Below are 141,382 nucleotides of genomic sequence, written 5' to 3' on the forward strand. Positions count from 1 at the left end.
GTTTTTTTATTTAATTTTAGGTAAGAAAATAATTGAAAAGTAATTTTTTAGGTAAAAAACACAAACCCTGGCTTTTTGACTATCTCCTATGGCTGAAATCAAATTTGTTTTTATATATGAAATAAAAGAGGATGTTAAAAAAAATAAAAAAATAAGGAGATAGAAAGTCATGTGCACATTCCAGGCCTTACAGGCTCACGTGCCGAGGTTTCATGGTGTTACCTAGGCATATTATCCCACCTTAGCCCATGCATCTGGTCATTTTTTTAATACTACTCTTAAGTTTCTTTTTTAATTTCTTAATTTTTTTTAAATATTTATGGTCATAATTATTCAGATAAAAAACACATATTTTGATATTTTTATTATTAAGTTTTACATTGTTTTTTTAGATTAATTATATTTTCCCTTCAATTACATACAAAATATTGAGGTTTGATTTTTAATTTTTTTTTTATTAAAACTTGGTTTTCATGATAGGTTTTTTAAAAAAAAAATTTAAAAAACAATGCTTCAAATAAAAAACATGTTTTTATTATAAAAATGGAATATATTAATACGAAAAATGTGGCTTATATTGAAGAGATTCATAGCTTCTTAATTATTTTAAATTATTAATTTTTTTTATAAAAATATTTAAATTCCTTTACTTTTAATTAAAAAAACATGCTGCTAATAAAAAATATTTTAGTAAAAAATGTATTTATAATAAATAATAATTTGTTCAATAAAAAATATATATTTTTAAGAATTTAACTCATAACCTTTCATACAAATACCTATTTTAATTATAAAAAACTAAATAAAAATAAATTTAAAAAACTACCCCTCATAATCAATTTTTATTAAAATATTATTAATTAATTATCAATGCAGGCGCTATACAAATAACACTATTTATAATTCATTTATAATCTTATTCAGATAATACAGGTAAAGTTTTTCCATGTAAAGTCTTTTTCATACTCTTTAAAACTTTGCAGGTGCATTGAATTAAAACGCTTCATAACTTTTATAAATTTGATTATTCAAAGTCGTCCTTGATGTCCCATATGAGAAAAGAATATGAAATTTATCCAAGTATAATTCATCTATAATCTTGTAAAGTCATTTTATTAAATTAAAAAACAAAACTAAGTTGTGCATGATTTTACTATAGACATTGCATTGTGTACTCTCATAAATTATAATGAATTAAAATAGTTGTTTTTTTAATTTTTTTAATTTGATCCTCAAACCTCTTTTCTTCTTCACAATTGAACCAATTTTAGCCCAAATTAGTGCCTAGTGTATTTTGTTTATGAAGAAGAAATGATTGAATTAAAATAACATAGGAACAAAGTGAAACAATTAGGGAAAATAAGTGACAACTTCAATTTCATTTGAAAAGTTCATTTTAACCTCTTATCTTTTTTAGTTAATAGATAGTTGGTCTCTTTAATTTTCAGAAATTTAAATCTGGTATCAAATTACATTTCCCTCATTTTCTAGTTTTGTTTTGTGAGAGGAGTGTGAGAGACTTGTCGAATGCTATATTAGAGAGAGAAAGTTATTATTGATAACTATTTCAGCCACAAAAAATAGTTGATATTGGTATCAATGAGTTCTATTTTATTAGAGGAGTTTCATCTAGGCTTGAATATGTAGATTTGATCATAGAAAGACTTTCTGGTTTAGTTTTATTTTGGGTTTTTTAGCCATTTTTATTGTTGTTTGAGGTCATTGATAGATTTACCAAGATATTTAATGTATTTTAGGTAAAAATAAAAGATTGAAAATGAATTTTTTTAGTAAAAAAATAAGAGCCCAATTTTACAATGACATTTGATGGCCGAGATCAATAAAAAAAAAAATATGACACATCACCTGCTTATTTCTTCCAAAAGTGGGTTGGATAACAATTCGTACACCCTTTTAAAAAATAAAAAATCATTGAATCTAGTTGAGTCCATGAGTCAAACCACATATTTAAAGGGTTAATCCTAACCCGCAACATCCAACCTATTATTTATTTTAATGCATATTCTCTCCATTTAAAAACATACAATTTCACTCTTTATTAACGATGATTTATTTTTTTATTTAACTAAGAAAAATAATTTCATTCTTTGTTATCAATGATTTTCTTTAGCTACCTTGATCTCACATGCTTATCATGATTTTTTTTTCAATGGCGTGCATAACTCATGTCACTAGTTTGCTTGGGTAACTCTAGTTTACTTATAATTTTTTTAATTAATTTTGTTCTTCAACTTTTAGTTAACAAGGGATTAAACTTCTCAATTTATTCTTTTTTCAAAATTATCCTCATGAATCTCACATGTCCATTCGAGTTAATTCATATAAATCCAATATATTTTCATCTCAATATAAAATTAAAAAAAAATATCTTTTATCATAATTTTTTTTTAAAAAAACATTATTAATATTGAAAAAACAAAACATATGAGAAAAGCTAAAGCTAAATTCTCAACCAGCTCAATATTAAAAAAATAACATCGACAAAGATAATTTTAAAAAAAACATATTAAGAAACATTGCAGTAAAACAAAAATTATGTAGGGGAAATATTGTAGTAATCCACAATGTTTTTCTTAAACTATGAAACTAAATTCTTAACCAACTCGATATAAAAAAAATAAAATTGACAAAGACTTTATTTTTAAAAAGAAAAAAATCATAAAAAAAAAAGAAAAAAAACATGTATGAAAATATTATAGCAATCCACAATGTTTTAAAGAAAAAAAATTATACAGCTAAATTCTCAACCAGTTCAATATTATAAAAAAATTAGTAAAGATAATTTTGAAAAAAAAATAAAAAGAAAAAAAATTAAAAAAGAAAAAAGAAAAAGAAGTAGTCAATTTTGGGAAAAAAAACAAAAAAACAAAAAAAAATGATTTGAGAAAGCTTCCTTTTCCCGTGCTTTTAGAATATTGATTAATTAATAATAATTTACAGTCCTATCCCTTGGAAAAGCAAAACCAAAAGCAAACATTGATTACAATTTTTTGTTCTTCACTCGCAGCCTTGCCTGCGCACATGTGCTGGTACTATTAAAACTTTGTAGGTATGTAGAATTAAAATGCTTCGTATTTTTTTTAATGACTTTTGTTCTTCAAAGTCGTTCTTAATGCCCCCCTTGTCTCTCCAAGTCGTCCACTTGTTGATAATTATACTCTTAACCTTTCGGAAGGCACTAGATGCCATGCTCGTGTAATGCTGCGGGCTTGTGGCATGTTATTTTTGATTTGTAAAATAAATTATAAAAAAAAAAACATTATTAATATCTAGATTTTGCTTAAAGTTTTTATTCTTCACCCGCAGCCTTGCATGTGCACATGTGCTGGTACTATTAAAACCTTGTAGGTATGTAGAATTAAAATGCTTTGTATTTTTTTTATGACTTTCGTCCTTCAAAGTCGTACGTCATGGCCTCCCTGTGTCTCTCCAAGTCGTCCACTTGTTGATAATTATACTCTTAACCTTTTGGAAAAGCAAAACCAAAAGCAAACATTGATTACAATAGTAAAGGGACGATTAAGTCTTCCACGGAGCAGAATAGTCTTTTCTAAATAATAAAAAAACATTTACAAATTGAATATATAGTGCAGTAAGGTCTTTACAAACAATTAAACGATGCATTTGCTTTTAAAATCAATTTTTTATAGCTTTGATCCACGAGCATTTGAGTCTTTTTATATTGGTTTTTTTTTTTTTGGTAATAAAGTGGTTCTACTGGGGATGTTCGGTAATTGATTTAGTAAAATTATTATTAAAAAATTTATCTTACATGTTATGTGTCAGCGTGTGAAATGTCCCCATGCCCTTTGGGCAAAGCTTGGGACGTTGTGCAATGGTCATACAAGGGCTTCGTTAGATTCGTCATAGCTTCCCCTCCTTCCAAGTCTAGCATGTGTTACAAACAGATGTACAGTTTGGTGCATGCAATCATTTTTTTTTTTTCTAATCCGGGGTTTTTACATTGACCCTGCAAAACATAAAAGTAGCCTTTCACTTTGATATTTATTCATATTTAATTAATATTCTTCTGATTACTATTTATTTATTTATTTAAAATAATTTATGAAATTAATTTTTTTATTTAATTTTACTTTTTTTGTTTTTTATATCTTTTAAATTTCATCTTTGTTCTTTTAAATGATTTTTTCTTAAAATTTCATTATTTTTAAGTTTTTTCTACCAATTGAATCCTTATTATTTTAGTTGCTAGTTTTTTCTTGCTTTGACATTTTTTCAAGATTGATCTTCTTGTTTTTTTTTTTTTTTTTCTATTTCATGATCCAACATTTAATTTATTTGAAATGAAACTTCTTAATTGAGCTCAAGTCTAAAATTTCACAAGTAGCAAATTTAAAAGATTAAACTAAGTTCAAGAAATTCTCCTAAGTTTGATTGTTTTTTTTTTTTTTCCAGCTCATATTTTTTCATTTTCTCTTTTGACAGTTATTTATGCTCTGTTTGTTTCAAGGAAAACGAATTCCTGGAATTCGTTTTCCTGACTTTCCCATGTTTGGGAACAAATTTTAAACAGTAAGTCAACGGAAACTTAATTCCGATCAACGTAAAATCGTTACTTGAGAAAGGAAAGTGTTTTCCTTCGGTTAAAGAAAGGAAAACACTTTCCGCACGCCTACCAGTGAATTTTAATTCACAACTACAGTATCATCGCATTTTAATTCACTGCTACAGTAGCAGCGAATTAAAATGCAAAGAGTTGGTTTATTTTATTTAAGTAATGGGTTTTTTTATTAAATCAAAGTTTAATTAACTTTTCAATTAAACTTTTGATTTTATTAATTAAAAATAATCTAAAATTTAATTAAATCAATTCTCCAATTAAACCCTTGATTTAATTAATTAAACTAGTCAAGAGTTTAATTAAATTTTTAAACTTCCAATCATGTTGCCCTTAACCCAAATTTTAATTCATCCTTCATTTATTTTATTTTTATTTTTCATCATCTTTTTTTTTAAATAATAAAAATAAAAAGATCAAAATTGGGTTATGACAATTGTAAGTGATTAAATATTTTATATTAAATATTTTATATATATTAGATAAATTTGAAAAAAAAATTAATTCATTAATAAATTATTTTCCAGTTCATTTTCCATAACACAACCAAACACTGGAAAATGTTTTCCAGTTTATTTTCCATAACACTACCAAACATCGGAAAATACTTTCCCGGAATTCACTTTCCAGGAATTCATTTTCCCCGGAATTCACTTTTCAAAAGAAAACCACTTTCCTGCAAACAAACGGAGCCTTAGTTAAATTTTGAACTCCATTGTTTTTTTTTAATTTACTTTTTATAGGATTTTTTAATAATTTTGATAGTAACCTGAGTTATATCACATATTTTTATTTATCATTCTCTATTCATGTTTAGCTTATTTTTAGAAATTTTGTTTTTAAATTAAAGTAATTTATTAAATATAAGCATGAGATACTCATCGCATGATATTTTAATTAGTTTGTTTTCTAGTTTGTAACTTTAATGGTATGTGTGGTCTCTTTTGGTGTTGACATAAAACCTTTTACAATAGCGTTTGAATTTCTTAATAAGCTATTTTTGATGGGTGAGCATTGTCTATGATAGATTAATGGTAGGTCTTTGAAAGATTTTTTTTTATTCTTCTTAGGATAACTTATTATTGTATTTTTTGTTCATGTTATTTACGATGTTTTTTTTTTATATAAAAAAATCATATTCTTAAGTTAATTAAGCTTATTGAACTCGGTTAAGTCAATAATCTGAATCTCATATTTTTCTTTTCTTTTTTAAAAAAAAAAGAAAAACACTGGCATTAACTTAACTTTTTTTTATATTAGGAAATTTTTTAACTAACCCGGTATAATGCGGACCACCTATCTAGCTAACAAAAACTAATTGAAGAGGGGAACATAACATAAACCAATGTTCCTCTCCTTACAAAGTATGGTTCATTGGAACAATAATTTTTCACTTTTTTATTTTTGATTTAGTCTTTTATATATATATATATATATATATATATATATATATATATATATTATCCTTTCACACTATATTTATTGAAAATTTAACTTCATAATTTATTTTATTTTGCTTTCTTTAAGGTCATCTTAGTTTTATGACTTAGATCACAAGTTTTGCGAGTTAATATGATTTTCTTAGTTTTTTTGGTTTATTTTTTTTTTTATAATTGATTTTTTTTTAATTTTATCCTTTAAAATTTAGGTTGATTAAAAATTAAGATTCATAATTTATTTTTATATATTTTTTTATAAGGTTATCCGAGTTTCATGACTTGTGTTAAAAGCTTGACATGTTAACCTAGATTGACTTGAGTTTTTTTTTTAAATTTTTTTTTTGTATTTATCTTTTCTCAGCTTAATCCTTCAAACATTGGATTAATAGATAATTAGGCCTCATATTTTTCTTTTAATTGGGGTATCCTAGTCTCATGATTTAGGTTTGACAGATTAACTCGAGTTGACTCAAGTTTTTCTTTTTGTTTACTTGATTAATTATTTTTTCAATTTTATTCCTCAATATTAGGTTGATTAAAAATTAGGCTTCAATGCATCAAAATCATTTGAAAACATTAAAAAACTTTAATGCAATATTTTTTTTCAAATAAAAATAACTCTTTTAATAAACACTTAAAAGCATAAGTAACTCCCATACACATAGTACCCATTTGGCATTGAGGTTGTGGTTGAGGTTCAGAGTAAGCCACAAATATTAATGTTTGGTTAAGTTAAAAACTGAGTTTTGTTTTGATGGGACCCATTTAAATTGCGGTTGTGACCAAGGTTTAAGAGAAGCAAGATTTCTATGCTTATGCTCCACTGTTCATGTGAATTAATTCAGCTGTTTCATTGTTCACGTGAACAGTAGAGAGCGTCTCTACTATTCATGACCCGGACAGGTTTCGGCCCCAACCTAAATGTATTGGACTGGGTTCGACCTAGTAAAATAAAAAAAAATCCAACAAAATTTTTCATACATTGTGTTTTATTTGAATAGCTAGTGTTTAACATTATTTAATGACACTACATAATTATATTAGAAGAAGATTTCATGATGACGTAACATTTGCAGAATTTGATCGCAATTTCAATTTTATTCATGATGATATTTTACCTGATATTGTTGCATGCTTAGGAAGTCATGAAAACTGTAGTTCTTGTCGGATGGATTTCATACATGATGAAATTATAAATAGTTTAATGAAATAATAAAAAATAATTTTATATAAAATATTATTTATTTCATGATGTAATAACAGTAGTTAAATCAATAATATTTCAATTAAATACCATCAATATTAATATATGTCTTTTTTTAGTTATTTTATAACCTTAATTTGAAAAGCATTTTTAACTAAACACATTAAACTACTTTTTATTCAACCTCAATTTTTACCACAGTTTTAATCAAATATATATCTTTCAAAATTAACCTCAACTAAAAATATTTTTTATAAAATAATATTTTTTAAACCACAGCCACAAAAACTAATATAATATCAAACACACTTGACCATGAATTCACACCATAATTCCAGCTCCTTATTTTCCTTTTCCTTTTTGATGGATAGTTGTGGTCTTTTAAATGATGAATTTTTCATTTACGCCCCTAAAGTTCATTTGCATTTGTTCTGATCATAGCTCATTTGGAGGAGAGAGAAGGGAAAAATTAGGGGTGGAGAGAGAAAGTTGCATATCATCATGTTTTTCAACACGATTCCTGATAAAAAAAAAGAAAGGAAGAGAAGCTCATGGAATCGCATTCGAGAAGTTAAGCTTCCGCAAAAAAATACACCTCAATACACCTCCTATTTCTATACTTTTAAATTGAAGTAATATCAATTATTCTATTTAATTTTGGATCATGTCAATCCTTCTGCTTAAATTTTTAAATATTTTAATCATTTCATCCACTTTTTTTAAAAAAGAAATATAAAATGGAAAACAATTTTTGTTTCGAAACTTTGATTGGATTTTGAGGAGTTTTTGGATGGATTCTAATCGAAAATGGTAAAAAAGAGAGTTTTACATGGAAAAAAGGGTTCGAGGAACGACTTTTTAGTGAGCACAGGAGAAGACGAAAGCAAGGCACCGCTTGCTTGCTTTTCCTTGGTGCGGGCCTGGCATCCTAGATGCATGCGTTCGGGCTTGGTGCTCTAGCCCAATTCTTTCTTCTCTAATTATTTATATACATTCTAAGACTATTTTCTTCCAGAACAAAAAACTAATTTGTTTTAACTCATGATTTAAATATATTAAATGAGTGCATTTTTAGAATTTAGATTCAATAAATCATTGTTATTAAATCTTTTAAGGAAATGATTTTCCATTTATGAAATTTTATATTAACTTTTTTTTAGAATCTTAGTCACTTTAATGCTAGGAATATTTTAATTTAAAATTTTATCAAATCATAGCTAAGATATTAGGGGTATTTGATAATGTGATATAGGTTTTTTATTAGAAAACATCAAAATAATATTTTTTATTTTATTTTTTAAAAATTATTTTGATATCAACATATAAAATCAATCTAAAAAAATATAAAAAAATAATTTTAAATAAAAAAAATTTCAAAATTTTAAAAATCACGGTGCGTTTCCAAACACTTAACAACTTATTTAAGAAGTCGAGGTGTTATGTATATGCCAGACATCATGCAAGACAGCAAGACAATGGTTTTTCTTTCCCTTTTCTTCAGTGTATTCCTCGTAGCATCCCCTTCACAAAGGGATATTCAAAACACATTTTGAAAGACTTTGAAATCGAGGAAAAGATCAAACGTTTTCCTAACATTGTCCTGATGCTAGTTGTTAAGAACTTTTGATTGTTTCATAGACACAACACACAAGATTTAACATTGTTCAATAACTTGCCTACATCCACATAGATGTCGATTTCGTTAGCAAAGAGAGAAATACAAACTACAATGAGGAGGATAAAACACTCTCTACTCAAATCAATCTTCTCTCACACTCACAGCTCTCTCTCTCTCTCTCTCTCTCTCTCTCTCTCTCTATATATATATATATATATATATATATATATATATATATATATATATATTCAACTCCGATAGCCCTTTATATTTATAGTAGAAATGGGGGAACAAACCTCTTCCCCATCATTTCAGTGAACTATTTTGGCCACCGTCTACACTATTTTCATCATTTAGGTCACCTAATTTGCTGCCATCTTGACCTTCGTTATGCAACCATGTTGAGCATGGCTGGTTGATGCCAATTGCGTCCACACACAACATTTATGTGAATCCATATAGCCTTTTTGTCAGTAATTATTTGAATCTCTCCATGCTTTGCAAAAGATGAGTCCCATTCATAAATACGATAATTGATGAAATTAATAGACAGTTCATTATTGATAGAAATAATCTCTCACTCAACTTTATTTTTTCAGTTCTACAGAAACAGATTGAATATAGTGAAAAAGAAAAAAAATTCAACACTTTGGGCACTGTATATAATTGCTTGTGAAAAAGAAGACTACAAGTTATAATTGTTTACACGGCTGTAGTTGTGTTTTAATTATAACGCAGTTTGCAGCTGTTTGATAATAAAAAAAAAATGATTTACTATTCATGGTCCCATATATTTTTTGCGTTGGAAACGCAATTAAAGAAAAGCAAGGAATTCTTGCTTTTTTTGCATTGTCTATGTTAATTGCAATGTTCAATGAACAGTGCAATTAACATGAACAATGTATAGTGATACACTGTTCATGTAAACAATACAAGAGAATTGCATTGTTCACTTAAAAAATAATGAGCAATGCAATTCACTTGCACTGTTCACGAGTAAATTGCAATGCGTGAACTTTTTTTTCTTAGTGTGTTAATTTTTTTAATATTTTTTATTTTAAAAAAATAAGTTTAGAGTGAATTAAATTCACTTGTACTGTGATGTGAATAATATTTTTTTTTCAAAAAAACTAGTATAGAGTGAATTAAATTCACTTGCATTGTAATATCAATTTTATACCTGATAATATTTTATCTAATTTTATTATACGCTAAAAAAATTATGGAAACTGTAGTTCTTGTCGGATGTATCTCATACGTAATGTAATTGTAGATGGTTTCATGGAATAATAAAAAATATTTTACATAAAGTATGATTTATTTCATGATGTAATAGCAATAGTTAAATTCACAATATTTAAATTAAAAATCATCAATATTAATATATATTGTTTTTAAATTATTTTATAAACTCAATTTCAAAAGTATTCTTAACTAAACACATTAAACTATTTTTTTTTCAACCTCAATTTCAACCACAGTTTTAATCAAACACCTATTTTTTTCAAATCAACCTCAACTAAAATTAGTTTTTATAAAAATAATTTTTTTCAAACCACAACTACAACAGCTATCGCAATACCAAACACACTCGAAGTGAAGGATGGTAAGCTATCAACAAATCCTTGTTTCAACACCTTCAAGATCAAAATTTGCATCAAATCGACTTGGACACTTTCTTTAGCTATCAACAAATCCTAAAATATCATGACTTTCAAGGAGAATTTGCATCATTTTTAGAGTGCAAGAGATAGAAAAGAAGAGAATCAAAGATTGAGAAGGAAGAATATTGCAAAAAGTTGAAGATTTGAAAAGGAATTTTTCAGTTTGACAATATATTAAACAGATAACAGACAGATCGATTATTATGAAAAAAATATTTGGATAAAAAGATAATAATGCCAGAAACAGGGATTAGTAAGATTCAGAAGCAGAAGATCACAAGATATTAAGAATCCTAAGCTCTGGTACCATGAAAAGATAGCAAGATTTTCACAGAGATGAAAAGAGAAATGAAGAGAAGCAAAGAGAAATTCTGCGGAGCAGAGGAAGAAGAAAAGCTCCTATATTTTATTCTTCGTTATTTCTTTACTAACAATATTACATTTTTTTTTATATCAACTATGATTAAAAGCTTGTTTATGTAATCTAACTAATAGTAACAGACTTTATTAACTGTCTAACAATACTAACAACATTCTAACCATTTTATTCTCTAATATCTTGACATGTGATAGTACCAGGGCCTTTGATATCTTGACAGTTTTGACCAGTAACCATAGAGCTTAATTTGAAATTATTTACGATCGTAATCGTAATCATCGTCATCATCTTCCTCTTGGTCATAAACATAACGGTGTGAAATGCTAGTAGTATTGCCAAAGGGAACCTGTTCACTAACCATTAGTGGTCGCCAAGTTCTTGAGCCATCATGACTTGCTGAAAATCCATGAGGGTTTGCTATATAATTTTTGGGTACGTATTGTTGCACCACAAGAACTGATGCATGCGACGCGAAATTTGATGAAGCCAGTGTATCCCCCATGGTTCCCAATTCCTGACAGCTATTCCAGTCTGATAACCCTGATGTGAGCACTGATTGTGTTTTCTCCCCTCTTCCAACTATATAGAGATCAAAATCTGCATCATTTCGTCTAATTTCCGCAAGAGTTTCATCCCCGTTATTCACCACTTTCTCTGTGTAAGTAATGGACTCATCATCGAGAGTCTTGAACATAAACTCATATGTATAATCATCATCAAGCCTCTTTTCCCTCTCCTCAATCGTCATGGAACTGGATAACTCATCATGACCGTTTGAGCTGTGTTCTGAAGTGGATTGCGCTGCTATTCTACCTGGAAGAAATCGAAGCACCGCTAAACTTATTTCAGGATGCCCTGCCATTCGCCACGCATAAGCCAATGCCTCCCTGTCATCAGGGCCACCAATGAAGATCATAGCAATTCGGTGCCCTTTTGAACTAGAACTGTTCCTTGCGGGACCTGTTTGCATGATGGAACCGAGTCCACGATCAACCAGTAGACCCACAGAACACGTTGCGTTTTCGAGCACATATTGGTTCATAGCTGGAAAAGTCGATTTTGCATCCTCTACTCGGCCGTCTGCAGTTAAGACTGTTTGGAATGGTATGATGATGAGGGAAACTCGCTTGTCCAATGCAAGGCTGCAAATATCCTCATGCATATTCTCATAAGGTGAAATTGCAGTGATTGTTTGAACCGACACAGCTCCGTTTCTCTTCTCGTATGAATTAAAAGCAAAGATAATTTGGTCCGATTCTGATTTTGCTCGGACAGGATTGCTCATGCTTGTCATGGAGTGGTCATGAACAATTAGCATCGCTGTGTTCCGTCCAGTGAGCTCTACCAAGTGGACGGCGATGACACAGATAGGGAAGTCTGGGCTGGCATTAGAGGCTTCAAGGAGGCTAATCATGCATGGTGCATCACGATTTGAAAGAACACATGCAAGGATTTTAAATTCTACCCCATTTTCCAGTACACTCTCAATGGTCCTGTGCTTGTATCTAAGCAATTTTTTCCTAGGCTTGTATGTGGCAGCCACTATTGGCTCCACCAAACAAGTCATGGCCAAGGCTGAAAACACCATTATGGTAAATGTTTGGTTGTTTAGAACCTGGGAAATGGGATGATCTTTAGTTAATTTCTGTAATTAAGAAATTCTTGATCTCAAATACTATATAGGAAATATGAGAATTCTGCAGAACATGCATGGTTCATACCTTAATATTCCGGCCGGCATTAATGATAATGATCGACATAACTCCTTTAGTGTTCATTATTACGCCAAGAGCAAAACCATCCTCCATTGGCTTGTTGTGGAGCAGAAAGACGAGCAATGTGCTCAGTATCTTTGCTCCAAAACTAAGGAATATGATTATAAATATTGCATACCATGGAGTTTCTTTCAGCATAAAACCAACATCAGTTCGGGTCCCTGAGGTTAAGAAGAAGAGGGGCATCATAATCACAGAGACAAAATCATCAAGCCTTTCCATTAGTTTCATTCTGATAACATCTCGACGAGGCATAATAACTCCTAACATGAAACTACCAACCATAGAATGCAAACCGAAAGCATCAGTGATGAATCCGAAAAACACAATCCAACCCAAAATAAACCATATATGTTGCTCAGTGAAGTCGTCTCCTTTGACAGCATGGCTAGCTATCTTTGAGATTACCGGACGGATCACAAAACCACAGAGTAAAACGAAAGCAAGGATAGATGGCAAAACATAATATGGGTAAGCATTGAGCAATGACATTGCAACCACAAGAAGAATCCAAGTACAGAAGTCACTGCTAACAGCTGAAGACATGGCCAATCTTCCTATATCGGTGCGAAGGAGCTTGAGGTCTGTGAGGACTTGAGCAACGTCGGGGAAGTTGGTAGCAGTGAGAGTAATAGCCCAGAATATGGAGCCCTTAAAGCTGCTGATTTCCTTTGCATTACTATCAAGCAGTTGTAATAGATAAAATAAGCCAAACCCAAAGCCAAGTGGAATCAGAATTCCAGAAATGGCGATGCGAATAGCCTCCGATCCACTGTTCATGATGGGTTTTAGGTCCATTTCTAACCCAAATAGGAACATATAGTAAACGAGTGCCAAGTTTGCAAATGTTTCCAACACCTTGACAGCCTTAAGAGGAAGGACGTGATCGAAAAACAACGGGGTAGCTCCAAGTGCTGATGGGCCTAGCAACACCCCAGCCTGTGCATATATACACAATCCAACATAATTGATACCATCAATTATCCAATGTGCATGCATATGTTTTTTTTTTCTTGTTACAAAAGAGAGATTTAAACTCAAGACTTTTGAGATGGAAAAGAACAATATACTACAAATGCTTGCAATAATTAGATGAAAGTTATTTCCGTTGCTTGGCTACACACATCATCGTTCTTCCCACATACTTGGAGGTTTAGCCTAGTTGCTTACAAGGTATCATGACTCAAATTCGATGAAATGCACAAGAAAAAAAATACCTTTTGGTAAATGTAGTGCAAGTCCTTTTAGTTAAAATTAAAACATTGTTTTTCCACAAGTTTTGATCTATATATTTACGAATCATATTGTATTAGCATGAAGAAGGATAAAAGAGCAATCAACATTAATAACTGGCCTACAAAAGGAACCATGAAACAGCAATTATATAACAAGTTTGACCTTACAATTATAAGAGCAACTATGCTGGGTTGTCGCAGAGGCCTGAGGATCAAGAGGAGAAGGCGAGTGGTGAACAGGACAACCGATAGTTGGAGGGCAAAGAGAGGGAGGGATGTCGTCAAAGCACTTGTACTTTGGAAATAATTGCCACCAGTTTGATTTACATAGTAACATGCTTCCGAACCATCCTTGGTACGATTTACTAAATATCCAGATTCAGCCATGGCGATTCCAAGTATTTCAAAACTTGTAATTCAGAACCAAAACAAATTAAGGAGATTGATGAGAAGGAAATTTTGAGAAGGCAGGCATTATAACCAGCTAGAAAGTGAGATATTATCTAATTTGTTGGCTGCAACATTTTCTTTGTTACAATATCATAGATGTTTTCTTTTTTGTTACAAAGGAGAGGGTGAAACTAAGATTTCTCGCGGGGAAGAGAAGAACATGCATGCCTATATTGAACTACCAGCAGGTTATTGCCTTAGCTGTCCTCACCTGTTAATTAGTTTTCTAGTCAGAGTTGGTCATTGAAGAATCACATAACCAAAATAGAAAAGATTGCATCATCATGTTTTCCAAAATTAGGCAGATACAGCATGGAAAATAGGCGATTAATGAGGATTATCCCAATTCTTAGCCCCGAAGTATTTCTCTGTTTTTACAGCTTCATATATATATGTGTGTGTGTGTGTGTGTGTAATGCAAGAGAGTTGAGACACGTTTCTTCTATTTCCAATATCTTGTTTTAGAACCAAGACTACGATTGTTAGCCTTCTAACAAAATGACCGGTGATACACCGTAATTCAGATCAGTTTTTTAATATAAATAAATTACCTAAGTGTTGTTGATGTGATTTATAAAATATGATATATATTGAAAAATACATTTTTTAAATATTTAAACAATGATATATTATATGATATTTTTTTAACTATTAGAATAATAATATATCGAATTGATCTGAGTTAACTTATCAAATTTATAACTCGGATTATAAGATTATAATAAGTCTATATAAAGCAAATAAATATAAATTATGAATGCAAATTCCTAATTAACTTAATATTAAGGGAAGAACTTGAAAAAATTAAACATAAAAAAAAAATGAAAAAAAAATCTACATTAGTCAATATGTTAAACTTGTGAGTCAGATCAAGATATTGAGATAACCTCATACAAAATAAATAAATAAAATCAATTAGAAAACAACATAAAAAAAAATATAAAGCACATTATATAAAGTAATTTGAGAAAATTTATGAAGCTCTACTATCAATATATCTAATTTTAAAGGTTGAAATCAAGGAAAAAAAGCTAAATCCACGAGACCAATATATATTTCAATATAAAGAAAATAAGAAAAAAATAAGAAGCACAATTCTCAAAATAATCTAATATTGAAAGATAAAATTAAAAATAAATAAATAAAAAAGAAGATGGGATTGGTGAATTATGAAATTATTTTTTAAAACACGTAATTTTTTTTATAAAACTTTTATTTATTTTTAATTTCAACATTCAATCCTAATTTGTTATATAATATTTTTTTTGACTTGGTCCTTACTTTTTTTATTTTTATTTTTTTCCCTGACCTTTTTGTAAGAGTTTTAATAGCTTTCAATTTCATTATTCAATCCAAATTTATTTTAATTTTCATCCCCAATTTGTTTGAGCTGATATAGGCCAATTACTTATCGGGCCAAGGTCATTAGCCCAACCCTTTTGGGTTAAGATCAGCCTAGTTAGCTGGGTTGGCTTAGCCTATATTTTAGAATAATATAATATATATTGTAATATTTAATATTATATATTAAAAAAACAAAAAATTCCAAAAAACTTCTTTAAAAAATTTGTGATTTTCTTGCGTGTATTTCTATCATTTTTGTGTAACATTGAGTTTTATTTTTACACTATAAGATTCAAATTTGTATTAAAATGTCTGACTTTCTCCGAAATATTTCTAAAAAAAATCTCAAATTTTTTAAATTAATTTTCTTTTTTAAAATAAAAAAAAACAAAAAAATATTTTGTTTTCATACATACAACCAAATCCTAAAATGTTTCCAAGCATATTTTCATAAAAATAAAAATTGTATCTTTTCTTATGTTTTAAAATGCAAAATGAATATCATAACTAGTTTATAATTATTCATTAGGGTTTGATTAAAATATCAAAAACATTTTTTTTTTCAAATCTTTTTAGGGTTTAGATATAAACTTTAATAATTTATAAGGTGTAAAACTGCACAATAGGATACACCCTCAAATATATTAAAGATACAAGGTGTAAAATAAATGCGATACTAAAGTTTGGATTTTAGAATGGTTAGATTTAACCCGATGAAATAGAGACTTTCTCGCTAAGAAAGATCTGCCTTAAACTTTAAAAAATACCAACGAATAGAAACCCGACCTAGAAAAACAATAAAATAACAATACAACTTACCTTATGTAAGATATACTGAGGGTAATATGTCTTCTCCTTACATAACTAATTTCTTATCTAGATTCTTATAGACCATAAATTTTTAACAATCATAATATTAAATAGCAGCTCTTAAATTTTAATCATGAGTTTTTATGATTACCTCCTCGGGCACAATAAAAGCTTTGCCATAGCACGACGATGCCACGGTGCACCCACGACAATTATCATATACATCAAAACTCGAAAGCCTTTATTTATTACCCAGACTATATATTTAATTAGTCAAGGATTAAAGATCTCCATTTATTTGTATAATTAGCAATGCATTGACAAGATGTCATTGATTATTCTTGACACATGGAGGCTATTACAAACTATTCAAACCCTTCTAAATATAAAAGGAAAGGCGGGACCATCCAAGACCAGCAATCTCCTTTCATTCTCAACCACAATACCAGCATCCCCACACAAAGGCGTATGACAAACTCCGGTGAGACAATTTGGACACCATTGAAAATTGTAGAGGCCTTGATCATTCTTGACGATGTTGAAGTGCCAAGCATTAGAAGAAGGATCAGGATCCGTTTCAGCCAAGATATACCTCCTCCTTGTCTCTGGATTCTGCTCACCGACCATCCATGTAGTAGACTGAGCACAAATTGTTACACCAGTGAATGCAACAGTGAAGTCCCTTGTCTCCCTTACAACAGTATCCGCAACCCGTGGTGTGAATATGACTGAAGTGCCTCGGGACACAACAGGTGCAAGAGGCTCTTGACCAACAAAGAGCGGACATATTGAACCGTTGTTAAGATTAACAAGGGTTAAGCCACCGGCAACATCAGTTACAGCTGGAAGGACGTAGTACTCTACACCACTTCTAAGAGGTTGGCCATCTGCATCAAGCACAGCAGGCCAGGTTTGAGCCACTGTGGATGTGGCCATGAGTAGCCATATAAAGCTCAAGCTTCCAATCAATCTCAACATGGCTGCCTAGAGCTAGCTATCTCGCACAACAAAAAAGAAGTAAATATTATATGTGCTGGTTCTTAAAATTAAGACGCTATGAGCAATTTGTAATCCTTCTTTTCATCCTTTGCTTGAGATTTGCCATCTTTTTATAGTGGAAGGAGTCGACATACCACATTTCTCTATTACGGCACGGCAACAAAAAAGTCCTTGGGTAATTATCCATTTTCATCTGTTGCATTGTTATCTAATGAATCCAGTTAACGGTGTCCTTAATACACTTAGGGATATTGTCTCATGGGTGGCCTAATAATGAAGAGATCTGTTGGAGCAAGTAATCGAAGGAGGAAAACAGAGGAAATATGCTCCCATAGTCCCATGTGCCATTTAAATTTTTAAAAATATAAATTCATTATATATTTATCCCATAGATATATATTTATTTTATGTTTTTGTTCTTATCCTTTTAACCAAACAATTTTTTTTTTTTGTATCTGTTTTTATTTTTATTTGTTCGGCGATACTAATCAAATGTTGTACAAAATTAACTCGAGGAACAGTGTAAAACCAAAAAAATGGCAGCTGAAATACTTAGATTGTAAGCTTTGAAATACTGTCTCATGGATGGACTAATTATGAAGAGATCTGTTGGAGCAAGTAATCGAAGGAGGAGGAGAACTATTCACAACCGGAACAAAATTAATGATCGCTTCCAAATTCTTTGAGCTGGTTACTTATCAGGAACTAGGTAACAGGAATATTCAGTTTGACCAAATTTCTAGTCTATACCCACAATTAAAGCAAATGAATTTCCCAAAAAATCGTCTACTTTCAATATCATGTGTGTGGATATGCTTAGAGAAAAGTCTGTGTTGTCTTAATTATCCAATTAATTAATTAAAGACAATAAAAAAAGGGTTGGGTGGAGCATGCTATTCATTTTGAACAATTCCTGTTTTACTGCTGGAAATTACCAGACAATGAGGAATACTCAACTCTTTATGCTCTTGTCTTGCTACAGTTAACCAATCCTTTTTAGATTACTAGTCCAACCCAAGAATAACTATACTAATGTCTTGAAGTTTCTCGCAACGCTCTAAGATTTTGCACTTTGAGCAGTTTCTTAAAGCTCCTCTAGTGATCTCACAGCTAGAAATTAGTTGATTTGCAAGGAATTTCGCAATAAATTGTTTAAATCTTTGCATTGTTTGGCAATGTTTCGAAGTCTTGAAACATTAGTAAGATTTTAACTTATATCTGCTATTTTAGAGTATATTATTTCGGTTATTTATTTTTTGGTCTTTTTAATATACTGCCTGCCTCCATTCTATGCTTCAGTTTTGAATGTCTCTGTGGGTTTATAATATCACAGCTCCAGAGATTTTTTATATCGGTCATGGTGTTTGCAACTTTTTTTTTTAATTTCATCACAGGTGTTGTTATGCTTACTCTTTTATATATATATAAAAGATAACTAAGTTGAGTTCTAAGCATCAAGAAAGATCTCCATTTATTTCCTGATATTACAATGACACCAAGGCACTTATTCTTCTATGGAGAATAACATAAGCGCTTCTAAATATATTTTGCAATGCCAGAACGTCATCTACTTATATTTTGCAAAGGAGAAGGACTCAAGCCCTTCTAAAGCTGAAAGGAAATGCAGGGCCATCTATGGTTAAGAACCTCGTTCCATTCTGTTCCAGAATGCCTGCAATGCCACATCTTGGCCTCCCACACGGCGGAGGAGTGTTGCATTCTGGGCAATAGCCAAAAGTATAGGGACCTGGTGCTTGATTACGGCTAATACTAAAGATGGCTGGTTCATCACCAATCACAATAAGTCTCCTTGTCGTCTCCGGGTCTTCCTCGCCTATACCCCATGTGGTATCTGTAACACAAATCGTAGCAGCTGAAAATGCAACAGTGAATTGAGTATTTTCAGTGATGACAGTCTCTCCAGAATTTCTTGGGGAGAAGATGACCGGAAGGCCTTGAACATTACCAGGTCCAATAGGAACCTGACCAACATAAGATGGACAAGATCCATTGCGAGTCACTAGAGTTAAACCACCAGCAACATCAGTTACAGCAGGATCTACATAGTATTCTACCCCTCTTGTAACAGGGTTTCCATCAGTATCAAGCACAGGAGGGCCCTGAGCCAAGCATGATACAGCCATCAGTAGACAAATGAAGCTCAAACCTCTAATCAACCCCAACATGGCTGCCTGAGTCAAACAACAAAATTAAATTGTACGAGCTTAGTTATCAACCTTGAACTTGGTGAGAAATGGTGTAATTGTAATGTCTTTGCACTTTGTAGTTTATGCATGGTAGCTAGATTTTTATAGGAAATCTGGCGCAGGCAGGCATGCGACTTTTCTACGAGATATCACATAATAAGCACGCCAACGAAAAGTCCATCTGTCTATCCTAATCAATTGCTGCTTTTACTGACTTGATAAACCTTTGCATCCTACCCTTTCATTATGTGCACATGGATAGTCAGCTACTTGAAGTTTCAATTTATGAAACGATGAGTACGAAGTTTATTTATTAATATGTACATTCGGATTAATTTATGTATATTTTAATTAATTTTATAGATTTTAAAGTTAATAATATATAAATTTTTAATAATTTTGAGATTTGTAAAATTTAAATTGATAATTTTTTTAAAAAATATATAAAATCTGATTATTTAAACTATTTCCTATGAATTCACTCAAATCTATCCCTTCTACGTGAAAATAGGCTCTAAAAAAGGCTCAAATTAGTCCATTGCTAGCTCTTATCCCAACCCTCTTCCGCCATTTATGATGTATAATTTGCTAGGTACTGGCTAAATGTGTTAGTCTACCAAATAGTAGCCAATTAGGCAATGAAGTCTTACAAGAAATACATCACAAAGTCAGTAGGGGTTTTGTACTTGGGAACGAATTTCAATTGAGAAATAAATTTAATACTTTTGGGCAAATTGTGAATAAGGGAGAGGCATATCTTCATATTTGACTCAGCATTACTTCTCAAAATTATACTACACACCATCACGCTTTCCATGACGATGCTCCCTCAAATTCATGAACTTCTAGATAAATTTTCTATTACGTGATATATAGATAGCAACCTGAAAAATTCAAAGACTACAACATCCTTTAAAAATAGTACCTCCAAATCATATATTATAAAATTCTAGCTCCTAACTTGGGATGCTATTTTTGTTATCGAGACTTTTCTTTCACTGCAATTTGGAATTAGAATTGATCGATGATGTCTACTGTGTGTTGCTTTTCCTCTAACCAATAAATTTATTACAAATTGAACTAATCCTTCAATTTCGGACAACTAAGCACATTGATTCTCAATGCTCAAACAAACAATTCGAAATGACACAGGGAAAGAAAGATCAATCTCCATTTATTTACTAGTAGTACAACGATAGTATAATTTGCTGAGGATAATCAGCAACTTATGCCCTAATTCTAAACATGAAAGGCTTGATTTTATTCACTATTACAATGGCAAAATGCCATATCTATATATTTATTTTTGTTATGGAGATCAATGAACCTAACTAGCCCTTACAAACATAAAAGTAAACTCAGGACCATCTAGGACTAAAAATCTCGTTCCATTTTGAATCAGAATACCAGCAGTTCCACACGTTGCCCTACCACAATCTGGTTCGTCGACACATTGTGGGCACCCTTGGAAAGTATAGGAACCTCCCAATTGATTCCTGCTGTTAATTTGAAAGTAGGATGGTTCAGCTCCAGTCACAACAAATCTCCTTCTCGTCTGTGGATCTTCGCCACCTATAGTCCATGCAGTGTTTCGAACACAAGTTGAAACCCCTGAAAATGTAACAGTGACCTCTGTGGATTCAGTGATGATAGTCTCTTGAGGATTTCTTGGTGTAAAGATGACTGGAATGCCTAGTCGACCGGATCTAGCAGATTCTTGACCAACATAAAACGGGCAAGATCCATTGCGAGCCACTAGAGTTAAACTACCAGCAACATCAGCTACAGCCGGGTCTGCAAGGTATTCTACACCACTTCTAAGAGGTTCACCTCCAGCATCAAGCACAGGAGGGCTTTGAGCCATGGTGGATACGGCCATTAGTAGCCATAGGAAGCTTAAACTTTCAATCAACCTCAACATTACAAGAAAATAGTACTGTGCTGTCTGTGCTTAGAAACTGAAGAACTTGGTAAGAAACTGAGTAATGTGTTCGCTTCTCAAGGTAGAGAATATTGGGGCTAGATATTTATAGGAAATGTGGTACACACACGGTGACATGCGGCAGTTTACAAGATATGAACAATGGAGGCACGGCAACGAATTGAAAAGTCCATTTCTCGTAGCGTAATTATTGCTGTTTGAACGAACAAGATAACCCTATATATCCTGTCTGTACATGCATGACAGTAAAGTAGGAATTCCAAGTTGAATTTCTGATGAGGAGTAACGTAAGAGATAGAGAGAAAACGTCTCCCAGCACAGCCTAATTGAAATCATTTTCTGTTTATTATTATTAATGTTGTTATTATATTACTAGGAAGTCCAAAAAATTCTTGCTATGAATGGAGAGTAGAGTCCTCGATCTTTTATATGAGAATTACGAAATCTGAGTTGGTTTATATTAAAACATATAGATTTATATCTACTCTGAAAAATACTTAAATAATGGAGTAATTAATCAAGGATTACATATCAACATAAATCAATTATTTTTATTAAAAATAATTATTTTTTATATTGAATCGTTAAATTTAAATTTCATTTAACTAAATTACAAAAAATTCAGTTAGATCAACCAAGTTTTACTGAGTTAATATTTTATTGGTTCAATTAAAAAATTTATTTGAATCAAATCTCAAATCTCATGTTAACTGGATAAATCAGACAAATGTAATAACAACTAATGCTCAATTTTAATTTTTTTAATTAAAAAAAATTAAAAAATGGTATACTTAATCTAACAATTTTGTATTCGTGGCTTGCTATATAGTTAGAGTCTTTTTAATGAGTTCTCTTTCTCTTCTGCAATCATGTAACAGGAAAGAATTACTCATATGTTGTATGATTCAAAATCTGTTGCTTTAATCAAGTTTGTGTGAGGCTAATTCTAGTGAGGTGGCAGGAACTTGTAACAAAACCAATTTCAGATTTCGTATTTGGGTCAAATTGCTATACTTGGGCCACTTTAATTGACCAGGAAAGAAGTTGCCCGCATGGGCCGCCATAATTGACCCACGATAGAAGTTGCTCATTTGGGCACGTTATTGAAGGTCAGATCCATATCCACATCGGGCCCAAGTTTGTTTGAGCAGTTCCTCTCAGTCAACTTGGCAAGAGAAGAAATTCAATCATTAGTTTGGCATATACTGCACTTCTAGCATGATTTCATGGCTGTTGGAAAATCCGATCCCCAAACAAGACAAGCATGTGCAATCTGGTCCTAATTATACATGCAACAATTAAAGTTTTGTGATGAGTTTATAAAGCACAATTTGCATATGAGCTTCATCCCAATCATGTACAACAGTCTCAGCCCTCACAGCACAATAAAATTAATGATTGGAATATTATTTTTAAAAATAAATCATTTAGATATACAGGAGGTAGAGTACATTTTTTATTTGAATTCTATAACTTGTATTTCTCAACTTACATGCAAGTATATAAATAATATAAGGGAACTCGAGTTAAGGTTTTTTTTTTTTTTTCCTGTGATTTGCCCCTTGAAAATATTTATTCACTAATAAATCTTGTCAAGGAGTATATCCAACACACATGGATATACCTCAGAATAAGTTTACCATAATTTAACAATAATAGTAAGCATTAGTGATTATATATTATCATATTCATCAAAATTAAAAGCCTTTATTTTTTGGCCAAGCTATATATAAGAATTGAATATCTCCATTTATTTTTGTAATTAGCAATGCATTGACAAGATGTCATTGATTATTCTTGACACATGGAGGCTATTAATTACAAACTATTCAAGCCCTTCTAAATATAAAAGGAAAGGCGGGACCGTCCAAGACCAGCAATCTCCTTTCATTCTCAACCACAATACCAGCATCCCCACACAAAGGCTTAGGACAAACTCCGGTGAGACAATTTGGACACCATTGAAAATTGTAGAGGCCTTGATCATTCTTGACGATGTTGAAGTGCCAAGCATTAGAAGATGGGCTAGGATCCGTTTCAGCCAAGATATACCTCCTCCGTGTCTCTGGATTCCGTTCGCCTACCCTCCATGCAGTAGACTGAGCACAAATTGTTACACCAGTGAATGCAACAGTGAAGTCCCTTGTCTCCCTTACAACAGTATCCGCAACCCGTGGTGTGAATATGACTGAAGTGCCTCGGGACACAACAGGTGCAAGAGGCTCTTGACCAACAAAGAGCGGACATATTGAACCGTTGTTAAGATTAACAAGGGTTAAGCCACCGGCAACATCAGTTGCAGCTGGAAGGACGTAGTATTCTACACCACTTCTAAGAGGTTGGCCATCTGCATCAAGCACAGCAGGCCAGGTTTGAGCCATTGTGGATGTGGCCATGAGTAGCCATATAAAGCTCAAGCTTCCAATCAATCTCAACATGGCTGTAACAAGAACAAAGTATATATTTCTGCAAATTTTTTGAAATTGGGACTCTATGAGGAATTGGGTTTGTGTCTGTGTGTGGTTCTTTAGACCAAGACATGGTGAGCTATTTATAGTGCATGGTGCTAGCTGGCGTACCAGATTTCATTGAAAGAAAAAGGAAGTCCAATTGTATTTATCTTTGTGTCGGTATATAATTCACAAGGGACCCGTTTTGGGGGCTGCGCAGGCATGTTGTTGTCTTAATCTCTTGCAAGAGTACATATAACTGAAGAAGAATATATATGTATAGAGACGTAACGTGAGAGAAAGTTGAAAACATATTAGCTTTTTGCTACTCTTTGAGCCACTTTACTAGAAGCTTTGAACTATGAAACATTGGGTGTAGTAATTATACATGAAGGGATCGGATCATCTGTTTGAGCAAGCTATCAAACGAGGCACACCAGCCCGGATTCACATTTGGATGAAAATACATTCTCAAATTGTATATGCTATTTCGATTGTCAATGGAGGGCTAGTCAAGACAATAATACTGCTACTAGCTAGTAATATTTGATGTGAATTCATACATGTGCTTGAATTTTTTATTTTTTTTATAAAAATAGGAATAATCATGCAATGATCATGTAGAGGATTGCATGTGTTAACATAGAATAATATAAATCATATCTTGAAATTTTATCTAACAGTTTAAATTATTAGATTGAGATGATTCTTTGACATGATATTAGAGTCTTTATGATCAAGTGGTCACGAGTTTGAATCTCATTATTCTTATTTATTTGATAAAAATTAAATATAAAATATATAAACATAAAATTCATTCGTTAAAATAAATTTGTAGAGGTAAAAAATAGAAGTATCAAAGAATATGGCTACAGGTATAAGCTGGGAAAATTGGATTTGATTCTGCATATATCATGGACCAGCTGATTCTTACGCATACATCATGGAGCTCTTGTCTATATACTCTCTCTCTCTCTTTTTTTTTTTTTAATATCTAGTAAATTCTAGTCATTACCATGTAAATATTTGACCCATATCCTTCAGTATCTCTTTCCTTCTTTAGCCCCTAATCAAGGGCACGAATTCAGCTTGTAACTTGGAGAAAACACACATACACACACGCTATAATGAATAGAGACGAGAGACATGCTTTGCTAGTAGTGATGGATTTAAAAGTACAAGACAGTGATGTAAATCTTAAGTTCAAAAGAATTTTGTTAAGGAGAGTGTGGAAGAATAAATTTACATAAATCATTCTTATAATTCAGCCAATTGAAAAAACAAAAATCCTGAAAACCCTAGGACATGACCATCTTTCTAATTGATTGACAAGAAGGCTAATTTATTTATTACATCAGTCGTTGGGGTACAAAGAAATAATTAACCCCAAGATATCTAACTCTTTCAACTTTGTTGTTCAAAGCAGGCCCACAATTTGAACGAAATTTGGTCTTATATAATTAATTTCAAACAAATGTGAGGATATTCTTTGACAAAGACAACCTGGTCTTATCCAATTAGTCACGTTAGGTAATCCATCAAACTGCAGCAACAATTTACAGCTATAAACATCTGAATTTGTTTTTTTTTTTGTAAAGAATCTGATCAAGTTTTAATTATGGTAAAAGGAAAAATTAACAACGAGGAAGAAGATGGCTACAGAGGTATAAAATGAGAACAACATCATGCAAAATAACTTCAAAGACACGCAGACGATTTTGCTCATTTATTGATAAGAGATGATCAGTCGTTAATTGGGATAAAAAATAGATCATAATTAACAAAACAAATTCCAAGTTTTCTTGGTTTTTTTATTATTATATATAGCAGAGGTTCAAACTCAAGATTTTTTAAGAAAAATGAAACTCTAATACTAGTGAGCTACAATTTATTGACTTCAGCCTTTATTGTTGAAGGAAGAACGAAATTCAATATTATGATCAAATTTCTAGATAGACTTTGCCACAATTTAAGTAATTAATTATCCCAAGTCCCCAAGTGTTCAAGAACCTCTCATCTTCTCCATTGATTCTTGTAATTAATTTCAACAAAATGTAATGATATTCTTTGGTAAAGATAGATTCGGTCTTATCCAATTAATCACGTATGCGATGCAGCGTAAGGGCCATGTAACCCTCCCAGGATGGTTTCATATTTGATAGACAAATTTGAGAATAGTGCAAGATTAGTTGTGGGAGCTCGAAAACATCTAAAGACAACCTATTGTTTATGTGTATATAAAAAAAAAAAAAAATTAAAATTCCTGCATTTTGAGAGAGAGTCTACATGTAGAATTACTGAGATATTATTCCTTTTGTCTATGTAATTGTCCGGTGTTATAAATCTTAAGATTAATTCCCATGCATTGAACCAATTAATCTCCGTAGCTCAGTCAAAGGGCACCATTCGTGCCAAAAATCATGAAACATTGTTTAATACATAATGATGATGATCTTGTGATTGAGGAACAACAGCCAAGAAAGACATCCAAAGTGTGAGTAAATCATATAAACGATCTCCATTTATTTAGTTTTACAATTACAAATTAATGTCACCTATATATTTACCATGGAGATTAGCTTAAGCCCTTCAAAATATAAAAGGGAATGCAGGACCATCTAAGGCCAAGAACCTGGTTCCATTTTTGAACCAAAATACTAGCAGACCCGCATCTTGGACAAAATGGAGACCGGGTACAGACACCAGTTATTTGATCCCTTGTAATTTCAAAGTAGTCTGCTTCACCTGATCTATTCACAATAAATCTTCGCTGGCCGGGAAAGCCTGGTCCCTCAGGTATAGGTGGTGTTTCGTGAAATTATTATGGAATTCTTCTTGGTATCTTCTCGTTGTCGGCTGGTATTTTAGAATCCAAATTAAAACTATTGAAATCTCAGCCTTTAACTCTCTCTTGCATCACTAGCATATTATTATTGAATCTGACTCTGCTAATGTCATTAGTGGATGAATAATCCAGATCTTCAGCCAGAGATTGGCTCTATGCTTTGGCTCAATCACTTTCATTTATTCTTGTTGTGAGTCTAATCATATGGCAGATCACCTGGCTAAACAAGGAGTGCGCAAAACAAGTGAATTTGTTGCTTGGATTTGAGACAGCCAGATGTTTTTGGCCCTTCCTTTGCTTATTTTGTGCTTGAGGTTCCTGGTGGTGATGGTTTATTTTGCCAGGTGTTGAAGGTTGAATTCTAGAGAGGCCATGGCTGGTTCTAGCTTGTGGTAAGGAGTGGTCTGGTTCTTCACCGTACCATTCGTTCTCTTCCATTTTATTCTTGGCAAATCAGAGAAGGTCTAAGGAGGAGATGATGTTTCTTGATGATAGTGGCTTGGTCTGAAGATCTCTTTTGATATGGAAAAGATGATGATAGATGGAAAGATATAGTAATATTTTAAATCAGAATCGAGATAGTTTTTTGGTTTTATGGAATTATCCCTTGGATTTTTAGCCTGGTAGCTTAGCTTGTATGAAGACAAAGCTGCATCCTTTGGTTGTTGCTCTGTTTTGTGGTTTCTTGGTCCTTTTCCCTTTTACTTCTGTTAAATTTGCTATACTCCAAGTAGTATATCGAAAAAAAAATCACAATAAATCTCCTTGAGGTCTCTGAATCTTCCTCGCGGCTTATACTCCAAGTAGAATTTTGGACAAAAGTTGACGAAGCTGAAAATGTAACAGTACTGAACTCTGTGCCTTCACTGATGATAGTCTCTTCAGGATTTCTGGGCGCGAAGATCACGGCCAGGCCTCGAGACACAACAGCTGCAAGAGGTTCTTGACCAACATAAAATGGACGAGTTCCACTGCGATCCACCGAAGGTAAACCACTAGCGCGCGGCTGGTAGTACATATACAGTATTCTACACCAATTTTAAAAGGTTGTTTGTTAGAGAATAATATAAATCATATCATGAACCTCATCTAATAGCTTAAGTTATTGGGTTGAAATGATTCTTTGATATAGTATTAGAGCCTTGATAACCAAACGGTCATGAGTTCGAATCTCATCATTTCTATTTATTTAATAAAAAAATTAAGTACAAGGGAAAAACGAGTTTGTGCAAGTTTCAAGTTTAAAAAGGTTTTAATTTGAGGGGGTGTGTTAGAGAATAACATAAATCATATCTTAAAACCTCACCTAATAGCTTAAACTATTGAGTTGAGATGATTTTTTGATATCGCTCATGTACATCAAGAACATGTCTCCATTGTTAGGAGCCAGATGAAGCACAAACTTTGAATCAACCTCAACATGATGTGAAGATGGATTTATGATGTGAAACGATGGAGACAAGAGAGAAAAAACTTGCAAATTACTTAAGTTAGACAGTTAGCTAATCTGATGTTATGACAATGTGAAATGGGGTTTTGGATTTGATATCCTCTTATTGATTCTTACTTATACCTAATTATGCATATACAACAGTAAAGTTGAAATTACAGTTGAATTTATGAGTAGAAGTAATGTGAGAGCTAGAAGATCAGAGATTTTCTTAACCAACATGGTACTATATTCTATTCAACTTTTAGACATCTAGATTTAATTTTTAGATAATCAATCTGTATCTAAATTAGTTTATTTAAAATAATATTTTCTTTATTTAATTATAAGTTTTTATTTGTGCGTGTTTTAATAATATAATGTAAATCAACTATTTAACGTACATTTCATATAGCGGGTCAAATAAATTATTTTAACAAAAAAAAATATATGTATTTTTAATGTATCTTTAAGCCTCAATTATAAATCTTAAAATTAAATAATATTACGAGTATGTTTCATTACATTTATCATAAGCTTAATCAAGAAATATTAAGATGTTATTTATATAAAATAAAATAAATCTTAAAATATATAAATCAACAAGAAAGAGAGCTTCAAATGGCAACAAAATTTTAAAATGAAAAGATATATATATATATATATATATATATATATATATATATATATATATATATATATATATATAAGTAAAAGATAGGTGAATATGGTATTTAACTTCAACTTTTCCCTGCCTGATGCATGTATTTTATTTTTTTATCTTCCAAGTCATTGTTTCTTACAAAAAAAATAAATAATTTTTATTTTTAAGAATAAATTTTATTTATATAAAATATAAAGAAAATTATAGATGAAAAGAACTTAATCGAGAAATATTTCGAGAAGCTTTCACATGTAAAAAAACCACGTCAAAATCAATTGGGATTTTGTATTGGGTCCACCATGATGCACATTGAGCCGCTTTAATTGATAAATAAATAAATTACCCAAAACATATTAATAATAAAATAAAATAAAACATTTTCAAGCAGAATGTAAACGCATTATTATCATCACGACAGCCACTCTCTTATTAGCTAACAGCAGAGGCTTTCAAAAGGTAATGAAGAGATTCGAATTTTGGGCCACATGTTTGCTTCGTTAGTGCATGCTACCGCCAAGCAGATTTCTATAATCCACATATTTTAAGATTTAACAGTGGTAAATAATCTGGTAGTGATTATTTTTTATTTACAAATATATTAAATATTATATTTTTAAAAATTTATTTTTTAATATTAACATATTAAAACCCTAAAAAAAATATATTTTTAAGTTTTAAGCATTAGGCTTTGCTTGTTGATTTTGGTTGGTCCATCCTATTTATTTTTGCGTTCTAAAAACACTTTTGAAAAAATTTTAAATTTTTTTATTTACTTTAAATTAATATTTTTTTTATATTTTTAGATTATTTTGATATACTATTATCAAAAATAAATTTTTTAAAATAAAAAAATATATTATTTTAATATATTTTTAAATAAAAATATTTTAAAAATAACCGCATCTACATCAAACCAGCTTTCCTGATTTTACTTTTGCTCTGCCTGCCGTGGGATTTAAGGTTCGGCTAATGAGTGTTATATGCCATTAAAGCATGCTTAACGTAAGAATTAATATTATCCTAAGTTCATTAGACCAAAGCTCTGGCCCAAGGTGGGATATATAACACACTCATAAGTTACAAGTCTCCGCTTTTCGAAGGAAAGAAAAAAAAAAATCACCATCAGATACATTATTGGAAATCTCAATTTTGATAATTATCTATATATTTACAAGTTCTTGATATATATATTATTATTAAATATACATGTGTGTGTTCTATTTTTAAAATATAAAATACATATATCTTCTATATAAACTTCTGTACATATATATATATATATAGTTAAAATAATGAAAAACGTATAACTAGATAAAATATACGTAATCATATACTTGTTGTAGCGATGTATTTTTCGTTATTTACACACTCTTGTGTTAAAAAAATAAATAGAAGTTTCCCATGAAAATAACGGTACATATTTGTGAATACTTTTATTATTTCTACTTCATGGCTATATATGGTAGAAAGTAATAACATTAAAATTGTGATAAAAACAACGACAAATTAATCACATGGCGAAAGAAAAGAGTTATAGACTTAAATAAACTGATTAGTAATTAAAAGTTGGTGAGGAATAAATCTTTATTCAGAGTGTTTGAAAGTATAGAATTAGTTGTTTTTTAAAATAATATATTTTTTAAATTTATTTTTTATATAATACATTAAATTAATCTAAAAATATATTTAAAATTTTAAAAATTTGAATTTTAGTTAACCTCCCCAGGGCTAAATCGTGTAAGCTATGATAGAAAAAAGAAAATTACACAAAAGAATAGTCAAAGGAAAGGGAAAGGCCAATAATCTATTATCCACCATGCTCCTGTCAAATCAAGGCGGCTGCAAGCAACCTTCAACTTGTGCTCTAACTTGCATCATCTCTCTTCCAAACCAAACCCATTCAATCTTTTTCACTTTGTATCTTCCCATCCTCTCTTGATGCTCCTCTCTTTCTCTCTCCAAAACCAAGCTCAAAGTTCTGTCTCGCCTTGATCTTTAATGGCTCTGCAATTCAGAAGGTTGTTGTTCGCGACTTACGATGACTGTGTCCTATCATGTCAAGCAAAAAATTACACAGAAAGCTGTAACTCAGAATGTTCAGATTTATTTGGTGTCGACTACTCACCACAGAAAAAGCTTGGCAAGATTGCATTGGCAATGATTGTGTTATCAGTTATAACTAGTGTTCTTGCTGCTTGTTATGCTATCTATGCCAAGTTCATAAGACCAAGAAGAAGGAGATCAACACAGCGAGAAGATGAAGCAGAAGCAGAAATAATTGAGACCCGTGATCAGTTTGCGGATGAAGAGGAAGGTCGTGTAGTTGACCATCCAATATGGTACATCAGGACAGTAGGGTTACAACCATCTGTTATTGGTTCTATCAGAGTTTTCAAGTATAAAAGTGGTGATGGTCTTGTTGAAGGTACTGAATGTTCTATTTGCTTGAGTGAGTTTCACGATGATGAGAATCTTAGGTTATTACCGAAGTGTAGCCATGCTTTTCATATCCCATGTATTGATACTTGGCTTAGATCCCATACTAATTGCCCTTTGTGTCGAGCTCCTATAGTCACCAACACAGCCATAGCAACATCATCACAGGCTAATCTTGATGATACAAGTACTGGAGAAGAAACCAGGATTGAAGTTTTGGAAGAGGATCAAGAAACTGGTAGAGAGATGGAAGGTAGAGATGGAGGAGTGAGGGTTGTAACAGAGGAGGAAAGTGAATTACAGAGTGAGAATTTGAATGAGGAGGAGGAGGAGGAGGAGGAGGAGGATGGGATACAGCCACTGAGAAGATCAGTTTCTTTAGATTCTTTGTCAGCTTTCAAGATAATTCAGGCTCTTGCTAATGTTCATCCTGCAGTGGTATCTGATAGGAATTCAGGTGCCAGGAGGGCTGGCGGGGGGAATGGATCCAGTGGAGAAATTGTTCAAAACAGAGGTGGCGGAAATCAGAACTTGATAAAATTCATGGCTACTTCTTCTTTTGGGAGGTCTTTTCAAATAGGCTCAAGTTCATTGAAGAGGTCAATTTCTTGTAGTGGGAAATTTTTCTTGTCAAGACCTCGCCGGAACCGGAATTCAGGTCTTCCTTCATGATGCTTTGGATCTTTTTCATGGTTCTCTCTGTCAGGTGAGGAAAATGCAAGCTGGCATGTTTTGAAATCTATCAACAAGCAGTGGATTTCATAGGTTTTTATAATATAAATGCAACATATACTGTAGTAATAGGACAAAAGAAGCTGAAATTTTAGGACATCTCAACGGAAAATTAAAGCGATCCAAAATGGAAGCATATTGGGCTTTGTCACAGTTTGAGTTTTCTGAAAAAGAAACATTCAACTGTGAGTAAAACTTTTTGTTTTAATGAAGTGGTTGTGCTTTTATCTCATCTTTTTTTGTGTAAAAATTGCTGCTGCACATCCATATTTCTGTTCAAGAAGAACAATACTTGTACTTATCTATTTTCCTGCTGATTTCTTCCATAACTCTTAACCTTATTAGTTTTGGATTATTAAATTTGTGGTATTCAACCTAAGAATTGCTTGGTCCTGAAGTCAATACGAGCGTTGATTTTCCAGCATATTTATTTACTTTTCTCGGTTGCTGGTTCCAAAAACAGCAACGCCTTGTTCCATAATCAGTGGCTGAAATCGGCTATTCAACTTGCCAACAGCATTGCTTGGTCAGTCAAAAATCTACTTCACATTTCTAGGTCACTGATTCCTTAAAACAGCGTTACATAACTGTGTTTTGTATGAGAAAAATCTGTGGCTGAAATTGGCACTGCCAGCAACATTTGCTGGGTCACCTATCAGCAGTAATTTTCTTTGTATTTTGTTTGAAAATCTGCGGCTGAAATTGACAATGTCAACCTGACAACAACTTTTGTCGGTTCCCTAATCGGCATCAATGGTGTTACTGTCCTTACGGACCATATCATAATCCACAGTCCACACCACAGTATGTCATCCGCGATTAGAGAGGTAGGCCCTTGGTTTTACTATAATGACAAATTTAAAGCCATCAAGACTTAATTTCTATTTCTTTGAAAATTCCAAAGTTCCATAACTTTTAAACTTTTAACCTTCATTAGCATTAAATAGAAGCAAAGTTTTTAATGTCTGCGCTATAGATTGAAGCCATTAGATGATAGCAAAGTTTGCACAAGCTATTAGAAGAGATCGGTGTAACTTCCGAAGGAAATCCCTCGCGTTTCCACTTCCTGACATTTGACTTTGAGTTGTATGGTTTATGGATCATAAGATCAAGAATTGTTTGCCACAACGAAGGCATCGGTAATTTTCTAACAGGGGATTGTGCTTTATTTTTAGCCACAGTTGCATCGCTCAGTCATTGGTTCCAAACAGCTTGACATAGCTCCTAGTATTATCACTTTGTACAGGCAACAGACGCTGAAATTGCAACGCCATCAACTTGATTAGTGGGTCATCATTAATCAACACCAATATAATTCTCTCCTTTTCTTGTTTGATTTTTGCGTTGGCCCATCATGTCTTAAGCTAACTGTTCTACTTTACATTGATATATGTGAAACTCTGTTCCTATCTAAATCCGGTGATCAATCATGGAGGGCCAGAGAGCTTACTCAGGTCATGATTGATGCTGCAAATATGTTTTTGATCTATCAGAGGAGGAGAAGCAAGAGTCTCAAGGGAACCATGTATGGGACCCAATAAGGTGTGGAACCAGTTTTTCAGTGGAAAAGGTTTCCTTTTGGAGGGATTTTGTCAAGCTTTTCGCACATCATGTGTTTCACACACCTGCCAAACCTGCTGGCCTCATGTATCATAAAACTGTGGGAAAACTTGATGGTTCTGGACATGACTTGAGTTTAGGAAATTGTGTGCGGCAATTTCTTAACTGTGGAAAAACTTTTCCATTTGTCAAGTTCTTAAGATGAAACAAAATAAAAACCCAAAAGTTTTTAGTTTGGCTTTATTAAATAGGTTCATTACAATACTCCAAAAGAGTTAGAGCAGTATCAAGGTAGTTCCTGAAAGGAATATCAGAAAGCTTGGATTGAACATGCAATGGGATTGCCTTCTCATTCTGATCATGGCCTGTTGACACTTCTAATGCAAAATGGTAACGGTGGCGTTCAGTTTCAACAGAGACGGAAGCGGGCCAGCGATGGCATCATCACCCCACTTGCAATTAGCTCATAGAGTAGAGACATATTTTTCAAAACCTTTAAGCTTATTGAAATATATCCGTTGCTTTTATGGAGGAAACAGTCAAAGCATTTATACATGGTGCGTATAAATGCAAATATTTTCAGTGCATTTGATTATATTTATCATAACTTGACCAGCACAGCAAAGGGTTGCAAAATTCTAATTTGCAGGTCACATCTCAATTCCCACTTCCATATATCATGATATTGTTTCTGTCAGAATTTCTACGCCGGGGTTCACATGGATAAATTCTCTCCCTATAACAGTTGACAGTGATCGGCGACCATGATAGGTGGAGGGCCTGGCTTAGCAAGTTTCAAATATGTGTAGAGCAGTTTATGACTTCTTTGGCCAATGCACCCATAAATTTTCAAGTAAATAGTCTACCCTTCAATGAGTTGATTGCCAAGTCCTATAATACGTATGCTTTAGCCAACCACTACTATAAATTCAACAAATATAAATAAAATTATTGATTTTCTTTTTGGTTGTTGCTGCTATTTTATAGTGATATTTACTGACAGAGTTTTTTCCATTGCTAAAACTGTCGGTATATACCGATAGAAACAATCTGTCGGTATCTCCGACGAAATCCTAGATGAAATAAAAAAAAACAAGATGTGCGATGATGAGTAAGTTTTTGTGGACAATTTTACCGACAGAATTATAGTCGGATTCAAACCAGGTTGTTGTAAGTTATTATTTTCTTGAATTGAATTTGATGATTTATTTCTTAATATTAAGGAGACATATAATAGCCAGTTGAGGGAGAAATACTGGGACGATCTTTGGACTGGATAAAAATCGGGTGTACGAACTCTCCACCACTATAGCTGAGAACTTGTGAGAGGCTCATAGTGCCTCAACTGTTGGGAGCTCCCAATCGGTATCGAGCACCCAGTCTCAAGAGTTCGTGGCCTTGCAACAACACACAACTCATCTCACCGAAAAATATGAGCGACACTTAACGGATTATGAACAACTCTGTCAAATGATCATGGACATGAAATCACAAATGAGTGCTATGTGTGCGTTATCATTTTGGTTGTATGGTCCCGGGAATGACAAACCTCTTCTTCCTCCTCCAACGCCACCATTTTTCTAGTTTAATTTTTATTTGTACAAATCAAATTCTAATGAATATTTGGATTTATATTATTCAATTTTATTTTTACATATTTCAGTTTTATACAATTTTATTTGCTTAATTATTATTTTTTATTATTCTATAAAATTTTATTTTTTAAAATATTTTTTAATTATCACCGACAGATTTACAAACGAAATCAATCCGTCGGTATTTTTCAAAGAGTTGTAAAACATTTACTGAATATGCTAGCTACAATCACCAATGGAATAATTTTGTCAGTGATGTATCGATAGTAATACAGACGGAATCAATCAGTAGGTATATTCTAGAAAGCTGGGAAAAATTACTACATATGCCACTATCATCGATGAAAATATACCGACAAAATAATTCCGTCAGCATTTTTCTAAGGGGAAAAAATATTTTGGCGCACATTTTTTGTTTGTAAATCCATTGGTTTTTATTTTTTATTGATAAATAATGAAATATACCAACAGACATATTATGTCGATGAATTAGTTGGTAAAATTTTACTGATAAAGTGGTAATCTCACGCTGATAAAACTCTATCGGTAAAACTGTTAAATGGTGCAATGAAAAGGATTAGATTTTTATGAATCTGCTGCTTATGTAGTTCGGAGAAGGAGAAGAAACATAAGATCAATCATGAATTCTATATTATAGTTAAGATATAAATTCCCAACTGAAGGACAATCACGGTGTGGCTTGTAGTTGTCTTGTTCATTGCAGGTGTTCTCTTTGCTAGCCATCAAATTAACTACATGGGCCTAGATTCCGAGCCTCTCTTGCCCCATTTTTCAAATCTTTCAAGGCCCATTTAGGAGATTGAGGTAATTCTATCATAGAAGTAAGGTTTGCTTGCTAATTTCATCTAAATTGATGCCCTTATCTTTATTTTTACCTGTTCAATTCCTGATGGAATATATATATATAGACAGAAAAAATGGCTTAATTAAAAACTCCGATAACATAAACTATCTTTATGTTTGATCATGATTTCAATTTCATATCATTTTGGAGACCCAGTTTCTATGAATGTTCACTCTCCACAAAAGTTGTGGATAAAAGAATTTGAGTCTATAACTCCTTTCTTTTGGCATGTGCTTTAACCGACTTGGAAAAAAACGCAGCACCAAGTTGGTTCCCTGGCCTCAGCGTGGCCAAAGTATTTATACAGATCACGAGACTCATGTCATCTCCTTCCTTAGCACTGTTATCTCCTAATTCAAGTCTAAATCCAATGAAAATTAGGATTCAAACCTGTGTACGTGTGTATATATATATATATATATATATATATATATATAGAGAGAGAGAGAGAGAGAGAGAGAGAGAGAGCCAATATTTTATTGCATTATAACCACTGCAGCCCTTTCTTTCTCTCTATCGTGCGATAGGATTTTTCTTTCCCTTGTCTAGCAAATCTGAGGCGCTTTTTATAACCTTTTGATCAATATGAAAATGATTCAAGAAAGGCTTCGATCCCTAGCAGCAAGGTTAAACTTGAAGAAGCAGAAGAAGGGTTACGAGAAGCAAGTGCCTATATCAAGCAAACTCTTGCCAGTGTATGTTGGTGATCAAGAACTTGAAGGAAATCTAAAACGTTATGATGTTCCAGTTGCATGCACATCTTCCATAATCTTCCAAGCTTTGCTTCGTCAATTCGATGATATCCTAGCAGTAGACGAAGGGCCAATCACATTATCTTGCTCGAAACAGATGTTTGAGTCTGTCCTCAAACTTTCTCTTGACGGGTTAAGAATAGAAGAGGTGAAGAAGCTGACAGATTTCCACCACTGACATTGGAGGTCGCAGCTTTGCTTTATTTTTCCTCTGTTGTGTTTTTTCCCCCCCTAGGTTTAACAAAACTTGGATGTAAATTTTTTTCAATTTTCTAATCTACAGCATAGTTTTCATTGATATGTGAGAAAAAAGGATTGCCGTTTACACCAGAATCAATTCAAGAATTGATCCTCTGTATTCAAATTGATCTCTGATTCCTTTGGGAAATTTTCTGAAACAGTTTCTTTCTAGGGTTATTTTTCAAAAAAGCTTAACTAGTTGGAAGGCCGGCACATCAACAAAAGCGATTATGGATCATGACTGTGTTTCATAAAGGATCCGGTTTATAACCGATATAAATTGTTGCATGTGATTAATAATGGAAATTCGATTTTCCTATGGATAATTAACCAAGGTCACCCTACCTATAAAAAGACATAAAAATAAAAATAAAAATAAAATTGAAAGAATATGGAGAGTTTTTAATATGATTTTTTTTCGTAATATTCTTATCCTAAATGTCATATATAATCTTTTAAAATAAGAGAAATAGAATAATCTATTTATTATTTTATCAAGATATATCAAAATCTATCAAAAAATTAACTAAGCAATTGTATTTATAATAGTGATTGACCTAAACCCTAATTCTTAAAAAGAAAAAAATATTAATATATAATTATAGAGTTATTATAGAATCTATCTAATATTAAAATTTCTAAACTAAATAAGAAAAAAAAATAACTAAGAAAAAAATAATTTCTCAAAAAACTTTCTTCCCTCTTTCTAATGAAATTTGTTATGATGTTAAAGTTATAATTATTTATATTTATAGTATTAGGAGAGAGATATACATGTAAGAGAAAAACAAATTATAAAAGAATTTCTTACACCTAAAGCAGGGTTTTATCTAGCTATTTCTGAATATCGAACTCAATATAAAAACTCTGGCAATACCATCCCTCGAAAATTAAAAAAAGAAATTTCTAAGAGATATTTTGTTTTTATATCTTAAAAGTATATTTTTTATTTTAAATTAATATGTTTTTGTGTTTTCAAATCATTTTAATGTGCTAATGTCAAAAATAATTTTAAAAAAATAAAAAATATATAATTTTAATACATTACCGATTAAAAAATACTTTAAAAAACAATAACAACCATATTTTTAAAATCCTAGAAAATAACTTTAAGAGATATAATTCAATTGATTAGACTCGAAGTTTGTTTTTTAAAAATCATTAATTTAAATCTCATAAATCTCAGGATTACTAGAGATTTTGATCATTAATTTCAAAGCTCATAAAATCAATAATAATACATTCAAACTAGTTTAAATATTTATATTAATTAAAAAAAAAATTCATAGAAATTCCTAAAAAACAGATAATGAACATATGGGCCTAAAGTGCTCTGAAGGTTCCTTTAAATTCAGAGCTGTTGCTCCATATATATATATCTTTCCATCTTTACACCCTGTTGCCACGTACTCTCCACCAATCCATGCAATGCGAGTCACTTCACTCTACATCACAAGGAAGAAGATCCTTTGTTAGGCCAAATATTAGAAAGCAAGTCAAGTGCTTCTCTGTCCACAAACTCTGCAATACTTCAACACGAAGAAAACAATCTAGCGTAAAAAAATATGTTAGTGATGCAAGAGATTTTGTAAGAGCTGAGCTGTAGAACATGGAGTTGATGACGATATCAAATCCAAAAAGTCTGAATATGTCAGATGAGTTTCGTAACAAAAACATATATAATTTTTATTTTTTATTGGATTAAACTGAAATTTTATAACCACAAAATATGTTATTTTAATTTGTTTTTATTTTCGGACTTCTTCTTTACTTTCATTGTTGTCAGATCCAGGGCAGATACATCTACGAGTATGAACTATGGAAGAAACTGTGAGCAAATGTGGAATGAATGACAAGTAGTTTACAAAAGGCAATTTAACTCATAGGAATTACATGTAGTTCAAATAAAACTCGTTTAGCATCTTTATTAAAAACACGAGTTGACTCATAAAATTATATAATTTTACGAGTCAACATATATATAATATATCTAAAATTAGGTTAAAAACCTAAAAATCATGATTGTTAAAAAAGTATTTTAACTTATAAAAATGTATGATTTTACGACTTAAAACCCATAAAACATGTAAAGATGGAGGCAAAAATCGAAAATCATCAAAATCACATAAAACCGTAACAACTCGCAAAAACGTTACGTTTTCATGACTTAACCAAAATGTCACCTGACCGAATGCAATTAGAAATACAAAAATTTTGATTGTCCCTGTCTCACAAATTCACAATCTCTTTTCTTTCCCAATTCCCACCCGACCAGGCGACCACCCTCACCCTACCAGTGACTTCAAGAAATCAAGAAATCATCCCCTCTCTGTCTCACACTCTCCCTGCTTCCAGTCTCCCACCTGACTCCTTTTCCCTTTCCCCTTTCCCCTTTCCCCAGCAAATCAAGAAATCATCCCCCCCGATCCGGAGCGTTCTTGGCGAGACGAAGGTAAGAATTGATTCCCAATTCCAAGCTTTGTTTTTATCTGTCTAATGGTGGTGATTAGAGATAAAAAAATGATATGGGTATGCTGTGAAATTCACTGTTTATCTTCTGGGTATTCTAAAAATTAGTGGTTTGCTTCTGGGTATTCTAACAATGGCTTACTGAGCTTTGGATAAGCATTTATGCTAACTTGTACCTGCACTGCCAGGCTATTTACCATCAGCCAATTCTATTTTCTAGGCTAAAATAACATAATTAGACCAATTTTCAGACATTAAAGGATTGGTAATCAATTACAGCAAATTAAACAGTTTGAGGACTTGTATAGGCAACTTTACTGATGGAAAAAGGATAAAAGCTAACGGAGGAAATCACAGTCACCATAAGTGCAAATGGGCTGAAGTAAATGGTAGATTTCTGCATTTTTCCCCTAGTCATTTTTTCACTTCAATGAAGCAGTTAATGACGTGGAATCCATTAAAAAGAAAAAAAGATTTGATAAGAAAATCCCATTCAAAGGGAAGGAAATGGAGCTTGGCACTTTGACTGGCGATTTTAATTACAAGCAAAGCCAGATTTCTTTTAATTTTCACCTATGCTCTGTTTGATCTTGCTTGCTTTGGTTTTGCAGATTCTGTAATTCTGCAATCTGCATAGACAACGATCCAGTGAAGCAACGAAGCATTCCAATTTTCAGGATTGCAGGTATTCTGTAAATCCAAAAACTGCAAACTTTAGGGCAATTGATGCACCTGTTTGGAATGTCTTTTGCATTTAATTTATCTAGGCTTTTTGTGTATTACTGGATAGCAATTTAAAGTGGACTGCATCTCTCAAATGTTATCATCCTGCAAGGCTTTGATTTAGTGATATTTGGTTTGCACTGTATTGAGTGTATCCTGTTTTCTTTTTTTTTGGGACAGAGACTGTGAGACTGTGAGTGTGTGATCATTTGCATGCTTTGGCATTGCATTTGTTTTATCATATTTCCTTGTCAGAATCATGTACAAGATATAACCTAGATGCTACGAGTTGATGATTATTACACTAGTTTTTGTTTTAGTGATTGAGGCATTTCATTAAGTTTTTTTTGCCAGTATATCAATCAGTTAAATGTGATGAACAATCATTTTAAGTAACGCAATTGGTCTCCTTTAGCTTCCTTATTCCTTTGTTCTGCCAAATCATGTAAGCGTGCACCCATTCCGCTGCCATTTTTAGCTTGATCTTGATACATGGAGTTGTTGTCTTTGGAAACTTCTTAAATACTATGGACATGTATGAATTTTTATTTGAATTATGTATTTTAAGATGTTTGGATATTTGTACTGTTTATTTTACTTTTATTTGAATTATGTATTTTAATATGTTTGGATATTTGTATTGTTTAAAATATTTTACTTGCGATTTTATGATTTTAGTTAAAATATTTTACTTGCGATTTTACAATTTTAGTTAAAATATTTTATTTTCGATTTTACGATTTTTAGTTAAAAATTTTTACTTCCGATTTTACGATTCGAGTTTACGAGTCGAGTTTAAATTGAATGTTCCGTGTCGTGTCAAAAAAAGGTTTTTGACAACCTTGCTGAAAACTGATAAAATCGGCTGAAATTAATCAAAATCACCCAAACTCGGTGAAATCGGTAAAACCTACTGATTTCACGAGTTTGACAAAAAATTAAAATTTTCACCCCCGACACTCGACCCACCCCCCAGTCTTCCCTTTCCCAAATCTCGAATTCTCAAGTCTCAACAACCAGCAGCGTAGCTGGTTTCACTCTCTACTCTCTACTCCCCAGCAGCGGCATAAGTCACCAGCAGCGCAGCAAAGATTATTCTTCATTTTTTTCTTTACTTTGTTTGCCTCTGATCTGAATCTAATTGTCTCCAGACTCTCCACTCTCTCAGCTGGTTTTTCAATTAAATAATCTTAAAGTTGCTGTTAATCTTGCAAAAAGAGGAAATCTTCCTGGTGCTGAAAATCTGGTAAGTGGTAAACACATTGCTTGCTTTTAATTTGGGTTGGATATTAATTGTGTTTTGCTATTAATACTCATCTGCTTGAAAGAGGAACAAAAGATTAGCTTTGAGATCGTCCCTGTCTGTTGTACTGCAGTGCTCATAAGATTGTAATATTTCCTTGCTACATGCTTCTAGTTCTCTCATTTCATCCAAAACTATTTGCATATTTCTGCACTCTATGCTGCAAAAGCTTTGATCACCCCTGCAATCACATATATTCAACAGCAGTTTTTAGAAATCTTGCATGAAAGATTTAATGGAAGAATACAATTTCATATGAAACTAGTCCAGCTGACATGGCTATCTAATTAATTAGTATATACCTTCTTAATCAGGGTTATGTAATTTAGCAGAAAGGTAGAAAGATTCCAAAATAAGCTTTTAGCAGCTGGAATGCTGGATCCCTTTTGATAGCTGACACTTCTGCTGGTCATCTGCCAACATTCTGGCTATTTCTCTGTGCACACCAGAAAAAAAGAACAAAAGAAAGCATGCATTAACACTGGGTTATATGAAAATATTTGAATTCTCAACACAAAATTGTTGGATCTGTTTGGGGCTTTCAGAAATTTTCTAGCAGTTTTCTAGGTGGGGTTTACTTCTTTATTTATTTTTATGATCTGTTCAATTGTTGAATGCTTGGCTGCTAAAAAAACTGTGAAATTTATACTCACTTCAATTCACTTTGTGTTTAGTTAGAAACAGTTTGAGATCCCAAGAGAAAAAAACAGTGTCTTTCTCCATCACCCCCAAGTTACTAGGTTTTAACTCTTAAGAAGATAAAATAGATGGAAGCAATGTGATATCGATAAAGCCAAGTGATGACAATTGAAGCTATTTAATTGATCAACTGTTGGGAATAACCCTAGTGGGTATCGGTTGGTCAAAAGGTTTTGTATCAGATTGTTTGTTTTAGGTCTGTTAACTTTTAATTAATGAAATTCTATGGACATAATTATATTGTATTGTATTTTTAAGTTATTTAAACCATTTATGAATTTTTATTTGAATTATATATTTTTAGATGTTTGGACATTTGTATTGTTTATTTCACTTTTATTTAAGTTGTGTTATATTATTATTTACTACTTGACTGGAATTGTTAAAATATAATTAGTTCAAATATTTTACTTATGATTTGAGTTTACGATCCGAGTTTATATTGTATATTCCGTGTCGTGTCAAAAAAGTGATTTTAACAACCTTGTCATTTACCACTTCTTTATCTGATTTCCTATTTTATCCCTGTCAATTACTCACAATCCCTGTCAATTACAAAAGGCAATTTAACTCATACCCTTTACTTCCCGTCTTTCTTCTGCTATAGAAACTTACAGTTTCTGCTGAAAAACTTGTAAAGCACTGGCCTTTCTCCACAAAAAATTCCCTCTTGCCCACCTCAGTTCCTCCAAAATCACAACGTTGTACACATGTAAGTACGAGAATCACTCTCTCCCATTTGAGTTTTCTATTTAAGATAGATGATTCTGCTTGTAGGATTTCTACAAGTTTGTCTAAAGTTCTAGTCTTTATGGATTTTCCTTAACATGTTTAAGTTTGATTAGGAGTTTATGCTTTCATCGTTTACATCTGGGCTGTTTATTTTCTTGCTAATTCTTCTATGAATGAGCAAAAATATTCATTTGTCTGAATAATACTGGTCCATGATGTCGGCATAAGGGGTATTTTTGTTAGGTTGTTTGAATTTTTCCTGATGAGATTGATTGTGTTCTGTAAAGAATAGAAATTGTAGAGGAAATGCTTAAATTGTGAATCTTGATGGCATTACTGTAATATTGTTTTGTTGTTTGAACTTGGTTTCTTTATGCTCGTGTTGATGCATGAACCTTGCATTGAGATGTTTATGGTGTCTATAATTTAGTTGACAATAACCTCATGATCAACCCTTCATAGGCAGGTGAGACAAATTAGTTTGCACTTGGTGAGTAGCTATGTTGATTCCGGTGCAATACTAGCAGTCTTGTTGTAATCTAACATCAGCTTATAAGGAATTGGTTTAAGCAGTATCTATGACGTTGCTATAATATGTTGCTTGCATTCTTTGAACTGCCAATTGAGTTGGTGACGTTTAGTACCAATGCTGCTTATATGAGCTCTCAAATTATATTGTAATTGCTCCTGCATTTGTTGATTGGATCGGCTTTGCAGTTGTAGAGCTTCAGTAGATATAAGCTTTTGTTTTTGGAAATTCAAAGATATGGTGATGATTGATATTCCAATAAATGTAGCCTGTCAAAAAAATTGGAAAACATTAACTAATTTTTTTATGGAATCTGTTCACTTGCTATGAAAGCACATCCTGTTAAAAGTTTGGTCTAAATTTTCAATGTTCATTCTTCTGTAGATTCTTATTTTTATATAAGAGCAGCTCCCTGGTTCCTGTATTTTTGTTGAGCTGCTTGTTTGTTATGGAACCTTTTGATATCGGTGCTTTATAGTCATTTTTATGGTAGATGCCACAGTGAAGGCATCCGTAAGAATATAGAAAGAATTTTAGCTTAAAATGATTTTATCATTAATGGTTGTTGCATGATTTATGTGGGAGCTCAAACTATAATTCACAGTTATTGTCATGTCATATGATCACTTAGTATTCATTTTCTCCATAAGTGACCTTGGAGGAATCAAGTAAATCCATCTAGTAAGATTAAGTTGAAAGGAGAGAATACAGGATGAAATAATATGATAGTTGCTAATCATGTTCATATCTTGTTCCATACCAGGTAGCTGGAGAAGCAACTAAAGTCAGTGACAATGAAGGAAGAAGATGTGAACCGATGCCAGATTCAGGAATGGTACCCAAAATTCAAGCCTGTATCTATCAGAACAGTAATCCATGAACTTCCAGAATCTTTTGTTGAGTACCTTGTTGATGATTCAGGTCCTTTCCTCCTCCCGCTTTCTATCTCAGGCGAAGATGCCCTGCCCAATAGAATTCACAACCCTATAGATGAAGAAGACTATCAGGTGTCAGAGGGACCTGGAGATGAATCTGAACAACCTCCATTGCCCCCTTCTTTCCCTGAACTTGAATTGAATATTAAGGAGTCAATTAATACCCTAGGAGGTGCTGTTTTTCCTAAGCTGAACTGGAGTGCACCAAAAGATTCTGCTTGGATTAGCACATCTGGGACCCTTCGCTGCACTTCATTCAGTGAGATAGCATTATTGCTGCGGTCATCTGACTCATTGGTCCATGATTTGTGCCACGCCTATGATTCATGCATTGACAAAACCTTGTCAAGACCCCCTAGTTTCTTTCTTGCACTCCGCAAGTGGTATTCATCTTTCTTGCCTGAGATGGAATTTCGTTGCTTTGTTCGGGGCCAGCAGCTAGTTGGAATCTCACAGAGGGAGGTCACTACATTTTATCCCACTCTCCTTGAGAAGAAAAATGACCTTGAACTGTTGATCAAGGAGTTCTTCACTGAGAATGTGAGACAAAAATTTGAATCAGAAAATTACACGTTCGATGTTTATGTGACAACGGATGGGCGTGCTAAGATATTGGATTTTAACCCATGGGGTGCGTTTACACTCCCACTGCTTTTTACTTGGGAAGAACTGGAGCAGAATCTCAAGGAAGTGGAGAATTTAGTGGACTTCAGAATCGTGGAGAGCCAGTGTGGAATCCGTCCAGGTCTGAAAACAGCAGTTCCGCAGGATTATTTGGATACTGGCCCAGGGAGTGGTTGGGATCAGTTCTTGAGGAAGGCTGACAGGGAGCTGCAGCAGCAGAAAATGGCTCCTGGAAATGGTGCCTGAGGTTTCTTTTTTATTTTTGACAGAGGTTACTGTGTTTTTCATTTATCCTCATTGATTTCATGTGTTCTGTAACGAGCAATCAGTAGTGTTTGTTGGATCTAGTACTTTACTTTTGCCCAGCAAGAGACGTTTGTTGCAACAATCATTATACCTGGAGAGTTTTCTACCGGTGCTTGTTTAATACATGCAATTCAACTCTCATATGTATTACGTTCACCCAGATATTTGTAGTATTACATTGATTCTTTTCTATGGATTGATAGCTTAATGAGAAAGTGATTATTACCACAAAGATACCATCATTCAATCTTGATTCTATTGAAATAAAAACCTGAGAAGACATTTCAAAGAACACTCCAACATCTTTTTAGTTTTTACTATTTTTTTAATTAATATACGTGTTCAGACTAGTTTGCATATATTGTTTGCATATATTGTGATTAATTTTATAAGTTATGAAATTAATTATTATATAAGTTTCAAGTGATCTTGAGATGAGACTCGAATTAGTGATTTTTAAAAAAAAAATCTAAAACCCAATAAATATTTACTATTTTTTTCCCCAATATATCGGTTGCAACATCAAAATCAAACCAATTAATTCAATGATCTTTCACTTCAATTATTGGAGCAATATTTACAATTGCATGGTTATCCCCAGAAAAAGGGGGAAAAAGAAAAGTACATGTAAAGAAATAATTAAATATTGGAGGGATGAGGAGTCACGTCTAACCCCCCCCCCTCCCCCTCCCTGTTTTCTTCGACACTAAACTCAAATGAGAATTTTATAAAATAATTACTTTTTTTCTGTTTTAATATCCAGAATACTTCTTGGCTAAGCATTTTTACATTGAGACTAAAATCTTTCTCCATTCTTAGAAAATCATTCAAAACTAAACGTATGTTTACACAAAATTTATTTTTTTTCAAAGCCCTTTTCAAAATATGAATATCATAAACAATCTCAAAATCTTATATTTTTAAAAGTAATTTCTAATTATAAATGCATTAAAAATACTAGTACTTTAAATTCATTAAAAAACACTTAAAAATATATTATTTTATTTTTTAAGTAAAAACTAATTATAACCACAAAAATAAATATTTACTACGACATGAACTACACCTCCATGAAGGCAAAAGTAATTATAAAAATGGTATTATTAAATGTCAATGGTTAGAAACGTGTATATATTAAATTATTGAGTGAAAATTATACTATTAGATTTGATATGTTAACTTGAAACATAGTTTATCTAATCTAAATTAGGTTTAGTTTAATTTAAAAATATATTTAAAATGATATTTTTTTATTTTTTTAAAATAAAAATCTTAAAACATTATTATTTTAAAATGATATTTGAGAATATAATATAGTTGTTTGTCAAAATATATTTTACTTGAAAATATATTAAAATTATTTTTTATTTAAAAAAAATATATTTTTAATACTAGTACATATCTAAAAATATAAAAATAAAATTATTTTAAACAAAAAATTAAAATTTTATAAAATACCGTTTAGAATATAATTTCAAAGAATTCTTAAATTTAACCCACCTAACCAACCATGTTTTATATCTAGGGGTATGTATTATATTAATGTTTAGTATTATGATTGCAATTATTTTTTAAAATATTTTTTATTTTTTAAAATTTATTTTTAATATAATATATTAAAATAATTTAAAAATAACTAAAAAAATAATTTAAAATAAATTCTCGATTTGTTTTTAAAGTATAGTTTGACGACCAAAACAAAAACTGGCTATACTTGTAGGCTACTAGTAGTTAATAGAAACGCGCGAGATTCCAACGGTTGTTGTCGTTCACGTGTAGACAAGTGTCCTTTTTCTTTTTCTCTCTAAAAATCAAATATCAAAAACTAGACTTCTGCTAGTTGAAGGAAACTTTCCCTTTCCATGAAACCCTTCTTTAATCCTCCTTAAACAACCATAAAGTTTCAATCTCTCTTTCATTTCTTCTCCATGAAGGTATGGTGTTACATTCACATCCTTCCTTAGCATTCTCTTTGTCCAGTTTCTGTTTGCTTCCTGGGAAAATATAAGAAAACAAAAGGAAAGTGGGGTCTTTTCCTTCTTCTTTTTTCTTTTCTTTTTGGGATTAGATAGTGAGTTAATGGCATTAACTAGACCAAACCCACTTATGTTTTAGCTTTATTTGAGTTGGGTATTTGCTTCTTTCACTGTTAGTTCCTTCTTTTTTTCCCCAGTTTCAAGCAAACAAGTTGGGTTTTGTTTAAATTTTTTTTTTTGTCGTTGGTTTTGTTAAGTGGAGAGTTTAGTTCTGTTAGGTACTAAATAGGTAAAATTTCATATTTGATTATGGGATCTATCAGTATATTCCTTTATTTGAAACTGCTTAAGCAAGTAAGGCCTTTTTGTTTTTGCTTAGACTTTTTATTCTCATGTTGGGGTATTTTCAATGACTGCAGATTTTTTTTATTAATCCAAGTCAATCAATGTCTGAAGTCTTTGAATCATCGATGAATATGGATCGGAAGAAGAAGAACAAGAGGCTTCTGGTGTTCAAAGGTTCCATCTTGCTTCTTTAGTTCTTTTTTTTTAAAAAAAAATTGTGTAATTTTTGAAGTGATTTTGAATTAATATTCAGATTTTTTTTATTAGTATCGAGTAGAGTAAAAAGAGTGTTTTGATTGATACCCATTTGTTGGAGTTGCAGAATGTATGCAAAGATCCAGTCTTGTGATAGAGTGCTTATTGCTTTGATTTCACTTGAAGAGAGTTTTAGGTTATCTTTATTCCTTTTGTAAAATTTTGGAGCAATGTTATTAGTGTAAGGATGTAATAATTTTCCGGGTTGCATGGTTGTGGTGTTTTGGAGTTGCTTGATTTTAAAGTTTGATGGAATCCTTAAGAAGGAAGAGGAAGGGCTTAGAAATTTTGCCTTCATTTGGCGAGTCCCTTGCTCCATTAACAGTGATTTTGCCGCGCTTGTCATTGGGAGATTATTCGAGGCGAAGGAAGAAGTATAAGGAAGATGAGGATAAAGAAGCTGTTGGTTCTAGTAGAAGTGTAGTTAAAGGTGTTTTCACTGCTCCACCTTGTAGGAGTGTCTCTGCAGATCCACCTTGTAGGGGTCTTAAGAGGAAAATTGGGTGTATTGATGTGGCAACTCAGTTGGGCAGGAAGAAAAAAATTGAGAAAGAGTATGACTTGGGTGCATCTATTGGGCAAGGGAAGTTTGGGTCGGTGGTTTTGTGTAGAAGTAAAGTGACCGGAGAAGAGTTTGCTTGCAAAATGCTGCGCAAGGGAGAGGAGCTTGTGCATTGGGAAGTGGAGATTATGCAGCACCTCTCAGGTCATCCTGGTGTGGTGACATTGAAGGCAGTGTATGAGGACTTAGAATCCTTTTATCTTGTCATGGAGCTCTGCACCGGGGGACGATTGCTCGACCAGATGGCTAAGCAAAGGCAGTATCCAGAGCATAGGGCTGCTAATATACTCAAGGAAGTGGTTTCAGTTATCAAATATTGCCATGACATGGGAGTTGTTCATCGGGACATAAAACCAGAGAATATCCTCCTTACAGCCTCTGGGCTGATGAAGCTTGCAGACTTTGGCCTAGCTGTGAGGATGTCAAATGGTAATTGTGATTTGTTAATATGTTTTTATATGTATTTTGCTATATCCAAGCACATTCCCACAAATATAAGTGTGTATATTTTATTCCTCTCAGATTTTCTTTTCTTTCTCCAAGTCCTTCTGTTTTAACTGTTTACTGTATGCATACAAAGTTTTCCAAAATCTTCTGCATCCTTCAGTTCTGCAATACTGGTGTCATTTCCGCTGTTGTTTCTCTGCAGCTCAATCATTTGTTGTTTGCTACAATAAATAAACTTGGCGTTTTGTTCTTGCAGGTCAGAGCCTCAGAGGTGCGGTTGGAAGTCCTGCCTATGTTGCGCCAGAAGTTTTAGCTGGTGATTATTCAGAAAAGGTTGATATCTGGAGTGCTGGTGTCCTCCTTCATACTTTGTTGGTTGGCGTGCTTCCATTTCAAGGTGATTCATTGGATGCTGTCTTTGAGGCTATTAAGAAGGTCAACCTTGACTTCAATAGTGAATTATGGGAATCAGTATCTCAACCTGCACGGGAGTTAGTTGCTCATATGCTGACAAGGGATGTTTCAGCAAGACTAACTGCTGATGAAATACTAGGTAAGCTTCTTCACCACTCTAACAAACTTTATATAAAAAATGGTTCTAGGTCCGTCTCACTAACTTTGAGGCTATAAAAGATTCAAAGAATGTTCACTTTCTCGCATCAAATTTCCACGAAGACAGCCTGGCTGCATCTCACAATTTACCATAAGCTCCATTTGCTTTCTAGTAAATGCCAACAAAAATATATTTTCTTTGTCTGAACTCTGAATCTTTTATAGGCCAATCTAGTTTGATTGCTTAAGAGAACAAAACTAGGAACCAGGTCATCAAAATTAAGAGACTTCTTTAAGATGATTTACCAGTTGAGGTGGAACCAAAAGCAGGAGTTCAAAGAGTTTGTGTGGATTGTATTGTTATGGGTGGGCTTTATCAGAAGAGGAGAACCATCAAGCCTTTTTAAGGGTTGGGAACCCTTATTGCTGCTATTTAGACAAGAAAGTTGCCTCTCGTTTTCTTTTCAGTACATGACTAATATTGAGGTTCTCTGTGGAATACATTGAATTGTCTCCATTATCTTGTCCAGTTGCACCAGCTGCCTGCAATTCTGAGTTGAACCCAGATGGTAGTATGTTCTGATAATATTTTTATGGGAATTGGTTATTTGATAGTCATGCAATAAGATAATGTCAGAATCCTACTTGCACAATAATATGATGTTTGACTCAGTATTTACATTAGTGTAATGGACATACTTAAAGAACAACTTCCTTGCTACTATTTAGATTGGGGACCTGTGCTATATTTCATGGAGTAGATGTTTATTCATCTATTTCCAAACTCAGCAATTCTCATGCCATTAATTTGCCTACAGTTAACTATTTAATGATACAGATTTTCTTTCTTTTGAGACATTAAAATCCAAGTTCTCTATCTCCCAGAGTAGTTTTATTACTGTATGAGTGTGTATGATCAAATGCATGATTTTGCAGGACATCCATGGATCTTGTTCTATACAGAACCAACACGGAAGGAACTTACCCAAAAACCAAAGTTTCAAGACCATGCAACACTGACTTCTCAACAACTAACTGTCACAACTAGGTTGGAGTCAGAGAGATACAGGATAACAGCCAGTGGTTTTCTCAGTGATGACTCCAGCCAAATTTTATCATCTGATGGTTCTAGGTCAAGGTTGGAAGAGCAAGACTGTGGATTGGTTGATGCTCTCACCGTGGCAATATCACGTGTGAGGATATCTGAACCAAAGAGAAGCAGGTTGTGTTGGCCCACAAGCCCGATCCGACAAGAGTGTTCCTCTAACATTAAGATTAACAATCTCTGTACAGCATTTTGATCCTGTTGTGTAAAAATGCTGACTCGGCTGCCAGGCATCGCCACTGTTAGTTATAACTGCAACGTAAGAAAACTGTGGCAATAGATTTGTTGCTGCTTGGAGAAGGAAGAATAAAGACCATTAATAAAACAACCTTTAGGTGAAAGTAAGTGGCAACTAAAATATTCTTGTTTCTTTAATTTGTGAGAACCATCTGGTATTTTATTGGTGAGCTCCTGGTTTCATTTCTTTCATTTAGCCTGATTTGTAATACTAGTACAATGTGGCCTCTAAGCTTCCTGTGTAAATAGCATGTGTTACTGCTTGGCATGCTTTGCCTGAAGCTTCAGTTCAATGTTAGTTTTTTTCAACAAACGAAGCCTAACATGTAACATATGTACGATTTTGAGTTGTAGAACTAAAATGTGTTGAGTGTCTGATTGTATTTTGGTTCTGTCTATTTTCATATATCGTTATTCATCAAACCATAGACTCGAAACGGGTGGAATTTTTGGGATCTAATAATTGCGGATTTTGAGTGTTGACAAAAAGAAAGAAAGAAACAGCTGATTTTGAGTAGACGCCAGAGAGTTTTGGATGGGGGATCCCAAAGCTGTATTATATTAATTTAAAAGAACATTAAACATGGAAATCATCACAAGTAACTTGAGGATTCAGTTTCAACTAGTAAATTTGGATCTTCTCATGTTGTACATCATACTCTTCCACTCGTGTCAATTGTTTCGACTGTCAAAACTTGCGTTCAGAAGTCAAGAAAACAATAAAATATTGCATGATTGTAGCTTTTCAATGAAGCTCGACTTTTGAAGTATACCATGACCGTATGATCCTAAGCATGAATAAAAACATTAATTACACAAAAAGGTTTAAATTTATCATGTAAATAGTCCAATGACTTCCAGCGTTGTCAATTCTCATGAACTTGGGATAGTTTAGCATATAGTTATTAAACTCGATGTTGATAATCTGTTAATCTAGAGTTAGGTCCGGGCCAGGTTTTCTTTCAAGTTGGAGTGAATGTTGGCTTAGTTAAACTTGATTGATTAACATGGAAATTCAAACTCGTAACTTGATTGATTTAGTCTAGTTTATGTGAGAATTGCTGAGTTAACTCAAAGAATTGTTTTTCTCTTAATTTTTGTTCAAATCAACATCATTTCAGTTTTTTTATTTATTCAAAACAATGTTATTTCTTCGTAATAATCTTGACTTGACAAACCGCAATACAAGTTTTGAGCTCGGTCAGATCCAGTTTCAGGATGTGTGCAGAAACTGCATGTGCAAGTTATTTCAGTTTTGCAAGTCCATGCAAGTTGTAGTCACATTATTGCATCTTTCCTGTATTTTTTATTTTTTTTGTTTACCTTGACTCTTGTTTTCTTATTTTGATTTTCTTGCTTCCATTTGACACCACTTTTAATTGGGGTGGTTTGTTTTCTACTCAACTGTATAATTTTTAATGAAGAGAACTATGCATGATATGGTGATCTAATTTCTTTACAGTGATTTCTCACTTTTGATCGGGAGAAAGAGAGAAAAAGAATCTCATTACTTTCATGGCCAAATCACCTCCAGAACTAAGCAGACCCACAAATCCCACTCTCAAAACACCTTCCTATCCTAAACAACGCACTACCATGTCGGTCTCTTCTCTCTACTCCCCTAAACTCTCTATCCTCCATCTAGCCCTTTGTGTTTCTCTCTTCACTCTCTACCACATCCGGTTTCTCCATGCTCCACCATCTTCAACTTCATGGTCTCTCATGCACCATTGGGAAAGAGTAACCAATTGCACCCAAGAACTCGAATCCATGGCTGAAAAACTGCGGCAGGCGGTCACATTTCTCCCCCTCAAGGACTTACGCTATGCAGATACAGCTCCTCAAGGTCACACGTGGTTCATGAGCTCTATGTATGATACCCATGAAGAAGGTGAAGTGCAATATCAGCAGTTTCCCTCAGAATCGTCAAAAGGTAGGTTACTTTGCTTGAAAGGAAAGGAGACACATGATGGTTCTTGGAATTCATATGCACTTGCATGGCCTGAAGCATTGCCTATCAATGCCACTCTTCTAAAAGGACTAACCTTTGTATCATACAACCATTATAACTATGATAATATATGGCATGGGTTATCAGCAATGGTACCATTTGTTTCTTGGCATAGAAGAAATGGGTGTGAATCTCCAAGTAGATGGATTCTGTACCACTGGGGTGAGCTAAGGTTTAATATGAGTCCATGGCTAAAGATCCTAATAGAGGCAACATTTGGTGGAGCCCCATATATTGAAAACTTTGAAGGGGTTAATGATAGTCAACCAGTTTGCTTTGAAAAGTCTGTGGTGATGAGGCACAATGAAGGAGGCATGTCAACGGACAGGAGGATTGAGACTTATGATTTGATGAGGTGCAGAGCTAAGGTGTATTGTAATTTAATCTTAGAGGGTAGGATTTCTGAGGTTAATAAGCAAGGTTTACCAGTGATTGGCTTGACCCTGTTCATGAGAACTGGTCCAAGATCATTCAAGAATGAATCTGCAGTGATTGGAATCTTTGAGAAGGAGTGCGCTAAGATAGATGGATGCAGGTTGATGGTGGCATACTCCAACAATCTAACATTTTGTGAGCAGGTTTGTAAGATTCTTTGTCTATTTTCTCCTTTTTCATTAATAATTACAACCTAAAACACATGAAGTATACTAAAACTAGCTAGTGGGATACATGTGTGAATCCCACTAGAGAGAATGCATTGACAACCTTAAAGAGAAGAGCCTTTTAGCACAGCACTTAGGACTACTATATTGAAAATGTTTACACAAACACATACGTGCTCATAAGGTTGCTGGTCATATGCGTTGTTTTATTTGAGAGAAGGTGGAGGCCATGCTGGCACTTGCTCTACCTTTTCGTATCTACAGGCAAGCCCAAGTTTAGATTTTGCTGAAAATTGTCTTCGTTCATTTGATTTGCGAAATTCATGGAGAAGGAAAAGATAAAGGGTCAACGATTTTCATTTCTTATCGTCTAGAAATCTTCAATATTAATATTCCCTAAAGAAAGCTCCATTGAGTGAGGCTCAAGACTTGCCCAAAAGGCAGGCCACATGTACACAGCATTAAAGGCCGCTCCCCAATTTTTGGTGAGTTCAAACTTCAAAGTAAGAGAATGCCATAGCTAGCATAAATAACCATTGATTATGTGAAATGTTATGAATTCTACATCAAGAACATTAATTTCGAGTACACTCCAAATTGTTAAGGTAGAACAATATGGGAACTTTACTTGTTTTAGTATTTGATGCAAACATGAGACATAGCAAAAAAAAACAAAATCTGTTCATAGCCAGATTTCTATCTTACCTTTCGTCGCGGGACAGTTTTGCCTGAACTCTCAGCTTCATCTGCTCACCAAACACACTTTAAATACTGTCTATCTTGCAAGTAGTCCAGTTAGAGAAACACAAAATGATTGTATATGATCAACACCTTCTTACATTAATGAAGCCGATGCTTGATAAATATTTTCTTGATATTAATTCCCAGGTGAAGTTGATGAGCTTGACAGATGTTCTAGCATCTCCTCATGGTGCTCAGTTAACAAACTTGTTCCTAATGGACAAAAACAGCAGTGTCATGGAGTTCTTCCCAAAAGGATGGTTAAAACTTGCTGGTGTAGGCCAATATGTTTTTCACTGGATGGCAAGCTGGTCTGGGATGAGACACCAGGGAGCATGGCGAGACCCTAATGGAGATGAGTGCCCCTACGGCGAAGATGATCGCCGGTGCATGTCAATTTACAAGACTGGCAAGATTGGACTCAACGAGACTTACTTTACTGAGTGGGCTAAAAAAGTTCTCGATCAAGTGAAAATAAAGAAGTTGGAGGAGGCAGCAGCAAACAAGACTCATGCTTCAGCTTCTATTTGTGCTTGTGGCTAGCTAACTAGGTCCTCGAATGGACCTAGTTCTTCATAGTTTCGGCCGAGCTAAAACAATGTAAGATATATATCTAGCTTGATGGGCTCTGTCCATTTTTTATTCCTTCTGAACTCAAAAGTGAAGTGGGTCCAAAAACAATTGCACGGTTGGATTGAAATTGTGTATCATACACGCTCATATGTAGAAGTTACCATAATTAAACCCTGTTCTGGTCTAGCAGATAGATTTGATAATATACCAATTCAAAATTTATTATTATTTTTTAAAATATTTTTTATTTAAAAATATATTAAAATAATTTTTTAATTAATTTTTTATATCAGCGCATCAAAATTATCTAAAGACACACAAAAATATTAATTTAAAATAAAGAAAAAAATAAAAAAAAATTATTTTTTTTCTAAAACGCTTTTGAAATAAAAAAAAAACAAACAAAATCCTAGCCTGAATTTTATCTTTAATTATTTTGAATATTAAAATAGTTAAACTTTTGAAAAGTAAAAAAAAAAAGGATCATCTAACTTAAATTTTATTTTTAATTGTTTTGGATATTAAAAATAATCAAACTCAAGGGATTTGAATACTTGATTAGTAAAATAATTGATTTTATAAAACTGGGGTGAGACTTGATTATGTCAATTTCAAGAAATTTTTCAAAGAAATTTTTGTTATAGGTCGGATACTTTTAAAATAAGTATTCAAAGCTGAAAAAAAATATTTGATATTCAAATAATTCTTTTATAAACTTTAAATAACTCTATATATTTTTAATAAAGTTTTGAAACCCCTGGAAAATTTTAAGTTCAGGTACGTAGTTCAAGGAACCGAGATGAAGCTATCATGTCTTGCGAAACCCCAACAGCTAATGGGGACATGCATGTGGGGGAAATGGCATTGGATGTTAACGTGGCTCATTTCCCACCACCACCCTAATTCAAACACCTCGCCGTCCCTGAATTTCCACAAGATAAATACAAAATAATTATGATATAAAAACGTTCAAAATCACTCATTTTCCATCCAAATCACTGCACAGGTCAATCACCAGTTGATAAGATCGATTGAAGGTACATCTGAGTTTGGCTGATAACCAAGGAAGTTTACTGTTGAATGGATGGTAAAAAAAAGCTTGAGTTTAGAGCTTCTTGAATGATTAGTTGAAGTGGGCCTTCATTGAAGATCATTAATATCTTGGATTTGACATGTTTAATTTTGAATGGAAAATGATTTACATGCCAGAGTTCTTTTTTTTTTTAAGTTTAATATGGGTGTCCCGACTAACTTGCGCGCGTACCTCGACTAATTCCACAGGCACTAAGTTAAACGACCATGTAAGCCTCCAGTGACCATCATATAAACAACCTAGGACTCGAACCTGAGACCACAGAGAGAGCAAACCTCTTGGTCCCAAGTTCTTATCACTAAACCAACAATTAAATAGTTACATGCCAGAGTTCTTAATTTCACATGAACATGGCAGTAATTAACCGGTGAACCATGCATTTTAAAAATTATTACATAAACGATTAGTTAAACAAGATTATTATGATCCTAAAGTTGATTTTCCCTCCTCGATTATGATCTGCATAATGTTCAGTAAGTATTTGCTACATCGCAGCTTGCGATATCACAACCAAAATGCATGGCTTCTTGCTCGACGAAGATGGAAGCATGATCCCCACATGGTCATCACCCAATTACTAGGGTTGGTGTCAACTTTTATTGTCGTACGTTGTACCCCAAGAATCTGACTTGCAACTGATTACAGGTCTGGATTTCGATCTATACATGTAGAATGATACATGGAAAAGTTAGAAATATAAAAATAAATTATTTCAGAATAATATAAATTATATTCTAAAATTTTATTTTAATAGTTTAAGCTAATAGATTGAAATTGTTCTTTAACATGGTATCAAAGTCTTGATGACCAAAGTGGTCATGAGTTCAAATCTAACAACATTTATTTATTTGATAAAAATTAAACATAAAGTAATATAGATCTGTGCAATATTCAAATTTAAAGGGTTTTTATTTGAAGGGATGTGTTAGAAAATAATATAAATTATATCCTAAGACCTTACCTAACAGCGTAAGCTATGAAGTTAAAATAGTTTTTTGATAGTGTCTGCATGCATGGAGTTTCCTCTACTTTCGCTCCCTTATGGTCTTAAACTTTTCTAAGGGATGATATTAAAAATTTTAATTTACAAGAGTTTTTTTTTTATCTTTTTGTAATATTTTTTATTGAAGCAAAGAGAATTTTAGTAAATCTTCGAATTTTTAAGCAATGTGGGGAAACTTCTACATGGAATTTCTTTTTTTTATCTATCAGAATAAGAATATAACTGAGAAATCATGGAAATTCCTCAAAGAAAAATCCATGTATGAGAATTAAGATAAGGTTTTATTTGCTAGACAATAATATCTTCTCTTACAAAATCAAGAAACATTTTAGCTGCCAGCAGATTGAGGGTAGGAAACATTATCCCAGGCTCTAAAGAGCTCCAGAGGGTCCCATCACCCTTATCTCTATCACTGCCAGGCAAGAGGTGGTTTAATATTACGACCGTTTGTTTTTTATTTCAAAAGTATTTTAAAAAACATTTTAAATTTATTTTTTTTTACTTTAAATTAATTTCTTGAGTATTTTAAAAAAAAATTAAAAAAAACTTTAATACATTTTCAAACAAAAAAAACACACTTTTAAAACCAACCACTTACATTCTCGTAAATACCTCTCATTCTCAATCTTCCTGTCGTTGAAATCCTTACAGAAAAGGAGCACAAATAATTATGTATAGAACTCTTTTTTCTATGCCCAAATTTAAAAATTATTGTTCTTGTTTCCACATTCACCTTTTTTCACAAAAGGTTAATCAATCAGAAGAATTTGGCTGAAGACTCTTGGACTCACTTTGAGCTTTTCATAACACAATGCATGTGTGACCAAAAAGTTATTCTTGAGATTAATTGGATGATCCAAAAACCCCACACCTTATAAATCCAAAGAAAAAGATGCAAATTTATACCAAAATTTTTTTCTCTCGATTTTGGCAATTATTAGATTAGTCAATGGGAATAACCCTGTTCTCTTTATTTGGGATTTTTTTTTTCCTTAAGGTTGTGATGTTCTCTAATTTTTACATATTAAAATTAATTTTTTTTAATATAGTTATTAAATTTGTTCGATCTAGCAGGCCGACCTGATGTTCTAAAGCCTAACCCACGTCATGTTTAATTTCAAATCATTATATTATAAATATTGACCCGATCAAATTCAAATAACTTGATGGATTGATTTATAATTCAATCAAACTAGGGTAAGACTTGAGCAGATCTACTTCAATAAAAAAAAAAAAAAACTAAAATGTTGTTATTTTAGATAAAGTAATTGACTATATTGACCTAGTAATCCAACAATTTAGGCCTAAAATAGATCATATTACCAACAAACTTGAGTTTAAGTATATTATTTATATTTAAAGAAATGGGCTTGTAAGAAATTTATTTTATGATATCTTTTAAAATTAAAATATTGAATAATAACATAGGGAGAAAATCCAACTCCTCAGCATCCCACAAATCTTTCTAGGTGTTTTTTAAATTAAAAAAGTATATATAATTTTAATTTATTTTTAAAATAGCAAAAACACAAAATTTATTTAAGTTGGCATGGGTGCGCAATGGTCATGGAATGTTTGTCCCACCTTCTTGAGTAGTTACTATCTTCTTCCAAGAATTCTTGTCAGATCTTCCATTGAAATTTCAATATCAATGCGGCTTACATGGTACTGATCATATATGTGGGATCCGCAGAGGAAAGTTTACAAGAAGATGATGAATGAGTCAACACCTGAAAGATAAGAAAATCTTAATTAATGATCAACATTCTTATTCTGAAAAACAAATTAACATAATTACACATGCGATAACAACAATCTAAGGCCATTTGTTCATTATCTTAATGATATGATTTTGCACTCCTGAAAAACTTAATTCTCTCTCAAGTTTATTCATCATAAATGCACATATAAACATACAAATTGTTTGCTTGATAGTAGAGTTGTTATAAAACGAGTCCGGGGCAAGGAGTTAATAGGGAAAGTCAATCCAGTATATTTATTAAAAAAAAAAAAAACATCAAAATAATGTTGATTTGATAATAAAAAAAAAAATAGATTTTACCTGGATCAATTGAGTCATAAATTATAGTGAGTTTTTTGACCGAATTAGAAGGTCAATTCTTTACTTTATTTTTTTTTTTAATTGTAAGTGTCCGAATCAACTTACTGTATTTTAATTAATCTTTCAAGATTTTAAAATTAAACAATCAAATAAATTTTCAATAATTATAAAATTAATTTGTAACACTTAAATTAGTAAATTTTTAAAAATTTTCGCCCTATTTTTTCTTAACTCATAGTAGTCCAATCACTATATTTGCCTAGTCCCAAGTTCATATGCAAGTCTAGCCCCTCTGGATTTATATCTAAGACATAATAGTCAGGTCACAATTTATTTTTACTTTAACAACAAAAATTAAAGATTCAACTTGAGCCATAAAAGTAAAATCTTCAAAAAAAAAAAAAAAAAATCTTACCCAAATAACCTGGAAAAGAGAGCTTGATTTCAATACACACAGATTATAACTATCAGAGAATCACTTGGCTGTAAAACCAGGAGGGAAAAAAAATAATAGATACACGTTGTGCATATAAACAACACAAAAAATGGAAAAAGAGAAATATAGATAATGGGAGGTAGGGTCAGGATGGAAGAGGCAAAAGGAGGACATGGAGTCAAGTCTCAGACAATAATCAATCAAATACACATCTCCAAATAGTAAAAAAGTCTGTATTTCTAGAGTGCTTCTGATGAGTGGGGAAGAAGGCCATCACCAGCCTTAAAAAAAGGCCAAAAATACTTGTTACTAATCCAGCTAGCTAGCTAGCTAGTCTATGGATGGATGGGGGGGCATGCTTATCATTTCTTGCTGACACAAAAAATAAAATAAAATAAATAAATAAAACACTCCTTTAACTGAAACTAATGGACCTACCAATGATGCCTCAGCAAATTGAATTTTGATCTTGCTTCTGCATGCATTTGTACATGTTTCTAGACAATAAGATTTCTCTGAATTTACCACTAGTTTTGGTTCAAACCATGATTGTTCACTTTTGTTCGTAAAGATTCTTGTTATCATAGTTATAAAATCGGGTCGGTGTTAGCTGTATTTATTTTTAATTTGATTTTTTATTAAAATGATATTATTTGATTTAAAAACTAAAATGTTAATATTAAAATAAAAAAATTAGATTCATCGGTTGACTTATAAATTAATTTGACTATCTTATAATTGAGGCAGGATTTATTGTGCGTGTTTGATATTGTCATGTAAGATGTTTTTCAAGCTTGGAAATCCATCAATTTTTTTTAATATTAGCATATTAAAAATAATATATTTTCAAGATAAATACACTCCTAAAAAAACAATGAAATTTAGTTGAAAACAACAAGCAGGCACAAATTTGTTGTAAATGAGAAGGAGAAACTTAGTTGAGGTATTTAAAGGATGTTTAAGAGTGTGTTGGTGGTTGTTTTTTTAAAATATTTTTTACTCGAAAATGTATTAAAATATTTTTTTATCTTTCAAAAATTATTTTTAACATTGACACATTAAAATGATTTAAAAATATTTAAAAATATTAATTTAAAATAAAAAAATTCAATTTTTTTTAAAAATAGTTTTAAAACATAAAAATAAATATTCCTTTGCACTGTAATGCGAAGGAACCAAAATCATTAAAAGTGATGGTCCACTCCCATAAATATAATTCCTGTTACTTTAAGAAAAAATTAACTTCTCATTCTCTCTTGTCCACATAAGAATGTTGTCTTGGAATGTGATCAATAGTAGCAAAAAAAATGAATGAAAAGAGAAAACACAAGGGGAAAACAAATCACAAAAAAGCATGATATGAAAGATTAGAAACTGAATGTTTCAGTGTTTTGTGCTCAGAGCTATGAAGAAAGAGAAGTGTCTTAAGAATTATGCAAGCTCACTCAAAATGATCCAAAACCAGTGCGAAATTCCATGCCCATTACTTCACAGACTGTAATGTGAAAGAGTCTCTTGAAAATCCTCAAGAAGCCGACAGTTGAGAGATAATTCCAAGCACCCCCATGTGGGGTTCTTCTCCTTTTCTTTCTCATCAACCCTCTCTGTTGTTTTACTTGTTGTTTTGCCTGCTTTTGTTGCTTGTTTTCTCTGCTTCAACTCTGTTTTAGAAGGGCTCTTTTCCTGAGAAAAACCCTGCTCGGGCTTTCTTGGATTTTCTTGTTTCGACATCATGTGGGACTCTGAGAGTGAATCTGTTACTGGTAGAGATTATGGAAATGGAATCCTTTCCTCGAGCAAGCATGGTGTCAAGACTGATGGATTTGAGCAGAGAGACCACTCATGGTATGTATCTGAAAAATAGAAACTTTAGTAAAGTTTCATACTGTAAACCATGAGATTCTTCAACTTTTGGTTGGTTGCTTTTCTTTTTTTATGTCATGTCTATAGTATCATGACAAAGTTTGAGCATAGACAAGAGTTTGAAATGGTTCTTCTTCAGGCTAGTAGTTTAGCTTGTTTTGCACATGAACTTCTGAAATATTAGGTGGGATTTGATTGATATGCAGGTATGTCTCAACTGATATTCCAAGTGATTTTCTAGTTCAGGTTGGAGATGTAAATTTCCACTTGCATAAGGTACTTGTTTTTCTCTTGTGATGCTTGAATTTCTCTCCTCTTAAGCTTCTGTATTTCAGAATTCAATAACTAGAAGATAGTCTAAGAATTGTGTTACTGACCCTTTTGTTGTTGTTTCTGTTCTTGTGAAAGTATCCGTTACTTTCGAGGAGTGGAAAAATGAATAGACTAATATACGAATCGCGTGACCTGGACCTTAACAAGGTAGCATTGGATGATCTTCCAGGTGGACCGAAGGCGTTTGAGCTTGCAGCAAAATTCTGCTATGGAATTGCTGTTGATCTAACAGCAGCCAATATCTCTGGCCTAAGATGTGCTGCAGAGTACCTTGAAATGACAGAGGACTTGGAAGAAGGCAATCTTATTTTCAAAACCGAAGCATTTCTCAGTTACGTGGTGCTATCTTCATGGAGAGATTCTATATTGGTATTGAAAAGCAGCGAGAAGCTCTCACCATGGGCGGAGAACCTTCAGATTGTTCGAAGATGCAGCGAGTCCATTGCTTGGAAGGCTTGCTCCAATCCTAAAGGAATAAGGTGGGCATACACAGGAAAACCCCCTACAGTTTCGAGTCCAAGATGGCAAGAGAAGAAGGATTCAAGTCCTAGTAGAAACTCCCAAGTTCCTCCTGATTGGTGGTTTGAAGATGTTTCCATCCTTAGGATTGATCACTTTGTTAGAGTCATCACTGCAATCAAGGTAAAGGGTATGAGGTTTGAATTGATTGGAGCTGCAATAGTGCATTATGCAGGAAAATGGCTTCCAGGTTTGATTCAAGATGGGGGAGGTTTTATAGATGAAGCAAGCAATAGCAGCAACAGTAATAGTAACAGTAGTAGTGGAGGCCTCAGTTGGAAAGGTGGACTCCATATGATTGTGGCAGGAACTAAAGATGACACCCCAACAGTTCAGGCCAAAGATCAACGGATGATCATCGAGAGCCTAATCAGCATAATCCCGCCACAGAAGGATAGTGTCTCTTGCAGCTTCCTTCTTCGCCTGCTGAGAATGGCAAACATGTTGAAAGTGGCACCTGCTCTGGTTACTGAATTGGAGAAGCGCGTCGGAATGCAGTTTGAACAGGCTACTTTGGCAGACCTTCTAATACCTTCTTACAATAAAAATGAAACTTTGTTTGATGTGGATCTTGTTCAGAGACTTCTCGAGCATTTTCTAGTTCAAGAACAAACAGAAAGTTCAAGTCCAAGAAGACAAGCATTTTCTGACAAAACTATGTACGATGGAACTCGAAGGAGTGCTAATACAAGTTCCAAAATGAGAGTAGCAAGGCTTGTTGACAGTTATCTTACTGAGGTGTCAAGAGATAGAAACCTTTCACTGACAAAGTTCCAGGTACTGGCAGAAGCTTTGCCTGAATCCGCAAGGACCTGCGACGATGGACTATATAGAGCAATCGATTCTTATCTTAAGGTAATTCCTTTCCTTCTCCTTATTTGTATTTACAGAGTTTATTTTTAGGACTCTACAAGTAAGAAACCTCGTTCAAATTGGAGCTTTAGGTACTTGAAATAGAGAGTGCTGATTAGAGGTCTAGAAACAGGACCAAATTGCGCATGTGAACCTGTTGATAAGTAGGCATACCAGTGCATAGATGTAGACAAAGAGCATATGATAATTGGAAATAAATTATAAATTTGAAAAAGACATACCCTCAGGTCAAAGAGGAAGAAGACATACTATCACATACAATGGTCCCCCCTGTAAAACCATGACCACAGGCAGACATTTCTTTCCATCATAATCAGATATAGCTAGCTCATCAGGACAACAAAAGCAGTAACAATGTCAAAAATGAATTTACCAGCTTGAAGGAGTTGCCAGAAAGCTACTGCTAACTAAGAAACTGATATGTGATAAGGAATTAGCAGAAATGTAAGCCTAGTTTCATGAAGAAAGCTTCAAAGGAAAGAAATTAAATTACAGTTCAAGTACTCTATACTTTAGCCATATGTTAAGAACTTGAAAATGCAAATTTCTTTTTTTGAAATACTTTCTGGATCACTATTCAACAGGCTCATCCATCATTATCTGAGCACGAAAGGAAGCGCCTCTGTCGTGTGATGGACTGCCAAAAACTCTCAATTGATGCTTGCATGCATGCTGCTCAGAATGAAAGACTGCCGCTTAGAGTTGTAGTCCAGGTACTCTTTTCCGAGCAGGTGAAAATAAGCAACTCATTAGCAAACAATACCCTGAAAGAATCTAGTGAAGCTCAGTACCAGCCTATGATATCAAACAGAAAAACTCTACTTGAAGGGACACCACAGTCATTCCAAGAAGGATGGGCAACAGCTAAGAAGGACATTAACACTCTCAAGTTTGAGCTCGAAACCGTGAAGGCTAAGTACCTTGAGCTCCAGAATGACATGGATAATTTGCAGAGAAAGTTTGATAAAATGACAAATAAGAAACAAACATCAGCGTGGACCACAGGGTGGAAGAAACTTAGCAAATTTACCAAGATGACAAATTTGGAAAACAACGAAATCGGGTCTCAGGTTGCAGCTCCTGAAGAACAGACTACAAAGACACCTGGAAGATGGAGAAATTCTATTTCCTAAGAGATGATGCACTTCATTTTGATTCTGTGTTCCTACTGCTCACTTTTTTCTTCTTTGTTTCTTTTTAAGTGCAGGATTTTCTTTCCTCTTCTTTTTCTTCAATTTTTAGAAATTACCTCAAAAAATCTAGCATAAGTACAATTTATTACCAAAATCTGCTTTTGTATCCTGTATGAGTTTGTTAATTCTTCATTCAAGAGCACTTGGTTTTCAAAGGAAGACGTCTAATTGTGATTCATTGGATGAACTACATAATGCCTCTACATTTACGTACTTCCCCGAGCTCTCAATTGATTAACTTAGTAAAAACCATAAATAAAAGTAAAGAAGATCAAAGGTTAAACAGTTGAGAAGAAATATCCTGTGAGACAATAATGCTAGACTATGGTTCGGCAGGCAATCAAGTTAATCTCATTTTGATTCTGAGATAGCAAGCATCTTTGTCAGCAAAAGGTGAACAACCAAGAATGGTTGTTGCAAGTTCCACTCAATCTAGATTATTTTTTAGCTTTAAAAAAGATGGAAATAACTGTATTTTTTTATGTTATTTCTTATTATAATTTGTTTATGAAAAAATTAAAAGAGAAAGATTTGAAGTTTATGTTGTTAAAATTAATTCATAATTATTATGGGTTTAAGGTTAAGTGATTGATTTTTAATGTGTTGTTGGAAATAAGAATTTGTGAATTGATTTGTTATGGATTAAAAATTTTGTTTCAATTTTGCTGGAAAATCTAGACATAATGGTCTTGCGGTTGAAGATAATAAAATTTTATTTTGGTTATTGATTTATAAAAATTAAAGTTTAGTCCCAAAACTTTAGAAAATTATGATTTGACCCTTGAAATGTATTTTTGAAAATTTTAATGCAGTATTCTTATGAGATTAAGGATGATGAATCTCAGTTTGATATTTTATTTATGTAATTTTCAGTTTAGTCCTCTATTTTGGAGATTTACAGTTTAGTCCTTAAACTTTGAAAAATCCTGATTTGGTCCATGGAGCGTAAATTGAGAATTCTAGATGAAATTTAGGAATGATTATAGGTGAAATTTTAATATGGTTATGTATTATGACATTTACAGTTTGGTCATCCAATTATGGTAAAATTATGTTTTGGTCCCTAATTTCTAAAAAATAGCATTTTAGTCCCTAAACTTAGGGGACTAAACCTGATTTTCTCTTACGCATTAGAGTCTTTTATTTGTGTTGTTTCAAGTTGTTTTTAGTATATATATATATATATATATATATATATATTTGTAGATGTTTCTAACAATCCTCAATAGAATTTTCGAGTATTTTATCTGATATTCTTTTTACTTCTATATTTTTTTAGTGAGTTGGAGAATATTTAATATGCATGTAATATAAATAAATATGTATATTGATTAGATGATGAGTACAACTAGTTAATTTCTTGAATAATATTTTTTGCTTTATTTTTTGAGTACTTATCTATTCTTGGACTTACACTCGTATTTTGATGAACTAAATTCTATTCGATATGATATATATTGCTTTGATAATTATATGAATATCTATTATGCCTTGATTTAGGACTTGTCAATAACTCCATGCTAATAGAGAGTAGTTAATTTATGTGTATATGATATTCTGTATACCTAACTGGTAAGAGAGTCATCAACCTATGACGATCGATCCTCCTACAATGATCACCTTTGGGTGTTATTTGATATCTAACATGTATTCCATTATTTTATGATAATATGTTTAATATGTGTGTGTGTGTCAAAATAAATCTACTTGCAAACTATTAATATATAAAATATTTATTAAATATTATTTCTTCATTGAATTGGTTGAACTCACCTTTTATTTTTAATATTATTTCAAGATTTTAGTTTCTGTTAGCAAGTAGACTCTATTAATTGCTCTCGTTTTTTAAGTTTTGGTCAGTATGCCTTATTTGTTTCATGAGGTTTTCCTTTTAAATTTTGATTTGATGTCATAGATGCTTCATTATTACACTATTTTAGTTAAAGTTTTGATTTTGATAATGTGATGAATATTATAGATTATTTTAAAGTGATATTTGATTTTATTGGTTTTATGTGAAAATTTATGAACTGCTACGCCAATTTTAAACCGTTTTATCTATGATATGTACGGTTTGAGATTTAACATAGGTGAAATGTCCTTACAATACTGCTCCTGTGTTAGGAGTCATGAAACAGGGATCCAGGCCATACACGAGCATCATAGGTTTTTGATGCATCATGTATGTGGCTGTTAAAATCAGGCATTTCACTAAGGCTCCATTTGTTTGCTAGAAAGTAGTTTTTTTAAAAAAAATAAATTCCGGGAAAAGTGAATTATGGAAAAGTGAATTACAAGAAAGTATTTTTCTATGTTTGGTTGTGTAATGGAAAATAAGTTAGAAAACATTTTTCAGTGTTTGGTTATGTTATGGAAAATGAGTTGGAAAATAACTTATTAATATTTTATTTTTCTCAAATTTATTAAAATAACCAGGAACAAATCTTACGAATTAAAAGGTTGAATAAAAATAAAAATTAAAAAAAATATATAATTCCATAAATTATCTCAAATAAAATAAATAATAATCAAAATAATAGAGATCAAATCTAAAAAATAAAAAAATTGAAAGATGAAGAAATTAAAATAATAATAATTAACATTTCATAAATTATTTCAAATAAAATAAGTAACAATCAAAAGAATAAGGACCAAATTTGATAGATAAAAAACTTTAAATTAAAAATGATAAGGGAAAATCAAATAGCAATTATAAAAAATGAGGACCAAAGTTAATATAAAAATTAAATTATAATGGATGAAATTGAAAAACAAATATTTCAAAACAAAATATATATAGCAAACAAAAGTTTGAGGATCAAATTTGATATAATCAACAAATAATATGATATTTTAAAAATTTTCACAACTTCCGCAAAATGTTTTTTACCCAAAATAAAAGGAAAACACTTTCCTGAAAACCAAGCCAAATTTTTCTTTGACTGAAAAGTATTTTTCGTTGACTAACTTTCCTAATAATAAACAAACACAAAAAAATTTAAAAAATAATTTTTCAAAAATCAGTTTTCAGAAAACAAACACAGTCTAACAAACTGTTTTATCCAAGATGAATGATGATAATAAAATTTGTGCCTAAAAACATGATTTAAGATGCTAACCACCACACATGGCCCATCTGATGTACTGGACTGACATCTGCCAGAGATCCATGAATGTACTTGAAGGGAAAATTTATAGCGTTCATAAAAAGGGCATCTTGAAAGGATCCTCTATTGGAAAGAGTTGCTCCAAGGTTCCTATCAAGTGACTAGAAATGGCCACTGAAAGGACACAGACTTAGCCCACACTGATGTAGTTTCCTGGATTCTGTGGTTCAACTGCAAAGGATTTGAGCTTCTGGTTGTCAGTAATGTTTACGTATAGTGTTTTTGCTTGAAAGGACCTATGTTTCCGCATGAATCCTGAAGTGAGAAAAGAGGCAATGAGTGATAATAAAAGAGTTCACAATTGTGATTCTATGGGTCCACAGCTTCAAGCTGATGCAGATTATACTGGAAAAAGTGAGAAACAAACACAAAGAAGCCATCCATGCTTTCAATCATATCTCGTTTTACATGAAAAAACTGTTTCTGATGTAATATGTCGAGGCAAGAGACTCAAAATGACAGAGTTCATGTACCAGACAAACGTAAACACCGACGATTATTCGCTAGGCACTCACCTAACAGGTTTGAACAGTACTGTTGACGTTGATATACTCAATGCACCACCACATTTAGAGGCAGATAATGGCAGGCATCGCTGAGATATGGTACTGAAGAACTGCCTTCAACTTCCGAGTCAGAACTCATGTTTATGGGCGGAAAGCAGTAGGTCCCATGGTACCTAAATGATCATGTAGGATTAGGGATAGTGACAAGAGTAATAATGGTGTTGCATTATTTTCAATCCTGGAGCAAATACGTTGCTGATCTTGGACATAATAGGCACTAATTGAAGATTATGTTCCACTGTCATTGGTTCAACTATTATGACAAAATCCTCGTACAAACCTAGGTGATATTGAAACTATGTAGATGCAGAGTGACAATTTTAGAGGTGAAGAGTGCCTAATCAAGTAGCAAATTGACTGGAAGAATATAATGGGACTTCTGATCACTGTTCAGGGAACTCATTTGTGAGACAAAAATCTTTTCAGCAATCTAGAGTGCACTATTTCTGTCCTTAATTCAGATGCCAGCACTTACATTCAGAAGAAGCTGAAGGCAGTGGTATTTTGAAAGTGGCTTTAAAAACATAGCCGGGAGACAAAATCAGTGGCAGTGTGGCCATTTACAGAAGCAATATTTGCTTTCAAGTGGCACCAATAACTAGCAGAGTGACAACATCAACAGCTTGGAATTGTTCCCACAGAATCTTTGTTCAACAATGGTGTAAACAGAAGGATTAGAGAATATGTGCTGCAAGAGAATTCAATGTCATACCAAAGCACTAGGCCAGTTATAGTCAAAGAGTAGAGTAAATGTTATAGGTAAAATACCAAAAGCGGTGAAGATTCAATGAAAGGATGCAAAAATCAAACCTGGCCCAGATAGTGGAGTTGACTAACAAGGTATTTGGGCCTGTTTGTCAGAAAGAATAATTCAACATTTTTGACAGAGAACTGTCTCAAACTCACAGCAGGAAAGCCTCAAATCTTCCACAAGGTATTGACCTGGGACGATCAAGACACTTGATCTTCTAAAACGCAAAAAAAATCAATGAATATTGAGTAAGCTGTTAGAAATATTCACTCATTACATTATGAGAATATCCATGTAAGTCCATGAAAAGAAATCCTCTTTGAAAGTTAATTTCAGGACCAATAACACTATGACTACTATCTTCCGATCTCTGACGTAATTATATATATCCTGACAACAAATTTCATAAGCTGATATTCTTCTCAGATCATCATTCCACAAGCACTGTAATTGACCAAAATGCAATTCTTGGACAAATGGGAATTTAGCCGGTTTTTCCTCTATACATGTTAAAAGAATCAACTCAATTTAAAAATTTAAAATGGCAAGTGAGGCACGTAAAAAAACAAAAAAAGAAAATGAAATTCCATGAATGTTAATGCATTTCACTGATATTTGCTTCAAGAATTTACACAAAAATAACTCCAGTTCCTAGCTTCTGATTCTATACAGGCCACGCTGGTCTTTTGATCATTGTTTGCTATGCCCTATAGCTTATGAAGTAACCAACACAATTTAATATTTTAACAATCTGAAGTTCAAATGCCATAGTTTCCAAATATCTGCAAAGGTTTATTTGTTTGGGTACAAGGGAGAGGCTCGAGTCGGAGTCCTCTCAAGGAATAGGGATATGGACACAGATTGAGCTAGAAGCTCATAGACGCTTATAAAAATTACATCTAGCAACCTAGCACTTAATCAGATATTGCAAGACTGGCCATCACCACTTAATTCATCTAACTTAACTGGTCAATAACACGAGTAAAAAGCCATCAGAATGTACTTATATAAGCAATTATTCATTTCTTTGAACATATATAATTCGTTTAAATCATTTCGATGAATGTAGTCAGTTTCAGACTGCACTGTGTTGTCATCAAAGTGTAGCAGACTTGACTGAATTTCTCTGAAACTACTCCTCATGCAAGCGAATGTCTCCATGGGAGTTGAAACTCAAAAGTGGGGCACCTCTGAGTGCTCATCAAGGAGACAAGACTTGGTGCCTTCACTGTATCCATACATGAAGCACTTGCATGATCTACTGTTCTTTAATTCTTATCCACTCTAAAGAGAAAGGGGCCATAGGGCACCATTGTCTTGCAATGATGCAGCATTAGAGCATATAATCTTTGACAGAACTTTTGCTACACCTATATAAAAACAAGAAATTATTACATGAGACCAAATATAACCTCTACGAAACAAAGGCTATAAAATATAAAAAATGTTCTCGAAGCTTTTGAACTTCGATTCAAGTGATAATTATGCCAATTAGCTACAAAAATAGGTGACAGATAGCTACATAGAGTCTGATGGGATTCGAGTCACGATTTCTTGTCATTAAAGAGAAAAAAGATTTAAAATGGAATTTAGAAGCTTATGAAGATCACTGACAAGTATAAATAATCATACAATTAATTAAAAACAGGGAATTAGAAACAAAATTGGAGATTATATAGGAGAGAAGAAACATGTTGAAATAAGAGTCAAGCCTGGTCTATTAAATTAACTTCTGTTTTTTGATGTACTTTACTTAAAATTTATTAAATTAATATTTTTTCTGTTTTTTTAATGTATTTATGTCAAAAATTAAATTCAAATAAAAAACAATCTACGCCACAATACCAAGCTTAATTGATATCAGAAAAACGTCGACCAAGAACTCGAAGATTTGGCTTGGGATTAGATTCTGCACCGTATATTTATCCATCTCCTGGCAGTGTTATTGGCACCCTCCTGAAGAGATATCAATGCCTTCGCATTCTTGCAAAGGAACGGTAGAAAAATTATTATATTTATCATGGTAATGACATTTGTTGAGTTTCATACACGAGATGCCCTCAAACTCATTATTTATCTAGTGAGTAAGTCCTCGCACTTACAGGCTAGGTATAGGCCTAAGCGACCTCGACCAATACAAATCTCCCCAACAATACCGACAAATCTTGTCTGCACCATTGTTGGTTCTTTCACTTGACAAACTTGGTAAACCAGTGTAACATGTCGCGGTGAGCTTCTTCAGCACTCTTAACAGCCTGTTCATCCTCAACATTGTAACGAACTGTCCATCCATGACCGACACCCGGGAATATTTTCACAAGGCTAGCAAGCTGCAAAACATAGGAATCACACATAAGCATACAATTTAGTGCATCAATAGTAAGGGAAATACAAGAATCATCGTTAGCTTTTGGGTCAAAACATGGCATGGAATGATCAAAGACACAAGTCCCTTTCCTTCTACCCAGAATGTTAGATCATTCTATTTTATTTTTTATTTTTGTTTAAACCCCGGTATCTAGAAGATTATTGGATCTCAACTAATTCGGTCGAGCCGAGACAGTCCATTAAGGAATAAAGCTCTCCCAGTGATTGTGTATTTCATTCACAAGACTCGAATTCGAGATCAATCTTAAATAAAACAAGCGTCGAACCACTTGAACCAGCCACCATTGGCTAGATCATGCTAGATAACATAGTTATAAGAAACTCGTGACCTGGTCTAAGATTTGAGTTATGAGCTGGGTGGATTATATTATGGGTTGGCTGGTTGATCCGAGTTTGTTAATTTTTTTTACTTTTTATCTAAAATGATATCACTTTGGATAAAATAAATTCAAAAAAAAAAAAAAAAAAAAACATTGACCAAGTCCTGATAACCCGTAAAGCCAAGCCAGATTTGATAATTAGCCATGTTAATTATTACAAGTGAAGAGGTGAAAAATGTTTCATAATATTATCTCCTTGAACAACATAACCTCCGTCAGATAATCGCCAATCTTTAGGTTGAGGACTCATTACCTGAGACTTTGCGGATAAAATTTCTCCAAATTCCTTCAATTGTTCTGGCGGGGAATAATGGTCAATTTCAGCTCCAAGAACAGCAATTGGGATCTTTACCTCTGAAACAATATAATATATTTGTCATCAAATGTAATGCATAAATATCTGTTACTTCCTATTTATCCCAAATCATTTCATAATGACAAAGAAACGAGGGAAGAACCTTACCTCTAATTTCATCAATGGTAAGTGGACCAGGATGCAATATAACTGCAGCTTGAATATCATTAGAACTGGCTAATTTCACTGCCACGATCCCTGAAACAAATATGAATAATCAAATACTACAAGCCAAGTTGATCCTTCTAGTCCACTAGATAAGAGAGCTTGTTCTAGTTTGAGCAAGGTCTTAGATACGAGGGACTCACCTCCCCAGCAAAAACCTGCCGCGCCAATGGAATTCACACCTTTACTTCTTAGAGTGGCAATTACCAATTTTGCATCTTCTTGTCCTTTGTCCTATAAGAGATTAGCTGAGATTAAACTCGAAACTAGCTCATTAAAACACATGCGTGAAGGCTGTCATCTGGTCCAAGTCATGTGTTCGGTATTTATGAAATTACTCTAGATACTCACCGTGTTATGGAGTTTTTTCCATGCCTCTATATCAAAGCCAGGCCTGCTTAGATCAATAACCGGATCACCATAAAAAAAATCAGGAACTACTACGAAGAATCCAGCAGCTGCAACTTTGTCTGCAAGCTTCCTTCACATCAAGAACAATGAAACTACATAATTATTTTGATAAGTGATATCAGGGCAAGTATTCTTGTTGTGATGCCCCAAGTGCAACAGGGAGATTTTTGGACAGTGAAGACAAATAAGCTCAACTCAGTATTATACTCGTAGAATATATAGAGCCTGTTCAGTTACGCACCTGTTCCTTGCCCCAAACTTGGGGTACGACACTTGAGCAAGAACATAAGCATTGCAAAGCCAGATTTATTTCCTTCTATAATAGGTATACTTTGTGGAGGTTGAACATGAATTTTACTGTTAAAAGTTAAAACTCAGAATTGGTTTTGTCCTTTGATCAATTAACATGAAATGTTTTATCTGGATGGGCTATTTTTCCAATCAATAGATGATATCAATATGATAGTTATAAAACTCTGCTCTAAAATAACTTTGTTTCAGCATTGCTGCTTTGAAAAAAACTTAAAAATGTCAAATCATGTTCTGTCTCACTCAATTCAACTGATTTGCGGGTTCAATCATTAGGTCAATTAGATTTAATTAGATCAACTATGAACGCTAATTGATTTTCCCTAGCCTCGTTTTATTTTCCCTTTTGAATTGAATCTTAAAAATGGTCTGTTAGATAACAAAGTCAAGAGCCAATGAATTGAGATTAAAAAACTGGCCATGGAAACACCAAACTTCATTCTATGAGAGAATTATGTTACCTCAAATTCGGAGCTTCATAACCTGGAAAAATACGTTTAAAGATGAGATAACAGGCCAATCAGTATAGTAATTTTCTAAATAAACACACTCTTTCACAGAGAATAGAAAGCCCATCTCAAAATCAACAAACCTAAGAAAGTGGAAATCAAGAAATGGAAAGGGGGGGGGGGTGAGGCTTGGTGGGCTCTTACCAAAAACATCGGCAATGATAAGGATGGCGAGCTTGGAATCTGAAGCACCAGTAACATAGGTTTTAAGGCCGCCAAGTTCTTGGACTGTCCCTGCTCCATAATCTGGGGTCAGTTTCGGTGGGTTCTCAAAACACTGAGGACTTGACATCTATCAACTGTTTTACTAGCAGACTTCACGCTTGGAAATGGGAGAGACAAGGAGAATCAAGATGTTTTTACAAAAAGATTGTAGAAAGTTAAATCATGTAGCATCATTACGCACGTCAAAGAGGGCTGCTAGACAGATACCATTGCTTCCGTCACCTCTTATCGACATTGCTTTCGTCAAAGAGGGCTGCTAGACATATACCATTACTACTATTAAAAAAAGAGATTGCAAATTGAATATAATATTTTAATTGCCTTAAATTGAAAAATGATATTGTCTGATATCAAAGAAATTTGATTAAATAAGAAATTTTGAAACTAAATTAATGGAGCTGAAGAGAGGTTTCCCCAGGTTTCATCACTAAATGAGTTATATAAACAAAATTAGTTTGCATAACTTCAAGTTAAGGTAACAAACACTCTCTCCTCATCCTTAACTCTTGACGGGAGGGTGTTTAACATAACTTTTATTTTTATGTATTTTTTATTTTTTAATTGAAAAAATATTAAATTAATATTTTTAATGTGTTTTATAGTGTTAAAAATTGAAAAAAAATATGAAAAAACTCATTTTAATATAAATTTAAAATTAAGTTTATTTTAAAAAACACACTCCATCAGCATCATTCATAGAATCTAACATCCTTTAGATTGCCGACCGAACTCACCCTAAAGAAAACAAAAACTGAATGTCCTTGACTACGTACATTGATTCTCACGCACAAGCTTTCTTCCCTTCGATACTGATCTGTCTTAATTAGTTGTCAGAACCACCTAATGCAAACAACAGAGAGCATGCGCTATACGTAGTAGCTATAGACAAGGGACCAAATCCTACGTAGAGGACTCTCTAGTCTCTACATCTATGTTATGTATAATTTGATGTAGGAAGTACTTGCAAGCTCGATGATTTGTTTGGATAATTGACAAAAAAATCTACTAACATGTATCTGGACTTTTATACTGTTTGCAGCCACTGAACTTTTGCAAGAAAAGATGGGAGATGCATGTGGACAAATGCCACGGTTTTTGGACTTGGAGACCTGTGCCTACAAGCCCTATCTAGACTAGAGTGCTGTCACCACTTCTTTTTCTTACAAGATAAGAGTACCTCCAGCTTAGATTTGTTTCTGATCAGGATTATTCATGGTTGTTAATACGAGTAGTAAGATTAATTAAGGTATATATAAGTTGTGAGATATCATGTTAATCAAAAAAATAAAGATAATGCTGTTCTTCTTCTAGCTTGAAGTAATGCAGCACTCAACATGAATCAATTACGCGCAGGTGTTACGAGGCTGGATAGATAAACACTCCCATGAAGATATACATGTTTAGTGACGAGGACAATCCCTGTAAGAGATTTTGATCTTGAGGAGACCCTACCTTGCTAAAACCATCTGAGGTAGGTTAGGCAAAGTTTGGGTTGGCGAAGTGAAGGGTAGCCAAGACTTTCACGTGTGTTAGACATCTTGGTCCATGATGTTTTTTTAACTTATATATAATTTAGTCAGTTAATTCTATTTCAAGCAACTGGGAATCGTTCCCACGCCACATAAAGGAAGGGAAAAAAAAAAAAAAAAAAAAAACCCTACCTCCTAACCCAAGACCCAACGATCCTCTAACCTATAAAAATCCGTATGGTTCATGATCATCCGAGTCACCTCATCCCTACAAATCCTCGTCCAAAATGAAGGAAAAGAAAAGTTATGGCATTCAAAAAAAGGAAATCATTCATCTTGGTACTCCTCTATAATTGAAGGAATAAAGACAAGGCACCAGGGAAAGAAAAAAAGGCTCACGGGACGAGAGGTTCAATAGGGTTATAAAATGGTATATGATGTGATGACACTGCTCCTATCGATTTATCATTCTTGTACTAGTAATTATTCACCATCCATGCCAGGGTAAATCTTACTTTTAATCAAGAATCTTTCTTTCATGTACCATAGGTAATTATAGAAAGTAACAATGTCTTGAAAGGAAAAGCAATGAAAAGTCCGAATTTTTATTTCATTCTTTGCAAGAAAATGGTGAAGTGGTGAGCCAGCTTTTATCTTTTAACATGGCGTCAAAACACACATTTTTCTGACACCGCAAGTGCATGTTATTACAGTGGCAGAACACAAGCAAAGACATTATTCATTAAATCAGCTTCAAGATCCACTTGTCCCTACACCACTCATCTGCCACAGCTCAAAAGATGACATCCATCTCCACAGCAAGAGAATCTTATTCACTTCATCCATTACAGACACGCATAAAACATCGAGGCATAGGACAACAAGACGAGCAGCAAAAGAACAGCAAAGATAAACATACTCAAATTCAAGCACTCCACTACTACTACTAACATCAATCACATGGTTCTACACTCCAAGTGTCAATCCATACAAATCTGACAAGCCCATAGTAGGGCATTAAAGGACTTCACACTACATAACTATGGTCACATGTCCCATTACTGTGCAAGACCATGGGCAAGCCAGGATGGAATGAGTGAAAACAAACAAGACTTTATTAAGAACATTTGATCAAAGAGTGGACCCCAACAATTGATGATTAACCACTGAGCTTCTCCACAGTAGTATCCCACACCAGAAATTTTCTTTGTACTGCTACTTTTTAATGAGAGTTTAATACCAGAATGATTTGTGTGAGTTTAAAGAGACCAAGACAAAAGCATGAAATCAAAGAAAAGGGTAGGGTGGATAGTGGGACCCGAATTACCTAACGCGCATGCACTAAATCCATGGGGGTTCTCAACACTTGAAGAAAAGGAAGTCCTCATTTACAGCACAGCCCACCTCTACAATCAACCCACGCGTTCAATTCCTTTGAGACTTTGTTAACCTTTCATCCACAATAAAGCTAAAAGATAATCATTTCTGGTCAACAAACAAAACCCATTTTTTCTTCACCTTCTGCAAGCAAAACAGCCATATCATCCCACTATTTCTCTCCTTTTATTGGCCCATTATATACAAGCCCTTGAGGGGGGGAAAAGTTGGAAAAAGAGCCCCCACATGAGAAAAAAAAAGCTAATATAGTGATTTCAAACTCATCAATCATTCAAACCAAGAATTCTTGAGTAGCTACCTTTCGTTCATTCTTCCTTCCTTCCACTTTTTAGCAAACATGCTACCATGGAATGAGGAAATGAGACTTAATGATAGTTCACTCCAAGCGTTTTGGCTTTGAGCTTCAGAGACTTCAAGTAATTTATAGCTTCATCAAGGACCAACAACGGTTCCTTATTCTTTGCACCAGGGATTATGCTCTCCAGAATTTTCAAGGTTGCATGAATCTTATCCTTTCTAAATTGCTTGCTTCCCAAAATGGAAACCAGTCCCTCTTTTTGGGTTTGGCCTATAGCATAGCTTGATCCCATATCACTGTCATATCCATTGTCATATCCGAGAAATCTTTCCACTTTCACTGAACTAGCAGTGTCTACTGGAGATGATTTTTTGTACCCACCATCGATCAATTTCTGCCTTTTGTTTGGACCTTCAGAACTAGTAACTTCCTCTGTTGTTTCCTCTACTTGTTCTTGCGTCCCGTGACTTTTAATCAGAATGGGAAAGTGACCAGTGCTCCTTACTTCATCATCATCACTATCGTCATCGTCACTTCCACCATCATCTTCATCATAATCATCGCCATCCGAGTCTAGCAACGCATTGATTTCTTCAGTGTCCTCGTGCATCTCAGTTTCTTCACCACTAAAGTGATTCTCGTCTGATACTTCATGTAACTTCAGCTTCATCGGGTCCATTTTTGCTGCATATTCTTTGTAGTTAAAATAACCAGGAACCGGCTTTGCATCAGCTGTAGTTGGTTTTGGGACAGTAAGTCCAAAGGAACTATACATCAACCTTTTTTCATTCCCAGACTGATCGAAAATGAAGAACCTTCTCTGGCATCCAACAATTGGATTTGGCACACCTCCCCTACCAAGCCCATAAGAAAACACAGACAAGTTTTCTTTGACATATGGGTTTGTACCAGGAAGAAAATTCTGGGAGTGAGGGGGTAAACGAGGCAACCCATAGGTTTCATTGCCTTGTAGTGTCCCAAAATTTGGAATGCTTGGAACTGCTAACCCTGGCATTGACATATTTGCAGACGTCATGTAAGTGCCAGGGTTCATACATGCTGGCGAACATTGTAGTTGCGCAGGATCCAAAGATGTGGTCATGCGATTGAAATTTGGTGATTGCCAAGTAGAAAGTGGTGGAAACAGCCAAGAACCTTCAGCCTTAACCATCCAACCAAAATAATTACCTGTAGATGAAAATAAAAGAGAGAAAATAAATTAGTGTCTAGAAAAGAATCTGTTATTATTTTAGCTTCAGACCCAGAGGTGAGATATCGCAAACATACCAAGAGTTGTGCTTTGATTTGCAATGCGGAATTAATTGCTGCTTCGTTTAGGAACAAGAAAAGGAAAAGGAAAAACTACAAATTCCAGCTTGATACTATAACAGAAACGTGGAATCAATCTACGTGACAGGTTTAAGCAAATGACGGAAGTATTCAGCCTGCAAAAGAGTACCAGAAACAAGGAATGAATTAGAATCGCCACCAAACAAGGAGCAAAAAGAAAGCCATGGACTCTAAGAGCAAAAATATACATTTCAATTCTTTGACAAAAATACTTTCTTATGAACTGCTAATTAGTTGCATCGCGCAAACAGTTAAATAATAAAGGAAGCATTAAATGTTTTATACTAACCTGACAATCCTGCAATGGTTGATAGCATGCAATAACTTTAACTATAATTGTTAGTTTTCCAGCACTTCCATTCTCGTGTTTCAATGCCCGAAATCTTGTTTGACTAGCTGCTTGGCACACCATAACTTCTTTTGAACACTTAAAACTCAAAACTATCCAGATGAAGGTTACAACACGGAGCAATTGCCTAATAATCGAAAGCAGGGTAAGGAAAAGCTCGGTACAAAGATCAAAGATGGGCTGGACTTAGAATAGCAGAAAAAAGGAGGAAGAAACGCCGTAGAAACAGAAAACTTGAATTGGAAAAACAGAATGAAGATCGAACAAAAAGAGAAACTAAGGAAAGTTATATTGTTTTCTTGTTATCCTTTCAGCTAATCCTATAAAAATCACAATAAAAGATGAAAAAGTGACTAGATCCCATTAACAATTTTGTAAGGAACAACAAGCCCAGAGTCTCAAAGATTGAAGTTCTTTGGAAAGGTGATTTACAGAATAACCCTGCAATACAAATTCAAACGCATAACTTTGCGGATCACGTCAACTGGTGGACTCAACCAAGGCATATTGTTTCCCTTCGGTGCACTAATGAATTATTCACAGATATCTACTCTAAGTATATATGCCCAGATTTCCTGCAAAGGGTAGCATAAAAAACAAGAAACATGAGCGAAATGGTACAAAATGCAATCAGATAGAAATGCAATAAGATGGTGAACAATAAGAAGTAAAATTGTGGAACAAACTCATAAATAACCTCTACAAGCTTAAACCTTGGCTATCAAATTTGACAAGATGATTTTTGTTTACGAGCACAAAACTACAACTAAATTGCACTCCATAACTGAGCTTCATAAACTTCCCTCGACATCAACAAGAAACACAAGAATTTTCATCATATTCTGCTTTCATGTTCTGCCATTTTCTACCAACTGAAAGTATGGTAAAGATAACTATAACCAAAATAAGCTGAGCTGAACTTTCAGCATTGCTATCTCATGAAAATTATCGAAGATACCAAAAAGAAAAACAAAGAAATTAGCATCTCTATCTATATTGATTATTCTCATCAAGCAAGAAGGGTAATCCAAATTCTCTCCTGAATCCATAATTTGGAAACTTTAAGCTTAAAACAAAACAAAGCACCAAACTTTCACAGTTACCAAACAGAAAAACGAAAACCCATCAAGCAAAAAGAAGATAAAACCAAAAAAACAATTCAAACCAGAGACAAATTCAACAAAAATCCAACAAACATCAAGCAAAAACAGGAAGGCTCAAAACAAGAAAAAAGAACCCATAAAGATAAAACTAAAATTCAATCACTTACAGTAAAAAAATAATACTAATATCTTTCGTTGCTCAGATCCAAATACACGAGTTGACTCAAAAGGAAATCTTAAAAACACTGAAATATTACAAGGAGAGAGGGAGAGAGGGAGAGAGGGAGGAACAGTTAAAAGTAGAAGTACAAGAAAGTTGTGACTGAAGAAGTGAGCGTGCTAAGAGATGTTAAGATTTTAAAGAGTTTTTATGACCATATTGTCCTTTTACTGTTATAGAATAGTAGTTGACCTATGTCCATGGTTAAGCTAACCTAACATTAGTTATATTTACCGTTGATTGAGTAATGCCCCCTCTCTCTCTCTTATTTGGATTTTTTTTTTTTTTTTTTTAAAGTAATATTTTTTAAAAAATTATTTTAATGGTACGAAATAGGTTGAGGTATAGTTTATAAGATGGATTTTTTTAAATAAGAAAAAAAAATTTATAAAATGATTTTTATTACTGTTTATTTTTTGTATTTAGAAATGAAAACATTGTATTTAAAATTATATTTTAAAAGTGTATTTTGATTGAAAAAATATTAAATTAATTTTTTTAAATAATTTTAATGAGTTGATGTAAAAAATAAAAATAAAAATTTAATATATTATTTTAATATATTTTTATATAAAAAATATTTTTGAAAAATAATATACTATAATATTAAAAAAACACAAAAGTAGTTCAGATATATAATTAATGGGAATAACCCTTAATTGTTAAATCTTATTTTCTCCTTATTTATAATGTTTTGAATTCAGGATTTATAGGAATTTATTTTCTTAGTGCATCGTATTATTAGCATAGAAAATATTTTTTAGGTCGTTTATAAAAAATAATATGATGCTCTTACCAACGAATATAAAAATAGTAATAATAATTAATGTGAATAGGCAAGTAAACAAGATCTAATTGATTTTTAATTCTGGTTGAGGTCCTACCATACTACAACAATCTTGTTAAACATAAGCTTTATAGATTGTGACAAGAACTAGGAGAACTAACTGAAGCCACGAGAAGCCAATGGCAACCCAAGCTAATTCCAGCAAAGACTAAACCACCCCTGAGCCTCAAAAATGAACCGGCGTTCCCAATTCATAGAGCCTGGGTCCACAGTACCAAAACAGTTCTTGGCAACCCAAACCGAGAGCCCCAAACCCGAACCATATTGCGGCAAAGACCAAACCACCCTTGAGTCTCATACTCTAATGAGCGCAAAGTCAAATCGAGCATGTCCATGGTGTAGAGATTAGGAGCATCACTGGAATTGTAATAGCAGTTATCATTTAAAATATTTTTTTATTTAGATATATATTAAGATCATTTTTATATTTTTTTAAATTATTTTTTATATTAGTGCTTCAAAATAATATAAAAATACTAAAAAATTTTAATTTTAAATAAAAAATTAAAATTTTAAAAAAACACGAATTAGACCATGTTTTCAAACAGATCCCAAAAAACCTAAATTCACAGTGCTAAAACAGTAATATTCCCACATGATTTAGATTTTCTCCACTTTTTATTTGAAAGTATCAATATTCTATATTTAAAATCTGAACCACGTTAGTTTATATATATAACTGCAATATTTTTATATATATTTTTAACGAATTATGATGTTATTTATAAGCATAAATTTGATTTAACGTTTGTGTATTAGCTTTGTTAAAAAAAAAACAATGCAATTTACAAAATGTTTTGGCACATAATTTATTCGGAATTTAGTATGTACTACCAAATTCATTGCATTGGAAATTATCTCTCTCAAGTTGCATAAGAAGAGAGAATCATCGAAGATATATACATGCTTCCTAGGCGTGGCGTGGGTTCAAGTTTTCATGATAAAAGCTTGTAATTATGTAAATTATTAAACATGTAGCGGGTTGATTTTTTAACCTGATTATAGCTGAGTTTTAAAAGAATTAGTTGAGAGTTGATTCGAACTCAATATTATTTTTATTTTAAAAAAAAATTTGAAATAATATTGTCAAACATATAATTTGACCTCAAACTAGTTATAAATCGGCATAATTTAACAACCTTGCATAAGATAAAAGGAATGCATCGCTTAAGAATTATAATATAATTAGTCACAATTATATTAAGCTTTTATTTTTCATTATAAAACCTCCTTTTACATTTTAAAATGTGATTTATAATGATTTTATTTAATTTCAACTAAATTTTAAAAAAATTAATTGAAAGTTAGCTGGACTCGATTAAACTTAAATAACTCGATATCATTTTTATTTAAAGAGAAAAACTTGAAACAACACGTCTAATAACTCACAATTCTGTTGAATTTCTATTATTTGTAAAACTTCCATTTACTTTTCATATTGTGAATTTTTTTTTTTTTTTTTGAGGTTCATAGATTTTTGTGTTTCTAAGAATCCATGGACTCGCAGCCAGAGCACTTGAATAGACTGAAACACCATGGGGCTCAGCAGGTTTAAGATCCATTTCAGCAAAACAAGAGCTGAAGGTTTGAGCTGGGCTAGCCCAAGTCTTTTTTTTATGGCATGATTGCAATTATACCAATAATGATAATAAACACCTTAAATCATATAGTCATTAAAATGTGCCATTGCTCATAAGTATCCTCTCTACTACTTGCTAATCTAATAATTAAAATACTCATTTCCCATCTCAAGGCAGAGAGAAGGTGATCTACATAGTGCAATATTGACCCCACAGGAAAAAAAAAATTAATATAATAAATTAAAAGAGCCTTGTATTAACTAATAATTAAAAGGGAATCGATTGCAGGCTCCAACTTATGCACAAAATATATATAATATATATATATATATATATATATATATATATATATATTCTTGAATCTTGAATTTTTAATTGTAGATAGCACTCGTGTATATAGAAATCCCATAGTAAAAGTATATAATAAAAAACCAATAATGATGAATTATATTATATATAAATTATTCATGAGAGTGGAGGGAACAAAAAATCATAGGGCTAACTAATATTTAATCAAAAAATAACTCTAAGGGATATAACTTCAACCGGTTAAATTTTAATTTTGCTCTCTAAAAAACACTAGTATGAGTTTCATAAATTTTAAGGTTATTAGAGGCTTACATGGTCATTAACTTCAGAACCTCCCATAAGATTAATCGAGGTACACACAAACTGACCCGGATATCCATGTTAATTAAAAAAAACATTATAAGGTCTTCCCGTTTTTAACGCAATCAAATATGATCCAAATTTTCCATCAGATGGGTTGCAGGATACAAGGGCATTGTTCCTCTCTTCTCTTGCTTGCAAACTAAATAATAATCAAATCAATTGCTTCAGTTTCACCCCTTTTTTTTTTTCTTATATTATATTAATCTAGTGCTTAAATATACACCTTGCCTCCTTCCCCAAATTGAATCCTTATTGTTAAGTGTCCGGAAAATAGAATAATTCAGCATTCGACTGATTAGGTAAACTTTTTTCCCATTGCAGGCCTTAAAGTTTAAATCTCTTTTATAAATCAGCTTTAGTAATAATTTCTTGAGGAAAAAAAAAATAACTTTAATTCCATAAATTTAGTAATACTGGGCAAGCAAGGTTGTTTTATGGCAATCAACTAATTCCGGGTTAATGTTTAATAGCTATACCGTATAAGCTTAATTAAAAAAGAATTTAAACGATGAATAAATAGAATCAACATGAATTAACTTGATAAACTAATTTATTAAATTAAGGGAAAAATAAATAACAATATTTTAATGAATAATATTTTATAAGTTTAACTATATATAATGATTTTGTTTTTGTTTAATTTAATTTAATTTAATAGTAGGATGGTAAAAGTTGTCAAATTCGAGCTGCAACTAGCAAGAGTTTGATGGGGATATTTCAACAGAAATTATTGTTATTGACCCACTCTCATCTAGTTTTCCTTCAATAATACCATCACCACTAGGTCTCATGATAAACGTTTTGATCTCCTTGCTTGATGGGTGACTTTTTTATTTTTTTTTACAATCGTTGTATTATTTTATATCATTGAAAGATTTGTAAGTAAAGATTGCGAGGAACAGTATAAGATAATTTAACTTAATTTAATAAGTAAATAGTAAAAAAATAAAGTGATTAAATATATAAAATAATTGTAACTGTGCTAGACAAACTTTTACTTGGGTGTAGAACTACCCGACAATAATACTGTGTTTCAGCACATTGATTCACGTGCAACAAGGATATAATGCAGCATCATTGTTCAAACCACGAGAGCAGAATATTTCTAGTTCATGTCTTTTTTTTTTGGTAAGCTATTTCTAGTTCATGTCGCTAATGAAATCTTGCTGTAGAAGAGAGGCCTCAAGATAGATTTATTTATTCTCAACCCTTGAATAGCCGTATGTCACGATCATATGGAGAACTGTGACTGCTGAGGTCTAGCAAACTTTTAGCCATGAGCCCAGGAGGTGAAGATGAGGTGAGTGGTCTTTCAAGCATGAAGGAAGAGCTCAGAAGCCACGTTTAGAACCCTAGCATCTGATCATCATGATCTGAGGAATCGTATTGCAGAACCATAGCTCGCTATTGTTCATCAGTACTCATGTTCTAGCTACCACTCTCTTAGACAAATCATGAAGGAGAATAAAAATTATATTGCTTCCAATAAATAATTAAAGTTGAACAAATAGATCAATAAATATATGTGAATTTTTAGTTGAACTCATCATAAGTCATAATCAGAAATCTTTAAGCATTTTCCTGACTTGCTCCAGCGTGACAAATAGCACTACAGTAAAAGGTCCTTGCCTTGAAATTGTAGGGATAAACCCCTTGTACAAGGCCATAGGACCCTCTACCCTGACCGTCTTCATTGCACAATCTAATGCACCCTTGTAAGGTGGTTCCACTCCGGGCTCAACCTTCATATTCATAACTCTAGTCTTGATCACATCAATGGGGTTTGAAGCAACAGAAGCAACAAAACCAGCCACAAAACTTGCCGTGACATGGGTTCCAATCCCATCATTCATCAAACCCTTCTCCAAAATCATCTCCTTGGCTTGATCATATGTTGCAAGCTGCGATGCAGTCACAATCATTGCGCGATTGATTGTAAGACCTGAACCGCGCCATAAGCTGGCAACACCCTCATGCTTTGACATTTGACCTAGGGCATCCACAACACTCTTGTAGTTTCTACGTTGTTCAATAGGGAGACGCCCATCAGCCTGCATACGAACCATTGCCACATCTGCAGGGTTACCAACTGCCGCCCCGACAGCACCGGAGATCAATCCAGCCACTATCTTACGTGCAAGTGGCATGTTATTAGTCTCCGAATCAGTCCATTTATGTTTGAGGACATCATAAAGGCCCATACGAGTGGTGGAGTATAGGGTTTGGCGTAGTATGGTGGCGGAGACACCGGAGAAAAGGGCATTAGCACCTTCGGATTGGATGATACGTAGACCAATGGAAAGGGGTCCAACACGGGGTAGAGGAGGGACTTCTAAGGTGGTCGGTAAGGATATGTTGGCGGCAGAGCTCAAGGCAAAAGCAGGGCGATAGGATTGCAAGGCAGATGGATTTGGGATGTGGGATTCACCTTGAAGTTGCATCCGGACCTTGATTAAATCTAGAGGGTGTGTGGAAGCTCCAGCAATGATGGAGGCAATACCACCTTCAGCAAAACCTTTCAAACCCATGTTATGATCTAATGGAATTTTCGAAGGCTGATATATTGATCAAACAAAGAGTTGAATTAATTGGGAATTCTGACAGACAATTGAAGAAAGTGAATATGGGAGAAAGAAGTGAGCTGCGATGTGTTGATGAGTGTTAAGAGGGTCATCCATGTTTATATACAGAGAGTCGAATGAGAGCAGGGAAAGAACATAGAGACCTTCTTGAAACCTTGACGCGGCTACCTCACTTCCAGATATCGTTGACTGTGCTCTTCTACTTGGTGTGCTTGCTTGTTCAAAGGTGATTTCTTGTGACCGATATCGGCAGTATCGGTTTGACTGACTTCAAAATAGCTAAAAGTAGGCCATACAATTCAACTTGACAAGGGGGGTGCCACTTGTGGAATTAAATGGGATGCTTATTTATTGGAAATGTTCTGTGTTTTGTCCTCTGTGCTACCTGCCACATCTCATTTCAGCTGCGGCATTTTTTGGTTGAAAGTGTCCACTTTGTTTGCAGACTCAGACCAGCCCAACCAGCAATTTTCGAGGATTGTTGACAATAACACAGAAAGTCTCTTGTTTTTTCTGCGTGTGTGCGCGTTTGCCAGTGGGAGGAGGGCTGATACTGATGTGTCATGTGAAGGTCACTGCTAGAGGTCAGAGGTCTTGACCCTAACAAAACTCCATTCCATTTAAGAAACTTGCCTCCGATCAAGACTTGCCAGAAAACCAAAATTGCTTCTTTTTGTCCTGTTACTTGATTTCGCCAACACATTGTTTATTTTTGCATTCTAGGTAATTTTAAAAGATGCACTTAAAAAATTATTAAATTAGTGTTTTTTTTTTTAACATTTTGGTATAATTTTAATGTATTAATATCAAAAACAAAAATCTAGAGAAAAAAATTATTTTAATATATTTTCAAATAAAAAATATTTTTAAAAAACAATCTTCATCACAGTACCAAACACTAAAAACACATGCAGATAATATTTAATCACCCCAACTAAATACAGTATCAAACAGCATCTATCTTAGATCCAGAGCTTTCGCATAATTTTTTCAATGCAACACACAGAACACTACTGAGTTTTACATCGGTGTCTATTTGCTGTAGGGGTGAACGCAGGCAAGGATGCCAATTTACTTGTTTGATTAAAGAGCATGTTATGGTGCTAATATACCACTAATCAATTCCACAAGCTATCTGGTCATATGGTGGCACGAGCAAAGCATAAAACATGAGAAAACTGAGTGCTTCATAATGCTTATCACCAAATCATTTGCTCATTTCAAGATGACGAAATGTTTAACCAAGCTACAAACCTTGCTCCTAGTAAGGGAACAAGAGTAAATAGCTCCATCTTAAACATATTACATGTTCATCAAACGCTGGGAGATAATATTCATGTCTATGACAAGTTATTTAGAATAGCCTCCTCCCACGATTTACTCACTCCAAACTTAGGACTTCAATCTCAAAATCCAGGACCGAGTTTGGTTGTATTCCCCAAGCTGGAAATCCACCAGCTCCATAAGCATAGTCAGGAGAACACTGAAAAATCATTCAAGAAGATCATTTGTCGTTAGATATAGAAACTTTAGAGAGCAGCACAATCCAATTCTTGATCTATCAAGGAGCATGCTTACACAAGTATGCTGTAGCTATTTGTAAGCAGTTCAAATGATCAGAGTATAGATGGAAAAATGTTAAAAGTTTCACCAATTTGAAGTGTTCTTAATTTTAACAAATAAAATAAAAAAAAAGTAAAGGGTAACTGTAACCTCCAACAAAATCTCAGAATTACTCGATCAGAGCAAGAAAATGGGTGAGTGGTGAGCCACAGTGAATGTGAAGGAGGAAGAAAAGAAAAGGGCATGATTATTTTTATTTGACATAATATGATGGTAAGTGATTTGAATAGAGAGGATTGATTTCCTAACATTTGCCAATTATTTGGAAAGTATCCCTGGATACTATTAGAATTGCAAGCTACATGAAAATACATATTTCAAACAATATCAATCCGTATACTCAAACAAGGCAAACTGACACTTGTAAGATTTTTCTGCAATCACAGAAACATTGTGTTCCATGCCTTTGCCAACAATAATTCAACTGAAACCACAAAATAGTGATTCTCAATTCACTTGATGCATGACAGACCATTTCATTGGCAGCATTGAAAAAATACAGAATAATAAGGAAATACCCGCAGGCGAGCAACTTCTCCCACTTGCATTCCCATGACACCTTCATCCCATCCTGCAATAAATTGAATGGGATAATAAGTTCTTCATCAAAACATATCCTATTAAACATTTACAAACAGAGGCAAATTGGCCATCTAAAGCAGCGATTCTATTAACTTGATACGTAACATGCTTATAACCAATGAAAACTACAAGGCTGTAATGAAATTGAATACACAAAGAAAGTATGCAGTTGGATCTATCAAGAAATAGGCATTTCATTTCCTCTGTAAAGCATGCAGTAAAATTTCTGGTAATGCCAGAATTTTCTTGTTTAGAAAGATACACTCAGTGCACCTAACATGTGTACCATTTCATCAACAAAAATGAATAGCCAGAAAAAATCTGCAAGTCTTCCTATATCAAGAAAAGAGGAGTTAGTGGCCACAAAAGAAAAGGCAGAATGAAGAGCGTAATAGGGAAACAAGCACTGGCATCGGCTAATTGTTAGAATTTTTTTGATTTCTTCCATCTCAGGGTCAATTGTTTTCATGTTCACATCACCACTAAAATCATGGGGGGAAGAAATAGAGAAAGCAGATAGCTACTACTATTCATCGACATAGCTTTTAAGAAGTACACATGATCCTATAGTCAAACCCTTGCTTATTTTCACTGAATGAAAGCAAACAAAAAGATTGTTATTCGTAGCAAACACAAGATACCAGGCTCCTACCCTTTATGACAGATCCTTGGCCAATTTTGAATGCAAAAGGCTTTTGCCCTGGATCCTTGGTGCTGAAATAAAACAATCAAACAAACAAATAAGAAGCACAAAATTCAACTCCACAAATAGCAAGACTACAACAAAGAATACAATTTTTCGAATAAAATTTTTTCCAATTGCAACAAAATAAAACAACACAATCCTCCTCACCTCCAAAACTTCTGTGAGAGATCACGATTTTTCCCTGCATAAAAAAACAACCAACATCACTCCTGTAGTTTAATTCTTTATTCAATAATACAGAAGCAATCTATTTCACTCTTCAAGCATTATCTCCCTAACCCACAAAAAAAAAGAGAACTTTTTCACCTCCTTGAACTCAAATCACAAACACGACTCAAAAAACCCTTATATTATAACATCTAACCCAATCCTTTCACCAAACAATAAACACACCCTATTAAGCTCTTTCACACCCCATATGCTTCTCTACTAACCCCCCCCCACCCCCAAAAAAAAAAAAATCAAAACTTTTTCTCCCTCGGCCTCAACTCAAACACACAAAAACCCACCTCGAGAAACCATAAATTACAACATCTAGCCCTAATAATTCCACGAATTAAAAGGCACACACGATAACAATCTACCCATATAGAAAAAACCAAACTTTCACAATATTGTAAAACTCAAATCCCAAGTCTCTAAACTTTCATAGATTTCATCAGTAACCAGACAGAAAGCAATAGAATTCCTAACTTGCAAATCAAAATAAGTAAATAAAAATAGAGTTTTGTCAAAAAAAGAGCTAGCTAACCAAAACCAGTGCAATGAACGGTCACGTTTTGACCAGCAGTTGGTTTGGGACCAGTTCCGGGTCTGATAACTTGTTTCTCCACTCCCATTTTTGTGTTATTGTCGACTTCTGAGCTTAGCTTTGCTTTGCTTGAGATATGTTTGCTGCTGCGGTTTTTTTTCGATCTACACTTCTATAGTGCCACCGAATGGTTTTCACACGTGCCACGCACGTGATGAGATGAATGAATAATTGAATATTGTTAAAATGATTATATATATATAGGAAAGATGATATTTTCTGTTTGAAATTTGAAACGCAAAGACAAATAGTGGTATCTGTGTTTAACCATTGCATTGTAGTGACTTACTAGATTATTGTTACAGGCTATGCCGTGGATTCGAATATAAAAAAAATATTCAATTGCTCATGTTTTCTGGTAAAAAAACTTAAAACGTTGTGGAGGTTAGTATAGTTAATTTTTTAAGTTAAAAAATAATATATATAATCAGTAAAAATATAATTTAATTAAAAAATATATATTCAAGATGACATCTTTTTTTTTAATATTAAAACGATAATATATTAGATTAACATGCATTCACTTGTTAAATTCACAATCCATATCATGAGACCGTGATAACCTCGTAAAAAGTAAATTGAAACAACTTATAAAATTTAATTTCAAATTAATCTAATATTAAATTATGAAATTTTTTAAAAAAAATTAAAAATTGATAAAAAAAGGACCCAAACCACCTCGGGTTAATTTGTCAAACCTGGCGACTCAAGTCATGAAACAATGATAATCTTATAGAAACAAAATCCAAACAAAGAATAAAAGCTCAATTCTCAATCAACCCAATATTAAAGGATTAAAATTAAAAAAAACTATTCAATTAATAAAAAAGACACAAAAAAAATTCTTAGGTAAACTCGCCAAACTTATAACCGAAATCATAATACTAGGATAACCTTATAAAAAACAAAACAAATTATAAAGTTCAATTCATAATCAACCCATTGTTGAATGATGAAATTAAAAAATAAAATTCAATTAAAAAAAACCCCAAAAAGGATTTACATTAACTTGTCAAACCCGTAACTTTAGTCATGAGACCGAAAAAATCTCATATAACTATTTATTTGAGTGAAATTTAATTAAAAAAAATAAGGAAAAAAAAAATTTCCCTAATAAACAAAGGTCAAACCCCTGGCTAAAAAGAGAAGGTCACTCGTGAGGCTGCAAGGCCAAGCCTGTACACTTGGATGTGCATTTTTTCTATTGGCAAATGGGAAGGTCGTCTACCTTTATTTTCATATAAAAATTAAATTAAATGACACGTTGTTTGCAATTCTGCCACCGACAATCTTAAGTGACTGGAAAGTCGAGTCTCAAACTTTTTGAACCCCAAAACCCCATTTATCAACCCTTTTTTTATCTGAAAATACCTAAAAATCACCTTAGTAACCTAAATAACCTCATTTATGGCCTTAAATTAGCCAAAAATTGGTTAAACACTAAGATTCAACCCAAACCCAAAAACATTTACTGAGTCTAAATCTATTTTCTCAAGCAAGATAAAAGTAAAAATAACACCCTGATGAAACTTTTATCATCAAATAAAACTCGTTGAAACTAAAATTGAGTTTTTTCATGGCCATAATCAAGGCAACAATCACATTCTCTATCCTCTCCCATTTTTTAACCATTCATTATCTCATCTCTCTAACTCAGATATTGAAATGAAATAAAAATGAAGTTCAAGGATAAAAAAAAAAAAAAAAAAAAAACACATTAAACAAGGATTAAAAATAAATTTTTTCTTTGAAGAAACAACTTTAGGGCTAAAAATGCTAAAAAATTGCCTCAAAACTATAGTGGTATAAAAAAGTCTATGAATTTGTTTTAGTGCAAATTAATGATCAATTTATGATGATAAAGCTTGTAAGAAATTGTGCTTATAAAGAAACATTATGAATTGTAATAGTGTTTCACAAAAATTGGTTTTTTTTCATTTTGGTCCTTTTTTCCTTATTTGTTCCTTTAAGGTTGCATTTATTCGAGATTGGGTTTGGTAATTTGTTTTGACTACCTAGGTTATGGGATCCTAGGGTGTCAAGAAAAGATTTTTGTCTCTCAGCTGATGATTGGTTTGAAAAACTTATATAAAATTTAATTGATTTAAAAATTTTGAAGTTGTCGAGGAATTTGAAAAAAAAAAAGTTTGACCCCTTTCTTTTGAAAGAATCAAGGACTGGATTGCATGATCAATGGAAAAGATCCCACAAGTTTTTTTCAATTGATCCTTTTACATTGAGTTTATTTCAAATTGGATTTTATAAATATGAAGATCTTTTAGTGTCGAGGAAAAATATCGACATGCGATTGTTGTTCAATTTTGTAAAATAAAGTTTAATTTTTTTATTTATAATAATGAAGGCTCAAGAGAACAAAATTAAAAATAAAAACAATTATAGGGAATTGGATTAATAAGTAGTGGCAAAGAGGCTAGTGTGTGCAATGCATGTGTTATCGTTTGAAGGAGGTCATCACACTCTAGCAACGCCTATGGATTCTTCTGGTGTTAGAGCGTTGCTTTTCTAGATGACATTAAATTTGTTTTGGCAACTCCTTATCAATGGAGTGGCATGTGTATAATTTAAAGGAGCATGGAGTTCCTTTTTTTTTTTTTTCTTTTTTTTTTTTACTATATATTTTCTCTCTCTTCTCATTGTTTTCCATGATCATAAAAGAGAGTGATATTTATTCTCTAAATAACAAGGTGACCTGTTTTTTTTTTTTACTATATCTTTTCTCTTTCTTCTCATTAGTTTTCATGCACATATAAAGGAGAGTGATACTTCTCTAAATAACAAGGTGTCGTGCCATTTTATTTTTATGTTAAATTTAATTTTTATTATTTTAATTGTTATTTATTATTTTTTTTTTATCTTTTTTTGAATTGATTTTTTTTTTTCAATTTCGCCCCTCGATATTAGGTTGATTGGATATTGGGTTTCATGATTTTTTTTAATGAGGTAATCTGGTCCTCATAACCTAAGGTATAAGTTTGAAAAGTTAGTTTGGGTTGACTTCAACCTTTTTTTTTTTTTTTTTAATTTTCATTCTTCAACATTAATCTTTGTTTTTGTTTTAATTTATATAGGGTCATCACGGTCTCATAACATAACTGTGAGTTTGGTGGATTAACCTAAGTTGACTCATGTCTTTTAAAAAAATATATATTTTTTAATTTCAATCTTCAACATTATATTTATTTGGGAATTGAGCTTCATAATTTTTTTAATTTACTTTTTACAAGGTTATCTTAATCTCATGACCCGAGTTATGAGTTTAGCAAGTTGTCTTAGGTTGACTCAATTGGTTTTTTTATCCTTTTAAAATTTAATATTTTTTTTAATTTTGTCTTCCGGGTTGGCTAGGGATTGAGCAAATTTTTTTTTTTCATTATGCTTTTTATAGGGTTATCCCCTTCTCATTATATATATTGTGTGTTTGGCAGTTTAACTTAAGTTGACTTAATTTTTTTTAGAATTAAATATTTTTTTTGTTTTGTTTTAAATTGATTTTTTTTCTCAGTTTACTCTTTCAACATTAGATTGATTTAAAATTAGTCTTCATATATTATTGTTATTTGCTTTCATATGGTTATCTTATTCTATGACATAGATCATGAGTTTGACAAATTTACCCTTGTTGATCAATGTTATTTTTTTTAATTAAATTATTTTTTTTATTATATTCACCCTTAAATATTGGGTTTGTTGGAAATATGGTTTTGTAATTTATTTTTCATGAAGTTATTGTGATCTTATTATCTGGATTATTGATTTTATATGTTAATTAGGATTATCTTGAATCAATCTAATATATTATTGTGTAAATATTTTATTTTAAAAAAATATAGTTTAATATTTTAAAAAAGATATTATCTAATATACATGATTTTTTTCTTGATTATATTTTTGAGATAGAAAACACGTAAATGATACCTTTATATTTTTTTAAAATTATTTTTTTTCCTGATCCAACAAAGTGCAAGCAAATCATCCAGCACCATATTTTCTATCTTTAATTTTTATTTTATTATGGTGGTAAGGCTTTCTTTTTTTGGTGGTGAAAAGGAGAATCTAAAATTAAACTGGACCATTACTCCTGTAAAAAAAATCAACTGACCAAAAAAAGCAAGAAAAAAATTTAAAACCTAGAAAAAAGGTATCATAGTTCATTAAACTAGTTATGGATGAATCATATTATAGTTAAGAGACTTGGTCGGGTACATAACCTTTCTTAAAACTTGGGTTATAGATTCATTCAAGTCCGTTTTAGTTTTCTCCAAAACAATGTTTTTTTTTTATCAAATAAAAATAGAAATGACATAGCTTCACAGTAACACCGTTTAGGAATTGCAATGTAAATCGTGTTTAAAAAAATTATTTTTTTATTAAAATTAATTTTTTTATATGTTTTAGATTGTTTTGATGTGCTGATTTCAAAAATAATTTTTTTAAAAATAAAAAAATTATTTCAATACATTTTAGCACGAAAAAACACTTTAAAATACAACCACAACCACACTTTAAAATAGACTTGACTTGTTTTAAAAAGTTGGTCAAACCTTGTAAATCATTAAACTAGTTATAAATATATAAGATTATAGATAAGAGACTCAATTAGACCTTAATATATCTTAAAGTCTAAGTTAATGATTGACATGAGTCTATTTATTTATATGAATTCAAAGCAATGTTATTTTGAAAACAACTAAAAACTAAATTAATATTGCCTTGATTTTTTTTTTTTTTAAATATAGGTTAGATCTCATTTGAATTTTGACTAAATCACTCTAGTTGTGGGTTAACTCACTAATCACCCAAAATTTCCCCGTCAATTACATTAGCGGTCCAAATCAAAACCGAATTAATCCAAGGTTAGGGCTCAAATCATGGATTCCCTAGTCAACCCACCAGCCAAGACCTGTTTTCAGAACAGAGTGTCAACACAGGACTAAGCAAAAATTCAAAAAGTCCATCATTAAGCATAAACAAAATTTCAAAAAGTCCATCACTAACCAAAGATCTAGAAGCCCGTAATGATGTAAATCAAACTTAAAAACACTTTTTACATATGAATTGTTGATTGATATGATAAATGGATTTCTTTATATTATAAAAGAACATGTTAAGTAGGTTTTCGAAGACGGATTAAGCCTTGACACCCCAAACTTAGTTTAAAGATTACGTAAGAAAGAAATCGAAAAAAAGAAAGATAATCTAATTGCTGAAAAAAAAAATTCACATCTTTAAGTTTAAACAATAAATTTATGGTTTTAACATACAATTTCATCCTTATTTTCTCACTTCATATATCATATCAAAACAATGAAACTCATTTTTAACAAAATCAAGCTGATGCGAAAGGTTTGGTTTTTTTTTAAAAAAAACACTTCATTTTAATTAAGGAATCAAGGGATCGATTCAGCACCTCCAGCAATTTTATTTTTTTTTAATAAATATATCCTCCTCCTCCTCCTCCTCCTCCTCCTCTTCTTTACATTTAGTCCAGCTACGTCGGGATCAGATTGAACTCAACACCTAACCCAATTCAAGTCAGATGTTGAATTTCTAGATTAATACGTCAAAAGAAAACGAAATACATGAAGGACCAATAAGTGTGCATGAAATACATCAGGGACCAAGAGCATGAAAGGGAAAAAGGCCCTTCTCAATAAAGGATTCTCTAGCATGTGTCGGTGATGATAAACAAGAGATAGGATGTACCACCTTATTGAAAATTAACAGTTTAAAACCCTTGTAAAACAAGCATCCATCATAATTAATGAAGTAATTATTTTAGTTGAAAACGCAGTAAAGTGATTATTATTTTTAAAATTTTTTTATTTGTTTTTAATAATAACATATCAAGATCATTAAAACATAATAAAAGAAACCCAACTCATAATCTCTCTAATATTATCCACACACACATAAAAAAGATAGACATCCTTCCTTATTTAAGACACTGTTCTCACACGGCGAGCTGAAGAAACCTAATTAAAGTAACATAAATTCAAGAAATCTAAGCTTAGCCAACAAACTGAGAAGTTTACAACTCATCCATCAAGCGCATATTTTTAGCCCATCATTTCTCCATTCCTACACCCTATAAAAACAGCACGACCCCTTTTTTCCCATCGATCTTGACCGCACATTACACAACACAACAAAGCCTCTTCACATTCCACACACCGACAACCATCTCCCTCTCTCTTCTTGTTCTCCCTCGTTTCTGGCTCTCCAAACACAGGTCTTGTTGTGTTTCAGATTTCTGAATGACATTTGGGTGAGTTCTAGGAATCTGAAATGTGAATGGCTGGTTCTGATCTGATCTGGGTTTGGTGAGGAGAAAAAAAAAGAAGAGAAGAGAGAGATAGGAAGTATGGAAATTGAGAGAATTAAGGTGCTGTTGCTCCTTTGGTGTGGAATCAAAAGTACTCGTGTGGCCCTCGTGGGTGGAAACCACACAGCTTCCAGGTTTTGCACTCGCTAAAGATCATTCTTTTCTTGGTGTTTTGGTCTCATTTCCTTCAAAGAATCAATCTTTGTTTATATATCAAAGTTAGTTCTTGGCTTTTGCTACTTAGAAAGAAAGCTTGAAACTTTACGCGATTGTAGATTCAAATTCATTGTTTTGAGTGAGAACTCGAGGTGGAAACGTGAAAAGATATGGATGTGGCTTGTGGGTTTTCGGCTAAGAATCTAAATGGGATCAAGCATTTTCAGAATGGAGGGATTGGCTTGAATTCAGATGCCATTTTGGTGCTTAAGCTTCCAGATTCGCGAGTAATGCGTGTTGTGTCTCGCTCCTTCTTTTTGGCCATGCTTGTTCTTACACTGCCATTTGTGCTGTCCATTTTAAGGGAACTTGATTCAAGTTCTTATTATGATGACCCCGGTTCTGCCTCATTTGATCTTGAATCCTTCGATCTGCTGTTGCAAGATCTGGCCAAGGAGGGCCTTATCAAGAAGGGCGATAAAGCTCTCATTGTTTGCTCCGGCGTCGGGGCTGTAGTTGATACTTCAAGATTCTTGAATGACAATGATATTGACTTCGTGTCGGAATCTGATTTGGAGCAAGAAAGATTGTTCCCGAATGCAACATTTGATTTTGCATTGACATTGCGCATTGGAGATGCTAGATTTGTTGATCGTGTTGTGAAAGTTGGAGGCATTTTGGTTACTCAATTGAGCAGTGACCCCTCAAATGCTTTCCAAACGCTGTCAAATTATAGAGCTGTGTATCTTCGGCGATATGATTCAACCATAGTGGCAATGAGGAAAACAAGTTTGGTGAATCAGGTAGTAGTTTGCTCAGCAAAGAGGCGGCCTCTGCAGCTGGCATTGGATGCCAAGAAAACAGCATTGCAAGGCTTGGAAGATGTTCTGCTTGAGCCTCCGCGGAAGGCTCTGGCCAAATCTAGAGTGTACTTGAAGAGATTCAAATATCTTCCCAACTTGTTGGGAGATTCTTTAGAAGATTACTCACGTCGAGTTTTCATCCATGCGGGTTTGCATGAGGAGAAGAAAGGTGCAATGCAATGGTTTAACGAAAACTATCCAACTAGGAATCAAGACTTTGAGTTTCACAGCATAAACACGTCACCTGAAGGACATTCTAAGAGGGTGGCATCACCTGCTGATGTTTCGAACTGGCTGATGAAGAATGTGAGGGAAGATGAGTTTGTTGTGATGAAAGCAGAAGCAGAAGTAGCTGAGGAGATGATGAAGAGGAAGACCATTGGTTTGGTGGATGAACTGTTTTTGGAGTGCAACAACCAATGGAAAAATGGGGAAAGAAAGAAGAGCAAGAGGGCTTATTGGGAATGTGTAGCACTTTATGGAAGGCTGAGGGACGAGGGAGTTGCTGTCCATCAATGGTGGGATTGAAGAGGGAGACAAACAGACCCTCACATCAATGGCTTCTGAGTGTGTTTTGTGATCGTTTTGTTATCTTGGGATTTTAGTAGCTAAACCTATAATATGGTTTTATCTAAACTCAAACCTTTTGTTGGTTTTGTGTTATTCTAAGAAGCACAGCATCTGATTTGCTGTTGGGAGGGGCAGCGGCTATGCTCCTTTGTCCTCCCCCTGACTCTTGTCGATGTCAGTGAGAATAAAATTATTTTATCTAAGGTTGATTTCATATTATATTAAGGCTGTTCTTAATTTATGTCATCCTTGCTGTTCCTTAATAGGTTGCCTCGTTTTCCTTGTCCAATCAACTCTATTATATTAGGCATTCCAAAGCAACTTGCTGCTTTGTTTTGCATTCCTTACTTGTTAATGATGAAAATCTGCTGGGCTGTGGCAAAAATGGAGGTATGGATAGCTCTCAGGGATCAGCGATGGATGTGTCAAAATGCCTGCACTCTGCATATACCATTCTATTTGCTCCCTTCAGCAAGATCAAGAGCTTATCAAAAGGATATAATTGTCATATTTGGTTGACGATTATATCACAATTTTTATCTAAAACATCAGTTTAGAATTGACCCAAGTTTAAAAACAAAATTGAAACATCACAATTTATAATTGAACCGAGTTGATTTAATAGCTCGCGAGATGACCCAAAAAACAACCTAGTCGCCAAATCCAAGCCTGTGGTCTAATGATTACAACATTTGTCGTTGGTAATCAATAGTTGAGAGCAGAAGAAATATAAAATTAATCCATCGGGTCTGGTCTCCCATAGCCATCCAACTTGGGGAAAGGGGAAGGTTTACATTTTCTTGACAACCATGTTCATAGGAGCTTAGCTTGCTTGTATATACGAAATCGGTAACACAAACACGAGGGCAAAATTGGGGGACTTTGTTCCCTACATGGAGGAATATGATTATCCTCACAAAATCCACATCGAATGTCCATGTTTTGAGGAATAACACATTATTGACTCCATTGGTTAATGAAAGAAAACTGAGCAGAGATGCAGCAAAATGAAATGGCCATTCCTAAGGGGAGATTTTTTGCTTCTTCTTGTACCTTTTTGCAACCGGCAAGCAGCTGCTTCTTTTAGAGAATAATCCCCCTTTTTTACAAACTAATGATTTTCATCGTGGATTGGAGTTAATACCTAAATTTAACAGCACAATGAGGACAAGATGCGACAGATCTACTCAGATGTAGAAGAGATATGACTCGTTATTTTACAAGGGCATAACTGCCATGCAAGCGTCTGCCCTAACTCAACTTATTTTGTTACTAACCCTAATCAACCCCAGGAAAGGAAAAAAAAAAATTAAAAATTGATTTTTCCACCTGGGGGTTTGGGACAAATAATGAAAGATTAGAAACCAATGATTCAAATACCAGCTTCAGCTTCAGATAAGCTATCCTGTTTCTCCATCAACAAGAAATCACATATTTCCAGAAGCTGGTCTGCAAGGGGAGGAATACCAGGGTTCCGTCCATCGTTATACAAGTGAGCATTGTAAGCAATCTGCCACATATCATGTCTGAACTCATTTCGGTTCTTGTATTCCATCTTCCTCGCCTTGTCCTTAATAGTTGAAAGATCCATGGGGCGTTTTATGATGTGCAAGTAGTCAGGAGCCTCCTTCTTCAGGACCGGTTTCAAGAAAAGATATGACACTTCCAACCTATCTTTAAGAGCATCCACAATACCTTCCAAGATGTTTGCCAATCCAACCTGGACAGAAGTTGAGAAAATTCAATTAACTTAGTTCAGGTTTTCATACAAAAGCATCGATAAGATTTTGCAGATAAAATTATAATTTCTGCATATTGTTTTTTCAATTAAGGGATGTGGCACTATAGGTAGACTCCCAAGTCCATTTAGGTAAGAAAATTGTATTTTAGTCGTTAATACTTCCCAAGTAAATAAAAAATACTGCTCAGGATAAGTTAAAAAACAAGTTGCATGATGGCCAGTGAGACAATCCTATCAGAAACATTTCAAATGAATGTGGAAGGAAAAGCCTCGCGTGTTTAAATTTTTATGCAATTCCCAGTCACCACTGAATTGAGCAACCACTAAATCAGTACACTGAAAGAGAAACTCCTCAAAACCAACCAGGACCGAAGAGGTGAACACTAAATGGTTGTTAACAAGCTTTTCAGAAATAATAGCACTGACGAGCTCTAAACCATAACTTTTAAATTGGGGCTCTATACCCTCTAAAATATCTCTGTGCTTCTAAAAAATGTTAAGGTGGAAATAAAAGCTAAGCTAGCACAATTTCACAAAAGACAATTTGACCAATAAAGGTCTTCCAAACCATTGCATAAAAGGAACGATGGATGATGGTAAAACAGGAAACTATATAAGCAGAGCACAAACCACATGGAAATAATAAGGTTAGAGTTGGTCAGTACCTCTCCAACCCTACGACGCTTGGTTGCCGGGGTATAATCAGCACCATATTTCCCTACATCAACAACAGGTCGCCTTTTTGCACCCCGATCTCTTTCTGGCATCCTTCTCTCATTTCTGTCTGCCCTGAAATCATCCAAGTGATCACTGATTTCGGGCCTTTTCTTCTTCTTCTTCGTCTTCTTTTTGGCTTTTTGGCGTTCTTCTTCCTCCCAATCCCATCTAATGGTTTCTGTGTATCTTTCAATCTCAGCTAATTTTTCTTGTTCTTCACGTGACCTCATTTCTTCTTCAAAAATCCTCCTTGCTCTATCTTCTCTCAGTCTATCGGCAGCTCTCTGCTTCTGCTCCTCTTCCCACCATCTTCTGTCCTCCCTAGCTTTTCTCTTACCTGACTCTTCAGAGAAACGCATGGTTTTCCCAGGCTTCTCAAAACTGGACAGTTCAACTATTTTTTTAGTTTTTCGATGCTCATAACCAGGGCTTCCATCCTGACTAACCCGGTCCAGATCAATAATCTCTTTGGGCTGTTTGATAACGATTTTCTTTTGAGTCTTTTTTCTATCTTTTTCTGCTGGTGGACGTATCACAATGGAGGGCTTATGAGGATCAACATGGTCTCTGTCCATGTATGTTGGTGGTCGTATCACAATAGAGGGCTTATGTGATTCACTTTGGCCTCTCTCAGTATCCATTGGGGGTCGTATCACAATAGATGGCTTATGTGATTCAACCTGTACGTTTTCAGGTTTCACCTTGTTGAAAATTTTTATTTTACTAACCTTAGAAGTCGCCCTGCTCCCAGTGTCAATATCAGAGCTGACAGGTCGGACATTGGACGTGGTAGGTTGATTAGAAGTATCCGCAGCCCCATCAGAAGGTTTATCAGAAAATTTCTCTGTGGAACCACACTTGAACTTCACTGGAAGAGATTTTGCTAAACTAGATTTTTCACCCTCAGTAGCTTCAATTTTGGTTGTGATTTTGGAGATCATCTTCTTCTTCTGCAACTTATGCTGGGACACATTCAAGAGATCCTGGGAAGTGGATTTTCTAGAAGACTTTTCCAAATCTATAGTTTCTGTTGGTGTTTCAGGCTCCTTTCCGTACTTAGGGCAGTTTTTATTGGTCTTCATGTGTCCAAGCTGGAAAATAAAAAGGTAATACAATTACAACTGAAATTCTTCTGAAGCATTGCGAAGAAAAAAAACACAGCTAATTTGGTAAGTTGTGCACCTGTCCACAGGCTCCACAAACGAATCTCTCTCTTGCTGATTTCTTCTCCTTGAAAATCTGGATTGGAAACAAACAAAATTAAAGGTTGTTCAGGGCTGAAAATGGAAATGCTAGAATTCAAAAGTTGAAATGGGAAGTAGTGTTTCACATGTTAAAAATCCAAGTAGATGCAGCTTTAAAATGTAGCATGATAGCTATTGAAACACTGGCTATTCTAGAACAACTACCAGTGCAAGAAATGATTACGAAGCCCAATGGCTGTCCAGAATAGAAATATAACACCTCATATAACCCAGGTTGCATCTATATCACTAAACACAACTTGGTACGAGAAGCCTTGTACATTATTATCGGTAGCAATTAGAGACACGCCACTATGACATAAGCCATGAAAGGAATTTCGTGCATCTTTTTAGGGAAGGCGGAGAACTTGATTTTTTTAAAAAAATTTAAACTAAACTGTTTGGAAAACTGAGTCAGAGAAGAAGCACATGTATTTGGGTTTTGTGAGTTACAGAATGCATCCTAATAACATCATCTCCTGCTTTTCTACTTAGCAGAAATTAAAGGAGGAGCCTCTAGTTGGTAAGCATGTCATACCTAAATTCTTTGCTTGAGTAAGTTTCAACCAAACTACAAATTAGTCAAAACACAAAAAATGATTATCCTATGCTTCTCTTTCATATCTTCTATTTCTTCTATGCTCCCATAATCACATATCTAGACGTTGCACAGTAAGACAGCAGATTCAGTACAAATTTATGATACATGATAAGGTGTACTCAACGTGAAAGGATTTCTTAAGTACAACCACACAAAAAATTAGAGAACATGTTATATCACAAAAACAAAAGAGAAAATACCCATGCATTATATCTGCCAGAATCTGTATCTTTGAATAAATCTTCCTAAAACAAAATTTCCAATAACAAAGATAAAGTTGCATATGTACTGAAGAAAAGATGAATACGCTCACATGATTAAGTCCATCTGCCATTATTACTTTTGCCTTCAGTGGAGGTGTGCTGAAGGCACCATTCTTTTTCACTGTTTTCACCTTCTCAGACATCTTCCCCTTAATAGATAAGGTTTCAAGCTGCCATCACAAGATAGTCACTGGTGTACACTTTCACAAGCAGGAAGAAATTATCTAACCATAAGATATGACAGCAAACTGGAAGTGAATTGGCCAAGAAAAATGCAGGTTTAACAACAATGAACAATGTAGTTAAGGTTTAAGGTGGAATGTATTTACCTCCTTCAAGTCTCTAATGTTGTTCTCTTTTGGTGCATATGATCCATTGGGTTGGGTTTTGTTCATTTTCTTACCCCAGTGAACATTGTCAACAAAATTTGGTTTCGTAGGTGTCAATACTGCATCAACACCAACATTTCTTGTTTTTTTCTTCCTTTTCTGCTCAGCCTCCTCATCTGCAGCACAGCAAGTCACCACAGTCTAAGCTAAATTATAAAGTAACAACATGCAATCTATGATTCATCTACCAAAATTTTCCATCTAAGTTAGCTCCTTGAGTACAAGGGTTATGCCACATTAGCAAAAACTAATCAACATTCAAACAGAAAAGCACTTGTAAATGAAGTGGAACAGAACCTAAACCTTAAATGAAATTCCACCAAACTAGAAGATTAAAGACACACACAAGTACAATGTGAAAAGAAGAAAATAAGTGCCATGATACATATGTTTCAGTGCGTAAAGGTAGTAACAGTGATAAACCAAGATTAATAAGAGGCTTATGCTCCCCGATATGTGGCAGCACATTGACTGCCATGTTCTTGGCAGCAGGAAATTTTTATGCTGAGATATAACTGTTTCAACTATCTAGAAGTCCACAGAAGTATGCAAGCAATAGTTAATCAGAAATGGCCATATGAAGTATTAAGAAAACAAACAAACCATACCATCCATAAGCAACCTGCACAGTTCAGCTGCCTCAGCAGCTTCATCTTCAAATTCCTCTTCTGCCTGAGCTTGCGATGGGCGTCTTCTCATTTTTATCCCCTTAACACCATCTCCTTTGTCATGCTTGGAATCGTAATTATTCTCGTCTCCTTCAAATTCTTCTGCATCAAGTAAGTTTTCTAGGTCTCCAGCAAAGGAATCCAGATCGCTATTTGCTTCAGAATCACTTTCAATTTCATCGCTATCCAATGCTGAAAGAGATTGAACTTGACGATCCCAAATTTCTTGGCACTTTTCTCTTGTCTGTTGATGTAGCTGAAGAAAGGACATTCGTTGGCCACGTGCATATTTGCTGATAGTTGTTGGATCAACCTTTACCCCACATGAAGCTTGTTCACTTGATAGCTTGCGTATCATGGCAATACGATGCCACCTTGTCTGTTTTGCAATCTGCTCATCAGGTACATTGAACTTCAGAAGTACCTGGAAATAAGAGAATAATTGAATCAATCATTTACATCTTTCTTGTTAATCACTATCAATTATACTCTCTTAAGGATAGGTTCGATGAATTTAAGGCTGTTATTTACTAGCCATGTTGTGTAGTTACTGGGAGTCGGTAAAATTGGAGATCACTCTGTGGTTAATGCATAAAGAAGAGGACTTTTGTTTTGGTGGCTTTGTTTAGAATGCAATAAAAAAAGATGAATAGGTACTGTCACATTGTTAACTAAATGAAAAGGGATGAGGCACAGGATTAGTGTGCCTCACTGGTGCCACTGAAAAATCTAAAGCGAGCTTTGTAGCTGGATCTGTCTGGTCAAGTTTTTCTATTACCATGTGAGAATTTTGCTAAATGTTTGATGTCGGTAGCTTAATTAATAAATGGTTTTACCATATCAAATAAAACAATGTCCATGGCTTCATATGAAGCATGGTATCCTAGATATGGGATTTCAGTGGAAGAAAGAAAGAAACTTCACTATCCCTTTCTCCATGCTGTGTTATAATGATTATCTCTACTAGATATTTAACTAAATCTACCCCAATGCCTGTTATAATACATGTTTCTGAGACTGATGAGTTCTATGCAGTTTCCTGGATGGTTGTTTCAAGCTAATCATCTCCAAGATATGATCTATTCAGAATAATTGAGGATCAATAATTGGAAATTCCTTTGAAGAAAAAAATTAACACACCTCTCTTGCAGCCTCCATGCTCAATCTACGAAGGTCAGCATCTGTCCCAGTAACAGTGGAACCTCCTCGACCAGCACCTGCTTTTTTCTTCACCACTGCATTTGAAATTGGTGCCTTGGGAGCAGTACGAACATAGCTAAATCCTAGGCCCCGGCCAGATGGATCACCAACACCAGTAATTTCAAGGCGCTCAATATTTTCTCTATCCTGAATGCAAAAAATTAACATTGAAGAAAAAAAAGAGTATATTTTTCTAAACAATAGCATAGCCCTGCCAAATCCTAAAATTCTGAAATGGAAAATAACCAGTAAAGAGGGGAAAAAGAAACTACTCCGGTACAGCAATAAATAACAACTAGAGCTTTGTGAACTAGCTAACCACTTGCAATATTACTTCTGTAACATTTTGAAAAGTAAGAAAACCAATTACAACATTATCTCAGAAGAAATTGCTAGATTGTCACAATACAGCAACACAAAGTTGACATACTGGAATGACACAGTGGCTACCCAACTTTCTTTTCTAATTTATTTTTTTGACAAGGATCGAAAAACATCTACAGAAAGATGTCAAGGAGTTGCCCACCATTTACAGAATGAAAAATAACATGCAAAATGAAGAATCTGCAAGTTATATCCCATCATCTGCATTTCTATAAGATTTTATGTACAAAAACAACAATAATTCTTTTTCCTTAAGATTTTATGTATAAAAAATAACAATGATTATTTTCCTTTGCACACACTTTTGTCTTATTCCTCTCAGCAAATGAGAAGTTGCTACTCCTAGAACACACCTCTAGAGCCCTTTTCCTACAAAAATGTACCACCAAACATTCATCTTTTGCAACCACACTCCAGACACACACACTAATACAAGTCATATTCAGTTTGCTCAGGGATTGGGAATAGAATATGGGTATGATTCTAGTGCCAATTCCAATTAGGATTATTCACATTCAATTTATAGGAAATTGAAAGTAATTGTAATAGGGTCCTAATTCAACTAAAAAAGAGATCCATTTATTTCACTTATAATACAACTCAGTTCTTGTGGAATTGCAGTCCTTGTTGCTAACAAACCAAACAATATCAAGCAAGAAAAAGAACGAGATTTCCAATCTCTACTGAACCAAACACTATCATATAAAGTTCTATCCCAAAAACAATGAAGCAACAAGGGAACAAGTTTCTCAATCAATCTTCAAGTCAATCCCAGAGAAATGACAATCTAACATCCAAAAGAATCAATTTCTTAGTGTAGAATAGTTAAGGAAACAAAAAAGAAGAACACTCTCACAATGGAAATGATATTTCTTTATATAAGCTCTTAAGAGAACAGATATTCACACATAGTGACTGGTAGCTCCATCCAAAACATGTTCAAATGCAATGCTGACCTTAAAGGGCATTAGGATCAGAGATGGTTTAAGAATGTAACAAATCAGAAAAAGAATACCTTACCTGGTTTGTACAAGCAACAAAATTGCTGCTCAGGCTCCATGGAGTTATCTGAAGTTCTCTTTCGATGTGTGACGCTGCAGCCAAAGCTATTGCTTCGTCAGGGAGCTGACTCATTGCAGTCGAAACACTAGTGGGAAGTGTTAGCCTTGTAATCCCCAAGTGTTTAAGACGATACAGACCAGCTTGCATGCTTTCATAGGCACAAACCTAAACCCAAAATGAGGGGGATAAATCATATATTTATTTAAAAGAAAAGGGAGAAGTACATGAAGCAACAAAGCGCAGGAATTTTCAGCATACAAGAAAATTCAGATGATCTTTGTTCCTAGGACAGAAAGCTGTAGTAAACCATCAGATTCATTAGGTTCACCAATGGCCGAAGTTGAAAGTTTATGGATCCACAAGGTAGCAGTTATCAATCATTTTAGTTTAACAATTTATTCTTAAGCGAGATATGAACTAATTTTCCTATAAAAAGATTATTCTTACATAGTGCTAACTATAGAACCTGCCAGTTTCTTCACTTACCTTGTGCTAACTATAAAACCTACTGGTTTCTTCACTCTAACAATGCAAGTTAAATGCAATCTCAATTACATTTAGTATGCAGGAATTTTCATCTAATAACACTAGCTAGCCAGACAATCGAGTTGCAAATAAAATGAAATGCAATTTCCAAAACAATATTACAGATTACAACATCTTTGCAATTATACAACCTTTCATAAAATTCAAAAATCTGATTAACAGTGAACTCAAATCAAACCAATCCATGGCTATCAAAACTGATAGCCATACTAGAATCATAAAGGATGAGGAAAAATTAAAGAGAATTAGAAATAAATTCTGAAACTCACATTCTCTGGTAAGACCATCTTTTTCAATTCCTCTTCAGATGGAATGATGAAATCACGCTTCTTTGCCCAAAACAAGTGTCCATTTGCATCCTTCTGCATGTTGAATGTCCGTGTAAAGCAAAATACAGGGGACATTGAAAGATTCATTTTTCAAAATGCAAATCCAACAATCATCCAAACACATATTATTTACTAATGTCTACAGATCTAATCTAAAACATTATAAAGCAAGAATCATACCCGCAAAATTGTGCACTCCTTGAGCCTCTTCCGCAAGATGGTCTCCGAAATGTTTGGGAAATGAGCGGACAGCTCATCTGCGCGGATCCAAGGAAGCATCCCACGCTTCTCAGCAGCTCGAAACTCCCGATAAAGATACAGTAATAGCCTATTTATGATATATGCCTGAAGATTCTTAGAAGCAGGAGTTAATACCTCCATAAGGGGCTCCTGCAAAGACAGATCAATGAATCCAAATTTGTTTGATAACACTTGCACCAAATAATTATTAATTCTCCTATTTCTATATTGAAACATCACAATGTTTTAACTTCTAATGGTGGAATAGAAAAAAGACTCCCAGGGTGTATGGTATGGGGAGTGTTGGAGAAGAACTTGTATGAGCCAAACTATCACAATATGTAATGTGAATCAAAGCTCTATCATTAATGTCCAAACTCCTATCCTCTTACTTTCCCAACTGCCAATTTTTTCCCTATCATGGCTCTCCTTTGAAGTGACCACTTTTGAAAAAAAAAAAAAAAAAAACCACATCCTGATCTAGTAAAAATGAAAACCTAGAGTGTGGAGCAATGTTAGGTAGTCATTACATGAAGGAAAATAGAAATAACTCTTAGGTGTTCCAACATGCAGCACGAATCACTAATCACAACAAACCTCTAAGAAGAAAATGAATCTAGTATAGATTCGAGGATGGAGTCTAATTCAAGGTAACCTGCGAGAAAGCATGAAAAAAAGCTAAATCAAACCTGTTGTCCAACGACAGCAACTCTGTCAATGCGTCTAATAGAAAGCTTTCCTTTTGCAGAACGAACCAACAAATAGTCAGTAGGAGGCACCTTGTGGGGAAATAATGGCGCTTTATACATGTTTGTTTCAAGAGATGATTGTCTGCCACCAGCTTTTATGTCTCCAAGGAAAGGGGATTTGTCAGTCTGCTCTAGTATCACAACGTTTCCCAAGCTGCTTTTTTCATTGCGCAATAAGATACCATTTTGATCACTGGGGCTCAACTTCTGATAGTAAGTGCGGAGATTGGCACCCATACCAACATTGCTTAATGACAAAGGTCTTTCCTCACAATACCTGCAGTTAGAAAGTAAATGAACCCCTGTAAAAATACCACCATCATACTCATGCAAGCATGAGGAAAAAATTAAGAAAATAAAACACCATGAGAAAAGAAACACCACGGTTTAGATGAATTTAATCCTGAAGCAATTATATTTATCAAAGTTAAGAATTTAATATGATGCAACAAAAGTGTTTCTATGTGCTTACAAGCTTAATATGAGAACCATCTAGAGAATAGGGATGACAATTTAACCCGACCCGAACCTCATGGATATCCACCTGAACCAACCTTATTTGGTGGGGGGTTTTGGATAGTCACCTTACCCAATGAGTAATGGACAAGGTTTGGACATTGCCAAACCCAACCTAAAACCCAACTCGAGATATATACATTAGTGTCATGTGCATATATGTGTAGTGCATTTATATTTTCTGAATCCAATATAATGTATATGTAGACCTATATTGACATAATACTGTATAACTTTTACAGTTCTGCCACTTAATATATGCATATATACCCCATATATATACTACTCTTTTATCATTCTCACTTACTATGTGCTGTCCATGACACTTTAGTAAAGAAAGCATAAGCAGAAGATGTTTTAGAACTCACATACTGTAGGCAGTTGTAGAAAATTTGGTTTGGAAGGAGGGTCACACAAGATTTTGCTAGAATGATGGTCATTTTTAAAATAAGATAACATGGAAAAAAAAAGAGAACAAAGAAAAGTGAGACTTTGGAATTACAAAAAATATCAAGTGAAGATACATAAAAACACATAAATGGTAAGAGGGAAGAAATGAAAGAGAAAATAGAACATAAAGGAAAACAGGTAACACAGCCATACAAGAATCTAAGCAATGGTAGCAAATCAACGGTCAACTAGGGAATTCCTCATTTTTACTAGGACAATGATGCATTGACAAGTTTACTGCACATAAAAAGCAAGCTTTCTGATATTAAATTTTCAAATGAAACTAACGATAAACAAACTAGCTAATTCAGATAAGCATCTCAGGAATATCTATGTGCTAATAACAAAAACTTCGTATTTAAATTTGCTTCTGTTGGTTCCAAAATATATGTGTGAACAGAAGGCCACGGTAAGAAAATGAAGAGAAGAATACCAAAGGGAATAAAAGATAAGAATACCAAAGGGAATAAAAATGGGATTAATTGGAGCATGCAAATCTCTTTATGCCAATTTGAGCATGTTTCAAGTATGTAAATAAGCAAATTTTCTATGAGCATGAAAACAGCTTTCTAAATACCTTCAAGGGAGATTTGATGTAGACAAATCCTTATAAAGAACTAAACAGGTATATCTCCATAGTTCTATGCCTAGGAGATATAAGACAGGAGAATGCAGGACATAGGAGCGGTACAAGGAAAGACAGAGTGAGAAAAGAAAGATTTTTCTGTCACTTACTCCATTAGAAAAACATGACCATCTTTCACAGAAAGGTCAGATTTCTTCTTAAATGCCCCTGGAGGGCGCAGAGACTTGTTCTCACCCGGAATCTTTTGTGCCCTAGGCCACAAGTGAATTTTTGTACGAACTAGATGAAGCAAGGAGTTTGGCTGAACATTATGAGCAGAAAGAGATTTATGGTCTTCAAGCTCCTTCCCCAAATAAAATAACTTCACAGTTTCTGATGGCTTGAAATCTATAAAAACAATATTTTTAAGTAAGCTCTTGTTCTTCTTAAATGATTTAGAAATAACAAAATGTATATGTCGATTAACAACACAAGCAATTAAAATAAACTGGATATATTACAAGCAGAAGAGTAATTACAACCTAGCTTCTTTGAAGCTTTTGCTTTGACAGATGAGATATTTTCCTCAGCATCCACATGTACCTTACTTCCTTTGCCTCCTAAGCTCTTTAAAATAATTTTCATTGGTCCTGCAGTAGGTAGCTTCCCTCGTTCTTTGACAGCCACCTCATGGTCATGAGGATACCATAAAGCTTTTGGTCGATGAAAATTAGCTAGATCTTTACTGCAAAAGGAGTATATGAGAAAATGACATATTGTTGATATTCAAAGGGAGTATTTAGAAAATCCAGGACATAATGCTGATAGGTAAAATCAACACCATGAACCCAAATTTTAATGCATTAGGAAAATGACATATATGAGAAACAATACAGCTTGCTGAAAAGAGAACAAGAAAAAAGGGAACCCCATATTTATGCAGATGGTTTGTAAGTCATAATTAAAGGACCACAATAATAGAGAAATTCCTTATCCAAAAAAAAAAAATAGAGAAATACCATCATCCATTATACTATTGATAAAAGGTGCATGGAGCCTTAAGGCAATTAGGCTTCCTCTTGCCTAAGGTGCCTAGTGCTACTGTTGGAGCTTGCCTCATAAACAAAAGATCCCAATCTAGCAAGAATATATATTTCAAATAAAGGAAAACAAACAGGCAAAGAATCACCAAACTTTATCAAACAAAAGGTTTCTAATCAAAATATCAATTTCAATGTCACATATGTGTATGATCAATAAGAAAATCCATGTCAATATACAAATGCCGTGCTACTACAGCACCCTTTTCTGGTAAGTAACATAGGACTCGTATAGAGTATCTCAAACAAAAAATTCACGATTGATTTCTAACCATCATCAAAATTTACTATTTAATCATCATTATCATCCATGTTCATCATTAATATATAAGTTAAGATTCTGGTCTTTTCTCCTTTTACCCTGACAAAATACTCCCTTCAAGTCAATGGAGTACATCACTTTTACTCGTACGATATTTTTCCCCTTCAGCAATTCTATCCCTCACTATGACTTTCAATAGGCTATCTCAAATTTAAATATTGCTGTAAAATGTGAATTAAACGAGGCTTTAAAATGCCAAATTGTTGAAATCAAATATAACTTATCGAAGGAGAAACCCAGCACAATCTAATCTTCTTAATAGTTGAAGAATAACTGTCACTAAGACCCTGGGAGTTGGAGAACCTAAATTCAAACCCCTATTTTCAAACCGAAAGAACTGAAGGATAATTATTTATCATTTTAAGAATAGGCCCAGATATGAAACAGCATAAAGAAGACTGCTACGAGGTAGGCCACTAAATCTTACTTGCTCAACTTCAACTTCATTGTCTGAAGCTTTATTGCAGGTGCAGAGTGATGAATTTTAATGCCATAAGCAGTTCGTTTGTTAGAATTTGATTGCAATCGCTGAGAATTTTTCCTGTTCATGTAGAACTTGTCATTAGCAATGTTGAATTGCCAACCAGATCGATTTCCACAGCCTAGTAGCTCATGAGAAACCTTTTGCTTTAGGGGTCGAGTTATAATCATTGCCCCTGCATGAAGTTGAAGATGCTTACTATCCCTGTGATCCAAAATTTCAAAGAGCATCTGCTCATCTTGAAGATCAAGAATCAGCTTTGGCTTTATGTTAGCTTCACATGGTTCCCATATTATATCATCTAACCAAGATCCTTCCATCAAGTCTCTATTTTGCAATGTGAGCTTGCTGAAACGCCTTAGAGCATCACTTTTGTGAAGCTCCACAGCATTATTCTCTCTTCTATCATTAACATGATTAGAGCTATCCTCTTCCAGGCGAGATTCTAATCTCAAAAGTTGTGGATGGCATCTGCTTTCTGATAATGGAAGATTTCCAGGTTCTGAATAATCTCCTGAGCCAAAGGACTCCAAGAGAACATAAGACCTGTTCCAAAAACAGTTATCAAGGTTCTCGCTTAACTCCACTGGGAGCTCTGAATGAAGATTTGGTGGACTAGTCACTTTTTCAGTTTCTATAACAAATGAAGATCCCAATTCAGGTCCAGAGGGGTCACAACTCTCCACAGAATTGTCACTGATAACTGGGGAATTGTCCCAGAGAATTCTCTCTTCCCAATCGTGCTGATCAAGGGGGTTGAATGTTGAATCCAATGGAGACTTCCATACCACATCCTTGTTCAATGGTTCAGCACTAAGATAAGAGTTCTTTCTTTGTTCCTCAATTTGAACAGACATTTGAATAGCTCCATGCATAGACCCAAATCTTGCTAACTCTGAGGCATCTTTGCTGAAGATTGAGATGTCATGTTGATTTACATGCAAATGTGATGGAAGCATTTGACCAGAGTCCTTTAAAAACGCCTCTTCATCCTCTTCAACAATATCAGAAACATCCATAGATGTATACTTCTCTGAAAAATGAATTAAACAACAACATTAAAACAGGAATCAAGCAAAAAGCAACAATAAGAAGAAGGCACAGAATTAACTGAAAATCCTTCCACATTATTAAAGAACAAAACCGAGAAACTAGACACTAAAAAGAAGAAATCAAAAGATGAGCATACAATGCAAATTACACAGGTCCTAAAAGTTACAGTGAAATTGCTAGAACAAGTAAAATGATAATGAGAATGGAAACATTAAGCCTGAAAGAAAATACCTAAAGCAAGAGAGCGTACCTTTCAAAATGGAATATCCATGATCTCTTTTTTCTCCTTTCTTCAAGGGTTCATGAATAGAAAATATTTCGGAGAACCGTAAGATCTCCATCCCATCTTCTATACACAAAATTGGAAGTGGAGTGCGACCTTTATCTAGAGACCCCTTGACAGTATCAGTTTCCTCCTGCATCAGCGTAAAAGACATCAATTAGAGTCAGAATAACAACACAACTTTTGCAAAAATTATGCAAGTGGATTATTCAACATCTTAGGTGAAAGATGGTGAACATTTACAGCTTGCCATATTTTATCAACCTTTACAGAGAAAACAATGGTATATCTTTGATTAACAGACAATTAAGATTTATCAGGCTAGCATTTCAGAAGTGTAAGCAGCAAATTAACCACCAAGATAGAAGCATAAATGCATTTTCCCTCTTTGTTCCTTTTTCTTTCTTCCTTTCCTCAAAAAGAGCAGGATGTGATTATTTGCTATTAGAGTTGCACCATGGAGGATGTTGAGTTTTTTTTTACAAGGATGGCAGAATTCTTGACGGTAGCCTTTCTGGGTTTAGGAAAGAAGAAATGTTCTAATACTTTGATAAAATGTGTTGTTTTTTGCAACTATCTGATTTTTCTGGATGGAAAGAATTGCTAAAATATTTCAAGGAACACTCCCCATCAAGAAAGTAATCGTGGAACAAGATACTCTCCCAAGGTAACTCTTAACAGCACCAGAAAATAGTGGGATAGCACAAACAAGAGGCAAACTGAGAGCAAACTATGAGGTTGTCCAGACCCAAATCTTACAAACTGCAGGAACTGGGAAAGGAGACATTACTTTCAAGTGCAAACTCAATTCAAGATCTGGCATCCTCGTGATGCAATGCTTCAGGGGCTATTAGTGAGCTTCCCTTGCTGATACTCAACACTCAACAGAAATGAAGCGTTTTTTTTATTTATTTTGAGCTTTGTCCATTTCCAGAGAATTGGCAGTTTGGCACGCAGTGAATACCAGGAGAGGTATTTAATAACTAGCTTGCACTCATCTATATTGACATCATAATCTAACAGGCACAAATGTTTTTCCAATCTCACAGTATGTGTTCATCTTTCAAACATTTACATAGTCAGTTTGTTGAAAGTGGATCATATGGTAATCCAAACATTTGCTGACCAGAACATCATGCAACAGCCTTTAGAATGCAAATGCTACACATAACACCTACAGAAAAATTGAAGAATAAGGAGGACATGCTAAACTAACCTCATGAATATCTACGAATTCAACATCAGAACTTTCAAAACCCACGGAGACAAGTTCTCCGGAAACTACTCCAACATCTTGCTGACCTGAAAAGGAGATTCTGAAACTATATAATCTTGCTTACACAGTTCAGAAATTTGGAAAGCTTGTGTGTGTGTGTGTGGGGGGGGGGTATTGATTGTAAAAAACCAAAGAATTATCCACAACCAAGGAAGACAACCACAAATAGAAATAAAATATTTGAGAAAAAATATTAATAAGAGAACGACCCAAAAAAATAATCTGTTAAGTTCATAGTCAGCTGATTTATAACTTGTCTCAGAAAAAAGTTTCAGAAATTCCTTATTGCGATAATGACAATTAAGCAAAGTCTCAGAGACAATACAGATACTCTGGAAAGTTCAGATTTGGTGAAAAGCTTGGGAAAAACTCATTAGGTTCAATTGTACACTGCAAAAACTCCTGTGTGGATGATGCAATTTGGATTACTTTGTGTACAAACTCATTGAGCTGTCTGGGAATACAGAACAGAGAGTGGGGAAAACACAATCAATATGACTGCTGAAATCTCACATAGAAAATCCATCCAAATAGCTGATACTGAATTTGTACAGCATACCAAAGCCCCTTTCAGGTTCCCCACAAGATGGGTGTAATCAAAAAACATTTGCAGGCTATAGAGCAAATAAAGAAAAAAGGACAGGGGGATGAAAAATATCTGTTTTGTGAAACGGAGCTACCAAGTTCTGATCTGACCAGTAGCCAAGTTGATTAACACCAAACAGTCAAATTTTCTGAACTCCAATCTTTTAAAATTAAGAGAATATAATAACAGGTTTCAATATGAAAGTTTGAGAGGGGTAAAGGAAATAATCTATCTGAACCACTAAATCACAAAATAGGTCATTAATAAATAAAACCTTAAAAGATGACAGCAGTGGCCCTCAATATCTTAAATGGAAAATGATTACGCGAAAAAAAAATTGATGAGGAATTATCTATTATAAAAAAAAAAAAAAAAACAATATGAATCACCTAAGAGTGAACCTGATTGAGAAGCTGTTTGAACTTCAAGATTTTTATCCAAAACCACAGGTTCCTTTTCAAGTTCCTCTTTCACACCTTCATCATAATCTTCATCATCAGATATGGGAGGCTGCAACGTGGATTCAGACAACATATAATCCTTTTTTGACAACAAATAGTCCTCCTCACTAACAGCTTGAATCTCAGGCCCCTCGTACTGTTCATCAAAATCTTCATAATCAACTGCATCTTCTGCCTTTGCATCATAATCTAGCAGCAGAAATACAGAGTAAACACATAATCAGAAGGTTTAATGAGATAAGGCACAAGATAAACAGCAAGTTACGTAAAGCTAAACCTCAGAAAGCACTAGTATAATGATGTGGAATCTACATATTTTGACACACATAAATGCAAGAAAATTTATGCATGGATGCATTGCATATGTACATATGCAGAAAAGTTCAACCAGTCAGTTTCAACCTTTACCCCACACACACCAAAAAAAAAAATTCAACAAGCAAGCCACTGGACACCATCAAGATATGCATCAAAATTAAAACAAGGCAAAATCACAAGTACAATGTTCCTTGCAGCATAAAAAAACATAGTCAGAGGAACGGTTGGAAATTTCTGACATGACTTGAACTTCACAAAAAATATTAGAAAAGAGGTGACCCTGTTCCCTGTTCAGAAATATATTCATTAGTGAGTATTTTCAATAAAACCAGCATATTTAACTATAACCTTTCCATTTGGCTTGACCAGACACATGACTGAAAAATCAGAATATCTATTCACATTGACTTCTACTAGATGTGCTGAAAAAAAATAAGTTGTTAAGTTCTCTTAATCACATATTCAAGATTCTTCCAATTTCTGATCAAATGGTACAGAAAATACGAGTGGAGACTTCAGTTACTAGAATAATGATGAGTGTCTAAACAGTTTTCCCATTCTGAAAATTTAGTTTCAATCTAATAATTGATAAGTTCCAGTCTTTCTCTTTGAAAGAACATCAAGCACAACTTAAATTGAGTAAGTGCTCTTTATTTCTTCTTTTGTTTAAATGTTTCTTCAATAAATTCTGTTTGAAATAATGTCAAGACCTGGACAGGCATAAGTGCTCTCTATTCACTTTCTGCAATGGCATGCGACTATTCTCATTTTGAATGCATTAAGTAATTGGGATAGCATAATTTATGAAGAACTTTGTTTCCCCAATTCCACAATATATTTTTAAAAAAACAAATCTGGGCTTGGCCACTGCAGACAAATGTTGTCAGATCATATAGTTTCCTTGCATCCCTATGGTATCATGCTTTGGGTGGTTTTAGGGTGTTTCTTAAGAGTTCTATGGGAATATGGGTCTTCATTATTCAGATTTCTGTTTCATTGATGTCTTTCCTAGGAGGTTGCATGTGCATTGCTACATACTTTCATTGACTTATAAAACATATATCTTTCAGAATTTTCATAACAGCATCTTCTTTTGCGATTTCCTAACTCATTATTATTTTTATTATTATTATTATTATTATTATTATTATTATTCAATAATTTAAAGATACCCTAAAAGGTTATTGCTTTTTCATGCAAATCAAAGCATTGGTCTGGCAATATGTGTGCATCAACACTTGAGAATACCAAATACGTTCCTTAAAAGTAAGTTTATCTTTTCAATAGAACCGGCATTATAAGACATAGCCCTATGATCAAATTAGAAAGCTTCCCAAGTACTTGACATACAAAATTGAAATCAAATACAAGAGTTCACAACCTTGTATACCATCAAGAGAAGTAAAAAACAGCAGAGAAAGAGAAAGAGAGGTTAATTAGTTAAAGAACCATAGATACTAACACAACATCAAAAACTGCATGACATAGTTTTCCTTGGCAGACAACATCACCTTGTTCTGCAGCATCAGTGGATGTTTGGTGTGATTTCACTGACAACTGAAATTAGAATAGCTTAAGATTAGTGTCAACCCAAAAAAAAGGAAGGAAGAAATCTGCCCAAGCATCACAGGAATTGAAAGCTAAAACACATGATAGAGATTTTCCATACATCAATTTCTGTCAATGACGAACCCAACTTGTCAGCTAGTGCAGCAAGATGCTCCTTTGCATCCTGAAGATATGTAGTTTAGAAACATAAGTGAGAATCTCAAACTGGACACCTACCATACTAACAAATGGGAACGCTTCTTATTAAAAGTAAAAGAAGAACATATGATAAATATAGCAAGCCCACAACTCAATTGCACAACAAGATTAGAAAATAGAAGTTGCAGCAAAACAAAGCTGCTGCATGCCTGAACATCATGATTCTACCAATGTCTATCACATGCCTGAACATAATATTTAAATATGAAAACCTTTTCACTCAATATCACCTCCCAGAGTACCAAGCCATGACAAATGATGATTACCAAGCCAGTGAAGTTTAGTTTATTCTCAATCTTAGAATTCATAAAAAAAAAAGTATTAGTTCTTCACATCACTAGCCTAAGCCTCATATGTTTTTTTATCATTCCCTGCTTCAAAAAAATAATACTGCCTTCACTCAATATCAGTTTTAAGAGGAAGCCAACTATCACTTGCATGTGCATTAATTTATGTATCAACACGTGCATATTATTGAAACCTTTTACTTTAGTTAATATAAGAAATAAAAGATTACACTTAAGAGAGACAAATAAGCTCACCTCATCAAGGTAATCGGCATCAAGATCACCAGAATTATCAACATTCCCAAACATAAAACCCAAAAAATGGTTACCCCCGACTTCATCATATTCCTCGTCATCATCTGTCCAAAAGTCATCCAGACATTAGAAAGGATGATCACAAGGGGAGTTAAAAAAAAAAAACACGTAGAACAAAAACAAAAAGGAACTAATTTTGAATGTGTCTAAGACACACATCCTTTTTTGTAACAAAACCAGTTTGATAATCTCAGTTTGTGTTTCACAAGGTTGTCTAACTATAGGAACAAAACCAACTTAAACTACAGCCTTTAAGAGCAGAGATTAAAGATTGCAATTAAACAAACTGTCCATACACTGTGACCATCATGATTCTACCTATATCTATCACATGTCTGAGTACAAAACAACAAGGCTATTCATCATCCTTGACAAAGATGACGCACAACTATAGAAAACCTTCAAACTCCACAATTATACACAATTCTACCAATAATTACTATACCAATAAGCATAAAACAATCAAATTACAAAATGTTATGACGTTAAATAACCAACTTACCATCACCAGAAGCACTTCCCGACTCATAGCCACCTCCACCCATGTTTTAAAGGCAGTTCTGCCAAGAATCATGAAAATGAAAATTTCAATTTTTAGCTATTAAACTAAAAAAAAAAAATGAATAACCAATTAAATTTCATTTATTTAATAGAAAGTTTTTATTTCATTTGAAAAATCCACGTGGAAAACAGAAAATATATGGCTAAATTTTTTTTTAAAAAGAGCTAAAATAATGCCAAAGAAATTGAAAAAAGAACTTTTAAAAGCAAAGATAAAACCAAAACCTAACAAAAACCAATAAACACACTAAAAAAACAAAAATAATCACGAAAAAAAAGAACAACATCATAAAAAAAAATTCGAAAATGGGAACCAGAATTAGCTACAAAACAAAAAAAATTAAGAGAAAATCATAAAATCACACCAAAAATACTTAAAATTCGTTGAAATAACGAATAATAACCGCACCGGAATTCTCCCATGAAGTAAATAAATGTTCTCTAAAACTTTCAATTTCCAATTGATAAAGAAACACTTGTAAGCAACCTAAAATCAAACCCTGTCACAAACCTACAAAATACGGCGGGAAGCCAGAATAGCCAAAATTCGAAAAAGAAACCACAAAATATCTCGAAAAAAGAACAAATTGAAGATAAATTTACAAAATTAAGCCAAAAATACTAATATAGAAAATTAAATTCGTTGGAATAATTAGTACTAACCAACCGTACTTGGATTCTTGCATGAAGAAAATACAATTGTAGTTTAAAAAATGAGATTCCAGTTAAGTTTAAAAGGAAAACAAAGAGACAAAATCAGCGATTTGAATTTGGAAGGAAGGAAGGAAGAAATGATATATGAAAGGAGCTGAAATAAGAAATTGGAGTGGTTGGATTGAGATGTTACCTGGTAATTTAAGAGGATTGATTCATATCCTGGTGGTTAACAACGATCATCTCCGACCGGGATAGCGACGACGGAGTGGATTTTGCATTCAACGACGAACTGAGAGGTTTTCTGCTTTTGCGTTTCTTTCTTCATTAAAAGAAAGCAATAGAGTGTTGGGGACAGGAGTCGGGTCGCGTTTCGGAGATGGGTGGAATTGGGCCTAGACTTTTTGGATTCGTGGAATACAATCCAAGCCCGTAGAAAAATAAACGTTTTTTTAACCCGGTCTGCCCAAGACCGAGTTCAAAAATTAAGTAAGAATCGATTTAATCTAAAATAATATTATTTTAATTTTTTTTATAAAAATATTAAATTAAATTTTTTAAAAGAAAAAAAATAAAAAATCAAACTAAATTTTAACCAAATTGATTACATATGGATTAACTTTTTAAGGCAATTGAATCAATTTTTTTTTAACTTGACATAAATTAAGAGTCAAGTTGAATAAATTTTAAGTTAATCCATTTTAAATTTGTCACGGGTTTAAATTTTTTAAAATTCATTTATTATTTGTTTGCTTTATTTTGGGGGTTTCACTTGTTGTCATGTCATCAAATTGATACTTGATGATATTATTTGTAAAATTTATTGAGATGGATATTTTGTAATAAATAAGATTATTTTTATAATTATATTTAATATATCTGATTTGTGAACTAATTAAAAAAAAAGATTAAATTATTAGGTAAACTTGTTGGTCACCAAATCAATTATTTATATTAAAAAACATTATTTTTTTTTTCTCGATGCTTATCTAAATAGGTTGGGTTGTGTCAACCAAGTCATTAAAAACTCTATTAATTCAATTATATTTTATCAAATTAATATTATATTTAGTTTAATTAAAAATTTGGATCAACCTCTAAACCTTAATTTTTTAAAAAAAAAAAAAAATTGCCATTGTACTGTACAAAGTTTAACAATTATGAGTGCAATATTAGGAATAGAAAAAACAAAATGTAAACAAATAAAAAAAGTTGACTGGTACAAAAAGATTATCCTTGAAAGTTGAAACCATTATCCTTGTTTGCTTCATTTTCATTAGAGAAAGAAGAATGGGATGGCTTGGGTTTGGGATCTGGGTTCTTAATTTTTTGGCTTGGCTAAGTGGAAGGTTTGGGTTCTTAAGGTGATCCATTTTTTATTCTTTAAAGGACGATATATATATATATTGATGTACTCCTTAAGAATCAATTATATTATATTATATTATATGGTTCACATGTATTAAGTAAAATCAAATGTCTTGTCTAGATTTAATAAAACACTAACAATCCATCTCTTTAATACTAGTTAATTTCTTGTCACATGTACGTGTATTATTGAACTATATATTTAATATTTTTTTTTAGTATATAAAAAAGTAAAACAAAAAAAAGTTTAGTTAGATAATTTTAGAGTGAATTTTTTTCACTTTTAAAATAAAAAGTATAAAAATAATATGTTTTTAGAGACAATATTTATTATTTTAAACAAGGCTCAAATAATGAATAAGTGCAATCAACTCCAATTTTTTTTAACCGTTAAGCCGGTCCTAATTTTATAACTAAAATTATTATACTATTATTAATTTCAATACTCAAAATAAATTAAAGTAAAAAAAATATAATATCTAATTATCTTTTTTAGTTATGTAAGATAAACAATAATATTTATTAAATAATAGACCTTCTTGTGTTTTATTATATCTTGTTTATTATCAATCAAATATGATATAAATATAATCACTCCGTCTTGTAAATTATTATCATGTTTTATCTTTTCTCTTTTATTTCTACTATCTTTTCTTTGCTATTATCTTTTCTTTTCTATTATAAGACAGTAATTAAACATTGATTTTGTGTTCATTCATTCCTTTTTTGTCACATTAAGTAAGAAATTAAAACGCGTTGGTTTTAATTGTAGCCGGTACTATACTTACAATCTCACACAATACTATGGATCAACTGTTTATTTTTTAATAATTCATTTGGGTCCTCAAAAATTTAACTTTGGGTGATTTGATCTTAATTGAAAGCTAATTATTTTTTATTCATTAGTGAATGGTGAATTAGAAAAAGATGAACCAAAATAAAATAAAAAATGCGCCAAATATGGGTGGCGTGACAGAGAATTCAAGAAAAATCCAATTAGGGCTTCAAATTTTAAAAAATAACATAAATTATATACTTTAGTTTCCTTTAAATTTTTTAAAAATAATTTTGATATAAAAAATTATTTTTATTATTTTTTAATTATTGGTTATATAGAGAGAGAAAAGACAGATGGATTGCCGGAGGTTTTACACAATTAATTTCGTTCTTAGTTTCTTATCCAACACGGCCAAAAATAATAAGAACTGGAAACCATCGTTCTACTCCTGACAGAATATTCATTACGGTTAGATGATCAACTTAAGCAAAAACAAAAGCACTTTATTGCATGGTCTCACGATTCGAAGGTAGAAACAAAGAGCACAAAGAACAATGACTTGCCTTGCACTACTCAACACTGCATGTAACAATGTAAATTATAAACCTTCACAAGAAACTTTGCGGACTGATCACTGACTATATATATATATATATATGGAGCAATCACAACGACTGTTCCATTTGGACCATCTGTGGCCTGCATATAAATTGGTGGTTGATCATGGCTGATCTAGATAGAGGAATCGCCGCCTGCCCTAGTGCCTCTAGCACTTATATCACCGACAACGGCGACAAGAGACGTCGACAGCACGTACAGGCCTTAAGGGCTAGTGATCTCATGGATTTGATTTGTAGGACTTGCACTGGGAACTTTCGGGATCCAATGATTAGGTGGCCAGGAAGGACACTTAACATATGGAAATTTGGGTATGGCGGGCAATGATTTTGGCTGTGGCATAGGCCAGTGCTTGACTGGTGGGAATTTGGGAATGGTGGGAAATTTATATGGCTTTGGCATAGGCCAGTGCTTGACAGGTGGGAATTTGGGAATGGTGGGAAATGTATGCGGTTCAGGGTTAGGCAGAGGAGGTGACTCGGAGCTAGTCGGTGGTGGCATTGCATCCTTTGGTGGTGACATGGAGGTTGGTGGTGGCAATGTCGGTACTGGTTCCACTGGTGTTGGTTTTGGTTTTGGTGGATTTGAAGGTTTCAACACAGGAATTCTAGGAGAAGGTGTTGGTTTTGGTGGATTGGAAGGTGTCCTTACAGGAATGCTAGGAGATGGTTTTGGTTTCGGTGGAGGTGAAGGTGTGGGCGGTGTTTCAGCTGGGGATGGCGGTGTTGGTGTTGGTGTTGATGTAGGTGGTGCGGGAGTCAGTTTAGGTGGCAAATGAGGCCATTTAGGTTTAGGCAACGGAGACAAATCCTTAGCTTGGTGAAGAAGATGCCGAGTTGCCAAGACAACATTAGAGCATGAAAGTGGAAAAAATATGAAGACAGCTATGATCATGAGGTAATGAACAGAAGCCATGACTGTATACAGAACTATTTCTTTTTACACTTTGCTTGTGTATATATAGGGGGGCTGGGGAGAGCAAGCTGAGGACATGAACTAAATATGTTGAGTAATATTCCTTCACACGTAAGATTTCTTGAGATGGTGCAGGTTCACAATTAATAGTGTCAAATTGTAGCTGTAGTGGAAGAACAAGGCTTGTTTAAGGCATAAATTAAAACACCTTCAAATTAACTTGCAAGTTAAAGAAGGAATCTGTGCTTACAATGTCTCTTTAGGGCCCCTTTGGAATTAAGATTGAACTTGGAATTTGATTTTTTTAAAAAATTAAATTATTTATTTTAGTATTTTTGAATCGTTGTGATGTAATAATATTAAAAATAAAAAATTAATATTTTAATATATTTTAAAACAAAAAAATATTTTAAAAAACAATCTTTAATTACCACATTCACAAATACCTCATAAAGCAGATTGATTACCAATTGGGTTACAGGCAATTGAATGCTAGAGCAAGATCCTTGTTCATTTAAATCCATTTCGGTACCTGATTGTGTATAAAGTCCATAAAAGAAGTGTTACAGATGATGGGGCTACTGCTGTCACTGAAACATTAAACATAATTTATCCTTTCTTCTTCATAATTCAGCTCTAACAATCATTTTCCGAAACATTCTGATGTTTTCTTGGCTTTAAACATTCTGATGTTTTCTTGAAAATTAAGTAGGTACTGATCCAGAAATGCCCTGGAAATAATAGCTGTTCTTGAGAGTCACTCTGTTACAAAAATTTAGCCAAGCGATTTAAGCATTCCAAGCAAGTTTGATTAGCAATGGCTTCTTGATGATAGCTTGAAGAATCTGAGACACAACTACTTGAAGCTTCTCATTAAAATGCCAAAAATGTTGGGTCACCTACAATACTGAGCACCCTTTAATGCTGCCAGGAGACGAAACTTTGAACAACCTGAATCCCATTAGGCTTGAAAACCACGGCCACCCTCCCCTCCAAGGCTCCAACACAAGAACAATCCAATGTGCAACTACTTGAAGAACTGTTAGAAGGATAGTGACCTTCTCTAGCTCACATAAAAATGGTGGGGTTGCAGCACGGATAAAAGTGCCCTGAAGGGAAAGCTACCAGTGCTGTATTCATTATCACCGATTAGTTCTTTTTGGTCTGAGGAGACCGGTGGCGCACGTAATGCTGCGGGTTGCTCAAATTCTTTTATTACAAAAAAATAATATTTAAATTATTATAACACGAGATAAATTAGGTTAAATTTATCAAAACACAACTTATGATATAAAACCCAAACCACCTATAAAAAGAAAATAAAAAGAAATTGTAAAGTTCAAGATTTAATAACCTAATATCAATGATGAAAAAATATAAAAAAAAAATATGTAGTGTTGAAGAAGCAAACCCGAGTCAACTCAGTCTAACTTGATAAACCTACAACCCGTAATATGAGATGAGATTAAAAAAATATAAAAAGAAGCACCTAACAAACAAAACAAAGTTAAAAAAAAAACTTCAAATAAACCCCGAGCTAACCCAGGTTAACTCTATCAACCCGCCATCATAATAACCAAACAGAAAGAAAACCGAAAAAATAACAAAACTCAAGTGCAAATTATTTCATGTAAAACGATGAAATTGAAAAAAAAAACCCATAAAAAATCGAGAAAAATAAATCAGACCTCCAAAAAAAGCACTTGGTAAAAAAAATAATAGAGTTAAATAAAAAACAAAACTTAGTGAGAAAAAGCAAGCTAACTCCGGTTAACTTTATTACCTCGCACTCGGGAGAATCCATCATATGTACATTTGTTTTTAAATAATATTTAATAAAACACGCTTAAGGATCAATAATTCAATGGAAAATATTAAAATAAAAAAAAATAATTTAAGATGTGAGGCATGAATAACCCAACAACAAGGAAAGCATAACAAATCAAAAAGCTCAAGGCCTAACAATTCAATGTCAACTGATAAAAATAAAAAAAATAAATTAAAAAAGACCCTAAAATAAATTAAATTTAAATTGGATTCATTGTTGAAATTGGTATATTGAGTTATAAGACTGAGATTACCATGTAAAAGACAAATATGAAAAAACCACAAAGAAAAATTTTAAACCATAATAAAAAAAAACTAGGGCTAATAAATGAAGAAAATGACAAAAAATGATGACCAAAATTGAAAACCAAACAAAATTAAATCAAACTCCCAAGGACATAATAAAAATAATAATAATGAAAATGATTAAAAAATAGCAATAAAAAAAGATTGGATAAAAAAATCTAATTAGATTAAATGATTAGAGACAAAATTAAAAACAAAACAAACTTAAAGAAGCATCAAATCTAACAAAAAAATAAATAAATAAAGATCAAATCTAAAACAAATACAAACTAGAGGACACGGTTGAATTTATCCAAGCTCTGCATGTATATCGAGACATGAGAGAGAGAGAGAGAGAGAGAGAGAGAGAGAGAGAGAGAGAGAGAGAGAGAGGGGAGAAGTAAAAAGACCAATCATTGCCAAACTACTGCTTAGGTAACAACATATGTCATTCTAAAAGATATGCCGCCACATTCTGGATCAGGTGAGTAGGCGATCAACCTTTTTTAACCACCATATATGCCTCCACGCGCCACCCAAATAGAGCTAGGGGTAATAACATATCTATGTGTGCATGACACATGTAGATCAATTTTTATTGATTTATTAATATTATAATAATGCAAACAACTAAAATGACATATAAATATTATAAAAAAACCATGATGCAAATAAAAAAATACCCTTCCAAGCAACCTTTAATTTATCAAAGTTAAAGGGTAAAAGCGAAATTTTATTGTACATAAAAATATGTAAAGACATAACAACCCCTCACTTAAAGGTCAATATTTTTTTAGAGCTAAAGGGCACAAACGTTATTTCACAGTATAAATAAATCTGTCAAGATACAAACGCCTCCGGACCGAAGCCTAATTTTTTTGAGCTTCCAGGGACAATATAGTACTTTTACTATACATAATATACACAAAACAATAATCTTGTCCCGGACTAATTCTTGAATGAAATTTGAATTCTATGAAAAATACAGTTTTACCCTAAATACCAACGTAATTGTTAAAAGAAATGAAAGGTAAAATAGTAATTACACTATTTTGAATCCGCAGTGAATTTCCTTATATTCTACTGTAAAATATTGAGTCATTTTAGTTTTTTTTTTTAATGTTAAATCGTACATTTCCAAAATTATCACATCTTCAATGAATAAATTTGAAAATTATGGGAAATAGCACACTCTTGGAGTTGTACCATAGGAATTTGCGGCAATCCAAATGATATCGGGTGAATTTATCCTGGTATTGATTTTTAAAATATTTTTTATTTATAAATATATTAAAATAATATTTTTTAATTTATTTTTGAAATTAATATATTAAAATGGTATAAAAATATAAAAAATTAATTTTAAACTAAAAATTAAAAATTTCAAAAACATAATTTAACTAAAAAAAAATATTAATACAAATTATCTCATTATAACCGTGTCAAGCAAGTCGCTGAAACCCAAGCCTCGGTAAATCTTGGTAAAAATAATTTCTGGAAGGGAAAAGAATCAAGGAATAATTATAAAAAAAAAAACTCCAAGATTTGATGGTATTTTATTTTCCTGTTTTGGTAACTTTACACCGGTGCTAATCCTTAACTTTCTTAAAAGAACAATGATAATAAAAAATATCTAATTATTTATAAAATTACTATTATTTTTTATTTAATTACCATTAAACTCGTATTATTACCCGAAATTAAAAGAAAACCTAAAACTTAGCAACTGATATTTCTTTTTAATTTTAGATTTTTCATATTCAAACCGTACTTTACCGATACTGATGAGTACAAGGGGCAACCACCACATTTGCAAGTTCAGGATGAACACAAAGAGTTTGATCTCCTTTTTTATGAAACAAATCCTAAGCAAGAGTTTTTCTGAAAAGGCCATGCTAAGTGCGAGTCCAGTGAGAATTTGCTGCTGATACTATTGGTGGTGTGAATGGTGCTGGATACACTACTTGATGTGGGTGTGAACAAGCAAGAACTTGGAGATCAAAGCTCTACAATCCTAGTTTATGCCGCCTATGCTACTGTCTCTGCCTTTGCTTATAGGCACCCTGCAGAGCTCAAATCAAAAGAAACAGAGTTGAGGTTGATTGAAGATTCTATCATAGAGCTCTCAGCAAAGCTTCAACAAAAAGAAGAGAAATTGGATTCAGCTCGACAACATGTGAAACATTGTGCCAGAAAAATTTAATCAAAAGAGGAGGAGCTCAATAAAATCAAAGGAAGAATAAACACATATGATACAGAGCTTGAATCGAGAGAGAGGGAGTTCAATGCCATTCAACTGTCCATTGAAGACCGGAGTGAGGAACTTAAAGGGAAGGAGAGGCAACTGAAATCTGTCCAACTATCGATAGGAGAATGGGAGAAAGAACTGAAAGCAATGAAGGAACAGAAATATCCCATCCAAAAATCAGTTGTGGAATGCTCTGAGGAGCTCCAATCAAAAGAGAAGAACCTTATTTTGGCAAGAGAATCTCTCAGAGAATGTTGTGATAATCTCCAATCGAAGAAGGTGCAGCTGGATTCAATTCAACGCACTGGTTATGATTATAGGTATGCTTATAGACACATAATATGCTTACAGGTATGATGTGGGAGCCTTTTATGATTTTTGAAAACCCTAAAAAAAAAACCAAATTGATTTCTATTGGTTATAGAACCCTAATTGAAAAGGAAAGGGAGGGAAGGAAAGGGAAAATATCGGGAAAAAAAAATTATATAAGAAGGCAATTCTATCTCTAATTTTTTTTTTTAATTTTTTGTTTGACAGTGTTATTTCTTAAATTATAGCGGAAAAGTTAAAATGGAGTAGTTTTTTTTTTTTTTCAATTATCCCAAGAATCAATAATGTTAGGCTGATTTGTGGGGTCAGGAAAATTTTTTCTAACACAAGGATTGCTAGTTCTTTTTATTCAGGGGAGAACCAAACTAGATATCTTCCGCTAGGGTTTTTATTCTTTATGTTTCTGGCATATGCTAGCTGTAGGTGTATATTTTGCATCCAGGAAGAATACACTTCTAGTTTTTCATGCTGTATTTTTCATATAGGGTGAAGTATCTGTTTTGCCTTTTCTTTTTCTAATATCTGATCATTTTCCATTTTAATATCATTTTATAGGGGATTGAAGACAATGCAACTTATCCAGCAATTTAACCTGAGCTTAATGCAACCTTAAAAAATTACTGTCTCTCCCCTGAAGTCTTTTGACTTTAACATGTAGCAAGCATCTCAACAGAAAACCATATTCAGTATAATTCCCATTCATATTTTTTGAAACAGTACACTAATAATCCATAAAAATTCAAGAGAGAACACAAATAATGGAAATCCGATCAGGCCATTTATGTGCCATGAAGATATTGGAGGAAATAAGAGGCCATTTTGCATGCATAAACCCTTATTTACCTGCTTAAATATGCAGCCATACTATTACCATTCACATATATTCCATATATATGCAAGCTGCTAAGTAACAATGATCTTAAGGTCTGTTATGAATAGCAGCAGCCCTGGTGGGGAATGACACCGAGGGGATAGATGATGGAGGGCTTGGCACTGAAGGGATAGTTGGTGGAAGTGGAGGCAACCTGACAAATGGTGGATCAGGCAAATTAGGAGGAACTGTAAAGCCAAGAATATTACACGTTGGAGGCTGGAGATGACGAGCTGCCACAGCAACATCAATGCTTGAAAATGACAGTGTGATCATGAACATAGCCAAAATCAGTAAGCGAGAAGATGCCATGGTATAATAATATAAGAACAAGAAATCAGTGACCTCTGACCTAGAACAATCAGGCAAGGAAAGCAATAGAGGCTTATGGGGTGTGCAAACTCTGACCTTTCTTTTGCTATTTATAATCGAGGACATTGATTCACTGTGTAAATGAAGGGCAGGCAGTTAGCTGCTGCATTTGACGAGTTTTGTTGCATATGCTTGGCTAAAACTGAAGTGCTTCGAAAGCAGAAATCAAGCAACTGGTACATATTACTCCAGCTGCTGTTAAATTTTCATCTTCAGTGCTTTCAAATGCAGTAGTAGTCATTACATGAGTCTACCTAATTTGTTTGGTAGATGCAGGTATGTCTCAAAATTTCGAATAAAGTTACACAAATAATAGTTTCAGTCCATTGAGGTTCCATATTGATTGCTATCTGTGGTCATGGAAATTTGGTCCAACGATGTTAATTCGAGGCAGTAAGACGTCAGTGTTTGGTTAAGAATAGCACTGCTTTCATTTCAGTCTTCATGTGAAGTGGCTGCTAATGTTGTTGTAGTTTTGATACCAGTAGCTAAATAGTTTGATAGTTTCAGATATGTGTCAAAAATTAGATACAAAAACAAAACTACACAACTACTCATTCTTTTCTTCTATTAATTTTTTTTCTTACATTTATGTAGTTAGCTTCTGTTTGGGGCCATTACATTCTGTTTTAGGAACTGTAATTAATGATGTGTTCAAAATGATATGTCGGTGATCTATTAGTTTGTTCCATGTAACCAGATCATTATTTGAATGGAAAAATTATTCAAGTCCTTAATGATTTTTCCTTATCCTTTCTGGTTCTCAAACATGGATGATATCAATCATGATTTTCCTTTCTTAGAAAAAATGAATTTCTGGTTCTCAATATGATATGTCGGCGATCTATTAGTTTGTTCCATGTAACTAGATCATTATTTGATTGGAAAAATTATTCAAGTCCTTAGTGATTTTTCTGTATACTAAGTCCTTTCTGGTTCTCAAACATGGATGATATCAATCATGATTTTCCTTAGAAAAAATGAATTTCTGGTTCTCAATATGATATGTCGGCGACCTATTAGTTTGTTCCATGTAACCAGATCATTATCTGATTGGAAACATTATTCAAGTCCTTAATGATTTTTCCTTATACCAAGTCCTTTATGATTCTCCAACAGGGATGATATCAATTATGATTTTCCTTTCGTAGAAAAAAATGAATTTTTGAGTTGATATTTTAGGTATCGATGAAGAAGGGCGTCAACGGAAGCTTATTAAGGAAAGGATTAGATGTTATCAAATTGTCAGTCACATAGGTTTGCTGCTGATTTCTTTCCCTTATCTGTCAGAAATGTTAAGAGAAGGGTATCTTTGCTACAGCTGATTATTCACAATGATGCTGGTTGAGGCCTTCTTGTGGTTTATCTTAGTTTTTTTGCAGAGGATGCTGCCAGGATAAAATATGGGTGTTACAAAGGTTTCACGTATATCCTTATCCAGTTAACCTAGTTTTGCTGGAATGCTGAAACAACGGAGACTCAGGTTAATTTGTTCCTGTGGAGGTAAATGGAGAATCTGTTCTGTATCATGCTTACGCAACTCTGCTTCTTAGATTACTTTTCTGATGCTTTGTTTTATTATGGTGTTTAGGCATATTTTGCATCAAACTCTGCTACAGAAAATGCAAGATATTTCTGTTTAGACTGAAAAGTTCAAATTGCAACCCAGTTTAAAGGACGGTCAAGGATATTGTTTGAAACAAGCATCTCAACAGAAAAACATATTAAGCATAACTCCATTCATATTTTGAAACAGTATACCAACATTATTTTCATGTGAAAATTCAAGAGAGAACACAAATAACTGAAATCCTCGGCGGTTTGCATGCCATGAAAAATATAAAAGGAAATAAGAGGCCATTTTGCATGCATGAACTTTTATTTACGTACTTATACGTGAAGCCATACTATTACCATTTACATAAATTCCATATATATGCCGGCTTCGAAGCAACAATGATCTTAAGGTCCATTACGAACAGCAGCAGCTGTGGTGGGGAATGACACTATGGAGGGCTTGGCACTGAAGGGATAATTGTTGGAAGTAGAGGCAACCTGACAAGTGGTGAATCAGGCTAATTAGGAGGAACTGTAAAGCGAGGAATATTACGTGTAAATACAGTGTGATCATGAACATAGTCGTGTACATTGATTCAGCGCATAAATGCAGTGCGGTAAGCTGCTGCATTTGGTGAGTTTTGTTGCATGTGCTGGCCAAAACTTGAGAACTTCAAAAGCTGAATTCAGGCAACTAGTACATATTACTCCAGCCGCTGTTAAATTTTAAGAGTAGGGCATCTTAGTACAGCTGGTTATTCACAATGATGGTTGAGGCCTTATTGTTGTTTTATTTTATTACGTAGCAGAGGATGCTGCCAGCATAAATTGGGCATTACAAAGTATTCGCAGACATTCTTATCTGGTTACCCTATTTTTCCTGTAATGCTGAAACTAGTGAAACTCAGGTATATTTTTTTTTTAATATGGAGGTAAATGCAAAATCATTTTCGCAATTGTGCTTATGCAGCTCTACTTCTTAGATTACCTTTTGCTTTGTTTTATGATGGTGTTTCGGCATATTTGTTATAGAAAATGAAAAAGATTTATGTTTAAATAGAAAAGTTCATATTGCTAAAGTATTGCAACCAGGTATAAAGGAGAGTCAGGGATGTTTTCTGCAGAATTCATTTTCCCAGGACTCCTTTTTTCAGAAATAAAGGTTCTGTTGTTAGAAATAATGGAGTGCAAGGTGATGGAATTGAAATTTTGAAGATGTAGCTCTGCTTATAGACTGGAAATTTTGGCTTTATAAAACTGAGAATGTATACATGGACACAAACTTGCACGCAGAGGTAAAGCTTACGCAGATGGCTCGATCAGGGAAACTTCATAATGTGAGATGACAGGTTTTTTCTCAGAATTTGAGTAAGGCAAAAACATAAACGAAAATGAAATTTTAAGCAAACAACCTTTTATTCTGTAATAATGGATTAAAATACACACAAAAGTATATGGAAACTACAGTTCCGAGATAGTGGAAACTAATAAAGCACACAGAAGGAAGAAGGAAAACCCCAAATAAGCTCACATATGTGAGTCCAACTATAATTACATACAACTGTAAGCCTTCATTGCCACCCAAGTCATACAAGACAGACAAAATTCCTTAAAAAAGAAACATGAAAGACTACTGTATGTCTCGCATCACAAGAATTAAGAGAAGATAAATTGAGCAAACTCAAGGGCTAGTAGTTGCTGGAGGAGGGGAAGGGAATGGAATGGAGGGAATTGTTGGAATTGTGGGGATTGAGGGCATGCTTGGAAGAGGAGGCAAAGTGACCTTTGGGACTGTAGGAAAGGTAGGGATGGCGGGAATGCTAGGAAGTGGTGGCAGTGTGGGCTTAGGTAGGGATGGTTGAGTTGTAGGCAAGGTGGGCTGTGGAAGGTTTGGAATAGAAGGCAATGGTGGCATTGGTATCTTAGGCAATGGTGGCAACTGGAGGAGATGACGGGCAGCTATGCTAACATTCATGCTCGAAAATGTCAGAGCGATGAATAAAGCTAAGATAAAGCTTTTGCAAGAGGCCATCACTAGAATTCAAGATACAGTACTTTTGATCACCAGAAATCTAGGACAAATAAGTTGTTCTTTTCTGCTTGTATGGGAATGTTAAGGCTGATTATACAAGTATTTATAGCAGGACATGGAATCATCATGGTGATTTAGGCACTACTAGTTGGTTGGAAAATCCTGAAAGACAATTTTGAGGTTTATTGTTAGTTCACCTACTTCTATATCACATTAGTTGACTATTGTTCCTTTGAGATTAATCTGTTTGGTTATCTAATTAGAGTTCATGGACAAACAACAAATCTTATAAGTGTCCTTCTTTGATTGATCCTTGGTTAAATTCCCAGCTCATAAATTAGTATATTACTGCTCTTCTCGAAATTAACAACCAATTTTGTTAGTTTGCAGCAAGCAACCATGACTTGGAACCCTTGAGTTTTCTTGTTGGCAGTTCATCTTCTCATGTGCATTTTGTTGAAAAGATGTCCTAGGCTTCTTACGGGTGTTGTTGAATAAGATTTAGCAGGTTCTTGTGGTTGGTGAGTTGAAATCTCATAATTAATGACTCCTCGCTACAAAAGGAAAGTCCAAGTGATGACAGAACAGTCAAATATAAAAACAACTTCCTGTACTCCCAGTCTCCAATACCATTATTTGAAGAAAAACATCACTAAATGTTGGCCAAGTGCAGGGCACTAGCCAAGTTTGCAATATAAAACAAATCATATTTATAACACCAAATTATAGATGCCTTCAAGAAGATAATCTATGCAACATTTTCTGGATGTTAATAAAAGGTTGGTTGTGTTTCAAGCAATGGATTAACATGTTAACAGATCATATGGCAATTCATCAAGTGTCATTAACAAGTTATTCATGAATCAATTGTATATTTACAACCTTAATCAAACATGGTCTTAAGTTATTTACGATAAACCGCGCGCCATTTCAACCGATGTTTCCCACGCGAGGTTTTTCTAGGAAATGCAACCGCGAAAAAAACAATTGCAGACATCAAATTTAAATTTTGAATCAAGTTACCAAATTTACTACCATCAATTTATGATAACAGCATCTTTTTTTCCTTTTCATTTTCCTTTTTTTCGCGGGATCTCTTTTCGGCATGTTACCGTTACTGCTTTAAACTTGTAGAAACACAAAATTCATATGAAACCAGTTTATCAGCCAGTACTTTTGCAGTAAAGGAATATCAATTAGTAGCAATGGTTTGTGATGCGCAGATCTAGATGACTGCTTTATGCATCAAGAACATCTAATCACCAAAAGCTTGCATCTCTTGTCAAAAAGAATGAAAACCAAGCCATTGATTTCTTTACCTGAAACTTTTGAAAATTCTGAGTTGGATAATTTCCTTGCGTATAAAATATAAATGCATGAACACATGTATAATCGGAATATGCATTCCTGGATGTATGTATTGGTGTGGAGATCTCACAACAATCCTTCAGAAACCCAATGGGTAATTTATTAAGATTTCAAATAGCATCTCAAACACATTACTGAATTCAACCAGAACACATAGATACATCTAAACAATAAATGCACTAACGGTTCCATGGTTAAGATTATTTCAACAGAATTATTAAGAATCTAGAAGAAACCATTTCCATATCCAAGATTGTATCCATAAGGAGTCATTGTTGTGCTGCTTTGATTGAAAGGAGTCCCAGTCATGTCTGTGTTGAAAGCAGTCATGGTTGTGTTTGAACTGAAAGGATCCACTGCCATGTTTGAGTCGAATCCTGTATTACTGGTATCAAAGGGAAGATTCCCAGGAGCGCCGGGGTTTGGAGAGAAAAAAGGCTGAGGAGGAGCTGAATTTTGAAGCAGAATCTGCTGGGCTTGCCTGACCACTTTCTGCTTTAGAGTTAGCAAAGATGCCTTCAATTGTTCAAGCTGTTCGAAGCTAAGTTCCTGAATAGGACTCTCCCACCAGTTCTGACTCTGACTAGCTTTCCTCAGTTTGTCCAGCTCTTCACCTCTTTCCTTTTCCATATCCAGTTGGTTTTGCGCCTAGTGAATCATTTATTAGTAAAAAGAATATTTTTGTTTTCTGATGAAAGCAGACTGATGGTACTAAAAATTGCAATCAAAATTCATATACCTGAGTTAGCTTCATGTTGAGTTCACTGATCCTAGCATTCCGGTGAGCCTTAATCAGATGAAAAGCACCTGAAGTTTGGGGAATATTTCCCGAGACATAACGGTCCACCACCTTTTCAACAGAAGGGTGGCCAAAAGAGAAGACCTTCTTGCCAGGTGAGAACACAATGATGCCAACTTCAGCACCACACAGTGTTGAAAGTTCACTAGCCTTCTTGAAAAGGCCAGACCTACGCTTTGAGAAGGTTACCATTAGATTGCTTTCTTTAGCTATTTTGATCATCTCCAACTTTTGGCGACCCTTGCTGCTTTTAACCATGGTTAACCAACAAGAAGAAGGACCCCACCAAGAAAAAAAGAGAGAAATCTATCTTTAGAACAGTACAGTTTGAGGGGAAATGGTTCACACTTTATACAGGTTTCAGGACTTGAATCTGAGAGTTGGAGACGTCAAAATTCACTGAATTCTTGGTTGCAATTCTAGCGTTATGCTTGCATCTATTAGCTTTCTAGTTTTGGAGGGTTCAGAATCCCCGAGGAATGACATATATGGTATGCAAATTTCACACCATCAACTTGTAGAACCAATCTTTGTTGGCTAGACCGTTCTCCGATTCACCGCCAATGAGATACATCGAGGAAATCTCTTGGAAACACCCTTGTCCACAGCCTGACCTCCCTTGCCGTCCTGTGATGAGTAGGTGAAATGGTCTAGCCTGCAATCGAAACACCTCAGATCATAAAATCCCCTGGTTGGACTTACCAAATGCGTAACTACTAATTGTCCAATATGAGATATGGGATGTTTGGAACAAGAATTTGTATGCATATCTACCATTATGTTTTTATATAGTAAACTTGCTAGTATTTAACCTTTTTTCCTCTTATATGAGTATAGCAGAATCCATAATCTGATATAACTCCAAAGGAAAATGTGACATCCTCTTGGCCAAGTAATTTTCTCTGCTTTCATACATTTTCCTTTGCAATTTCATATGGAATTGGAAAACTTATTACATATGCAATTTTTCACTAGATTGCAAGTAAATTTTGCTTTAAAGACCCCCCCCCCAAATAAATAAATAAATAAATAAAATCATCTTAGTTGTAATAATATCTTAGTTTCCTATTCAAGAGACTATCCTTATCCCATCTCTGTGTCATAATGGAAATCCCCTCAAAGAAATCTCCGATATATTTGTTTGGTTTTTTAATGGAACGGAATGCCCTTATGATTACTGTGGCAATTTAATTTCGTTGCATCACACATATTGAAGATTTTGGAGGTAAAGTAAAATTGAGAAAACATAATGCAATGATCATATATCTCAAAGTACAAGCATAAATATAAAGTACCATCAAAATACAGTATAAACAAAACAAATGGCAAAAACCCCAAGAGTCTCTAAGGACATGGTGTATGTGCCTAAGCCAAATCAAAGCCACACCGATGGTACATGCAAGTTCTCATTGCAAGGAACAGGACGAGGAGATCAACTCAAGGGCTGGTGGTGGCAGGTGGTGGAGAGAGGAATGGAACGGCGGGGATTGTAGTTGGGATTGGAATTGTGGGGATTGAGGGCATGCTTGGAAGTGGAGGCAAGGTCACCTTGGGTGCAGCAGGCATTGTCGGCATGCTAGGAAGTGGAGGCAAGGTGGGCTTCGGCAGTGAAGGTAGAGCGGTTGGCAAGGTGGGCTGTGGCAGTGGTGGTACAGAAGGCAATGGTGGCAGTGTTGGTTTAGGCAAATTCGGCAGTTGCAGAAGATGGCGAGCTGCTTCGCCACACCAAAATGACAAAAGAACGAGTGCAAAACTAAAACACTTGAAACTTGCCATCTTGCTAATATTTCAAGGCCTTACAAGATTATGAACTGTATATATATATTCCAACAGTGAATTGTATAGGATTCTGTGTGACATAGCAGGGCTAGTCTTGGGGTTTATGTAGATGGAGATGAAGCGGGGAGATCTCTCTTCAATGGTGGTTTAGTTGAGAAAACAGAGACAATCATTTTTAGTTTTTTTTTTTTAGTTAGCTCACCTTCTTATCTACGTACATTGAAAAGAAGAGCATATGTTCATTGTTGTTGACCACCCATGTTTTTCTTTGTTGGATTAAAAAAATTTAAATTCTTCTGTTCAATCTCCCATCTTTTGTTAATTGGTGCTGTCCACATAATGTTAATAATAAGAGTATGGTTGTAGGTGCATTTTAAAGTACTTTTTGTGTTGAAATATATTAAAATGATAGTTTTTTTTTAAAACAAATTACTTTTTAGATTAACATATCAAAACGATCCTAAACAAATAGATAAAATTAATTTTTAACTTAAAAAGATTGAATTTTTTTAGAAACGCGGTTTGCATTATATTTCCAAACATTGTAATAAATAAAAATATTAAGACTTGGATAAATAAGGATAAATATGTTAACGTTAAATTACTATAAAAAAGCGAGGATAATAAAGACAAATGAGATATATCTTATTTTAAAATTATATAAATTTACTCTAAAAATATATCAAAAATAAATTTATTTTATGTCTTCATTTATGATTTTAAGACAAAAAAAAATACATCCTGAAAAAGTAAAATATTTATATACTTAAGAAGAATCCAATCTTAGGTATTAAGTTTCAAATTTGAAAACATTGGGTTTTTCTTAGGAAAAAAATTAAGTTACTATAGGACTTATTACATAGCGACAAGTCAAATTAATATTTCATAAAATTCTACAAAATTTACTAAAGATGAGAAATTTACAAAAAAAAAAAAAACGTTATGTTTTGAATTCTTATCATATGGAGGGGAGAAGTGGGATGATGATGATGAATTTTCAACTGAAATGCCATAAACAACAACGTTATGTTTTATGCTTAAAATATTATGATTATCCATAGGTTGGACCCAAAGTTAGATTCAACTCTCTCTTGCCTTCCTTTTCCAATATTGCTTTAGAGTTTACTTTTATATATAGTTTTATTCTAGTTATTTGCTCGCTATCCATCACGGGTTAAATGTTTTTTTTCAATAAAAAAAATTGAGCATGTAGATTTTTTCGATGTGTTTTTTACTTAAAAAAATCCCTAAATATAAATCAAAAAGTTTATGTATATATTTAATTAAATAAATTGAGAATCATTTATATAAATAAATTGAAAAATAATTCATCAACGATAACTAAAAATAAAACTGAAAAAATTAAAAGACAAATGTAGATCAAGATATTTAATTTTAAAACATCGATCATTTACTTGTTTGTGTTTAATAAATCTTTTTTTATTATTAAAATAAGTTTTTTATTAAATCAAATGATAAAAGAAACTAACACACATATAAAATTAATTGAATGAAATAAAAGGAAAAATATCATGCAAGGTTGCAAATATTAGAAATATTATCCAAAAATAAATATTTTATTTTTAAAAATAAAGTTCATCTATATAAAGTTTTAAAAATAGGTGAATCATAATAACCTCTTTAAAAATTAAATGCATATAAAATAATTTAAAAAATAATCTCTATTTAAAAAAGCTAAATAAGCATAAAAAAAATCACAAAGAAGATGTATTAATTGAAATATAAATTAAAAAATTATTTAAAAAAAGACATAAAAGGCATTAAATTAAAACAAAAAATATCTAAATTAAAAAGGAAAGAAAGTGATTAGATATTGTTAGGCCTGATCATAAGCCAAGTCATGTACTTGGTTCATTAATAAAAAAGGGCCACACGTGGGCCTTTATTTTTTTTAAAGTTGATATTTTATTTGTCCTAAATGTTTTTGAAGGAAAAAAAAAATAGACAATGCATTTTCAACTTGAAAAACAAAATTGGAGTTCTTGGGTTTTGGTTTGGAAACCTAATTTTCAATTCATTTCTAACCCAAAATACTTAGAAAAGACCCTAAACTTCTTGATAAATCCATAAATGACCATAAAACATAAAAAAAAAAAAAACCTACACAAAACCCTGATATCATCTTGAAACAAAAAAAAATATCTTCCAAGCTTAGATATAGTTTTTAGGCACTTGTAAAGTTTAAAAAAACTTACACGGAACCGTTCTCATTAAATGAAACCAGTTGGTACAAAAATTAATAATTTTTGTGGTTGGAATCATTGTCCACGTCAATTTTCTTTCTATAATGTTGGAATCCAGCTAGTCTCTTTATCTCATCTCTTTAACCAAGGATAAATAATAATGAAAATGAAATTTTAGATCAAAATTGAATCTTAGACATTCAAAGGGGCCTAAATTATATCATTTCTAAAGATTAAGGACCAAAATGTATTTTTGCACAAACTTTGGACACATCATCAATTTTGGATGCCTTTTTTATTTTGGTCTTTTGTCTTTCAATGTTGTCTTTACCTAAAAAATCATGAGTAATTGACCTTCAACTTAGGATCAAATCATCGAAAATAAAAATTAGATGATTAAAGTAGAAAAGGAAAGATGCATAGTAAATCCAAACTAATTTGTGAGTATGTGAACAATGCAACGCAATCTTTTTCTTTACAGGTAAAACATCACATGTTTTAGAGTATATTTAACTCGCGCTTTACTATGGGTCAAATATTTTTTTTTCCAACAAAAAAATTTATATATATAGGCTTTTTCGACATGTTTTGTAGCTAAAAAAATTCTAAGTAAAAATAAAAAAAAAGTTTATGCATACATGTAATCAAATAAATCGATTACTGTGTGTGTTAATTTTTTTTTAAATCTATAAACGATAACTAAAAATAAAACTGAAAAAATCAAGAGATAGGTGCAGATCAAGATATTTTAATCTCACAAGATAAGACATTTACCTGATTATGTTTGCTAAATCTATTTATTAAAAAGTAATTTATTCAATTTAACAATAATAAAAATAAACACACATTAAATTTGATTGAATAAAATAAAAGGAAAAAAAATATTATACAAAACTATACATATTAAAAATATTATATAGAGATAAATATTTTTTATTTAAAACATAAAGTTTATCTAAAAGATAAAAAAATCACAAATAAGTAAAAAAAATCTCTTTAAAAATTAAATATATATAAAAAAATAACCAAAAAATATTATAAAATTCACTGGCCCATCGCTGTGTACTACTTCTACTAGTTGAAAATTTTTTATTTAATATGATAGGCCCATATTCTAATTATCCAAGGCTCAACATTCTAATTTATTAGATACTTCTATTAGTTTACGTAACAATAGATACTTCTATATTAGTTCACGTGACAATAGATATTGCTGGCGAGTTGACCAATAAACTCATGATTCAGAATTTTGGAATAAATTTTAATTTGAGTCAGAAAAATATTAACCTATTAAATTGAGTTTAGTTCTGATTTTTATTTTTTGGAATAATATTATCAGTCTTATGGCTACGCCGGATGGATCATAAACAGACATGAACCCGAAGAGTATCTGGTAATATCATCAGGTTCATCCAGTGCAAAAATATTTCTAATTTTCTTGAACCTTATAGTAGAGTCTCATAATCCCTTTGCTTTGGTTGATCATGGAAATAATTAAGAAAAGAAAGAGAAGAATGTAGTAATTAAATGTGAAAGTTCATATATATGATACAAGGAGACAAAGATATAAGAACCAAGCTCAAACGAAAGTAAACAAACAACACAATTCTTCACACTACTCCATAGACAAGTATAAGAACCAAGCACTCAAGAGATATCTTCGACATGACAATTAACTCGATAATCAAACTCAAAATGAAACTAGTTTCCAGCTGGTGGTGGGGAGAGGAATGGAATAGAGGGGATTGTAGTTGGGATAGGGATAGTGGGAATTGTGGTTGGGATAGGGATAGTGGGAATATTTGAGGGCATGCTTGGAAGCGGAGGCAGAGTGGGTTTGGGCAGTGAAGGTTGTGTGGTGGGCAAAGTTGGCAAGGTGGGCTGCGGCAGTGCTGGTATGGAAGGCATTGGTGGCAATGTTGGTTTAGGCAAATTCGCCACGGAAGGTAAAGGGGGCAATTGCAGAAGATGACGAGCTGCCTCGCCGCCCGGAAAAGAGAAAGCAAGGAGGAGAGCTAAGACGAAACAGTTGAAAATTGCCATCTTGGTGCTAAATTTAAGGCCTGCGAATAAGCAAACAAAGAAGAGTATGAGATTGTTCGTGATGAACCAGGGCTCGTAATGGGTTTATATAGATGAAGATATTGTAGGAGAGATCTCCCTGTGATCTGTGACAGATGGTTGGTTTGGTATAGAAAGAAGAACGATCGTTTTGAGTTTTGTTAATGGTAGGTCACCTTCTTATCCATCTTCCATTGAAAACAATGCCATGTCTTTTTCTCTTTCTCGTTGTTATAGTTGTTGTGACTACGAGGATTTTTTTTTTGCTTCCCATTTTGCACTTATGCTGGCTAGTGCAGGATTCAATTTTGTATTGTTGGCCAAGCAAACCATTGAGTATTTGTTGTTAATCTCCTAAGCCCTGAAACTGTTCTTTTCTTTAAAAAAAAAAAAAACAATAGACTCAGTGCTTTAGCCAATCTAATCTTTCTGCTACAGCATAATCACACACAAAATCATTTCTGTCTTCTATGTGGTAAGAGTAACTAACTAAACTGGCTAAGGCCAGAACAACTTGAACATTCCTAAAAAGTCCAAGTTGAGGACAGTAAAAGTAGACAAGGGGATTGTTTGTCTCTAACCTGCGTTGTTTGTTTAATTTTTAATGGGTTTAGGGTCTCTTACCATGAGCAAGAAACATGGTATTTATGAGCACATAATGTATAGCCATGTCTCAGATTCTGCAGAAATAACAGTCTGCAGATTCTGCAGAAATATTATGCAGTAATAGCTATAACTTTCTGCTGCAACTGAAACTATACTTCATGGTTGTTTCCAGAACCGAGTTTGAGTTATAGCCTATAATTTTGTGTGGCATGTTACATGAAATAGTACAAACTTCATATTACAATCCACGTCCCAAAAAAATCAACAGCAATCATACCATATCACCTTGATTTTATGAAGATAATTATCAGTTTACTGTTAATGATCAACTGAAATAATTTTATTAAGACTATCAAATATATCAATGGGTTATTTTTCTACTACCAAATAATTATGATTTTTTTTGTTATTAAGAGATTAGCAGTGTTAGAAGGACCTAGAGAGGAGTAATGTAGCAATAAAATTTGGAGATAAAGTACAATCATTCATTGAAAATCACCAAGCCATTTATTTCTTTACACGAAACCTTGAAACTTCTGAAAGGGATCATTTCCTTGTTTATGAAATATAAATGGATGAACAACTATATTATATATATATATATATATGTTAGAAAAAAATTAGGTGAGAAAGGTAGGAAAGAAAGCATGGTAGAAACATATCATATTCATATCGTTTTACTCTTCTAAGAGGTAAATTACAACACTTTCATGACACATTTATATTAGTTTATAGAGAATTCTAGAAATTGGATAACTACAAGGATAGTTTTAATGTAGAATCCAAAATTAATTCTAACAATATGCAAGCCAGGATGTATCTAATGTGGAGATCACAAAAATCCTTTAGAAATCAATATGGTAATTTCTTATCATTTCCATTAGTATCTCTCATAAACAATACTTAATTAATCCAACCCAAATACATAATTGGATTTGAACCATAAGTAAACGACTATGGTATTGTGGCTAACAATTTCGTTTACAAGTGAATTATTAGCAGATTAGAAGAACCCATTTCCATTTTCATATCCAAAAGTATAGCCACGAGGAGCCACAGACATGCTTGTGTACGTTGTAAGGAGCCATCGTCGGGTTTGTGTTCAGAGGAGCCACGCTCACGTTTGTGTTGAATCCAGATCTCCATGTATCAA

At 33.4% G+C, this 141,382-nt stretch overlaps 17 protein-coding genes and 1 long non-coding RNA gene across 27 annotated transcripts; 7 read left to right on the plus strand and 11 right to left on the minus strand.

The window, feature by feature from the left end:
* Positions 1-11,157: 11,157 nt before the first annotated feature.
* On the minus strand, positions 11,158-14,404 carry LOC118040341 (cation/H(+) antiporter 15). Its single transcript, XM_035047259.2, has 3 exons — positions 14,083-14,404; positions 12,626-13,618; positions 11,158-12,519 (listed from the first exon to the last, which is right to left on the minus strand). Exons 1-3 carry the CDS (start codon positions 14,299-14,301, stop codon positions 11,158-11,160), a joined length of 2,574 nt encoding a protein of 857 aa, XP_034903150.1. The 5' UTR covers positions 14,302-14,404.
* A 2,334-nt stretch (positions 14,405-16,738) lies between these two features.
* Positions 16,739-17,612, minus strand: LOC118040337 (kunitz type trypsin inhibitor 104). The gene has a single exon (XM_035047254.2). The coding sequence runs from the start codon at positions 17,494-17,496 to the stop codon at positions 16,888-16,890; it is 609 nt and encodes a 202-aa protein (XP_034903145.1). The 5' UTR covers positions 17,497-17,612; the 3' UTR covers positions 16,739-16,887.
* Positions 17,613-18,951: 1,339 nt separating this feature from the next.
* LOC118040340 (kunitz type trypsin inhibitor 104) lies at positions 18,952-19,813 on the minus strand. Its single transcript, XM_035047258.2, has one exon. The coding sequence runs from the start codon at positions 19,701-19,703 to the stop codon at positions 19,113-19,115; it is 591 nt and encodes a 196-aa protein (XP_034903149.1). The 5' UTR covers positions 19,704-19,813; the 3' UTR covers positions 18,952-19,112.
* Positions 19,814-20,868: 1,055 nt separating this feature from the next.
* Positions 20,869-21,739, minus strand: LOC118040339 (kunitz type trypsin inhibitor 104). Its single transcript, XM_035047257.2, has one exon. The coding sequence runs from the start codon at positions 21,643-21,645 to the stop codon at positions 21,052-21,054; it is 594 nt and encodes a 197-aa protein (XP_034903148.1). The 5' UTR covers positions 21,646-21,739; the 3' UTR covers positions 20,869-21,051.
* Positions 21,740-23,394: 1,655 nt separating this feature from the next.
* On the minus strand, positions 23,395-24,203 carry LOC118040338 (kunitz type trypsin inhibitor 111). The gene has a single exon (XM_035047255.2). It carries the CDS (start codon positions 24,102-24,104, stop codon positions 23,496-23,498), a length of 609 nt encoding a protein of 202 aa, XP_034903146.1. The 5' UTR covers positions 24,105-24,203; the 3' UTR covers positions 23,395-23,495.
* A 6,716-nt stretch (positions 24,204-30,919) lies between these two features.
* Positions 30,920-32,454, plus strand: LOC118040371 (uncharacterized). Its single transcript, XM_035047301.2, has one exon. It carries the CDS (start codon positions 31,053-31,055, stop codon positions 32,160-32,162), a length of 1,110 nt encoding a protein of 369 aa, XP_034903192.1. The 5' UTR covers positions 30,920-31,052; the 3' UTR covers positions 32,163-32,454.
* Positions 32,455-39,582: 7,128 nt separating this feature from the next.
* On the plus strand, positions 39,583-45,769 carry LOC118040295 (uncharacterized). 4 transcript variants are annotated; one of them, XM_035047187.2, is made up of 4 exons: positions 39,583-39,686; positions 40,315-40,388; positions 43,036-43,140; positions 44,453-45,769. In XM_035047187.2, the coding sequence occupies exon 4, from the start codon at positions 44,484-44,486 to the stop codon at positions 45,492-45,494; it is 1,011 nt and encodes a 336-aa protein (XP_034903078.1). In that variant the 5' UTR covers positions 39,583-39,686; positions 40,315-40,388; positions 43,036-43,140; positions 44,453-44,483; the 3' UTR covers positions 45,495-45,769. The 4 variants fall into 4 exon arrangements, with proteins under 4 accessions (XP_034903078.1, XP_034903075.1, XP_034903076.1 ...); XM_035047184.2 differs by lacking the exon at positions 43,036-43,140; XM_035047185.2 differs by lacking the exons at positions 39,583-39,686; positions 43,036-43,140 and adding an exon at positions 40,073-40,092.
* Positions 45,770-47,308: 1,539 nt separating this feature from the next.
* On the plus strand, positions 47,309-51,416 carry LOC118040397 (serine/threonine-protein kinase PEPKR2). 2 transcript variants are annotated; one of them, XM_035047327.2, is made up of 5 exons: positions 47,309-47,819; positions 47,950-48,049; positions 48,198-49,121; positions 49,396-49,692; positions 50,628-51,416. In XM_035047327.2, the coding sequence occupies exons 3-5, from the start codon at positions 48,380-48,382 to the stop codon at positions 50,990-50,992; spliced, it is 1,404 nt and encodes a 467-aa protein (XP_034903218.1). In that variant the 5' UTR covers positions 47,309-47,819; positions 47,950-48,049; positions 48,198-48,379; the 3' UTR covers positions 50,993-51,416. The 2 variants fall into 2 exon arrangements, with proteins under 2 accessions (XP_034903218.1, XP_034903217.1); XM_035047326.2 differs by having other exon boundaries at positions 47,309-47,488.
* A 1,024-nt stretch (positions 51,417-52,440) lies between these two features.
* Positions 52,441-55,128, plus strand: LOC118040395 (uncharacterized). Its single transcript, XM_035047325.2, has 2 exons — positions 52,441-53,622; positions 54,535-55,128. Exons 1-2 carry the CDS (start codon positions 52,549-52,551, stop codon positions 54,928-54,930), a joined length of 1,470 nt encoding a protein of 489 aa, XP_034903216.1. The 5' UTR covers positions 52,441-52,548; the 3' UTR covers positions 54,931-55,128.
* Positions 55,129-60,798: 5,670 nt separating this feature from the next.
* On the plus strand, positions 60,799-64,448 carry LOC118040394 (root phototropism protein 3). The gene is made up of 4 exons (XM_035047324.2): positions 60,799-61,399; positions 61,624-61,693; positions 61,826-63,124; positions 63,727-64,448. Exons 1-4 carry the CDS (start codon positions 61,287-61,289, stop codon positions 64,273-64,275), a joined length of 2,031 nt encoding a protein of 676 aa, XP_034903215.1. The 5' UTR covers positions 60,799-61,286; the 3' UTR covers positions 64,276-64,448.
* Positions 64,449-70,815: 6,367 nt separating this feature from the next.
* LOC118040393 (endo-1,3;1,4-beta-D-glucanase) lies at positions 70,816-73,820 on the minus strand. Its single transcript, XM_035047323.2, has 7 exons — positions 73,481-73,820; positions 73,289-73,310; positions 72,459-72,588; positions 72,251-72,341; positions 72,051-72,140; positions 71,841-71,941; positions 70,816-71,149 (listed from the first exon to the last, which is right to left on the minus strand). The coding sequence occupies exons 1-7, from the start codon at positions 73,626-73,628 to the stop codon at positions 71,009-71,011; spliced, it is 723 nt and encodes a 240-aa protein (XP_034903214.1). The 5' UTR covers positions 73,629-73,820; the 3' UTR covers positions 70,816-71,008.
* A 2,000-nt stretch (positions 73,821-75,820) lies between these two features.
* Positions 75,821-79,857, minus strand: LOC118040392 (transcription factor bHLH143). Of its 2 annotated transcripts, XM_035047322.2 has the most exons (3): positions 79,696-79,857; positions 78,366-79,000; positions 75,821-77,888 (listed from the first exon to the last, which is right to left on the minus strand). In XM_035047322.2, exons 2-3 carry the CDS (start codon positions 78,486-78,488, stop codon positions 76,794-76,796), a joined length of 1,218 nt encoding a protein of 405 aa, XP_034903213.1. In that variant the 5' UTR covers positions 78,489-79,000; positions 79,696-79,857; the 3' UTR covers positions 75,821-76,793. The 2 variants fall into 2 exon arrangements, with proteins under 2 accessions (XP_034903213.1, XP_034903212.1); XM_035047321.2 differs by lacking the exons at positions 78,366-79,000; positions 79,696-79,857 and adding an exon at positions 78,014-78,151 and having other exon boundaries at positions 75,821-77,914.
* Positions 79,858-84,302: 4,445 nt separating this feature from the next.
* On the minus strand, positions 84,303-85,520 carry LOC118040391 (mitochondrial uncoupling protein 5). Its single transcript, XM_035047320.2, has one exon. It carries the CDS (start codon positions 85,373-85,375, stop codon positions 84,407-84,409), a length of 969 nt encoding a protein of 322 aa, XP_034903211.1. The 5' UTR covers positions 85,376-85,520; the 3' UTR covers positions 84,303-84,406.
* A 1,079-nt stretch (positions 85,521-86,599) lies between these two features.
* LOC118040390 (peptidyl-prolyl cis-trans isomerase FKBP12) lies at positions 86,600-89,294 on the minus strand. The gene is made up of 5 exons (XM_035047319.2): positions 89,092-89,294; positions 88,488-88,521; positions 88,287-88,348; positions 87,571-87,623; positions 86,600-86,912 (listed from the first exon to the last, which is right to left on the minus strand). Exons 1-5 carry the CDS (start codon positions 89,177-89,179, stop codon positions 86,811-86,813), a joined length of 339 nt encoding a protein of 112 aa, XP_034903210.1. The 5' UTR covers positions 89,180-89,294; the 3' UTR covers positions 86,600-86,810.
* A 6,526-nt stretch (positions 89,295-95,820) lies between these two features.
* LOC118040381 (uncharacterized) lies at positions 95,821-97,041 on the plus strand. The gene has a single exon (XM_035047309.1). The coding sequence runs from the start codon at positions 95,821-95,823 to the stop codon at positions 97,039-97,041; it is 1,221 nt and encodes a 406-aa protein (XP_034903200.1).
* A 1,204-nt stretch (positions 97,042-98,245) lies between these two features.
* LOC118040336 (transcription initiation factor TFIID subunit 1) lies at positions 98,246-118,566 on the minus strand. 3 transcript variants are annotated; one of them, XM_035047250.2, is made up of 22 exons: positions 118,405-118,566; positions 117,499-117,556; positions 116,937-117,040; positions 116,297-116,359; positions 116,139-116,184; positions 114,250-114,498; positions 113,203-113,288; positions 111,954-112,119; positions 110,597-111,683; positions 109,290-109,492; positions 108,918-109,155; positions 107,157-107,493; positions 106,408-106,617; positions 106,168-106,260; positions 105,311-105,517; positions 103,847-104,053; positions 102,647-103,130; positions 101,979-102,154; positions 101,700-101,819; positions 100,724-100,780; positions 99,490-100,632; positions 98,246-98,803 (listed from the first exon to the last, which is right to left on the minus strand). In XM_035047250.2, exons 2-22 carry the CDS (start codon positions 117,539-117,541, stop codon positions 98,456-98,458), a joined length of 5,667 nt encoding a protein of 1,888 aa, XP_034903141.1. In that variant the 5' UTR covers positions 117,542-117,556; positions 118,405-118,566; the 3' UTR covers positions 98,246-98,455. The 3 variants fall into 3 exon arrangements, with proteins under 3 accessions (XP_034903141.1, XP_034903140.1, XP_034903143.1); XM_035047249.2 differs by having other exon boundaries at positions 114,238-114,498; XM_035047252.2 differs by lacking the exons at positions 117,499-117,556; positions 118,405-118,566 and having other exon boundaries at positions 114,238-114,498; positions 116,090-116,184; positions 116,937-117,014.
* Positions 118,567-125,761: 7,195 nt separating this feature from the next.
* Positions 125,762-130,336, plus strand: LOC118040335 (uncharacterized). 3 transcript variants are annotated; one of them, XR_012170353.1, is made up of 3 exons: positions 125,762-126,570; positions 127,136-129,080; positions 129,195-130,336. It is a non-coding gene; the product is annotated as an uncharacterized lncRNA (long non-coding RNA). The 3 variants fall into 3 exon arrangements; XR_012170352.1 differs by having other exon boundaries at positions 125,765-126,570; positions 127,136-127,999; positions 129,006-130,336; XR_012170351.1 differs by having other exon boundaries at positions 127,136-130,336.
* A 2,623-nt stretch (positions 130,337-132,959) lies between these two features.
* On the minus strand, positions 132,960-134,304 carry LOC118040333 (agamous-like MADS-box protein AGL62). Its single transcript, XM_035047248.2, has 2 exons — positions 133,520-134,304; positions 132,960-133,428 (listed from the first exon to the last, which is right to left on the minus strand). The coding sequence occupies exons 1-2, from the start codon at positions 133,835-133,837 to the stop codon at positions 133,006-133,008; spliced, it is 741 nt and encodes a 246-aa protein (XP_034903139.1). The 5' UTR covers positions 133,838-134,304; the 3' UTR covers positions 132,960-133,005.
* Positions 134,305-141,382: the final 7,078 nt, after the last annotated feature.

The sequence above is a fragment of the Populus alba genome, chromosome 7 (assembly GCF_005239225.2).
Source record: "Populus alba chromosome 7, ASM523922v2, whole genome shotgun sequence".
NCBI classification, from domain to species: domain Eukaryota; kingdom Viridiplantae; phylum Streptophyta; class Magnoliopsida; order Malpighiales; family Salicaceae; genus Populus; species Populus alba.

What these genes read in the sequence shown, in the direction of transcription:
- LOC118040341 (XM_035047259.2), bottom strand. Translation starts at nt 14,301, where the DNA reads ATGGCTGAATCTGGATATTTAGTAAATCGTACCAAGGATGGTTCGGAA. An exon ending in GCATAGTTGCTCTTATAATT is followed by an intron (nt 13,619 to 14,082) that starts GTAAGGTCAAAC and finishes ATATATGCACAG; the next exon opens with GCTGGGGTGTTGCTAGGCCC. An exon ending in ATGCCGGCCGGAATATTAAG is followed by an intron (nt 12,520 to 12,625) that starts GTATGAACCATG and finishes CCCATTTCCCAG; the next exon opens with GTTCTAAACAACCAAACATT.
- LOC118040337 (XM_035047254.2), bottom strand. Translation starts at nt 17,496, where the DNA reads ATGTTGAGATTGATTGGAAGCTTGAGCTTTATATGGCTACTCATGGCC.
- LOC118040340 (XM_035047258.2), bottom strand. Translation starts at nt 19,703, where the DNA reads ATGTTGGGGTTGATTAGAGGTTTGAGCTTCATTTGTCTACTGATGGCT.
- LOC118040339 (XM_035047257.2), bottom strand. Translation starts at nt 21,645, where the DNA reads ATGTTGAGGTTGATTGAAAGTTTAAGCTTCCTATGGCTACTAATGGCC.
- LOC118040338 (XM_035047255.2), bottom strand. Translation starts at nt 24,104, where the DNA reads ATGTTGAGATTGATTGGAAGCTTGAGCTTTATATGGCTACTCATGGCC.
- LOC118040371 (XM_035047301.2), top strand. Translation starts at nt 31,053, where the DNA reads ATGGCTCTGCAATTCAGAAGGTTGTTGTTCGCGACTTACGATGACTGT.
- LOC118040295 (XM_035047187.2), top strand. Translation starts at nt 44,484, where the DNA reads ATGAAGGAAGAAGATGTGAACCGATGCCAGATTCAGGAATGGTACCCA.
- LOC118040397 (XM_035047327.2), top strand. Translation starts at nt 48,380, where the DNA reads ATGGAATCCTTAAGAAGGAAGAGGAAGGGCTTAGAAATTTTGCCTTCA. An exon ending in AGCTGTGAGGATGTCAAATG is followed by an intron (nt 49,122 to 49,395) that starts GTAATTGTGATT and finishes TTGTTCTTGCAG; the next exon opens with GTCAGAGCCTCAGAGGTGCG. An exon ending in AACTGCTGATGAAATACTAG is followed by an intron (nt 49,693 to 50,627) that starts GTAAGCTTCTTC and finishes ATGATTTTGCAG; the next exon opens with GACATCCATGGATCTTGTTC.
- LOC118040395 (XM_035047325.2), top strand. Translation starts at nt 52,549, where the DNA reads ATGGCCAAATCACCTCCAGAACTAAGCAGACCCACAAATCCCACTCTC. An exon ending in ATCTAACATTTTGTGAGCAG is followed by an intron (nt 53,623 to 54,534) that starts GTTTGTAAGATT and finishes ATTAATTCCCAG; the next exon opens with GTGAAGTTGATGAGCTTGAC.
- LOC118040394 (XM_035047324.2), top strand. Translation starts at nt 61,287, where the DNA reads ATGTGGGACTCTGAGAGTGAATCTGTTACTGGTAGAGATTATGGAAAT. An exon ending in GAGCAGAGAGACCACTCATG is followed by an intron (nt 61,400 to 61,623) that starts GTATGTATCTGA and finishes ATTGATATGCAG; the next exon opens with GTATGTCTCAACTGATATTC. An exon ending in TAAATTTCCACTTGCATAAG is followed by an intron (nt 61,694 to 61,825) that starts GTACTTGTTTTT and finishes TTCTTGTGAAAG; the next exon opens with TATCCGTTACTTTCGAGGAG.
- LOC118040393 (XM_035047323.2), bottom strand. Translation starts at nt 73,628, where the DNA reads ATGTCAAGTCCTCAGTGTTTTGAGAACCCACCGAAACTGACCCCAGAT. An exon ending in GGAAAAAACTCCATAACACG is followed by an intron (nt 72,342 to 72,458) that starts GTGAGTATCTAG and finishes AATCTCTTATAG; the next exon opens with GACAAAGGACAAGAAGATGC. An exon ending in GGCAGGTTTTTGCTGGGGAG is followed by an intron (nt 72,141 to 72,250) that starts GTGAGTCCCTCG and finishes TATTTGTTTCAG; the next exon opens with GGATCGTGGCAGTGAAATTA.
- LOC118040392 (XM_035047322.2), bottom strand. Translation starts at nt 78,488, where the DNA reads ATGGTGTGCCAAGCAGCTAGTCAAACAAGATTTCGGGCATTGAAACAC. An exon ending in AACCATTGCAGGATTGTCAG is followed by an intron (nt 77,889 to 78,365) that starts GTTAGTATAAAA and finishes TGGATGGTTAAG; the next exon opens with GCTGAAGGTTCTTGGCTGTT.
- LOC118040391 (XM_035047320.2), bottom strand. Translation starts at nt 85,375, where the DNA reads ATGGGTTTGAAAGGTTTTGCTGAAGGTGGTATTGCCTCCATCATTGCT.
- LOC118040390 (XM_035047319.2), bottom strand. Translation starts at nt 89,179, where the DNA reads ATGGGAGTGGAGAAACAAGTTATCAGACCCGGAACTGGTCCCAAACCA. An exon ending in CGTTCATTGCACTGGTTTTG is followed by an intron (nt 88,522 to 89,091) that starts GTTAGCTAGCTC and finishes TTTTTTATGCAG; the next exon opens with GGAAAAATCGTGATCTCTCA. An exon ending in CCAAGGATCTGTCATAAAGG is followed by an intron (nt 87,624 to 88,286) that starts GTAGGAGCCTGG and finishes AATTTATTGCAG; the next exon opens with GATGGGATGAAGGTGTCATG.
- LOC118040381 (XM_035047309.1), top strand. Translation starts at nt 95,821, where the DNA reads ATGGATGTGGCTTGTGGGTTTTCGGCTAAGAATCTAAATGGGATCAAG.
- LOC118040336 (XM_035047249.2), bottom strand. Translation starts at nt 117,541, where the DNA reads ATGGGTGGAGGTGGCTATGAGTCGGGAAGTGCTTCTGGTGATG. An exon ending in ATGAAGTTGAAGTTGAGCAA is followed by an intron (nt 109,493 to 110,596) that starts GTAAGATTTAGT and finishes CTCCTTTTGCAG; the next exon opens with TAAAGATCTAGCTAATTTTC. An exon ending in GTGCAGGTTGCTTATGGATG is followed by an intron (nt 102,155 to 102,646) that starts GTATGGTTTGTT and finishes GCTGTGCTGCAG; the next exon opens with ATGAGGAGGCTGAGCAGAAA.
- LOC118040333 (XM_035047248.2), bottom strand. Translation starts at nt 133,837, where the DNA reads ATGGTTAAAAGCAGCAAGGGTCGCCAAAAGTTGGAGATGATCAAAATA. An exon ending in TCAACATGAAGCTAACTCAG is followed by an intron (nt 133,429 to 133,519) that starts GTATATGAATTT and finishes ATGATTCACTAG; the next exon opens with GCGCAAAACCAACTGGATAT.